Source organism: Mustela erminea, chromosome 5, assembly GCF_009829155.1.
Source record: "Mustela erminea isolate mMusErm1 chromosome 5, mMusErm1.Pri, whole genome shotgun sequence".
In the NCBI taxonomy this organism is placed as follows: Eukaryota; Metazoa; Chordata; class Mammalia; order Carnivora; family Mustelidae; genus Mustela; species Mustela erminea.
In genome coordinates this window covers 176149-311075 of record NC_045618.1, presented here as the reverse complement: position 1 = coordinate 311075, position 134927 = coordinate 176149, and the positions used below count along the sequence as shown (strand labels likewise).

Sequence of the window (134927 nt, the reverse complement as noted above, 5' to 3'; positions counted from 1 at the left end):
GCGGCTTTGCCAGCCCACGTGGCACAGGAGGGGGAGGACTGTGCTGCTGAATCACAGCCGGAGTCGCGGGCGCCGGGGGTGTGGATCGCTGAGAGCTCCGCCCAGAAGCGCGCACATGGGCTCTGTCTTCTGGAAGTTGTCTGCAAGTCTGTGTTCAGACAATCACGTGGACTGGAGTCTGAGAACATGATTTCCCTTCTTCTTTCAAATTTTTTGGACTCTTTCCTGTGGTACTTTCATGCTGTGTCTTTGATGTGTTGTTACTCCCGTGTATCTGTCCTGCGTATGTTTAATTCACATGAAAACATGAATTAGGAGAGTCGCGAGTTGAATGGTAACATCCCTGTTGCATGCTTGGCAGAGGTGGTGGCTCCACAACGTGTGCCTGGGGACACGTCTGTGTCATCTGTGGCCTTGGGCGTCGGCTCCAAATAGCCAGGCCAGGAGGCTGGGCCCGTGCGGTCCCTGTCCCTGGTCCAGCACCAGGACATGCCGGCCTCTGGCTCCTGCACAACGGAGACAGTGGAGCAGAGCGCTCAGCCACGGCCGGCGTCAGAGAAGGAGTCAGGCTGTGCACCCTAGTGGGTGCCGTCCGCTCCCACCTCGGGCCAAGCGCTCTGTGTACAGAGACGGAACGTCTCTGGCTTTCATTTCGTTGACTCTGTCCGGGTCATTGGGTGTTGAAAAAGATGCACAGTATTGTGGAAAGGAAGTATAGCAGGCACATGAGCGAAGCAAGTGAGTTTTGTAATTTAGGGTACAACTTCAGAGGTGACCCCAACAGTAGCATTCTTCTCATCTTAAGAAAATGATGCCGCCCGTTGTGGCCATGTTTGCTGCCTTCAGCATCACTGTCCCTGCACAAGGAGATGATCGGGGCTTCCGTCCCCCTGTGGAGTTGCAGCATTACAGCTGGGAGTGTCCTTGGTGACAGTGGTCGTCAGTTTCTGACCGTGAGGGCATCCCCGTCGCCGCGGTTGTTCCACAGGAGGAGTGTGTCCGCCTTCTTGGTGGTGGGCGGTAGGACGTGGAGACGCCATGGGACTGACAGTTGTATGTGGCGGCAGTAAAAGACACCGGTCTTTGCCTTTAGGTGTAGGAGAGGTGCTGAGATACTGGATGTTGACTTGAGGAATAAAGGCGGGAGCAGGCGGACTTGGGCTTTTTCCCCTGAAGTGTGATAGTGCCGATGTTTCTATCAATTTTACAAATAATATATGACTACGAAACCATGTATCTCAAGTAACTATAAATCATTGTCTATTATTTAAAGCCAACAAAACAGTGTAACAGTTTTAAGTTCAATAATGTTAAGTATTGTATAAAAATCTATTGGAGGCAAAGTTCAGTTGATGACAATTGTGTATATGTTATTGATGCTGTAAATTATTTTTAATAAAGAAAATTGTATAATCACATATCTCTTGCTATAAAATACTTTGTGGTGGATTGAAAATAAAACACCGTAACTTAAAAAGAGACAGGACGGCATCCGGAAATTTCTCTTCAAGGACACTTACACAAGTGTTGAGAGGTTAGTCATTCCCGACATGACTGCCAGAAAGAGCTGTGGTCATCCCCATCCCCCTTGCTAGTCTGAGGCCAGTGGGAATGGAAACCAGGGTGATTGTGGGCCCTTCGTCCCAGGTGGGGCAGTCCTGGTGGAAGGGTGGGCAAAGTCGAACTCCACGTAAGCAGTGTCCCAGCAGGTTCTCAGGTCCGTGGAATCCCATTTTACAGTTGAAAAGACTATTGTCTCACCCAAAGGAGGATCCCTGGTCCAGACACTAGCCAGCTGGGCTGCCTTTACCTGAACATTCTTTAGATGGGGACAGTCTTCTGAGCCAGGCATTCCTGTCCTTAGCTGCGTTTGGATGGTTAAATAGACTTCACGTCGTGAAATGTCACTTCTACAGTTACCTCCTTATCGTGGTTCCCCCTCATTTGTGAGTCTCGAAGCACCCTCGTGCACCCACACATTGCATTCCGGTTTAGTGAGGGAGCCAGTCCTTCCACAGCCGTGCTGCACGTAACGTCCGTTCCACGGTCTCCGTGTGCGGGCGATGTACGTTCCAGTCAGCGTCTGGGACGGAACTGGCCTCGTGTGTCAGCTGTGTGTTACAGGAGGAAGTGGCTTTTTCTTGAGGCAGGATGGAGACGCTGTGTTTTCCTGAGTCTCCTAACGTTGGGATCAGCTGCCGCCTCCTTCTGCTGGCCGCTCTTTAGTCGGCCAGAGCTGGCAGTCGGGCCGGGGCCTCCATTCTGGAGCAGTGTTGTGTGATGGAGAAGGAGCTGCCCTTTGTACCACTCTTAACAGCAACCTGAGAGAGCAGTGAAAGTTGCGAAAATTTGGTGATCAAGGGGGCGCCTGGCTGGCTCAGTTGGAATAGGAGGTGCCCGGACTGCAGGGTCGTGAGTTCACATCCCGCATTCAGGGTAGAGATTAGGTAATCAACTTGAAGAAAATCTGCTATTCATAAACCAAGGCTGGTACAGTATTAAGAATTGTCTGAAGATTGCAGTTTCGTGTTCTGTGAAGTGTGTGTTCCGGAGGCTCGTGCTGGCGGGGCTGGGAGAATGCCGGCGTCCAGGAAGCACCCTCTGTCCTGACGTGTGGTTCCAGCTCTCACTTGAGGCCAGTTCGGGGTTTTAGTTATGAATGAGGTGGGCCACAGCCTATTTGTTTTGATCTGGTGTGAGTTGTCTGATCCATTTTCCAAAACACCAGACTAAAAAAGCTTGTGTTTAGTGTGATTTCGAAATTGAAACAGCTCTTACACCTGTCTGGTCCCTACAGAATTTGCGTGTATGGTGACAATGACGTCATCACTGAGTTTTGAGCCTTCTAAGCAGCCTGCAGGAGTTGCAGGAGTGCGCAGATGGGGCATCCCATGTCGCAGGCGAGCTCACCGGCTCAGCTGCAAGGGGTCCAGCTCCTTTTCCTACGGGGGTGCATCACTGAGCTCTGAGAGCCAGCGCTGTGTCCCAGGTGGCCAGGTGGGGACGGGAAACAACTCTTAATCCCACAGTGGTATGACCTTTCTTACAGATTGGTGCTTTTTTCATTAGGATATCCAGTATTGGTGTTTTGAGGAGAAACATAATTCAGCATGTGCTACAAGCCTTAGAAAAGTTCATTCTCTTGGACTCAGTCCTGTGACTGAGCAGTGTCTCTTAAGGACATAATTAGAAAAGCTCAAAAGGTGTATGTGTGAGGATATTATTGAAGACCGAGTTGAGCATATAAAATGAAAGGCTGGCTCAGTCCTAGAAGCACAGTATTCCCCTGGGCAGCCATGGCTGGGGCCTGTGGCTGGGGCTGCTGCCCCCTGCCTCTGACTCTCCCATGGGGACCCCAGCAGAGGGGCGGCTGTGGATGGGGACGGGGTGCACGGCTGTAGCCCCCTCACCTGTGCCTCCTTGTTTTCCTGCCTCTCCCATCTCCAGCCCCTCTAAGTTTCAGCTTCACGCCAGGGGTAGAGATTACTTAAAAATGAAAGGGCAGGTTACCTAACAGTCTGTGTGAAGAAGGCACTGTGGGCGGAAAGGGGCGCTATGGACCTCCTAACCCTGCCTCTTCATCTCACCATTTCCAGGCTCAGTCTACACCCCCCGCCCCTCAGCGGGAGAAGAGCAGGGAGTAGAGAAACCCACCCACCGAGGAGTGAAGTCAGAAGCCCTCTGGGCTACAGTAAACTGAAGGCCTTAAGAGGCCAGTAGGAGTCAGATTTGGATTGTGGGAAATGGGAATGAAATTTGCTTTTGACACCCTGGAGGGATTTCCAGACAAGAAAACCCCCAGGACCTGAAAATACAGCCCTGCTCCTTGGCGATGAGAGTCCAGCAGAGAACTCCGCTGACCTGACCAGGAGGCCAGGTTGACAGGGGCCTGGGGAACCTCCAGGTGTTGGGGGTAGGGGTGATGTGTGGGGGGAGCTGTGGGGGGGGTTCCTGTACCTGCAGGGGGAGGGGCTGCTGTACCCCGGGGGCGGCGTGTCGTGTACCTGCAGGGGGAGGGGCTGCTGTACCCGCGGGGGGGGGGGCGTGTCGTGTACCTGCAGGGGAGGGGCTGCTGTACCCGCGGGGGGGGGCGTGTCGTGTACCTGCAGGGGGAGGGGCTGCTCTACCTGGGGGGGGTCGTGTACCTGCAGGGGAGGGGCTGCTGTACCCGCGGGGGGGGTGTCGTGTACCTGCAGGGGGACGAAGGGGCCCCGACAGAACCACGGACACCGCGTCGTGGGTCAGCTCCGGCCCACCGGGAAGTCCTGCCTGGCCCCCCGACCCCGGGGACCCCCGCCCGGCGCGCACCCGGAGGTTTCCTGCAGTGGGGGTCTCCCCGGCCGCCCTGGCGCCCCCTGCCCCCGGGTGCTGCTCGGCCCGCGGGCCTGGGAGCGAGGGGCCGCTCGGGGGTGCGGCGGCCAGGCGCGGCGGGGGCGTGTGGGCCCAGCCTCTTCGGGCCTCGCGGGCGAAGGCGGCCCCGGGGACCAGGCTCCAGCGGCAGCGGGACGTGCTGAACCCTGGGGCAGCAGCGGGAGGAGCAGCGGCGGGCACTGCACGCAACTGCAGGGGCCCTTCTGGAGTGGGCGGGGCGGGGTCGCGAAGAGCCAATCAGAAACAAGAAGCCCAATTACGTGGGGATGGCAGATTCTGAGTGGAGGGACCACCGAGGTGGGGGCGGGGCATGGTTGCGGAAAGCCAATCAGGAGCCGATCCCGCCGGCCGGGGCGGGTCGGCCGCGGCCCAGCCTCGCCCCCCAGTACTGTACGCTGATTGGCGGCGCGGGTTAGCGAGGGGCCAATCAGAAGTCGGGGTTCGCGAGCTCTGGCTGGCTGGGGCCGCTGCAGGATCGAGAGCCGCTGGAGAGCCGTGTCGCCTCGGGATCACGGGTCGCTGCGGGTGAGCCGGCCGGGGAGAGCGGGGACCGCCCCGACAGCACTGGGGGTGCACCGGGGGGACTGTGGTGCGACTCTCCCGCAGTGGCCTGGGGACCGGGCGGAGGGGCGGCCGTGGGTGGGGACGCGGTCCCGGGGCTGCAGCCCCCTGACCCATGAGCCCCCACCTCCTTGTTTTCCTGCCTCTGGGGTCGCCAGCCCCTGCCCGGTCCTGGAGCACCCCACTCCCCGCCCCCCACCCCGTGCTCCAGCAGGAGGACCTCCAAAGCCCGCAGCCGCCCACTGTGGGGCCCTGGGCTGGGCACAGGGGTCACCGATGTTCCCTGGGCATGACCCCACTCTGCACCCCGCGAGGTCGGAGCAGGGGAATCGCGGGAGAAGGGCACTGTGCAGGGCGTCCTGAGTCGAGTCTAACCAGACTTTGTCCATCTGGCCGGGAGCGGGGAGAACCCAGAATAACTGACTGCGTTTCCACCAGGGTGTCTCAGCACAGTGCCCGGTTGAAAGTCCAGACCCCCGGGTGTGGGACAAAGTGTGTGGGATTCACGGGCTGCCAGCGGGGTTGGAGAACGTCTGCTCCCTGGATGCTTTCTCAGTCCCTTGGTAAAGCCCTACGGCCTCAAGTGTAGCCCGACCTCCTCTGGGATTTGAATTCTCTTCCTTGTCCCTCTACACACCACAGACATCAGGGCACACACCACTGATGAACGTGTCTCTTTCCCTGTGCTCACTGACTTTGAGGAGCTGATGGTCGGTGCCGTTACTGTCATCGTCTGAGTCCTTGTGTACAAAGAAAGGCAATCTTCAGCTCAGAAAGAAAGAACCGTAGAAGCATAGGAAGTCAGAGCTGCCAGGGACTCTCAGGGTGGACCTGTCCAATCCCTACTTAGCAGAGATGTGACCAATGCGCCCTTTCCGAGGCTCAGCCCTGCTGCTGGGATTAATGACGCTTTGTTTCTTGCAACAGAGCAACTTTCTGCCCTCGGGGTTTTTTTTTTACTGTGGTAAAATACACTGGATCAGCTCAGCTCCTTTTTGTACCAGATCGTCTTTTGACTGCGAGAGCTGCCAACACTGCTCCCCTCTCCTTCAGCCGCGCCAGCCCTGTTGGACAAAGGTCTGGGAACATTTTCTAGGCTGGAAGGGAGACAGGCCTTCCCCACTTGCCTCCTAGGTTCCTTTTCTCTTTAAGGGTTTGTACTTCATATCAAATTCAGAATTACTCTGACATCCTTAACGCTTTAGGAGTTAAAAAACTGTGAATCCAATTCATGTTGGGTTTAAACCTTGCAAGTATTTTGAACTTCAAGTATTCTTACTACTGGCCTTATATCAATTTATACACCTCCAGAAAGAATGTTAAAATTTTCTGTGAAGTCTTAAAGCCCACATACAATGTGATAGGATATGTTGGTTCCCACAAGTTTCAGGTGCAAGGATTATGTTTTGAAACCCCATTCAGGCTTTGTCACAACATCTTAGTGAACAAGCCTGGAAAGCAAATACTCTGGTCAGAAAGCAAACATGGAAAGTGATTGGCAAGAAGGCAGTGACTGTGACAGGTGGTAGAAACTGGCCCGTGGCGGGAGCAGCTGGCTGCAGGCTTCTGAGGGGAGAGAAGTCACTTTGGAAAGAGGATCTATAGGAAGGCAGGGAGGAAGAGAATGCCATTTTAGGCGAGTATTCTTTTTTTTTTTTTTAAAGATTTTATTCATTTGACACAGAGAGAGAGTACAAGCCGGAGGGAGCAGTGGGCAGAAGGAGAAGCAGACTCTCTGCTGAGCAAGGAGCCCGATGTGGGACTTGATCCCAGGACCCCAGGACCATGGCTTGAGCTGTGCACCCAGAAGTCCCTAGGCTAAAATTCTTGTCATCACTTGAGTCATCAGGCATAGACTTGGGACTGTGGTGGGGAGGGTGTCCTATGGGAGAGCCCCAGTGTGCCTCTCTGAATTTTATCCCCGTCTCCTCACTGGAGTGAGGTGAGCTCTGGCTTTCATAGATCCGAAGTTATTAGACGTTCGTGGGCATAGTGTGATCTGGGGAGCTCCGAGAAGGTCCTAAGGCCCCACCCTCAACCCTTGTCCTTGCCAGTCTCTCACAGGGACTTTTTTTTTTAAGGTTAAATTTACAAGGAGTGAGACCCACAGATCTTATCCTTAAGTTTCAAGTTTGGACGGATGTATGTATCCGTGTAAACCAAGCATTGTCGAGATCTAGACATGGCCCTCCAGAGAGCCCTCCAGAAGCGACAGCTGTTCTAGTTTCTGTAGATGAAAGCTCGCTGTTCTTGAGATGATGCTTGTATGACGCCATCCCTTGAACCGCCATCAGGATCATGCCCTGAAACGCAGCCCACCCGCAGATGTTACTCGTTACCTACAGCTTAGTATGAAGGGGGCGTTGGAAGCAAGCTATTTTGGAAAAAGAGGGAAGTGAGGGTGCATGGAACTCAAACATTTGGTTCCTGAAGGCTGTTCAGAAGCCCTTCTCTGTGGTATCTGTGTCACGTAGATGCTTTTGAGGGATGCCAAGTGTGTGCAGTTTTTTTTAAAAAAAGATCTTACTTATTTATTAGACAGAGATCACAAGTAGGCAGAGAGGCAGGCAGAGAGAGAGGGAAGCAGGCTCCCTACTGAGCAGAGGGCCCGATGCGGGACTCCATCCCAGGACCCTGAGATCAGGACCTGAGCCGAAGGCAGAGGCTTAACCCATGAGCCACCCAGGCGCCCCATAGTGTTGTTTTTTTTTTTTTAAGTAAGCTCCATACCCAATGTGGAGCCCAACATGGGGCTGCAACTCACGACTGTGAGACCAAGACATAAACTGAGATCAAGAGTCAGACACGTAACTGATGGAGCCACCCAGGCCCCCCTAGATTTTATTTTTAAGTAATCGCTGTACCCAGCATGGGGATCAAACTTACAACCCTGAGATCAGGAGTCACACGCTCTACGCCCTGAGCCAGCTGGGCAGCCTTGTGGAACTGCCCATCATGTTTACTTCCAGCCCTTATTCTGCTTGGCTGTAGAAAAGTGATTCTTTGCAATGTAAAGGTCAACTGAGTTCAGTGTTAATTCATACACTTCAGGGGTGTGCTTAGTTCAAGGCTCTTTTGTGTTCTCAGTTTGGTACTTACTGCCTTGTGACTTGATGTCCTGAGCAGCTTCTGAGTGTCGGACTGGGAGGGTGTTTGTGACCGTGAGCTGATATGCCTCGTGTCCCGGAGCGCCCTGGGGCATCTGTGCATGTCCTCCAGGGCTCACACCGTGCCTCGCACACCAGCCCATGCTTCTGGACTGGAAGTGTGCATGGTGAGCTGGACGGTGAGGTTATGATTCAGCGGAACTGGTGGGCAACAGAGTAAGATCCCTGGATCTGAACTTATGTTTTAGCCCCAAGCTGTCCCCTCTGTCAAAGGGACAATAGCATGGGTCCGGGGTCTCGGTGTGTCTCGGCAAAGTGCTCCTCCTGTTGTGACCTCAGTCTCTCCGGGAAGACAGCTGCTGGGGGGAGTGGGCCAGGAATGGGACTAGGGCGTGCCAGGGGCTTTCCTCCCTCCTGTCTGCGAGGTGAGTGTGAAAGTCATCTATGATGCAAGGATATTTATTCACCTGCCCAAACATCTCTTTCTTTATCCCGTTTACGAATTTAATTTTTCAGCTTTACGAGTGAAAATTTATAAAATATATAGAATCAGGAGTGAGCAGCATGATGGGTCTGTCTTAAGAAAAATCACTTAAGTAAACGTGTTCATTGTGTGTCCTCTTCCTAGTTGGTCTGTTTTCCCGAGACGTAATGTCACACGGAGACGATCAGCAACCCCAGGCTCTTGCGAAACCGACTTTCAGTGACGCACAAGCCTCTGCATTAGTGGAATCATTATTTGGGTTAAAAGTTTCCAAGATCCGGCCACTTCCCAGCTATGATGACCAGAACTTTCACGTGTGCATTTCAAGTGCCAAAGATGCCGCAGATGAGCCGACAGAGTACGTCCTTAAGATAAGCAACGCCGAGTCCAGCAGGAGCCCGGAGCTGATTGAAGTGCAGAGTCACGTCAGCATGTTCCTGAGAGCCGCTGGCTTCCCGACGGCCTCCGTGCATCCCACTGCGGGAGGCCACCTCAGCTCTCTCGTGTCCGTAGGTAAGAGCCCGCCCGCTTGCCGTCACCGCATCCACGTACGTTACTGCATTTGAGCTCCAAGTAGAAACACTGGGAATGGGTTAATGGCTCCGGGTATAGGCGTGGGGGACATGCAGCCTCCCCAGAGTGGAGATCAGGGGCTCTGATTCACAGGATCTGCTGTAACTCTTCCCCTCAGAAAGGACTTGACGGGGGCACCTGGGGGCTCAGGTCGTGATCCCAGGGTCTTGATCTCGGGGTCACAGGTGACCTGGGGCACCCCGCTTCCCAGTCCTGCACGTCCTCTGAATCCTGGGGCCACCGAACCGTCATGTGTGTGTGGCTGGCTCTGGGACCCTCAGGTCCGTCCACCCGTCCTGTGGACCCCGTGAAGCCTGTGTGTTGCTCCTTTCCTGTGACATCTGTGGTTCTCCTGGTCGTAATGACTGAGCAGGACAGCCCCGGCCATCTCCCTGAGACGTGACGGCATGTGCTTGCGTCCATGCAGATGGCAGCTCTGGAGTCGCAGGCTACCTGCTGAGGCTGCTGTCCTACCTCCCGGGGACGCCTGTGGCCGAGGTCCCCAGCAGCCCCCAGCTGCTGTACGAGGTCGGGAGGCTCGCCGGCAAACTGGATGAGACCCTGCAGGTAGGACGTGGGGCTTTGCTTGCTTCTAGGACCTGCGTATTTGTTGAGTTGTGGTCTGTTTCCGTTAACAAACCCAGGGCCAGACTCCCTTTCTCCTCCCAGTGCCGCCTGTGGGCTGTTAGGAGGGACTAGGGCCGCTGCTGTGGGCACTTCTTGACCGCGAGGCCTCTTTCCGCCAGCCCTGCGCCTCACGGGAGTGTGGGCAGAATTGCCTGCGTTTCCAGGCGGCCCCTACACACTTGGTGCCGCTCCCGGAAGACTGTCCGTATTTGCAGAGTGGGCCCCACACTGTCCGGCCAGCGAGCGAGCTGCCGCGGGAGCCGGAGGCCTGGGCGGACGTGTGTCTGTGGGGTGGTGGAAATGGTACTGTGGACGACGAGTGTGCCCTGCAGCCGCCCACAGCACGTGTGTACGTGCCCCTCAGCCGTGCCCGGCTCCGGGAGAAGACGACGGGCTCGCCCGTCCCAGAGGAATGTGCTGGGGGCGGGAGGGGGGGCGGCACGCACGCTCAGAGGTGGTCTGCGCCGCGTGGTCTGCATGAGGAAAACACCTCCAGGACCCCCTGCTGAGTCCTGCTTATGCCACAGGCCACGCGCCTGTGTGGCCTGGCCGCCCCGCCCCCACCGTGACTATCCTCACTCACCACAGTTGCCTCCCTGTGGTCAGGCTCCTTCTCCGATTTACTCTTTGTGCCGATTCAGAGTTACTTTCTACAACTACAAATCCAACCACGGAGCCTGTCAGCGGCTTCTTGCTGCTTCGATGTGGAGGCCAAGGTCCCCGTGTGAGGCCCTGCATGCCCCGTCCTGCCTGCGTCCCCACAGGGCCTCCGTCCGTCCGTTCGTCCTTCTCCCCATCACTCCTCGTGGATCCCCGACGGGCCACTCTGTCTCATGCAGCTTCGCGTGCGTCTTCGCACGTGCCACTTTCTGAGCCACCGGGACCCTTCCCCGTGCAGCCAGACTCCCTCGGGCGCTGCCCTCTGGGAAATGCCCCCTGGACCCCTCTCTTCCCGAGCTGCGCATAAACGATCCCTCGTTCCTCTTGCGACTTCTGAACTCCGACCTCCTGTCGCTGGCCTTGCCGAGCAGCATCCTGGCCACCTATGCCCCGTAACAGACCATCTCCAAACTGACGCCTTCAGACGTGGATTTATTTCTCATGTGTCTGTGGGTCGGGGTGTGGATGGGGCCACACGTGCAGCCGCACTCAGCAGGGTGCTGGGCCGGGGGCTCTGTGGTTCTCCTCCACGTGGGCTCTCGTCCCCAGGATGGCCCCGCGTCCTCACCACAAGGCAGCTGGTTGCCGAGAGAACAAGATGGGGACAAAATTGGAGACGGATGCTGGTCAGATTATGAGATACACTGTCGTGTAAGACACGAAAGGGTTTAGGAAGCTTGGAGGGCTTTTATTTTTACTTCCTGGGTTTTTTTTTTTTTTTAGTTTAAATTAAGATGTGATGTATTATTGGCTTCAGAGGTAGAGGTCAGGGATTCATCAGTCGCATGTGACAGCCGCACTCGTCACCTCATGTGCCCTCACCTGGAGGGTCTTCAAACGGGCACAGATCGCAACATTGCGGCACTCCATGGACCAGTGCGGTGGACAGGCTGGCAGAGAGCCGGAGTGGGCGGAGCGTGTCTAGGAAGCGAAGGAAGCATCAGAGAGAGGCTGACTGAGGGCCGGAACCCACGGAAGGTTCAAGTTACATGTTGGAGACGAGCCGGCCTGATTTGGTGATTGATTTAATGTTCTGCGATGGGACACGGAGGGGCTGAGGAAGACACGGGCTCTAACATGTGTGCTGGGACCCGGCGCCGCGCACAGGACAGCAGTCTCCCCCGACGTCGGTCACGAGGGAGCCCTGTGCCGCTGGGGAAAGCTCGCCAGCCTCCGCGGACCTCGCACTGTGCCCCCTCATGGCTCCCGGGGTCAGCCCACCCACGGTGTCCTTCCCTGTGGCTGCTGCTTTAGAAGAGTCACGGAGCCTTAGCGGGAGCTCAGTGAGAGAAGGGCCGGGGCACCCCAGCCGGGGGACGGAGGAGGTTCCCATGTCCTCTGTCCCAGAGCCCCTGGGGCTGAGTGGGAGACTTCCTGTGTGCCTTCTGTGCCCATGTGCCGTGCAGGCGTGTCTGGTAGGCCGGGGAGGTGAGGTCTGGCTGGTTTTCCCATCTGACAGCCTGTGCCCCTCCCCTGGGATGTTTGCGTTTAACATAGTCATGCCATGGCCCCTGAACTCTGGCTCGGACGCCCAGGAGCCGGAGCTGCGACGCTTACGCTCGGCGAACCTGTACCAGGCATCCGTTAGGTGTGAGGTCTTAATTCATTCTATTCTTTCCGGTCTTCATTCGTCAAATGACTGCGCGGCTGGTGTTGGCACTCAGATTTTACTGCGAAGGAAACAGATCTGCAATTTTAAGCGGAAGAGCCTGTTGAGACCCTGCTGTGTCTGACCTCGGGGCCAGGTCCTGTCCCGCTCCTCCTGCTGGAGCCGGGGCCCTCTCCCTTGGGGTGCGTGGCCAGCAGCACCCTGTTTTAGGAGCCGGCCCAGAGCCCTCCCCAGGTGGACCATGGCTTCGTCTGTTGTGCTCTTTACAACGAAAAGGAAGAAGAATGCCCAGTAAACTTTCCCGTGGTTCCGAACAGGGTCAGCGTTCTTTCTCTCCTGTACCTTGTCCACTCGTACCTGCAGTCCTGTCCCCCAGGGGCATGGCTTCTAGCAGCGTTGCCATGCCGAACGTTCCTGTGACCGGGAGTGGCTCTTGGCACGTCACGCCATCAGGAGGGTCCGACCGTGTCCCGTGAGGGTAACTGGGCACTGGCGAGCTTGACTCTGCCAGGAGGACACTCTGGGGGGCAGGACCGCCGTCTGGGACTGTGTGGCAGCCGGTCAGGTGGGAGACGGCCCGACGTCATCACTGGAACCAGGGTCGGGGACACGGGGCAGAGACAGCTCAGCTCAGCACCAGGAAGCCCGCAGAGCCGCTTCAAACGCCCGCAGAGCGCCCCCGTGAGAGGTGCTCTGACCGAGGCTACTTAGCAAGTCTGTGGTGGTGACAGTGTAGCCTGGGGGGTCCAAACTCCAGGCCTCGAGAGTGGATGGCAAAATCCACTAAGAGGAATGTTTTTAAAGAAGTAGAATAAAATCCCAAACCCAGCATACGTTCCACGGGCTGGTCCACGTGCTGCTGACGGAGGCCTGTCTCCTGGGCTGCCCTCGACATGTCTGTCTCGCTTGAGACGTCACGCCCAACAGACGGAAGGCCCCTCAGCACCCCCTCAGCCCGCGAGTAGTGACTTCCCTCATTATCCTGGACTCAGTTTCCCCTTCTGTGCAGTGATGGGCAGAGCTGTTTCGAACTCCATATAGAGTGGCCCAAGGCTAAAGGCCCTGGAATTCTAGAATTTTCTATCCTGGGAACATTCATTTATTCGGCAACGGTCGCTGGAGCCGCGTGTTCTGTGAGCCGGGCACCGTGGTAGGTGCGGGAACGTGGAGTGAGCAGACGGACCAACCCGGAGTGCGGCCCTTGCAGGAGCTTCCGTTCCCATGAGGCTGGAGAGTAAGGCCAGAGGGTGAGCTCCGGAGAGCGGTAGCTGCACGTGCTGTGGGCTCGCGGGGAAGACATCAGCGCGGGAGGGGCAGGCAGGACCGGAGGGGGCTGACGTTTCAGTGTAGTGGCCGGGGGGCCTCCCACAGAAGGAGCTGGTGGACGTTCACGGCCTGGCTGTGTGTCCGGGGGAGCAGCGAAAGCAGAGGCCGTGAGGTGGGGGTGTGCGGGTGCGGTCCTGCCCCCCGGGAGGCCACTGTGGCTGCAGGATTGTCGGTGAACATAATAGAAGGTGAGGACAGACAGGTCACGGCGGGGGGCAGGCCGTCGGGGTCAGCAGAGTTCTTTCTCCTGGCCTCCAGCTCCCGCCGGGGGCTCCAGGAAGTCCCCCTCAGCTGCGGGTGAGATAAGGACGTGCCCTCAGAACGATGACTCCTGGTCAGGTGTGCCCGTGTGGGGGGTTAACGGAGCGTGTCGGTGAGCCCGGGGGCGCCGCGGGCCCCTTGGACCGAGCCTGGGAGGGCGGTCTGTCGCCCACCAGCCCTCCCTCGTGGCCGCTCTACCTGTCCAGACTCTCAGTGTTCCTTGTCTTCCGTTTAGAAATTCCGTCACCCGAAGGTAAGTCATCTTCGGCGGGAGAACTTCATTTGGAATCTGAAAAACGTCCCCCTTCTGGAGAAGTACCTGGACGCCTTGGGCCAGAGCCGAAAGCGGGAGATTGTCGTACAGGTCATCCAGCTGTTCAAGGACGAGATCCTGCCCAAACTATGTCACTTCCGAGAGTGTGAGTACCCCCGATCGGGGAAGTGTTTTCCTTGCTGTTTACACTGGCATGTTGAGAGCCTCAGAAGAGCGTGGGCATACGACTCACTTTCACCAAGTCTCAGAATGTGGCCGAGTGTGCTCCTGGTGCTTTAAAGAACAGTACTTCTACCTCCCTTAAAATTGCCACATTTGAGATCCTCTCCAGACCTTACGGGATCACACCTTCCCCTCCCTACTGAATTCGCACTCACGACATACAGGTTCATAAATGAGGGGCTGTGACATTCTGCATGTTTTCCACTGTTAGATGCTATCAGATGGTCTTCAAGTTCTGCCACCTGCTTTTCTCCGTCTGACTGATAATTTCCTATGGGTAGTTCTAGCGCATTTCACCCATTGTTGTGCTGAGTAGTGTCCCTTACTACTCAGGTATGCACCACCCTTTATTTCAATGTACCGTGCTATTTTGAGTCTCTTCTCTTGTCGATGGAATTTTAGGTTGGTTTTTGTTGTTGCTCTGTCGTGGGGTTCCGGTGAGCATGCTAGTGTGTACCTCCTTATGGATGTGGGCGACAGTTTCTCCAGGTGGAAGCAGCCTTTGACGGGGCATGAAGCACGGGTCGGAGGACCAGGCAGGAAGGGGCACTTGCAGCAAGCCTGATGAAGGCAGCAGCCTCCCTCCTGCCTCTGCTTTCAGTAGGGCCCAGCTCTGGCTGCCGTCACAAGATATGGAGACGAGGTGGGGGGCTTCCTACAGTTCTGGAGGCTGGAAATGTGAGGTCCAGGTACCAGCACGCTCCGTTTCTTTCCCAGGCCCAGCCACCTTCTCTCCGCGTCCTCACGTGGTGGACAGAGAGCGCTGCGCTCTCCCTCGGTGTCTCTTCTTAGAAGGGCACTAATCCCTCCATGAGGGCCCCACCCTCATGGTGCATCTAAACCCCATTACCTCCCAAAGACCCCCAGCTCCAAACACCACCACGCTGGTCGGTGGGCTTCAACGTGTCGGCTGTTGGGGGGCCGTCACAACTCCATCCGCAGCGTTTACTTTGTGTAAACATAGCGCAAGGCCGTAGCATAAAAACAGAGTTGACTTCCCCCATCAGACCGGCACCCTCCGCTCAGCTTCACGTCGTGAAAATGGTATCCGCCATCCATTCACTCGCTGATCTCGCCGAAAACCTGGGAGTTGGCAGCCTTGACTTTGTTCTTTGTCACACGCTTCACACGCGCTCGGATTCTCCTGGTTCCAGTTTCACTTTCCCAGCTTTACTGCTCTGCCGGTCCTCACTACCCTCAGTTCTTGTCTGTGTTACCGGGTGCGCGGCCCCACACGCACTGAGGTAGGACTGCTGGGCCATAGGACAGGTCTACGTGCCGCGTGACGAGACGCACACAGCTTTCCGGGGTGCCTGTGCGCTGCTCTTAGCAGAGGCTGCGCGTGTCCACTGCTCCCCACCCATGGTGTCCTCACAGTCTGACCCTCGCCAGTCCCGTAGGAAACAGCGATTCCTTCGGTTTTGCTCTGCAGTTCCCCATGTATTGGCCATTTGGATAAACTCTTTCGTGAAGTGCCTCGTCAAGTCTTTAGTCAGTTTTTCAACTGGGATTTCCTTCTCATTGATTTTAGAGGTTCCAGATAGTTCCTGGATACAGTTCCTTTGTTGGTTATATGTGTTGCAAATATTTTGTTCCATTCTGCCTTTTCGCTTTCTCTATGATGTGTTCTGATCAACGGTCCTGAATTTCTTGGTTTCAGGTATATCCGTCTTCTGCTCCTTGGTTAGTGTTTTGTGCCTTGGGCAGACATTTTTCCTACCTTGTGGTCCCGAAGATATTCTCCTGCATTATCTTAATAAAGCGTTACAGTTTTTCCCCTTCATTATATAAACTGTCTGAAATTTCTATATAAACTGTCTATAAACTGTCTGAAATTTACATATGGTGTAAATTTTTCTTGTGGTTGGTAACTTTTTCACCAGCATTTATTAAAAAGCCATCTTTACTCGCTTGGCTTCACAGTACCACCTCTGCTATAAACCAAATGCCTGGGGGCACTCTGTGCCTGTTCCCTTTGCCCGTCTCTGCTCCAGCACCGCACTGTGTGTCAGCTCGGCAGGGTTATGCTGCAGTGACAAGTGGCCTGTAGGGTACTGGGTACTGTGCACTGTGGTAGCAGAGCTACTTCTGACTCCAGCAGCCTGTCCAGCGTGGACTGTCTTGGGTTTGCTCTGCGGACTCTCACGCTGGGACCGAGATGCGTGGGACGGAGTGCTGCTGTAGCTGGGGAAGGGGAAGCTGGACACGGTACGTGTCTCTTGCATCTCTGCCCTGAAGTGATGTCACTTCTGTTCAGTTCAAAGGGCCAGAAAGTCACCTGGCCATACACAACTTCTTGAGGAGCAGAGAAGTGCAACCCAGCATGTGCCTGGAGGGAACGTAGCTGGAATATTTGTGGGTGTTTCTAAAGATTACCACACTATCTTAATTTTTTTAACTTTTAAGGTCTTGTAGCAGGTAGAACATGGCCATCTTCTGTGGCCAAGAACACCTTCTTCTTCTCTCATAAGAGGGTCTTGGCTATTTGGGGTTCTTTTTACTTTAAGTACGTATCAATTTTGGAATCAGCGTGTCATATTTTTACAAATTTTTGTTAAGATTTTAGTTAGGTTTGGATGGAATCTCCATATAAATTTGGAGGAAATAGGTAGGATAGCTTTTTTGCACTTGTTTATGTTACACTTTGAAGAGCAAGGAATCTAATCATGGACATGGGCCCGTCTCTGCACTTACAGAGATCTGTAGAAGATGGTTCTTAGTACCCTTCTGGTGTGGATTTCTCCTGTAGCTGCACTGTGGGTGGGGAGCACGGGTCCCGTCGGCGCTGCCTGGGAGAGCTTCTTCACTGGTGGAAGTGCTCTGTGTCCGCGTGGTCCGTCGCAGTAGCTTCTAGCCGCCACGGAGCAGCTGCAGTGGGGCTGGTACCACTAAGGAGCCAGAGCCTCGTTTTATTTAATCTGAACGACTGTGAATGACGTCACATGGCCGACGACTACCGTGTGGGACAGAGCAGCTTTACGTGACTTCAGGACTCCCAAATCTGTTAAGATTTACTCAATGAAGCCGCATTTGGTAAATTTAAAAAATAGTCCGTGTGTGCTGAAAAAGAAAGTGTGTTCTGTGGTTGTTGGGTGCAGTTATGTATATGTTAGTTGGTCAAGTTCGTCGCCCTGTTGTCTAAATTCTCTATTTACGGATATTTTTGTCTGTGTGTTCTAACAATTATTGACAAGTGTATTTTAAGTCTCTCGCTGTGATTGTGGATTTCCTGTACTTTTTGTGTATCTCTGTCAAAGTGTGCTTTGTGTATTTTCAGGCAACGTGCACATAAAATTAGGATTGTTACCTTACTAGCGAACTGAAGCTTTCGTCGATACAGTTTCTCTCTTTACTCTGCCTCAGTGTCCGCTCCCTGGGAAACCGTACAGTTGTGCGATCCTGTCCTGTACTCTCGCCTCTGTCTGTTCCAGTTCTTTCTTTTCTTCTACTCCTCTTCTTTTGACGTCATCGTTTTGGAGGTCATTCTTTTCGTGACTGTATTTCTTTCTGTCCAGAAGTTTGGGAGCTGTATGCTGTCATATATGACCCTGACTCATCAAAGTGTCGTGTGATCCCAGACAACATAGGGACCTAAAGATACCTTGAGTGTATTTATGTCTGTCCTGGCTTATAAGCCACTGATTTGGTAAGCGTGGTGAACATACTTGGGGCCTCCAGAAGACAACGCTACTGTTGTTTCATAGTCAGGTTTGTTTACATTTACTTGTGTGTTGGTTTCCTCTCCTCCAGCCTCAAGCTTCCTGCCTGGCCTCATTTTGTTCCCACCTAGAACACATCCCCTAGCATGTTCTCCAGTCTGGTTCTCTAACGGTGAACTCTCTGATGTCACCTGTCTGAAAATGCGTTTGTTTTCTCTTCATCCTTGAAGGGTATTTTCACAGCCTATAGGACTCTAGGTTTTGGGGTTTTGGGATTTTTTTTTTTTTTTTTTAAATTCTATTTATTTATTTTACAGAGAGAGATCACAAATAGACAGGCAGGCAGAGAGAGAGAGGGAATCAGACTCCCTGCTGAGCAGAGAGCCCGATGTGGGACTCGATCCCAGGACCCTGAGACCATGACCCGAGCCGAAGGCAGCGGCTTAACCCACTGAGCCACCCAGGCACCCGGGGTTTTGGGATTTTAGGTTCCACTCTCTCCTAGCTTCTCCATTCCTGCTGAGAGGTCAACTGTTGGTCTGCAGCCTTTGAAGACCACCTGCCTTTTTCCCTTTGGGGTTCTTGTAGGATGGTCTCTTTTTCTTAAATGATTTTTTTCTTAATATGCTTGGGTTTCTCAAACCTGTATATGGATATTGTCTTTCATCAGTTGTGGGAGCTTCTTGCCCAGCCCCATTCTCTTTCCTCCTTTTGGGCTCCTGTTAAGTTCATGTTCACTCTACTCACTGAGTATCTTCTGTGTCCCTTCTCGTGTGTGTGTGTGTGTGTGTGTGTGTGTGTGTGTGTGTGTTTCGTATTTTTCTATGCCTATACTGCATTTTAGATATTTCTCTACCATGTCCTCTAGTTTATCGATTCTTTCTTAAGTTATGTCTAGTCTGTTATAACCACCCACTGCATTCTTCTCTCATTATGTTTTCCAGTTTTAGAAGTTCTTTTTTTTTTTTTTAAGATTTTTATTTCTTTATTTGACAGACAGAGATCACAAATAGGCAGAGAGAGAGGGGTGGGGGGAAGCAGGCTCCCTGCTGAGCAGAGAGCCCGATGTGGGGCAGGATCCCAGGACCCTGAGATCATGACCTGAGCTGAAGGCAGAGGCTTTAACCCACTGAGCCACTCAGGCACCCCTAGAAGTTCTTTTTTAATTAAAAAGTGTTTTACATTATTTTTTGTTCCCATATAGTTACCATACAGTGTCACATTAGTTCAGCTGTACGATACAGTGATGCACCATTTCCACGTATGACTCAGCGCTCATCACCGTAAGCGCACTTGTCAGCCCCTATCACCTGCCTCCTAGAAGTTCTTCCGGTTATTTTTCTAGAGTCACTACCTCGTGTCCAGAGAACATACTGTATATCAGCACGCAAGGAAATCAGGCACGATGAGCAAGAGCCAAAAGAAGCTCATTTGAGGGGCCTCCGGCCAGCTGAGTCCATAGAACACATGACTCTTGATCTCAGGGTGGTGAGTTCAAGCCCCATGTTGGGTGTAGAGAGGACTTAAAAAACAAAAAATCTTAAAAAGAGAAACTAACTCAAAACTGAACCGAAGACTCTGGTAACCAGAATGACTGCTCTGTCCTCCTGCCTCTCTGGACCCGGCCATGTGAGCAGTGGGTTGAGAGCAGACTTGCCATCCTTTTGTGAGTTCGGATGGTTTTCCCTTTCACGTCATGTCACGTCACGGCCTTTCATGTCCTGTGGTGAGCCTTCTCCCGCACCCAGCAGGCAGCACGTCCAGTTCCTGTTCCCCTAAGGGGTAAAGCACATTGCCGACCTGGAACACCGTCCACAGACCCGAGGCTGCGTTCCTGCTCACTGCATTTCTGTTCTGTGTTTTAGTATATATGTCGATCTTGTTCTTGAGGTTGGCTCTATCTTTATTTTCTCATCTTATTTTCGTCATTACTATGTATATTATACACAGGAGGCTTATCAGAGAACGAACTCACTCTGCCATCTTGATCAGAATGCCTTCTCTTTCTTTAATTCTCAAATTCAACAACTTTTGTCATTTTCCCCCCAGGCATTGAATAGCTCTGTCATTTTTTGATAGGCCAGTGGACAAGGGATAGAAGCAATAAAATGCTTGCGTTAAGTACAGATTGCATGCTTGAAGAAATGTAACTCAGTGGTTCTAAAATCCCATTTGATTGCATAAGATGTACCATCCCTTCACCTCTGAGGAGGAGGAAATCTTGCCAATGAGACTGTGACATGGCGTCCATTGTATCATGTGTCCCAGTTTCACAAATGTGTAGTTTGGAATCTGTGGTTTACAAAAATGTTCATTGTTTCTGCATGTCACCCACTGGGCTAAATTACTTAAGCACGAGTTACGCGATCCCAAGTCACCTAGAAGAAATCGGCATCGTACTCAGGAGTGGATGTTACTTTCTATCACTCACTTACCGGAAAGTACGTGACTCACCGCTTCATGCTCCTGGACGTCCCTGTGTCTCCCTAATCCTTAGCCAGGGTTTTAAATCAGAATTTCTCAGACTGTTCCTGAGGGAAGACAAGTGTGGTTTTTCCCCAGCGCCTGCTGCGTGGTCCTGCCATTCGTGACTGGGTCACACCCTGCACCGCACACGACTGACTGTGGGAGTCCGGTAACACCAAGCTGGTCTGTATTCTTAATGACATGCATGATCACACTCTTAGATGACAAATTGCTATAAACACTCTCAGTCTTTTTTAAACATGCTCAATGTCTGTTTTTATCTCATACACACTAGTGAGAGTTTGTGGACCATCAGTGACCACAGACCCCCACTTCGACTGGTACTGACTTGAGATATCTGTGTCTAATCTAGTAATCAAAAGACTGAGACAGCTCACAATTATTTGTCATCAGACTTCTTTTTTTTTTTTTTAGAAATCCTAGGTTAAAATAAAGACACATCTGGCCCATTCTAGGACTCTTGGATTTTTCTTATTATTATTTTTCCTTTTTAAAAAATTTATTTTTTAAGCCCTCTCTACGTCCAACACAGGGCTTGAATTCACAACCCCAAAATCAAGAGTTGTACACTCCACTGACGAGTCAGCCAGTCTCCGTTAGGACCCTTTGTTTCGTACGATAATGTGAACATACGTATATTCCTTTTGAACACTCTCCATTCATTCTGCCAGCAGTCAGAACCAGGTGTTTGCAGTGGCCAGCCTGCATCCTCTAGCCTCGTACTGATCAGAAGTAAAGCAAATACAACCACTAAAATTAACTGCTTTTTTTTTCCCTTTCAGAGAAAATTCTTTTATTTCAGGCAAAATAGGGTTTGACTCTCCCTCTGGACTGCTTGTCACAGCTGAGTGGTGATGCCCCAGAAACAGGAAACGGGCAGAGAAGGAGCTGGGAATTTCATGTTTGCCCGTGGCTTGATTTTTCTCCTTGTAGGTGTCAATCATGGAGATCTTAATGACCATAATATTTTAGTGGAGCCCAGCAAGTCAGCCTTTGGTGATGCCGTGTACCACGTGTCTGGCATTCTGGACTTCGGTGACATGAGCTATGGCTACTACGTGTTCGAAGTGGCCATCACCATCATGTACATGATGATTGAGAGCGAGAGTCCGCTGCACGTGGGAGGTCACGTCCTTGCAGGCTTTGAGAGCGTCATCCCGCTGACACCCGTGGAGAGGAGTGCCTTGTTTCTGCTCGTGTGCGGGCGCTTTTGCCAGTCCCTGGTCATCGCGGCGCACTCTTGCCAGCTACACCCAGAGAACAAGGACTATCTCATGATCACTGCGAAAACCGGCTGGAAGCGCTTGCAAGAGATGCTTGACATGGGCCGGAAGGCTGTGGAGGAAATCTGGTTTGAAACTGCCAGGTCCTATGACTCGGGGGTCTCCATGTGACTCAGGGAACCTTCACGTGAGCTCCGATCGTGGAAAACCCAAGGGGACCAAATCAAATTCCATGAAGGTTTTTCCTGCTCGGTGAGAAATGAACTCACGGAACAGACTAGCCTGTGGAACCACAAAGGCCTTCAAGCGATCTCAGGACCACTATTTACATTGTATGCAAGTGCCCATGAGCAGGTGCGTCCCTCTGGGGTCCAGCTTGCCTCGTGGGTAGAACATGCAGAAGGGTGGTTTTGACTCAGATCATCTCTCAAGGACTATCCAGCCCTGAGCTCAGTGACTGTGCTGAACGTTAAAAGGAACACACGTGTATGGATAGATTCACGTATTTTAAATAATTGGGTGTAACACAGGGACCTGGTTAACATAGCCCCAGTTCTGTGAAGCCTCCTCCCGTCCTCCCGCTTTGCTGAAACCCCGCCGTGCTCTGTCTTCGTTGTGGCACGTCACTTGGTATCGTGGATTATGGCTATCACGTGGGAGCTCTTGGAGGGCAGAGACTACGTCAAACTATTTTTTTCTCTTGTCCCTTTTTTAATACAGCGCTTTCCTCATGGTTTCAAAAGATGTTTGCAAAATGAACATATGCTATGAGAAAGGTGTGAGAAGGCACAGACTAAGAGGCAGCAGTGTTCATAAGAAGAAGGGTTCACGTGCTTGAGAGGGCAGCAGTTGAAACTGGGCCTGCCCAGAAGCCAAGGGAGACCTCCGGGCAAGGCCGCCGACTCCTGAGTGAGGGCCCGAACATCACTTCGTTTTCAGCTTGAGACTAAGAGGGTCTCTCAGCAGATACTGCAAAATTGCTCTCCTTTGTGGTCCTTTTCATATGAACATGTGATGTCTGCAAACCGCAGCTCCTGCACACTGACGTGCATGATACCACGGTCTTCTTCGCTGATTTCTCTTCACGTCTTCCTTCGTGCAATTCAGTAAATGGCTTTTCTTATTCTTGTGGGTTTGTCCGTTCTCCAGGAGATCTCAAGTCTCCAGGCTTGGCCATTCAGGCTTGTCTTTTTCCGTGTATGTGAACAGCCATCGCTTCTCCGTCTGTGGAGTGGACTCATGAGACGAAATTCAGGTGTGGTTGGTAGGGATTTATGATGAATAACAAAGACACTCCTCTTACTCTACCATTCAGGGGATTACGAGGGTTTTAGAGCAGAAGGAAACCCAAACCTGTACTTATTATATCACAGTATTTTACATGCATTGTCTCATTTAATCTCCACAACAAACCCACGAGGGAAGTAGTGCTGTGATTAATCCCCATTTTCTGACAGAAGAATTTGCTTACAGAGCCAGGGTCCCAGTCCTCCCTTCTCTCACCCTCCGTGCATGCACATGTGAACACATCTGTGTTAGAATCAAACGAGATCACTCACATGAAAACACTTATGCTTCTGAAATTTAAGGCATTGTATATATTTTTAATAAAGATTTCATCATTATTTTTTATTTTTTTTTTTTTTTTTTTTTTTTTTTTTTAAATATTTTATTTATTTATTTGAGAGAGAGACAGTGAGAGAGAACATGAGCAAGGAGAAGGTCAGAGAGAGAAGCAGACTCCCCGTGGAGCTGGGAGCCCGATGCGGGACTCGATCCCAGGACTCTGGGATCATGACCTGAGCCGAAGGCAGTCGTCCAACCAACTGAGCCACCCAGGCGTCCCTCATCATTATTTTTTAAAAGTAACCTCTACCCCCAACTTGTGGCTTGAGCTCTCAACCCCAACATCAAACCGACTGAGCCAGCCACGCGCCCCCATTGTTTTAATTTTTAATCTAGCTTGACCATTCCAGAAATTGGGGACCAGAAAAAGGAACGGAATTGTGGATTTCACTCCCAGACCACTGTTCATTCTCTTGAACCACGAAACTCTACCGATCTCCTTCTTAATTGCTCCTGCAAACATGGGTTCTCCTTCACCAAGTTCCTAATGCAGATGTTGCTGGCCATGATCTTGATGTTTAAGTACGTACGGGCTTGCGTTGATAGTGTACTACTTGGTGTCCGTCCTTGCTTATCTCCAGTCAGTTCCCTGTAGTTTTAAACTCTGGTGGCATAGGGCTGCCTGGCCGGCTCAGTCGGTGGAGCCTGTGACTCTTGATCTCGGGGTCATGAGTTTGAGCCCCACAGTGGATGTAGAAATTTTTAAAAAAATAGATAAACTTTTAAAAAAAAAAAAAGCCATGTCTTTGATGGCATAAATCAAATATTCATTTTCTGTTGTTAGCTCCATGCCAGGCCCCTGGCACTCCCTTAATAAACTGCTGGAATAAATGCATTTCCACAAGAGCCAATGCCTGGCCCTTTCATCCACGGAGGGGAAAACCCAGTTCTAGATTTGGGGATCGATACCAAATGCACAGCCAAGACTCTGCTCTTGCTTTTTCTGTCCAGGCTCTTGTCCCCTCCAGGCTACAGAAGCACCTTACTTTCTGGTATTCTTATCCTTAAGCTCTCCAACCTAGCTCCATCCTTTTAGAGACAGATTAAAAACTCCATCTGCATATTGCTGTGTGACAATTTAACCAAAAACTTAGTGGCTTGAGTCTCAGTCATTAGCATCTCATGGATTCTGCAGATAGAAACTCAGGCATCAGGGCAGCTGGTCTCTGCTCCCCAAACGCTTGGGCCTCTGTGATCTTGGGATTGGGGGAAATTCAGTGACTGAGGATATCAGCAGTAAACTTCACTCACGTATCTGGCAGGGGATGCTGGGACCTCGTCTAGGCTGGCGGCAGAACATCTCTCCACGTTCTAAGAACAAGCATCCCAAGAGGACAAGACAGCACTCTATCATGTTTTATGACCGACCGCTGGAAGTCACAGCATGACTTCTGCCTTAGTCACAGGCCCAGGGGATTCAAGGCGAGGGGACACGGGACCTCGGAATGGGAAGCATCCATACCACACTGTAAAAGGAACATGTGAGGCCTCATCATCCTAAAGCATCGTTTTAATGCTCCCTGTGACCTACAGGGGAAAAAACTCTGGTTGGAGGCATCTACGAATCGGCCTGGTGTCTCTCCTCCTTCCCTTCCCCTGCTGTCTCCTTCATTCCGCTCAGACTCAACTGCTCTCTCCTGCAAACTGATCAAACTCGTTCTCCTTCTGCTCTTTTGTCTCACCAGCTCTTTCTTCCGTCGACCTGACCTTCTGCCTCTCTCTTGGGCCTGAGAACGCATAGTGACCCACCGGCGAGGGGCCCTGTGCCGTTTTGCCTGGCTCACCTCCTCCTGTGCCCGGGAAGCAGGAGCGACAGCAGAGGCCTCACACGGCTCATTCCCAGGCTGCCTCCTTCAGAGTCCAGTCCCCCAGGAGTAATTTTCCATCCACCTGAAGAGCCCGGAGCCCCTGCCCTCTGGGGCTCTCCTTGGAGGGGACTGTAAGCCCATGACTCCGTCTTAACCCCGATCTGGCCAACCGTGCGGCCCAGGGCAAGTTAACGCACCAACGCTGGGTGGTGGACCGGAGGACGGGAGCCGCCGGGAGCAGGGCAGAGGGCGGCACCGGACAGACAGCAGTCGGGGTCGGCCCGGCCGAGCGGGGAAGAGGCTGAGACCAGGGTGGGCCCCGCCGGGGGTGCGTGAGCCCGTCGCGGCCCGCTCCGTGTGCCCGCAGTGAGAGCGGAGGGCAGAGCCCCGCAGGCGGGACGCAGCGCATCTGACGAGCTCGGGGCCGGCCCCACGGAGCAGCGCACGGCCGCCGGCGGGACGCCCCACGCGACCAGCCCGCGGAGTGTCGGGGAAGCGGCCGGGGAAGGGCCCGGGGCCGGCACCGGTCACAGGGTCCGCACAGAGGACGGCCCCTTCCGGAGCACAGCGTCCTCGCCCGGGGCCCTTCCGACCCGAAGGTGCGTGGCCACCGGAGGGCGCGGGGCGCGGGGGGCTCCCGGCGCCGCCCGGGCACAGACCCCGGGCCTTCGCGGAACCGAGCGCGAGAAGAAGCCGGAGGCCCCGGCGCGCCGGCTGTAGCCGTCAGCTCCGGCCCCGCCCCCGGACTTCCGGGCCAGCTCCGGCCCCCGCCCCCGGACTTCCGGGCCAGCGGCGGCCCCGCCCCCGTACTCTGCGCACGCGCCGGCGCCATATTGACAGCGGCTGCTCGGCCGTGGCGGTGGCGGCCGGTGTTCTTCCTCGTGAAGAGTCTCGGTGGCCGTCTCCACTCTTCCGTGTCCCGCTGGTGAGCTTCTGCCCCTGGGCACCCGCGGAAGGGTGGCTGCCCTCCCCGCGGCCGGGGCTCGTGAACCTCGCGGCAGAGCCGTCTCGGCCTGCGGCTGCCACCAAGGCGCCCAGGGTGCCATGACTCTGCACCCGCTTCCTCGGCGACAGGCCGGCGGTCGTGGGGCTCGGCTGCGGGGCGCGCGTCTGGGTCGGGGCCGGGGCCGGCGTCCGAGCTGGATCTAGCGCTCTCGTCGGGGCCGGGACTGGGGTCTCAGCTCGGATCTAGCGCGTTCCTTGGGGCCGCGTCCAGGTCCAAGCTTGACTGTCGCTCACGTCGGGGTCGGGGCCGCAGTGGGAGCTGGGATCTGGCGCTCTCATCGGGACCAGGGTCCAAGCTTGGAGCTAGTGCGCACGTCGGGGCCGGGGCTGGAGTCCCAGCTTGGATCTAGAGCGCACGTCGGGGCCGGGCCGGGGGCGGGGCCGGAGTTCGAGCTGGGATCTAGCGCGCGGGTCGGGTCGGGGTCCAAGCTTGGACCTAGTGCTCACGTCGGGGCGGTGCTGGGGTCCCAGCTTGGATCTAGAGCGCATGTCGGGGCCGGGGCGGGGGCCGGGGCGGATTCGAGCTGGGATTTAGCGCGCGGGTCCGGCCTGGGTCCAGGCTTGGACCTAGTGCGCACGTCGGGGCGGGGCTGGGGTCGGAGCTGGGATCAGGCGCTGCCATGGTCGGGGCGGAGGCTGGGGTCTGAGCTGTGATCTAGTGCTCGCGTCCCAGTTGGGGATTGGGCTCCGCATCCAGCGAGCTTTGCCCAGTCGGGACTGGGGTGGGGGTTTGGTGCGCACTCTGGGGCTGGGGCCAGGGTGGGGGTTGTACAGGTGGGATGGGGCGTCACTTGGGAGGGTGGGTACCCGAAAGTTGCCCTGCTGGAAGTGCACCGGAGGTGCGCAGCGGGGCTTGTGCTCGGGGCTGTCCTTCCCTTTCCCATGCTGACTGGTGTACAGCCTCCTAACTGGTTACCTTTCCTCGTGCTCTCCTCAGCTACAGTGATCTTCCTAAATGTCATCCAGTTCCTGTGACTCTGTGGCCCACAGTCTTGCCGTGAGCCGCATTGCCTGAGAGAGAACATTGGCAGTTTTTACTTGGGTTGGGGGGCTTTCAGGGCTAGGGTCTGGCTTGGATCTCTAGCTTATCTCTCTAAGCTTGCTTCTCAATTTCTGGGATTTAGGAAAATGGGCTTTGCAGTCTGAAGTTTAGCATTTATACTAAATTGCACTGAGCCCCATTGTTGGCTTCTGCAGGAATAGCAGGATCACCACCCCTACCTCCTCTAGGTTGGGACTCCACATCGTCCTGGAGAAAGAAAGCCTCAGCCTCTTCACTCGGCGTTCCAGGCTCCCGCGCATCGGTGTGCATGCCTAGCTCTCTAGCTCCTTCCGGTTTAAGTTCAGCAGTTTGTCTCTCACCATTGAGCAGGCATTCTCCTCTGCCTGGGCTGCTCTCCCCATCTCCCCGTGTCCTTCCTCTTAGGCCCAGTGGTTCCCAGCCTTATTTGTCTCCCATGTCTAACTTGAACTCATTTATTTTTATTTTTATTTTTGGTAATTGTTTCTCAAAAAACAATGGTGTCTGCCTCCCTCACCTGAGTACCGGATTGTAAGCTCTGCAGGGAAGGGAGTGGTGTTCCCTGTTTTGGGATTCCAGCATCTGGCCTTGTGCCCGCTGCATTGCGGACGTTAGATGAGTGAAGGGATGAACAAAACAGATTTTTCTTTTTAAGTCAGGAAATGCTCCTTAAATTGCAAGTTTCATTTTAATAATGATCTTACTTTCTTCTTACAGGAATTACGTGAAGTTCAGAAAACATGGTGAGTTGCTACGCGTGCCTGTGAGCTGTTGCCTGATAAATGCTATTGCTTGTGCCTCTAGACTAGCATGAGGAAAGGGGACGGAAGGTAGAAGAGCTGCGAAGGGGTCTTCTTCCCTGTCAGTCCGTCCTGCACACCGAGCTTTGCACGCCAGGGTGTTTCATAAGACGGTTCGTGGACTGACTTCTGCTGGGCAGGACTCACTTGCCTGTTTTTCCTTTGCAGTCTCGAAGATATGACTCCAGGACTACCATATTTTCTCCAGAAGGTAAAATCGAAACTGTTTAAGCTATCTCAAATTAAAAAATGTCTGTGGGGCACCTGGGTGGCTCAGTTGGTTAAACAACCGCCTTTGGCTCAGGTCACGGTCCCGGAGTCCTGGTATTGAGTCCCGCATCGGGCTCCCAGCTCCATGGGTAGTCTGCTTCTCCCTCTGACCTTCTCGCCTCTCATGCTCTCTCTCACTGTCTCTCTCTCAAATAATAAATAAAAATGTCTGTAGAGTTTGAACTAAAATGGGGAGGAGGGTCCTATAGGCTTTTTTTTTCTTTTTTTAAAGATTTTATTTATTTATCTGGCAGGCAGAGACCACAAGTAGGCAGAGAGGCAGGCGGAGAGAGAGGGGGAAGCAGACTCCCCGCTGAGCAGAGAGCCCGATTCGGGGCTCGATCCCAGGATCCTGGGATCATGACCTGAGCCAAAGGCAGAGGCTTTAACCCACTGAGCCACCCAGGCGCACCAGAATTTTTTTTTTTTTTTTTTTTTAAGTTTTATTATATAAGTAATGTCTGCACCCCACATGGGGCTCAAACCCACAACCCTGAGATCAGGAGTCCCATGCTCTACTGACTGAGCCAGCCAGGCACCCCTATGTAGGAACTTTTTTTTTAATCCTTTGCTAAGTTCATCGTTTTTGTACTTTGGGCTGATTCTGGCCACCAGATTGGTTGGGTGCCTCATCAAGGGTGAAAGTGAGGCTCTTGTGTGTGTCCTGCCAGTGGTGTGACTGACTCGCTGGGGGCCGTGCTGCTGGGTACTCACTGCTGGTGTCTTGTAGGTCGCCTGTACCAGGTGGAGTATGCCATGGAAGCTATTGGGCACGCAGGCACCTGCTTGGGGATTCTAGCGAACGATGGTGTTTTGCTTGCAGCAGAGAGACGCAACATCCACAAGCTTCTTGATGAAGTCTTTTTTTCTGAAAAAATTTATAAACTGAATGAGTAAGTGGGATCTTAGGGAACGGTGTGTTAAGTGTCTCACTTTCTCACGCAGTGATACTGCACACATGTTGGGAGAGCTATTCTGTGTATCATGGTAGAATTGAAGAGAACGGTTTTTACCTCTGAGAATTTCTGCTTTTAATTTATCTTGTCTGAAACCTCCTCGAGCCCCAGACCTCGTGTTACCCTCTTGAAGCGCAGAGTCAAGCCTTCTGTGGGGAACTGGAGTTGTGTATTGATAGGACTCAGGCTTGGTAGTCCCACAGATTTGGGTGCATTTAGAAGCTGTGTGACCCTACACCGATTATTTAACGTCTCTGGGTCTCAGCCTACTGGAGTAGTTACGGCAGTTTAGTGAAATGAAATAAACACAGACAAACCAGCACAGTGTGCAGCTTGTAGCAGGCCCTCCAAGCATTGCTCAGAGTGGCTGCTCTGGAATTCTGTGGAATGGCACTGACTCTTACCAAACCACAGGCCTCCCTGAGGTTTGGGGACAGTTCAGCTGAGCCCTGTACCCTCGGTGACGGTGCGGTGTGTGGGACTTGGCAGCTGGCAGCGAGCAGGGCTTGCTGATTGGTCCGTCTCCTCAGTGGTGGGCCAGTTGATCGCTGCTACTGGGCTTCTCTGATGGGCTTGTCCGAAGGAGTGCTGTCCCCTCTACAATGTCACTGTCTCCGGCTTGCCAGGCAGGACAGAGGCTCTCGAGTCTGTGGGAGAGCCAGGGCAGACCAGGGGACGAGGGCAAAGGTACAGCTGTCCCCTTCATGTGAGCCTAGCCCTGGGCTTCTAGGCAGCCTTAGAAAAGGCCCTTCCCGTGGGTGCCCTCCCCTTCACCTCCATCAGGCCAGGCCTCAGGAGGGAGGAGGGCACAGAGCAGCCTGTCTCCCTATCTGGTAAGACCTCTCTTGCCTTTGTTGATGAGTCTTGGGATTTACTTTAGCTTCTTCATGGTATTCCCTTGCCTGTTCACAGGGTGGTGATGGTAAATACATCTGTTGGGGAATTCATGAGTGCATTTGTTTAGTTTTCATGTGGAATGACATCTGGTTCAAAGTCTGTAAAGATGAAACTTCTGTCAGTGGCTTTGGAGCAAGGGTGGTGCCTTTCTGACCGAACTTGCAGACCTCTCCCTGCTTACCGATCCCTGTTTTCCTTTTCTCAAGGGACATGGCCTGCAGCGTGGCAGGGATCACTTCCGATGCGAACGTTCTCACTAATGAGCTGCGGCTCATTGCTCAAAGGTATGCTTGTAAATAGCATTGGTGCAGGTACCTGCATTAGTGGCCGTATTTCTAAGGAGGAGTCATTAGTGCAAAGGTCCGAGTCATTAAAAAATGTATTCCTGGAAAATTCAAGTTTTCTTAGACTAAGGTTTTACCATGTTACTTCCTCTAAGCATATCCCAGTCGGCCATGCTCTCCTCACCTCTTGGAATCACAATTAACTGTCCCTGTGGCACAGATGTATTTCCAGAGGGTGTATTTGTTTGCTTAAGTGTATCTGTGTTTTAGAGAAAACTGTTAATATGCCAGTTTCTTTGTCGCAGGTATTTATTACAGTACCAGGAGCCGATTCCTTGTGAGCAGCTGGTCACAGCGCTGTGTGACATCAAACAAGCGTATACACAGTTTGGAGGTACTGAGTTTTTTGAACATTGTATTCCAAAGTTAAACCATTTTATGAACAATAACCTTTTTGAGATGCTAAAAAGAAATTGAAAATGAAATAAAACATTTTGCATAAATTCCTGCTTCGTGAATTAACTGGCTTCCGCTGTGTAGATTGTCGTATGTCTTATTAATAGACTGCTGGAAGGCCATAATGCCATTTTCAAATCTGGAAACAAATTGCTTTCTACATAATAATGAAATTCAGCACCAGTCTTCTGTGTCTTTATTCCTTTTTCTGGCTGTGCCCAAATCCTAGAGACAAAAGTGGCATTTTGGCTGGCGCTTATCTGTGATGCTCAGAAAACAAAGCAGTTTTTGAATGCTTCACTCCACAGAGAGGCTGTGGTCCCCCTCCTGGGCTCAGGGAACCATAGCGATCCCGGACTCAGATTGCTGACATGTTTGGCTGTTTGCTGTTGCTGTTAAAGGAAAACGTCCCTTTGGTGTTTCGTTGCTCTACATCGGCTGGGATAAGCACTACGGCTTTCAGCTCTACCAGAGCGACCCCAGTGGGAACTACGGAGGATGGAAAGCCACGTGCATTGGGAACAACAGTGCTGTGAGTACTTTTGTGCTGCAGTGAAATTGAGCAAAAGATCTAAGAACCACCACAATTTTCCAGTGGCCGTGAGTACAAACTATTCTAAAATAGCTGCCGCAACCCTGACGTGACAGCAGAGCATCTTTGATCTTGCTGATGAGGAGCTCGCAAGCACCGCAGATACTCCCGAGACTTCCCGTCTACCTTTGTAACGAAAGGAAATGCCACTTTTCAGTGAGAAGTGGAAACAGACGTAGTTATTTTTCATATCCTAGTTCTCAGACCCCTTGACTGCTATCACGGACCCCTTGCAGGCCTGGAGAGGTCCAGGTTCCAGACCCCCTCGTCACCCCACCCTGTGTCTCCCCTCCCTGCCATTAGGGTTGTGCGTGTTGGTTATAGTGCCCACAGTGATTCAGTTGTTTCTCTTCTGACCAATCCATATTCCAAAAAAGTGCAGGAATTTAAAGGAAATTCTTTGTTGGTTCTCCTTAATGTCTTACAGGCAGCTGTTTCAATGTTAAAACAAGACTACAAAGAAGGAGAAATGACTTTGAAGTCCGCACTTGCTTTAGCTATCAAAGTCCTCAATAAGACCATGGATGTGAGTAAACTGTCAGCTGAAAAAGGTAATTGGTATTCACTCCTAACGGGCTCACTTGAGTGCGAGAAGCCATTGAGCAGCTTCTGTGTTCACCCTGACATGTCCGAGTTCGTTGACGCCGCAGCCTTAATGAATTGAGCGGCGTTAGACCTGTTTCCTAAGCGAGGATGCTAAGCCTTTGTGAGGTTCGGTGCCTTGACCGTAATCCCACACTGTGTTCCGAGCGTGAGGGCTTGGGGCTGAATGTTCTCAGTGTTCCCGGTTAGAGATCTGAGTTGTGCTTTTAGTTCTTAACTGATCAGTTTCTCGACAGCCTGCTCTGTGTGTGTGTGCGGACGATCACGGGCATGTGCTTACTTGCTCATCGGCGTGGTGTGTGTCTGAGGGATGACATTTGCGTGAATGGGGGTATCCTCTCTTCTTTAAACCCACTGGTCTCTTCTGTTTCCCATGTTTGCAGTTTTAAGTACTTGATTTAGTTTAGCTCTGTGATCCTATAAAACTATTTCTACATAAGGTTTTCAAAAATTAGGGTCAGTTAATGGAACGATTTAGTTTAGGATACTTGGGCCCCTGGTGTTCCTTAGAAAATGTAGTCGACTTGCAGACTGTCCTGTTGTGTACTTCTCCCTAATTTCAGGGAGGCAGTACCCCGTTTCCCCTGCTCAAAAAACTCCTTCTCCTTTGGTGTCAGTTTACTTTTCTTGTCTGTGGTCATGGAAGCTGCTTTTCATGCCTTCGTTTTGAAGAGCTTTCCAGAGTCCATGAAAAAGGCATGGGATTACTGGTTAGAGACTCTGTGCCTTCAGGGGCTCCGTGGAGGACATGGAGGCTCCCGCTGGTGTCGCAGCTAATGGCAGGCCAGCTAGAGCAAGAGGTGGATGTGCTCTTTGGAGGAAAGTGAAAGACTGGCAAGTCGGAGGTTGGGATTGGTGAGGGACCTGTCGCTAGGGGCGTGTGTGTGTGTGTGTCGTTGGGATCCGGACAGGAGGGAAGGTATTGTTTGCTGTGGGAGCGGCTGGGAGCCGGCATAGGCTGGGCCTGGGCTCCGGGGGAGCTGGGACTGGGAGCCATTCGCCGAGGGCATCTGCCTGTAACCGCGTGTGCTCCCTTGCAGTGGAGATCGCCACCCTGACCAGAGAGAGCGGGAAGACGGTCATCAGAGTCCTCAAACAGAAGGAGGTGGAGCAGTTGATCAAAAATCACGAGGAGGAGGAAGCGAAAGCCGAGCGGGAGAAGAAGGAGAAAGAGCAGAAGGAGAAGGACAAATAGGAGGACCCAGGGGTTCCGTAGCTCTCGTGGGGTCACTTCAGGGCCCTCGCTGTCCTCCTTCCCACCCTGAGAAAGCCCTCGCTTGTTTTCGCCTGTGCGGGGAGACGAGGGCAGCACCAGCTGCATCGGGTCCTCGCCGTCTCTGTCCAGTTGAACCCTGCACCGCGGTGGACTGCTGGTCTGGACGCCCTCGCCCCTCCTTGTTTTGGGTAATAAAACGTGGGAAGAATGGCGGAGGTGAAGGAAGACAGTGTCTGTGGCAGGAGTCGCGAGGCCCCGGGATCGGCAGAGGCCGTGGTCTGCCCGTGAGCTAGGTGCGCTGTGGCGGCCCGTGCGTGTGGCGTCCATGCGTGGTGCTGACTTCATAAATGGGAAGGGGGGCGTGGCGCAGTCGGGTTTGCTTTGCTGTTGTCCCCCTTCCACTGGGAGCAGAACAGAGTCTTTGTCTAGGTGTCTGCGGGGTGGAATCCAGGGACGCAGGGCCCCGTGCTGTCCCCGGTGTGGATGGGTTCAACCTGGACTGGAAGTGTGTGCACACGCCTGCATGAACGTGCACGTCTGTGAGGAGTTAGCGACGTGTGGAAGATGTGACAGTGAAACCCCGCGTACCCACCCCCCCACTCTGCCAACGGCAGTTTCCAAGCGCCCTGTGGGAAGGGTCCCCCGCAGTGTCCCTTTCCCATGTCCTGTCTGCGGGGCTTACACCCTGGAATCCCACCCCCTGCTCTTCTCACAGAGGCTCTGTCTACAGGGATGGGTGTGAGGACGAAGGCAAGGGCTGGGCTGGAGCCGGGGGTGGGGGTGGGCAAGGCAAGGTGAGGGTCCTGACACTGGGACAGGCTGCCCACAGCCCGCACTGAGATGCAAAGGCAGCAGTGGAAGAGAGGAACCAAAGAGGGGACAGTTTACATCGACCAGAGGGAGCTCCACTGCTGAGTCCAGCTGTCCTTGTGATGGAGCCCCCTTTGCCAGAAGCTCCAGAGCTGCGTTCCCCTGACTGTGGCCCCGGCCGGCCCCCCTGCACCCCACAGCCCGGGTGTGGGAGACACCAGAGCTCCCCGGGGACTTCTCAGGCTTGAGGGCCCATGAGAAGCACACGCCGAGCTTGTTAGAACACGCAGGGCCCCAGCCAGTAGGTGTGGGCAGCAGGGGCGGTGTGTGCCAGCCCCACTGCTGGCCTTACTGCCAAGGGCTGTTCCCAAGACCCTCTGACATAGTGTTCTGTTGTTGTTTATTTTAAGATTTTATTTGTTTGACAGAGGCAGAAGCAGGGGAGCAGTAGGCAGTGGGAGATGGAGAAGCAGGCTCCCCACTGAGCAGAGAGCCCGATTTGGGGCTTGATCCCAAGACCCCAGGATCGTGACCTAAGCCAAAGGTGGATGCTTAACCCACTGAGCCACCCAGGCGCCCCTTTGTGGTTCTTTAATCCAGATGGCTTTTGCTCTAGACAGCTGGTTCCTGTTACTCCCAGTAGCTGTGTTCTGTCACATTGTCCTGAGCACCGGATGAGCAAATGCTGATCCGTGGCCTGGGGGGAACGAGTATCAGGCCAGGATCCTGAGCTGCTGGCCACGCTTGCACCAACTGGTCAACATGTGGCCTTGTTTTGTGTGTGTTTCTGTTTAAAGACATCTTATCAATGTGTATCGGTAATTCATTGTCTTGGGCTCATGGCCAGCAGCTGTAACCTGCCATCTGACCCTTCCATCTCCTCCATGGGGGGGACATCAGCAGGCACTTTGGCCCCAAGTTTAGGTGGGATCACCAATAGCACAAAGATGGGGAAAACAGGCATAAAATACACCAAAAGAATGCTGTTGGTGCACAGGCTGAAATGAGGCAGGGTTCCACTCCGAAGCTGGCTGGGCCCGTCCACACATGGGCCCGTCCATAGGGACCGCGAAGGTCCCGCCCGTGCTGGCTTGGGGTGACAGGCAAATCTGCAGACGCAGAATGTAAGTGGTGATGGTCGGCTCCGTGGGGTCACGTGATCCTTTGGGTCTCGCTCTGCCCAGAAGTGGAGGTAGATGGAGAAGGGAGCTGCCTGTCTCCAGACCAGACCCAGGGTGCAGGCGTTGGCCACGAGAGCCTCTCACGCGGGCTGTTCGGACAGCCTTGTGCCAGGTCTTCCCTTCAGTCTGTCCTTGACACGGCAGCCAGAGCAGTTCTCAGTACAGGCTGTGACCGGGCCGCCCTTCCTGCATGGGGACAGCCGCTTCACTCTGGTTCACAAGAGGCCCCACGGCTCCTTCCTCCACCAGGTGCTCGTCTGAATGAGCTGCTTGTTTCTTGAAATAACCGAGCCTCTTCCACCCCAGGGCCTTTGTGCCTGCCCATCCTTCTGCCTTGAGACTACTCTGCCCTGGGAGTGTCTGCATTGCCCACCCTCCCCCGGCCCCCTGCCCATGTTCAGTGTCCCCTTGTTTGGGCCATGTCCCCAAAAGGAGCAGCCACTCCCCTGCACACGCCTCCTCCCTTTCCTTGTGGCCATGTTTCTCCAAGCCCTCACCCCCTGGTACATGTGCTTACTGTGCAGAGCTGGGACTCAAACAGCTGTGTCCCAGCACTGAGAACAGAAAGGGGCACATATTAGGCCTCAGATACTAAGGACTGAGGGAACAGTGGTCCTTGATATGCTGGAGTGAAATCCTGAAATCCACGGCCTTCCAGTCCAGGTGGTAGAACTGGTGGGTTTTCTGTGTCCTGGCCACCCCTTGAGTACTTCCCTAAAGTTAAGAGAACTGCAGAGGCCAGGGTCCTAGCACATTTTCCTGCAACATCCAGAACAAAGATTCAGGACTCCAACCTAATGATGGAAAAATCTCAACATACCTTTTAAAAAATAAATAAATAAATAAAAAATATATCTATTTAAGGATTTTATCTATTTGACAGAGTGAGCATGAGCTGGGGAAGGCAGAGGGAGAAGCAGCCTCTCTGCTGAACAGGGAGCCTGAGGTGGGGCTCGATCCCAGGACTGGGATCATGACCCAAGCAGAAGGCAGATGCTTAACCGACTGAGTTGCCCAGGTGCCCGTATGGTTTGTTTTTTTTTGTTTTGTTTTTTGTTTTTTGTTTTGAGTCCTCTCTGCACCCAATATGGGGTTTTGAACTCACAGTTCAGAGAGGAGAGTCACACACCCACTGACTGAGCCAGCCAGATGCCGCTGGCCCTTTTGTTGAAATAATTTCATGCTGGGGAGAAACGGAAACCTGGGGGTGGGGTAGGGGCTGCCCTAACTGGTTTTTCCCTTGCTCCAAGACTACATCCAGCCTAGATTCTCCCCAGCCCCATTCTGCTCTGTGGTGTCTTCATGGCTCCGGGTTGCAGGGTGTTGCTGATGTGTCCTGAATGTAGCTCAGCAGTCCTTACCTGAACACAGGCTCCTCCTGTCAGGGCATGGCTGGGGCAGGAGCACTGACAGATAGAAGCAGGGAACCAAGGAGCTAACAGGCTGAAATCTGGTGTTGATTTCCTTCGGGCGAGTTACAAATCATGTTTTAAAAATGACTAATGTTTAGGTGTTCTTATGTATAATTTTACTTCTGGAGGTTTTTTAAATCAGAAAATAAGCAAGACTCAAATTTCTGCTGTCTAGCACTTCGAAAGGTCCATGAAAGCATTAGCAGTGCAAAAATATTCCACGTTCTGGAGAAGAAAAACAACCCAGAAAGTAGATTCATTTCTGTTCCTATTTGCCATGTTGCTGGTAATTTTAGGTGATGGCAGTTTGTGGCTGAGTAAGACATGTTCCCGGTTATTACTGTGCCGGAAGGGCAGGGCTGTAATCTACTCGCTAATGCGGACACGTGCTGGACCCCGGTGGCCGCGAGCTGCTCGGGAGAGGGCCTGGCAGCGGGACAGCCTCCCATATTTCTGGAACGGCTGTAGCTGAGCAGAGCTGGAGCCGAGCTCTCAGGGGAAGACGATTAAGGACAGGAGATGAGGCTGGAAATGTGCAGAGACAAGACAGCTTTGCTGATCGCGTAGCCTGTGCTCTGCGCCATGCAGGAACCACAGAGAGTCTTTATTTTTTAAATTTCTTTTCATGATTTATTTATTTGAGAGAGAGAGACAGCATGGCGGGGGGTGGCAGGGAAAGAGAGGGAAGCAGACTCCCCGCTGAGAAGGGATTTCCCATGCGGGGCTTGATCCCAAGACCCTGAGATCACAACCTGAGCCAAAATTGAGAGTCGGACGCTCCACCGAGCGCCCCAGGCAGCCCAGATTTTTGAGTGAATGCGGGAAATGAGTACACCCTAACTCGAGCCAGCCGCCGGCTCAGATGGGAGGAGACAGGGTGGGGAGGCCAGCCTCGAGGCTGCAGAAATGGAAGGAAGGATGAGGGTCCCGGTGGTGAAGAGAAGAGAGGGGGGAAGCTCCCCAGGGCGAGGAGCGAGAGGAGCCGCACCAGGGCCGCTGACTCGGCCCGCAGCTCAAAGGCATGAAGAACAGGAGTGGGGCCCCAGAGGCTTAGTCGGGGCAGCCTCTGACCCTTGGTTTCGGCTCAGGACATGCCCTCACGGTTGTGGGATGGAGCCCCACGTCGGGCTCCTTGCTCAGGGCGGAGTCTGCTTCAGATTGTCCCTGCCTCTCCGCTCGTGCCGGCATTCTTTCTAATTAATAAAACTCTTAAAACAAAAAGCTTCATGAACCACCCCTAAAATTTTATAACCTTTTTTTGTTGTTTTGGCCTCGTAGGGAGGAACTTGGTGACATCACCTATGAACCCATGAACCCACATCACACGCTTTCCGCCCTTTTCCTTCCAGATCCTCTACATTCGCGTTCTCTTGGGCTCTGCCTGCCCATCTCCTTGCCCGGCTTCCTGCCACGGCCCTTAGGAAAGTCATTCCTAAGCTCGTTGCCACCCGCATCCCGGGTCTTCTCATCCTAGCACTTACATTTTTGTTTTTAATGCCGATAATGGGAGGCTTTTTGTGTTTTTGTAGGCAAAGCTGTGAGTCATTGACATTTCTTGTTGTTGGTATGATACATGTAAAGATACTCCACCCCCACCGCCAAAGTATATAAATGTTCAGTACACTTGGAAAAGGTACAGGCACCCTGATGTTTACTGCAGTGTTTTCAACAATAGGCAAACTACGGAAGCAGCCCAGAACAGATGACGTGCTGTGTACACGCAATGGAATATTACGCACACACCAAAAAGAACGGATACTTACCATTTGCCACGACACGGACAGAACTAGAGAGTGTGAAGCCAGGTGAAACAAATCAGAGAGACAACCAGCGTATGGTCTCCCTCACATGTGGAATTTAAGAAGCAAAATAAAAAAGAAAAACCAAGAAACAGACTCTTAACTGCAGAGTAGTTTGTAGTATGCGGCTGGTAGCCAGAGGGGAGGTGGTGGGGGTCGGGGACACGGGCTGGGGAGGGAGGGGGCACTTGAGATGAGCATGGCTGGTGCATGGAGGCGTCGAGTCACCGTACTGTACACCTGACAGTAATGTTACCCTGCATGTGAGCTCTGACGGAATCACAGGTTTTTAAAAAGTATACGGACATTCTTCTAGTAAATTTGTGGTTTTACCGTACACAATTTAAAAAATGGAATTGGTAAAAATATAAAAATAAAAAATTTAATTGGTATCTATTGTTAAAAGTCAGGATTTCAGTTGGCGATGCCACCTTAATTCTGCCATTCACACTAATGTTCTTGAATGAATTCAGAATCAGATACAACGAAATGGTGACGTTTTCTCTGTAAGGGCTTTGTGGCGACATTACACACCACCCAGTCCCCCAGGACATGCACACATGGTGGCTTTAGTTGGTCTCCAGGGCTGTGCCGCCAACACCACGGTTTAGAACGCTTTCATTCTCCCAAACAGAAACCCCGTCGCACTTGGCCGTCACCCCAGCTCCCCTGGCCCCAGGCACCCGCCAGTTGGCTCTGCGTCCACGCAGATTTGCTCGCCATGGACGTGTCCCAGAGTGCGGTCAGCAAGCCGCCGTGTGGCCATGTGTGACCGGCGTCTCACCGAGGGTCATGTCACGGTTTGTCGCAGCCCCGCACGGGTTGGCAGGTCACAGCTTACAGGATAAGAGTAATAATGGCAGGAGTCCCTTATTCTTACTGTGGAGAGACACCGGCCATGGGGTCGCACTATGCGCTGGACGCGAGGGTGGTCTCCGTTCGGGATGTTGTGGCTAGCACAGCTGTGGACACGCACGCCCACACTCTGGGTGGACTTGGGCTTCCGTTTCTCGGGCGTATCCCCAGGTGGAAGTGCTGGGTCATGTCTTGTTTAATTTTTAATCCACCTTCGTGCCAGACAATCACACGAGTGACTCGGGTTGTAAAAGGGTCTACTTTCTCCTATTTTCTCCTAAAGAGACCAGGACAAGTGGAGAGTGCATGGACGCCTGAGTGAATGTCTGTGAGTTAGTCAGTTTCCGTTGAAATAGGGCTCGCGGTTGGAGAGGACTTTGGATTCCTTTCATGTTGGCAGCCTTTGTACCTAGCACTAGGAAAGGCCGAGTCTTTGATTCTATACCCAGGCGCCTTATATAATATTCTCTGAAAAATTCCAAATCATACAGAATGCGAGAATCCAGGATAAATGTCTCTTGGGTCTTGAACAATCCAGTAACTTACTTTTTCTGATTATAAAGCAGCATGCGCTCGTTTGCAAAATACACAACAGATTAAATGAAAAATCGCCTGTACAGTCTTGCTCAGAGCTGGTCACCATGCATGTCCCTCCCTGGCCCAGATGCTGAGTATGTCTACTGGTAGACTGCAGCAAATTACAGGCCATTCGTTGAAAAATAGTTTCAAAGAAAACATTAAAATAGGTATTTCCCCTTCTCGTTGCTTCCCGAAGGATTTTGAAGCCTTAGAAAACCCTTTCTCTGTAGGACAGAGCCGAGATGATCATTTCTGGAGCAGACGGTCTGCAACAGCGACTTCATGTCTGCTGTGTCTGACAGTCACCTCGTGAAACCTTCCTTACAAGTACAGCCCCCGTTGCCGAGGGCCTTGGATATGCTCGGCGACTCAGAGGCATCTTTCTGTTCTCTGGCTGAGGAAAGCAAGGCTCAGAGAAGTGTGTGAGGTGTGCTCGTCCCCCGGGTCTGCCACCTCTGTCCCCGTGTGGGCTCTCCTGCCCTCCTTGGGGCCTCCAACACCTGTCCCCCTGCATGCATGGCTCCCTACCAGGGAGTTTCAGGCTTTTATTGGGACGCTCATGAGGCTTGACCCCTCGCACCCCTCGTGGGCACAGCGCTTCCAAGGCCCTGGGAACGACATGTTGTTACGTGGTCCTACGATCCTGTGTGCTCAGAGTGAGGTCTTGGAGCTGCGGCTGGTAAGTCCCACTGTCGGGTCCCACACCCGCTTCCCCTCCTCTCGAAGGTCCTCGGAGGGGTCTGGCTGCACCGTGAGGTGATCGTTGATCCTCCCAGAGTAGAAATGGCTTCCCGGGCATTTCCTGCCAAGCTCTCTCCAGCTCAGCCGGCGCCCGATGGGAAGGTGTGGGAACAGAAGCTGCGTGAGCCCATGACGGTGTCTGGCACGGTGCCAATCGCTGGAAGAGCAGCACGGCTCAGCGGGGATGGTGTCAGAAGCCAGTCTCCAGACGTGCAGAATTACAGGCTGAGGATTCGGTCTCACCGCCAAAAAAGGTGGGAGAGAAAGTCTTCCACAGATAGGTCCGTTCAGCCAACCCTGCTTTTCTAGGTACGGCAATATTTGTCCACTTTTAAAAAATGAGTAGTTTGTTGAGTCTTTTGAAATTCTAATTAAAGTATGAGGACCCCCACCCAAATAATAGAAGAATCTTTACTATAAACCTGTTGCTGCTTTCCGCTGTCCCAAGGAGAAAGTCTGTGCTCTCCCTCCCGGCCTCACCCTGTTCCCCCGTCTTGACGCCTCTTTCTGGCCTTCCTCACGAAGCTCTCTGGTCCCGTAGAGCCACACATGAGCTGCCCCCCTTTATCTGGACCGCCGCCCTCCCCATGCTGTGACTGGTGCTTTCCTTGTCTCCCATCTCAGACCACTCCCCCACCCAGGAAGGCGTTTTCTGGCGCCCCCATCACTTTCTATATATTTCCTCAAGAGTTCTTAGCAAATGCTGAAACTGTCTTGTTTGTTCTCTGCCTTCCTCTCTAGGCTGTAAGTCCTGCCCCGTTTGCTGTGTTGTCCCGGGAACTGGGCCTATGGTGGGTTCTCAAGTTTCTGTTGAACGAATGGCTGAGATGCGACAGAAGGAATTCAAACTTGTGTTTATTTGACACCAAAGACCAAAGGCCGAGTACCTCCCAGTAGGCTGCCATCTTGCTCTTTTCCAGTTCGTTACCCCACAGAACACTGGGGAGAGCAGACGTGTATCCCAAGTCCCACAGGCAAGCTCAGCCCTGGTTCCCTGATGACAAGGAGAGGACACGCAGCCTAGGATCAGGATGTCCTTTGGAGCGCAGAGTGTCTCAAGCATTCTTCAGTGTGCAAGTGACTGAAAACACCTGAAATTAATCAGGCGTGTTCTAGAAGAGCAAGGAAAGATCGCGTCTCGGGGGCACAGCTGTGGAGCTGGACGTTATCAATGATTTCCCGTCGTCAGAGACCTGGCTCAGGTGGCTTGGAATTAGGTTAAAGATAATCAATTCTCTGGGACAATCAATGTCATCTATTACTCTAACCCTCAGAGGGAACTCTGTGTTGCCGAAAGATACCCATCCGGTCGCGCTTCTCGGCCATAAAACACTCGGCATCAGTCACTATTGCACAGGAACTGAAGCTGGGGGAGGCCCTTGCTAAGTCAGTTCAGGTGGGTAATGAGCAGGTTCCCAAACGAACGCCCCAGTGTGGTGTCTTCTTACCCTCCCTTCCCTAAAACCATTATGCGGTCGTGTACAAATCACAAATGAAGTCTATTTAATTTTGAATTTTTTATGTGCTTTTTGTGAGTTTCAGAATTTCATTACACCCCTTGATTGGAGTGGGAACAATGAAATTGGCAATCGTTAAATTAAATTCTGGGATGGCAGTTCTGCTGCTGGGTGTGTAGCCACAAATTTTTGGAGCATCTGTGGTCTATACCTGTGGTATAATTTGTCCTTTGAACTTACTCTGGATGCGTGGGGCAGTGTCTATGAATATCTGTCAGTTCCAGAATAGAAAGTGAGTGACGTCCGGGTTGTGTGTTTGATAAAAATACTTAAATTCTACCTTTTGCACTGAATTAAGCACTTACAATCGTGTCTTGCAGACATCAAAATAGGGGCTTAATGTCTTTTATAAATCTACACCACTGGGCCATCGGTGAACAGGTCACTTAATGCAGTACAATTTATACTAGGTTGTGTTTACTTAGTACAAATGTTGAGCTTTGCATAGCGAGTAATTGCAAATCTGGTGAAGAAATGTATGGAAATCCATATTCGTCCTTTTTTTTAACCATAGAAATCTCTATGCTTTAGCAGCTTTATTTTTTTTTTTTTAAAGATTTTATTTATTTATTTGACAGACAGAGAGCACAAGCAGAGAGGCAGGCAGAGAGAGAGGAGGAAGCAGGCTCCCCGCCGAGCAGAGAGCTCCATGTGGGGCTCAATCCTGGGACCCTGAGATCATGACCCAAGCCAAAGACAGAGGCTTTAACCCACTGAGCCACGCAGGCACCCGAAGCAGCTTTATCGAGATAGCAAAAACACATGTGTCTAGGAAGTGTGCGCGTGGCAACAGGATCACCACAATCGAGCTAATTAACTCACCTACAACCTCCACGGAACTACCACTGCTGTGTTGGGATTTGGTTCAGATGTCTCCGTGTGTATTGTTTCTGTTTGTTTTAAAAGAAAAATTCTTTCATGATGTGCTTCATCACTCCTGGATGTAAAAGCTCTGGACGTTTCTGGGGCAGGGGTTTTTCAGGGGAAAACGTATCTTTATTTGTAAGAAGAGCTTATATTTGTCCAGATAACATTATAATTCACTCTGTTTTATGAATTGCCATTTCCTTGTCCACTTGTGTTTTTCTTCTGGTCATTGGCTCTATTGCGGCATAGAAATGCTATTATTAGGGGCGCCTGGGTGGCTCAGTGGGTTAAGCCTCTGCCTTCGGCTCAGGTCGTGGTCCCTGGGTCCTGGGATCAAGCCCTCTGTCGAGCTCTCTGCTCAGCAGGGAGTCTGCTTCTCCCTCTCTCTTTGCCTGCCTCTCTGCCTACTTGTGATATCTCTCTGTCAAATAAATAGATAAAATCTTAAAAAAAAAAAGAACTGCTATTATTAAACTCTCTGGACACAGCTCAGATATGTATATGGTTTATATTTTTGTGATCTGTGATTTTATGCACTTCTACTTAGCTATTACAGTGTAATAAAAATATGGCCAACTAATTTTCTTTCTTGAAGCTTTGTACATGAAAATATGTCTGCCCTTTTACATTTTGATTAGTCATTGAAATAGCCCCTGAAAAAAGGAACTTTTAGTCTTATATCATTTCTCTTGAAGGATGAATTTTAATACCCTATCAATACTGGCTTTTTTTTCCCCTTTAATCTGTGAAAACGTATTTAATTTCAGCAGTAAAATTGACAGCATCCATTTTTATCTTTAATTAACTTTTCAGTTTGGCTTTCATTTTAAAGGCTCACAGCAGAATTTATCACCAAACTACAATGGAAATGCTGAATGGGAGATTTGAGAATCTGCCCAGCTCTGCGTTTGGCTCATCTGACCCCATTACAAGGCAGGAAGTGCACAACAAGGTCGGTACGCAGGACGCCACCTTGGGTCACCCCACTGCCAGACGGCCGTGGTTATCGGACTTCTGACTGCCCCCCCCACCCCCGTGCTCTTTGGCTGCAAAGCACCAGTTTCCCTTTGCTTAAGGGCTTTGTAGGTGAGCACATCAGAGAATAACCACCCCATAGAGGATGACCCCCTCTGCCTCCCGACGGCAGGCCGGTGGCAGAGCCTGCCTCCAGGTTGTAAGGCGCCACTTATAAAATAAAATAGGACAAAATCAGAGAGAGAGAGAGACAAACCACAAGGGAGGGTTGCTGGAGGTGGGGGCTGGGGTAGCAGGGGTTTGGGCATTTGAGGAGGGCTCGTGAGGTGATGAGTGCTGGGAGTTATATGCAACTGGTGAATCCCTGACCTCTGCCTCTGAAACCAATAATACACTGTATGTTAATTAACTGAATTTAAATAAATAAAAAAAAAGATTGGGGTGGGGCCCACAGAGCGCCTTCATTCAGAATGGTGGTCTCTGAGGCCTGGGTTTGAGTCTCCGCTCACCATCTTCGGCTCGCTAGCTCTGAGATCTGGGGCAGACTCCCCAGCATTCATGCATTCACCCAGCAAACGGTCTGAGCCTCGACCGGAGCTCCAAACGCCGGGCGCAGCCAGGTGAGCGAGGTGGACATAGCTGCTGCCTTTGGGAGCAAATGTCCTATGGGAGGGACCGCATACTGAAGGGCGTGCATCACACAGACTGTGACATGTGCTGAGGGGAGGGTGCAGAGGGAGAGGAGGACCCGACCACAGGGCTAGTTTGTCTCTCAGGAGGTGACAGGAATCGGACACCCCAGGGGAGGTGGGGGTAAGAGAGAAAGGGCAGGCACCTGGAATACCAGAACACCGGGGAGGCAGGTGCAAGGGGGAGGGGTGAGGCTGGCGTTAGTGAGGGCAGCCGGGCTACTCCGAGGGCCCTGGCACAGACTTGGGCTTTGGCTTTCCACGTTCAGACGATCACTCAGGCTGCCCTCTGCAGAATGTGCTGGGGCGCACCGGGCAGCAGGCTAAGCTGGAGATGCCTACAGTGGGAGGGAGGAACAGGGGCGGGTTCAAGGATCAGTCAGGTGATGAGCCAGGAAGGGGCGTTGAATGTGCCCAGAGAGGTGGGGGTCGGGGGGACCTGAGCATGCCGTGTTTAGTTGGAGTAAGTCGCTGCACGGTGGTGCTATGGACTGAGCTGGGAAGAAGGAGAGGCCAGGCTGGACTGGGACTTCCCAAGTGCCTGCAAGTGACCCAGGGGGACACACTGGGGCTCTGAGGTGAGATCAGCACCTGAGTGTGCATCTGCTCATGTCAGTATGTGGGAGACCCCTCCATGCCCACCATCACAGAGTGTGGGCAGAAGAGCAGGGACCTGCGGAGAGAACGGAGGACAGGACAGCTCGAGGTTGACAAGACACTGCCCTTGTTGGAGAGCTTGAGATCACGTGGGCTTGTGTATTTAAAGAGTGCATAGATCATGACAACCCCCCACTCCTTAGCAAGGTTAACATGGTGATGATTAAGTTCCACTTTCTGTGGCAGGGCACTGACTGGCTGGTGGGTAGATTCTAGGCCTGGGAGCTCATTATCTAGGAGAGGACACAAGATTTAGAGAGAAAAAGATGGAAAGTAGGAATGCAAGAGATTCTGGGTCCCGAGAGAAGAGAGGCGGCTAAGGCTGGGAGGCACCAGGCTGTGCTTCATGGTGTGAGCAGCATTTGAGGGGGGTCCTGAAGAAATGGTGGATGTGGATATTCCAAGAAGGGGTGGAGGAGGATGACCGCAGGCAGGGATGAGGGGCGAGAACCCCACTCTGGTCAGAGGGCAGTGTGTCTGGGATGCAGATCTGACGATGCCTATTACCAGAGTCAGGTGTGGCACCGCAGCCAGCAACTGAGAGTGACGGGTGTACCCTTACAGAAAAGCCATCCAAGATGCACACTTTATGTTCCATAATTATTTGCTTGGATTTTAAAGTGCCCAACAAATTTCTCACTATGCCTTTCACGTACAAGCAATCACAACGAGTGGTCCTTTCCCCCAGACTATGTCCATCACCGCTATTCTCATGGTTATTGATAGAACTCCCGGGAGAGGTCCGGGAGTTGCAATTATGCTTGCTGATGGGGCTGACGCCACCCAGGTTTCCCCCTGAAAGGTCCTGTGCCCTCCCGCCATGATTCAGCTGCTGCTTCCAGTCCCCTAGCTGTGAAGGTGCAGTAACACTTGCCTTGCTCAGATGCTGTTCCAGTGAGCTGTGTGAGTCTATGCGCCCCATCTGCTGAGCGGAGTGAACAGAAGTGTGCAGCCAAGGGACCACACACACTTTCCTTCCAGTGCAGGAGGGTCAGTGGGGACTCACCCGACCCCTCTCTGTGGCCCCAGCAGAGCAGCAGCATTGGGCTTTGTTTCCATGCTCCTGGCTGTACTTAGACGGAGGGGAGATGTCTTACCTGAACTTAACCATTTTAACATTCTTTACAACCAGGTTTTTTATCAGACTTTCTGGGTCTGGAGCTTGGTGTGAAATTCCTGCTCATGAGGAGTCTTAGAGGTGTGAAAAATCAGCGAAACGCTCTGCCACACAAGTTTAAAGTCAGTTCGCCTGAACCTCTTCAGCCAAACGAAGCTTTCTAATCAATTATGAACAGAGAATGAAATGTAGGGTCGGGAGGGATTGCAGATGGCACACCAGCAGCAGTCTGCGGGGGCCAGTGGCTGCATTTCTGTTGCATGGAGTCATCAGTCTTTACAGATGCTGGTGGCCGGGGACACGGGGTGGGGGCACTGCTTATGGACAGGCGCTCATGGTCCCCTACACTGTGGTGGGGGCACCGCTTATAGATGCTCATGGTCCCGCACACCGTGTGGGGGGCACGGAGAGGGGGTTACTGCTTATAGACAGGCGCTCATGGTCCTGCTACACTGTGGGGGGGGCACCGCTTACAGACGCTCATGGTCCTGCTACACTGTGGGGGGGGGGCACCGCTTACAGACGCTCATGGTCCGGCACCCGGTGGGGGGGCACACGGCGGGGGGGCACCGCTTACAGACGCTCATGGTCCGGCACACTGGGAGCATGGCCCACGCCGAGACGGCTGCGTGTCATATCTGCGGGCGCCTGAAGGAGGGTCCGGACGGCGCCCTCCGGGTTCCCACGCTTGGCTTCAGGGACTGGGGAGCGGACAGGCGTCCCTCCCACCACGTCCTCGCGCTTCAGCCCGCGCCCCTGTTCCTCGGCCGTAGTCCTGAGGACCGGGAAGGACGTCCTCCTGCCGGCGGGGCGCAGACTGCGGGCCCGCCGCCCCCGGAGCCGCACACAGCGCGGACGTTAATCAGATGGTGACCACAGGTAGCTGGGGGCCTGCCCACGTCGCCCCAGGCCAGATGAGGGACCGGCCAGCGGCGCCAGGCCCGGCCTCCCCCTTCCCGGGATTGCGGGCTTGGCTGCAGCCGCCGGCACTGGGGCGCGGAGTCCGGCCCGTTAAGGGGCGGGGCCAGGGGCGGGGCCAGGCGCGGAAAAGGCGGAGCTCTGGCTCTAGGCTAACTTCTAAGCCGAGAGGCCAAAGGCGGACTGGGGAACACGGAGGCGGAGCTACGGGCGAGCGGGCGGGGCCAATGAGAAGGGGCGGGAAAGGGGGCGGGGCCGGCGCGCGAGCCCCCTCATGCGCCCGGAACCTCCTCACGCGCGCGGAGTCTCCTCAGGCGCCGCGAGCCGGCGGTAGCCCTGCAGGCTGAGGTGGCCGCGCCGGCACCGGACTGAGGCGCGCTCGCGGAGCAGCCCCTCCGCAGCGGCGTCCGCTCTCCGTCGGCTCCTGCCCCTCCCCGGTTTCCGCCCGCTGGAGCCCGAGTTCCTTTCCCGCGCGGCCGTCGTCAGGCGGCCGCCGGCGTTCCCGCGCGGGGCCGGGCGATGTCTGCGTGGGGGTCCCGGCCCGCGGTCCTCGGCCTCGGGTCCCGCCCGCTCCGCCTCCTCCTCCTCCTTCAGCTGGTCGCGGGGCGCTGGGGCCCGGCCGGCGCGGCGGGCGGCGCGCCTGGAGGTGAGGCTGGGCGGCCGGGGGTCCCGGGATTGCGGGGCGGCTCAGAAGGGTCAGGGGCGCGCGGCGGCGGGGGTCGGGGGGAGCGCAGAAGGGGCGGGGGTCGCGGGGTTCGGGGCCTGGGAGGCATGCGGGGTCGGGGCGCGGGGCGGCGTCGCGCAGGGCCCCAGCTGGGGCGGGCTCGGGCGGGGGTTCAGGCCGCGCGCCCAGCTGGTTGGCTCAGACTCCGGGAGGCCGCTTGGGGCTGTGTCCCGTGACCCGCGTCACCGGAGACCGCTGGGTGACACCGGGGACGCGGTCTCCACCTCTCGGGGTCCCAGAGGCCACTGGGACCCGCGGGGCCGTCCGTCCGCGCCCGCGTCGCTCCGGAGCTCACAGGCGTGCGGCCGCTCGCCCGCCCCGTCCGCCGTCGCCCCGCGGGGCAGGCGTTCCGTGGGCCGTGCCGGCCGCTGCCCGCCGGTGGCCCCGAGAGCCGCGCTGGGGCGGGGATAGCAGCAGCGGCACAAAGAGCGCGTCTCCAGGTTCCGGGCGCGGGGACACTCCGGGCCGCTCTCTCGGATCCCGAAGCTCCGCGGCGCGCTCCCGGCGCAGGAGCGGGAGGACGAGCGCCGCGTTCGCGCCGGTGCGCGGCTCCCGGGAGCCCGTGCTGAGGGGCGGCGGTGGTCAGGAGCCGGCGGGACCTGGCCGCGCCCGCCGTGAGCCGTGGCTTCGGGTCCCGAGGCTCGAGCGGCTCCGCGCAGGCGGGACGCGTGTGGGGACGCGGGAAGGACGGCGGCTCGCGCTCCCGCGGGGACCCCGTGCCGGGACTGTCGTGACGAAGGCGCTGCGGCGCTGGCAGGCGGCGACCCGGGGCCGCGCGACGACCCCGCCGTGTCCGCGGTGCTCGGCCTCCTCGGGGACCGCGGGGATCCGTCGCTGTCCTCCGCGCGGTCTCCGGACTCCGTCGTGCGCCCGAGGCCGGTGCGGTGCCGGCCAGACCCGAGGGCCACAGGCCCCGCACCCTGACGCGCTGGAGGCGAGCGCTCGGGGGCGGCGGCAGCCGTGTGCCCCGCGTGGCGCGCAGGGTGCTGGTGGCGCAGCCAGGCGGGCCCGGGGTGGCCCGAAGCCCGCGCTTGAAGCACCGTCACGTTCTGTCGCGTTTGTTTCCTCTTTGCCCACGGGAGCTCCTCAGGACCTGGGCCTCGTTTTCGGGGTTCATGTCAGTTCGCGTGTCCGCGGAGGGTCAGGGGTGCCGCACGGTGACTCGGGGCTCGGGTGACCCCGTCAGCGGTCCCACCGCCAGCCCCTGCTCTGCCGACCGCCGCGGTCCTCCGTCGTGCAGAGAAGAGCTGGGACGCGGCTCGGAGCCGGCGTGGCGCGGGCGTCGGGGAGCTCTCTGGGCAGGACGCCGGAGCCGTAGCCTCTCCGGACCATGGAACGAGGGGTCGCGTGGCTTCCCGCTGCGGCGCCACCACCCCGAGACCGTGTGCGCTCGCGGTGCGCGGTCACGCGAGAACAGAGTGAAACTGTGCACTAGAGGGGGTGCGCGACCGGGGGTGCGCGACGGGGGTGCGCGACGGGGGGGTGCGCGACGGGGGAGCACGCTGGCTCCCGAGTGTCGCGGGGGCTTGGGCCCCGCCTCCAGCACTCTCGGACGCCGCCGCCCGCCGGCTGGACGCTTGACCCTAACCCTGAGAGGGCGGCCGCGGACGCTTCGGTCCCTTCAGCCGTCATTGCTTTGGTATTACATTTCGTGGTTTTCATATTTATGTTGAACTCGGTTTTATTTTCCTTACAGACGATCCTATTCGTTGATTAGAGAGAGCGCCAGCGGGGAGGGGGCAGAGGGAGAGAGAGAAGCGGCCGGCTGATCCCGCTGGTGGGCGGATGGGGACCTGACCCCGGGACTCTGCGTGGCGGACCGACGCGCCCGGGCGTCCCCGATACGACCTTAGGATTTTCACTTGTTTCTTATGGTTTTCTGCGACCAGTCCTCAGGGGAAGAAAGGACGTCTAGTCCGCCAGCGGCTGTACCTAGTGGCCGGCGGGAAACTGCAGAGTTTGTGACTCAAGAGGCAGCTTTGTGCACACTAAAGGATAACGGGGCGCCTGGCCGGCTCAGCTGCGACAGCGGGTGACTCTTGACCTCGGGGTCACGAGTTCGAGACCCACAGCCGGGGTATAGGGATTATGAAAAATAAATTAAGAAATTAAAAAGGAGAATAATTAGTACATGAAGATAATACCTGCCTTTTTAACTGACCTGACCACGATTGGGGCGGCGAAGTACGCGAGTCAGTCATTGGTCAGTTATACTTCTCGGCTGTGGGACAGTTTAAGTGGTTGAAACTTTATTTTTAGTATATGTGGTAAGAAGTTCTGTCATGAAGAGGGGAGTAAAATAGTTGTTTCAGGGAAAACAAGAGCTGTGAAGGATTTCTTTTTCTTGTCACCTTTCGTTTTTCTCACTCACGTTTTCAGAAGCTAACAGGACTACGCACCTAGTGGCCGTCCTCTCTCCTTCTGTGACGGCGTCCCCAAGAGTCTCTGGGGGCCTCAGGTCCTCAGGCAGACCTTCCGCATTACTTGAAATTACACATTAAACAGCCGCGCTCTGTGAGCTCGCCTGTGAGCACCTGGCAGGCCGGTCCGACTGTGCATTTCCCCGTGAACCCGACTTACTAATGTAGCAACTTTGAAAGGTTTTCAGTCATTCGTCAGAATAGAGTTTTTTTTCATCCTGTAATCTACAAATTAGATCTAGCAGGTAATTTTTTATAATTAGGATATGACTTTTTAGCACAGTCATTTCAGTACAGAACATTTTTCTTCTAATAGTAGTCTTTTCCCTTAAGAAGTGAAATTATTTTTCTCAGATGTAATTTTAAGTTAATATTCAATAAGCATGTCTTAACAATTTGAGTTGGCAAATTTGGAATAGTTGTGAAAAAAGTTTATAACTTGTTTGCTTAGAAGTCTACGCTCCAGAACAGCATGGGTATAGTTTTAAAATGACAGTAGGATAGAAGAGATTACTTTAGCGATCCTTTTCTGCTCTTCAGCTAAAATGTTCATTTAACAATTTTTTTTAAAGATTTTATTTATTGGGGCGCCTGGGTGGCTCAGTGGGTTAAGCCGCTGCCTTCGGCTCAGGTCATGATCTCAGGGTCCTGGGATCGAGTCCCGCGTCGGGCTCTCTGCTCAGCAGGGGGCCTGCTTCCCTTCCTCTCTCTCTGCCTGCCTCTCTGCCTACTTGTGATCTCTCTCTGTCAAATAAATAAATAAAATATTAAAAAAAAAAGATTTTATTTATTTATTTGACAGAGAGAAATCACAAGTAGATGGAGAGGCAGGCAGAGAGAGAGGAGGAAGCAGGCTCCCTGCTGAGCAGAGAGTCCGAGGCTGGACTCGATCCCAGGACCCTGAGATCATGACCCCGAGATCATGACCCCAGCTGAAGGCAGAGGCTTAACCCACTGAGCCACGCAGGTGCAAGGATCTGTTTCCATTTTGGGGAATACATGATATTGTTTCTCCTGTGTTGAATTCAGAAAACTTATCTTTTTCCCCCTTAAGTAGAATTATAAAACCCTCTTTAAAAAAAAAAATTATTTATTTATTTATTTATTTATTTGAGTGAGAGAGAGAGAGAGAGAAAACATGAGAGAGATCAGTGGGAGAAGCAGACTCCCTGCCAAGCAGGGAGCCCGATGTCGGACTCAATCCCAGGACTCCAGGATCATGACCTGAGCCGAAGGCAGTCACTTAACCAACTATGCCACCCAGGTGCCCTATAAAACCCTTTTACCAGTAAAAAGAGCAATTAAATATAAATATTTGAATTCTGACAAAAAAGATAGCATGCACTTTTTTTTTGAAGTATGTCATCTACTATGTTTTAACAGTAACACAAATATTTACACCAAAGTGTGATAGGGGCTTTAATAGAACCATGACAGAATAACAGAACGGCCAGGAAATCATGGTCAGTTCTCTTCAAAACATTCCCTCCACCTCTGGGCCTTACAGGCCTGGTTCTTGCTCAAGGAAATGGGTTCCTCTGTCGTCCTGTCCAGTTCCGCTTACTTGTACACTGTCCCGTATGGCAGAGCCTGGAATGTGGGCACACTAGCTCTCCACTGCCATGTCCACACTATTACCTCTTTCTTCCCTTCTGAACAGAATATATATTTTTTTCTAACAGAAATATATATATATATATATATATATATATAAAAAATATATATATATGTATACATATATATATAAAATATATATATGTAGGTTTGATGCAAAACACCTAGCAGCAGCTGGTCACTGCTAACAATGTAGTGTAGTGTCCATCCAGATTGTTCTCTGTGCATGTGTGATTTTCTCTGGTGTGTGCAAGCTTTCTAGGATAATGTGGTCCAACTTATTTATTTTTGCTTTTGTTGCTTTTGCTTTTGGTGTCGGATTCGGAAAATTATCGCCAAGACCTTTGTCAAGGAGGTTACACCAATGTTTTCTTCTACGAGTTCTGTGGTTTCAGATCTGACGTTCAAGTCTATAAACCTCTTGAGTTAATTTTTGTGCCTGGTGTGAGAAAGTGGTCGGGTTTCATTCTTTTGCATGTGGCTGTCTGGTTGTCCCAACACCATTTATCAAAGAGACTGTCCTTTCCTACCTGTATATTCTTGGTTCCTTTGTCCTAAGTTAATTGACCACAGAAGCATGGGTTTATTTCTGAGCTCTTTATTCTGTTCCACTGATCCGTGTGTCTGGTTTTATGGCGATATATACTGTTTTAATTACTACAGATTTGTAATATAGTTTGAAACCCGGGAGCATGATGCCTCCAGCTTTGTTCTTTCTCAAGTTTGCATTGCCTATTCGGGCTGTTTATGGATCTGTACAAATTTTAGGATTACTTGCTCTATTTCTTTGAGAAATGCCATTGGAATTTTGATAGGGATTGCATTCAATCTGCACATCATTTGGGGGAGTATGGACATTTTAACTGTTCTTTCAATCCATGAGCATGGAATATCTTTCCATTTGTTTCTTTCATTTGTTTCTTCCGTTTCTTTCATTGTTGTCTTTCATTTCTTTAATGTCTTGTAGCTCTCATTATATAGGTGTTTCATCTCCATGGTTAAATTCATTCCTAAGCATATTTTTTTCTTTTTATGCAATTGTAAATGGAAGGTTTAAAAAACCTTGCTCTTTCTGATAGTCTGCTATAGAAAGGCAATGATTTTTTTGAATGTTGATTTTGTACTCTGCAGTTTTACTAAATTTGTTCATTCTAACAGCTTTTTGGTGGAGTCTTTAGGGTTTTCGATATATAACATCATGTCATCTGGAAATAATGACAGTTTTCCTTCTTCTTACCAGTGTGAATACCTTTTATTTCTTATTCTTGCTTCATTGCTCTGGCTAAGACTTCCAGTACTATGTTGAATTAAAGTGGTGACAGTGGGCATCCTTATCTTGCTCCTGATCTTGGGAAAACTTTTCAGCTTTTCACTGTTGTATATGGCCTTAGCTGTGGGCTTATCATACATGGCCTTCATGATTTGGAGGTGGATTTCCTCTGTGTCCACTTTGTTGGAAGTCTTTGTCATCAATGGATATTGAAGTCAGTCAAGTGTTTTTCTGCATTCATTGAGATGATCATGTGATTTTTACCCTTCACGTTGTTAATGTGGTGTATCCCACTGACTGCTGGGTGGGTGTTAGATTGTCCTCGCATCCCTGGAGTAAATCTCACTTGGTCATGTTGAATGATCCTTTAGTGTGTTGGTGATTTGGTTTGCTGCTGTGTAGCTTAGAATTATCTCATCTGTGTTTGTCAGGGATGTTGGCCTGTGATTCTCTTTCCTGCGGCATCCTTGTCTGGTTTTGGTTTCAGGGTAATGTTGGTCTCATAGAATGAGTTCGGAAGTGTTTCTTCCTCTTCTATTTTTGGAAGAACTTGAAAGTTGGAGAAGGATTGGTAATAATTCTTCGGATGATTGGTAGAATTCACTAGTATTTGTTGTGAGGAATGAAGTCTTAATTAAAAAAAATAGACTGTTACTAGGAAACATATAAAACATTACAAAGAAACAAGGAACATAAATGTGGCAGCATTGCCTACTTCGTTTTATCTTTGTTATTTGCAAGGGAACACTTGTGGGGTGACTATTCAGATAACATTTTTCTACAGTTATATCCACACTGTTTGTCACGTTTTCTCAGCGGTGATCAGAGCTGTGTTGCCCACGTAGCTCCTTGTGTGAGCTCCATCATAAAGACATTCTCCTTTTAGTGACAGCGTTATCAAGACGCCATTCACACACCATATGACTCACCTATTTAAAGTGCATGATCCCGAGAATTTTAGTATATTCAGGCTAGTGCTGCTGTCACTGAACATGGTATTTGAACATGATCTCCCTCCTCCCCCATACCGCTCTCTCCCTAGGCAATCACCAATCTGCCTCACTATCTCTAGATTTGCCTGTTCTGGAGAGTTCACGGAAGTGGAATCATATAATTCACAGTCTTTGGGACTGGCTTCTTTACATAGCGTGTTATTGAAAAGGTTTACCCACATTCCAGCCTGCACCATTCATTCATTCATTCATTCATTTTTGTGGCAAATTAATATTCCTTTGGATATTCCACATTTCATCTCTCCATTTATCCTTTGATGGGCATCTGGGCGGTTTCTACCTTTTGGCTGCTGTGAACATTTGTGTGCAAGTTTTGTGTGGACGGCTGTTTGCATTTCTCTTGGGTGTGTACCGAGAATGGAATTGCCAGGACTATCACAGCCCTGTAGTTAACTCTCTGAGGAACGGACAGATGTTTTCCAAGGCAGCCACATCACTTTCCATTCCCGCCAGGAGTGTATGAGGGTCCCAGTTTCTCCACATCTTTACCGACACTAGTTAATCTTTGATTTTGATTATAGGCATGTCCCTGGGTGTGGAATGGTAACTCATTGTAGGTTTTTAAAAAAATATATTTTATTTATTTTTAAGTAGTCTCTACAGTCGACTTGGGGCTTGAATTCATGACCCCAAGATCAAGGGTCCCACGTCCCACCGACAGCCAGCCAGGTGCCTTCATTGTAGTTTTGGTTGGCGTTTTTCTGATGGATAAAGTTGTTGAATATGTTTTCAGACACTCGTTGGCTCTTCTTCTTCAGAGAAATGTTCAGATCCCTTACCCATTATAAAACTGGCTTATTGGGTCTTTTTATGATTGACTTGTAAAGGTCATTTGTGTATTCTAGATATACACCCCTTGTCAGATAAATGGTCTGCAAATGTTTTCTCCCAGTTCCCTCTTTTTTTAAGTCAGGAAGGGCAGAAAAACTAAAACATATTAAGTAACTATCATGATCAGCATTATACCTAGTTAGGACTGTAGAAGTTGCCGGAGCATAGAAATGATTTCTATCTTTTGGAGGTTTAGGTTTCTTTGGAGACCCCAGACTTACGTGACAAAACTGGAAAGCAACACAGAACAGTGCATGTTAAAGAGCACACAATCTCAGTGAATCTGTGTTTGTCAGGGATGTTGGCCTGTGATTCTCTCTCCTGTGGCATCCTTGTCTGGTTTTGGTTTCAGGCTAAAGTTGGTCTCATAGAATGAGTTCGGAAGTGTTCCTTCCTCTTCTATATTTGGAAGAACTTGAAAGTTGGAGAAGGATTGGTAATAATTCTTTGAATGATTGGTAGAATTCACAGTGAATTTATGGAAGAGACTGTCCTAGATTTTTCTTTTCTTGGAAGTTTTAAATTACCGATTCAATCTTCTTACTAATTATCAGTCTGTTCACATTTTCTGTGTCACCATGATTCAGTCTCAGTAGGTTGTGTACCTAGGAATTTACCTGTTCTAGGTTGTCTAGTTTGTTGGCATGTAACTGCTTGCAATAGTCTTTTATGAGCCTTTGTATTTCCGTGGTATCATTCGTAAAATTTCCTGTTTCATTTCTGATTTTATTTATTTGGGTCGTCTTTTTTTCTTGATGAGTCTAGCTAAAGGTTTATCAGTTTTGATTATCTTTCAGGGAATCAGCTCTTTGTTTCATTGATCTTTATTTTTTAGTCTCTTTTTATTTATTTCTTCTCTGATCTTCATTATTTCCTTCCTTTTAACTTTAGGCTTTGTTCATCTTTTTCTGACTCCTTGAAGTGTAAAGTTATGTTTTTATTTGAGACTTTTCTTGTTTCTTGATATAGACATTTATAGCTAGGAACTTCCCTCTTAAAACTTTTTGCTGCATCCCACAAGTTTTGGTATTTATATTTCCATTTTCATTTTTCTCAGCATTTTAAAAATTTCTCTTGAATTCTTCTTCAACCTACTAGCTGTTTGATAGCGTGCTGTTTAATCTCTACATACTTGTGAATTTTCCAGTTTTACTCTTGTAATTAATTTCTAGTTTCATGCTGTTGTGGTCAGAAAAGATTCTTGACATGATTTTTTTTTTTTTAAGATTTTATTTATTTATTTGTCAGAGAGAGAGCGAGCGAGAGCGAGCACAGGCAGACAGAGTGGAAGGCAGAGTCAGAGGGAGAAGCAGGCTCCCTGCGGAGCAAGGAGCCCGATGCGGGACTCGATCCCAGGACGCTGGGATCATGACCTGAGCCGAAGGCAGCTGCTTAACCAACTGAGCCACCCAGGCGTCCCTCTTGACATGATTTTAATCCTCTTAAATTTATTAAGACTTGGTTTGTGGCCTACCATATGATCTATCCTGGAAGAATATATATTCTTTTGCCTTGGACAGAATGTTCTGTACATACCTAGGTCCGTCTGGTCTAATGTGTCCTTTAATGCTGATATTTTCTTGTTGCTTTTCTGTCTAGATGATCTAGCCATTTATGTAAGTGAGGTATTCAAATCCCTTACTATCATTATATTGTTATCTATGTCTCCTTTTAGATATGTTAATATTTGCTTTGTATATTTAGGTCCTCCCAAGTTGAGTGAATGAATCTTAATAAATATCACATACTTTTTTTTTGGATTTTCCTCTTTATCGTTATGGATCAACCATGTTTGTCTTTTAAAAAATTTTTGTTCATTTATTTATTTAAAGTACACTCTGTGCCCATCGTGGGGCTCGAACTCACAACCCTGAGATCAAGAGTTGCAGGCCCTCCACCTGAGCCGGTCAAGCAGCCCCATATTTGTCTTTAATTACAGTCTTTGTTTAAAGGCTGAGAGAAGTATAGCAGCTCCATGTGTTTTTAGTTTCTGTCTTCATGGCATCTCCTCTGTCCTCACTTTCCATCTGTGTGTGTCCTTACATCTAAAGTGAGTCTCTCTCAGGCAGCACATGGATGGGTCCATTGTTTCTCTTTTTTTTTTTTTTAATTTATTTATTTTCAGAAAAACAGTATTCATTATTTTTTCACCACACCCAGTGCTCCATGCAATCCGTGCCCTCTATAATACCCACCACCTGGTACCCTAACCTCCCACCCCCACCCCCCCGCCACTTCAAACCCCTCAGATTGTTTTTCAGAGTCCATAGTCTCTCGTGATTCACCTCCCCTTCCAATTTACCCCAACTCCCTTCTCCTCTCTAACACCCCTTGTCCTCCATGCTATTTGTTACACTCCACACAGAAGTGAAACCATATGATAATTGACTCTCTCTGCTTGACTTATTTCACTCAGCATAATCTCTTCCAGTCCCGTCCATGTTGCTACAAAAGTTGGGTATTCATCCTTTCTGATGGAGGCATAATACTCCATAGTGTATATGGACCCCATCTTCCTTATCCATTCGTCCGTTGAAGGGCATCTTGGTTCTTTCCATAGTTTGGCGACCGTGGCCATTGCTGCTATAAACATTGGGTTACAGATGGCCCTTCTTTTCACGACATCTGTATCCTTGGGGTAAATACCCAGGAGTGCAATTGCAGAGTCCATTGTTTCTAAACCATTCAGCCACTCTGCCTTTTGATTAGAGAATTTAATCAGTTTACATTTAAAATAGTTATTGATAGGTATGTACTAATTGTTGTTTGGTTAATTGCTTACTATTTTTGTAGTTCCTCTCTTGTTCTCATCCTTTATAGTTTAATGATTTTCTTTAGTGGTGTATTTATATTCCTTTCTCCATCTTTCTTGTATGTATAATAGGTTTTAGCTTTGTGGGTACCATGAGGCTTACATGTAACAACCTATGTCTTTAACAATCTGTTTTAAGTTGGTAACAACTTAAGTTTGATCCCATTCAAAAGGTTAACATTTTTACTCTTTCTCTGACCCATGTTTTATGCTTTTGATGTCACATTTTGATTTTTTTAGTCTTCAGTGTCCCTTAACTAATTATTGTAAACATAGTTATTTTTACAACTTTTGTCTTTTAGCTTTCATACTGGTTTGTAAGTGATTGACTACTTTTACTATATATTTACCTTTGCAATAGATTTATTGAGATTTATTCTTTCATATATTTTCTTGTTATTAATTAGTTCTCCTTCTTTTCAGCTTAAAGAAGTCCCTTTAACATTTCTTATAAGGCTGGTATTGTGGTCATGAACTCTTTCAGCATTTGCTTGTCAGGAAAACCATTTATCTCTCCTTCAGTTTTGAATGCTAACTCTCCTGGGTGGAGTCTTCTTTGTTGGAAAATGTTCCCTTTCAGTGCTTTGAATATATCACAATACTCTCTTTGGTCTGCCAAAGTTTCTGCTGGAAAATCTGCTGATAGCTTTATGGGGGTTCACTTGTATGTAAGTTGTTTTCTCTTGCCATTTTCCATATTTTCTTCTTATTTTTAACTTCTGATGTTTTAATTATAATGTATTTTGGTCTGGATCTCTCTGGGTCCTGTTTGGGACTTTCTGGGCTTCCTGGATCAGGATGTCTGTTTCCTTCCTCATGTTAGGAAAGTTTCCCACCACTTTTAATTAATTAATTAATTGATTAAAGATTTTATTATTTATGTATTCAAGAGAGAAATCCCAGGACCCCAAGATCATGACCTGAGCTGAAGTCAGATGCTTAATTTACTGAGCCACCCAGATGCCTTTATTTATTTACTTTTAAAGATTTATTTACTTATTTTAGAGGGGGGGAGGGACAGAACGAGTCTTTTTTTTTTTTAATTTCTTTTCAGCGTAACAGTATTCATTGCTTTGCACCATACCCAGTTCTCCATGCAATATGTGCCCTCCGTAATACCCACCACCTGGCTCCCCCAACCTCCCACCCCCACCCCTTCAAAACCCTCAGATTGTTTTTCAGAGTCCATAGTCTCTCATGGTTCACTTCCCCTTCCAATTTCCCGCAACTCCCTTCTCCTCTCCATCTCCTCATGTCCTCCATGTTATTTGTTATGCTCCACAAATAAGTGAAACCATATGATAATTGACTCTCTCTCCTTGACTTATTTCACTCAGCATAATCTCTTCCAGTCCCATCCATGTTGCTACAAAAGTTGGGTATTCATCCTTTGGGACAGAGAGAGTCTTAAGCTGACTCTACGCTGAGCACAGAACCTGAGGCAGGGCTCAATCCCACATCTCAGAGATCATGACCCAAGCCAAAACCAAGAACTGGAGGTTTAACTGACTGTGCCATCCAGGTGTTCCTCTGCCATTATTTTTTAAAATAAGATTTCTACATCTCTCACTTTTTCTGCTCTGTCTGGGAGCCCTGTGATGTGAGTGTTAGTCCATTTGATGTCGTCCCATAGGTCTCTTAACTTATCTTCACTTTTAAAAATTCTTTTTTCTTTTTGCTGCTCTGTATGGGTGAGTTCCATTGCCTTGTCTTCAAGCTGACAGACCCTCTCTTCTCCTTCATCTAATCAGCTGTTGAACTCCTAACTGTCTCTTTCAGTTTGGTTATTGTGGTCTTCACTCTGACTTCTGTTTGGTACCTTCATGTGTTTTCTACATCTTTGCTGAAGTTCTTGCTGTGTTCATTCATTCTTCTCCCCAGTCTGGGGAGCATCTTTATGACTGTTACTTTGAATTTGTTTTCAGGTAAGTTACTTATTTTCATTTCATGAAGGTTTTTTCCTGAGGTTTTATCTTATTCTTTCCTTTGGAACATATCCCTCTCTTTCTTCATTTAGCTCGACTCTCTGTGTTGGTTTCCGTAGTTGAAACAAATGCCTCTTCTGGCCTTGAAGGAGTGGCCTGTATAGAAGGCAAAACTGGTCATTCAGCCCTGTCCCAGTTCTTTGTTGTCTCTCAAACCCCTGTGCATGTCCAAGTAGCCTGTTATATTTTTAATAGCATCTGGTAAGTGAGGATGTGCCAAGACCTGCCAGTATACATAAGGGAGGATTTAGTGCCTGGATTCAGGGTGTTTGGTAGCCAGGTAGCTACCCTCAGGTAGCAGCTTTTATCTTTCATTCATTCATTCATTCATTCAAAGTAGGCTCAGCATGGGTCTGAACTCACAATCCCAAGATCAAGAATCCTACTGACGGAGTTAGCCACATGCCCCCAGGTAGCACCCTTTGAAAGCGTGCTAACATAGGAGTGCCTGGGTGGCTCAGCCGGCTGAGCATCTGACTCTTGGTTTCAACTCAGGTCATGATCTTGGGGTCATGAGATTGGGCCCCAGAGATTCTGTCTCTCTCTCCCCTATGCTCCTCTCCTCCTCCTGTTCGCTCTCTAAAATAAATTAATAAATCTTAAAAATATAAAAGCGTGCTAAATATACATAGTCCCATGGGGCCACAAGAAAATGCCCTGCTGCCCAGGTGATCTGGCAGTATCCCCTGGGCAGCGGTTGCAAAAAAACGGAACTCCAGACCAGTGTATAAACCCTTTCCTGGGAGATACTGGTCAATAGGAGCAGGGCAGAGGGAGAGCACCACGATGGCGTCCACAGCCTGTGTTTGTTGAGAGCATCCGTGGTCCTCTAGGTGCATGCCAGACCTGAAGCCCGCCCTTTAGGGCAAAGCTCTGGGAGAGGCAAAGAGGCCACCTTCACAAAAGACTTCACAGAGAGGTGGGGCTGTGTGTCTGTCTGTCTCAGTATTCTCTCTGGGCAGTTCCATGGGGGTGGCAGCCTGCCTAGAGCTGTCTCTTCAATTGCCGCAGTCCCATGGGACCCAGGAATGCAACACCCTGCAGCCTTCCCCAGCCACCTCCAGAACTGTATGACCAAGGGGCATCCTCTGGGCACCAGATATTAAAAAACAGTGCACCAGTCACATGTAAAGCCTCCTTCCAGGAGACCCTGATCCTCTGGAGTGTGAAAGAGGCAGAAAGCAAAGGGAGCGCCTACTCTCTAGGTCTCTGGAAAAGTTCATAGTCCCTTGATGAGAGTTTAACTAGACATTTGCCCTGCAGGCCAGAGCCAGTAGGCCTCCTTCGCAGAGAGACGGAGCTCCTGGGTCTGTTGCCTCTTGCTGTGCTCTGGGGGTGGTAGCTGTTTGCAAACTCTTTCTCCAAGGGATACAGTCCTGTGGGACCCACCGGCACAAGCCCCACTGGCCACCAGGACTAGGTGGTGAAGAGCTGTCCCTTGTCAGCAGCTGCAAAAGTCAGGGCGACAGACGGGTGTGTGAGCTCCTTTTCATGTGGCACCAACTGGTATAGTCCCATGGAACCAGCGCAAGTCCCACTGGCCTTTAGAGCCGGGCAGGCAAGAAGCATCCCCCGGGGAGGTGGCCACAAAAATCAGGAGACCAGATACATGTTCATGTGGACATACCGGGGCTCTGGGTCATGGCAACGGGAGAGCGACGCTTGCGCCCAGCAGGCTCCCTCCCTGGAGAGAGTTCCCGTAGATGCCAGGTGTGAGGGTTATGTCGTTGGATGCCTGCCCCTTGGCCAGTGTTTTCAGCTGGTGAGGCTTCCTCACTTTCAGCCCCGGGGATGGGCTACTTCTGAGCTGGGGTATGTAAGCTCCGTTAAGAGCTGTCTTCCAGATTGTTACAGTCTCGCAGGTCTCAGGACGGGAGCCCTCTTGGTTTTCAAAGTGAGATGTTTTGGGGGCTCATTTCTTACTTGCAGGTCCTAAATGTTAAGGTGGTTGAGGAGTTTGAACGCTTTGCTCCTTGAGGGGCAGCCCTGGGTTTTGAGTTTTCTCCTGGTTTTGGGTCGCTCTGCAGGGGTGGGATTTCTGGTCTGTCCTGCCTGCCAGATGTGGTGTTTTCTCATTTGCCTGATGTGCAGTCCTAACTCTACCAGCCTTTAGATTTTTGAAGGAGGAAATGGTTCCGTATGTAGCTGTAGACTCAGGGTGTTTGTGGGAGGAGGTGAGTTCCGGGTCTTCCTCCATCAGTGCCTTGAGCCACCAGGCACCCATGCATCACTGTCTCGAGCTGGAACCCCACGGTGTAAACTTTTGATACGATTTTTATTTCTTTTTATTTTATGATCCACAATGTCTATATGGAATTGGGCAAAACTTTTTTCTCCAAGTCAGGGTCTCTCAACCCCTGACACTGGGGCTGGATAAATCTTTGTTATGGAACACTGTCCTGTGGATTGTAAATCTTTTGGTGACATTTCTGGCCTCTATCCACGATGCCTGTAGTACCCACCCAAAACTCTCCAGACGGAGTCAGATGTGACTTAAGGGACTGTGCTGTTCCCCTCACCCCTGCCCCTGGAGCGTCACTACTGTCAGTCTTACAGACTGCAGCTTCCCAAACCGTGTGCCCTGGAACCCGCAGGGGTGTTGTGAGGACGCAGATGCTGGTGCAGCAGTGGGAGGCCGGCTCGAGATTCCGAGTTTCTAACAGGTGCTCAGGCATGCGAATGCCGCTGTCGGAGCTCCACACTGAACCGCACACTTGTAGACGTCCGCTCGTTCATATCAGTTGGGTGAATTTTCAAGAGGAGCCAATGGCAATAATTACAGAAATAGTAGTGAACTTTGAGTGCACTGTAGCCCAACAATGTAAGACCGATGGAAACTCAGAACAAGTTCCGTCCCTCCATCCCCACAAATCACAGCTTCCTTTCCTTTTCTGCCTGTCCTTCCAGCCCTAGTGTTCATTTATAATCCAACAACTCTAGGGGTGATGTTTGCCAGAATCTTACCAAGTTCACCCAACGGTCACGAACGGAGGCAACCTTGTGTCCCACTGGGTGTTTTGAGTTAGGGTGCTGTGAATGTTCTAGCTCCAGAGAGCCCTCTTGGCCTGCTGAGAGGTTAATGGTATTAAATTCAGACTGCGAGCTCGGATCTGCTGATGCTCAATCTGTCTTTTGTGTGGGAAGGTGCCCCTTCTCCTTGAGAACTATTGACTGGACCTAAATTCAGCATGGCTGGAGGTCGTTTTCTTACTACAGGTGTTCTGAGAGTCCCGGAAATAGGTTAGGTTAGGGTTATTAAAGCTTACCACTTACAGAGAAATGTTGTCCTATACTTCTGTTCTCAGAATCAATAGAACATGTAATGAAAATCCTGGAGTGAAAAAAATCCCCTGCATTTTATCCGGAACCCTTAAAATAGTGATCGGTAAGCAGACTCATTTGTCACATTGAGAGTGTTGGATACAGAACACATTTCTTCTCCTCTGCAAAATAATTGATTACGTTCAGTGCTTGATCTTGCTGTTGCTTAAAATAACCCTCTGAGAATGGCTACAGAGAAGATTCTTTTGAAAAACGGAATATAAGTCACTTTCTGCTGAATTAAACAATACCAGGAGACTTGGAAGAGTGGATTGACTGCCCCAGTAATGCCTTAGTCACAGACTGGAGATGCATAACACATTGTAGGTCACTTCTGCAAGCATCATTGGGGGCATTCTCTTATTTTTCCTTGTGGCAGCCGGTGCCGAAGAAAGGGGGGCTCTAGGCAGTACCCAGCAAATTTTAAAACATGTATACCCTTGACTCAGCAGTTCTAGGTCAGTGGCATCGAAATCCTTGTATAAGTGTGGAAAATAGATGGAGCAGGATGCTGACACAGCATTTTCCCCATGGTAGCCTGGTTAGAAATAACCCGGGGTTGAAGGCTGTATGACTGCCCGTCAACGGTAAAAGCTTAAACTATAATAGACTCATAACTCAGGCCACTTCGCACCATATGAAGGAAGAGTGGGGAAGGATAGGCTTATACTGACGTATAGGATGGCGTGCAAACAGCGGTCACAGAACTTACGAAGAGGAAGACATTTGCTCTTTGTGTGTCTGTATTTAAAAATGTCTATACGTTGAACTTCACAGCGGTTACCTTTGGAGGAAGGGAGAGGGGAAGGAGAATTCCTACTCGTAATGTGCTTCTGGTTTGAATCCTGGCAATGATCATGTATTACTTTTTTTTTTTGAAACTTTTTTTTAAAAAAGATTTTATTGATTTATTTGACAGAGATCACAAGTAGGCAGAGGCAGGTAGAGTGAGCGGGGGAAGCAGGCTCCCTGCTGAGCAGAGAGCCTGATGCGGGGCTTGATCCCAGGACCCTGGGACCACGACCTGAGCCGAAGGCAGAGGCTTTAACCCACTGAGCCACCCAGGCGCCCCCATGTATTACTTTTGTAATTTAAGTATTATTTTGAGAAAAAACAAAAATGATCCTGGATGCTACTTCTACCACTGCTACTCAGGTTAGACCAGTGGTTCTCAGCCTGGGGTAGTTTTGCAACCTCCATCCTACCCCCAATGCGGGGCATTTGGCAACAACTGGAGACATTTTTTTTTTTTTTAAGATTTTTTATTTGTTTATTTGACAGACAGAGATTACAAGTAGACAGAGAGGCAGGCAGAGAGAGAGAGAGAGAGGGAAGCAGGCTCCCTGCTGAGCAGAGAGCCCGATGCGGGACTCGATCCCAGGACCCTGGGATCATGACCTGAGCTGAAGGCAGCGGCTTAACCCACTGAGCCACCCAGGCGCCCCAACTGGAGACATTTTTGGCTGTCACATTGTGCGGAGAAGCCAGGGAGGCTGCCAAACCTGTAGTGCACAGGACAGCCCCCATGACAATGACCGAGCCCCAAATGCCCATGTCACAGAGCCAGGAACTCACGGGTCAGACTCCAGGACTGCTGCCATGGTCAAATAGGCAGGTTGTGCACCTGACGGTATTGGGGACTGCTGTTCAGTGTGAGGTGTTCTCCGCACACCACAAACCTCACAATTGTGATATAAGGGAAAGTAAATATGGACATGTGTACCCCAGGAAGCAGGCACTGGTGCTTTCTCCTGTACTGTTAGTGCCCAGCATGGACGCTGACGCATTAAACAGCCACTCAATGTTGGCTGAGCTAGTGAAGGAATTTAACTAGATACCCCACGTTAGGCTCTAATATACCCAGGTTGGGGCAGATGCTGAAGATTTAAGAATTTGCGGATGAAAGCTAAAATTATGGCAGATGTTGTCTGTTAATTTGTCTTAAGATGAGAATTGACAAAAGACTGCTAATACTTGTCATTCATTTTAGAACACCTTTGGTTCACTTTTTGATAAGAAAATCCTTATCTTTTTGATAGGAAAATCCTGTTTCTTCTTGGAGGAATGCCAGTAAAGGGCCCTATTGCATCTTATCTTCCTAGATAAGATTTTTAAAATCCTTAGCTATCTTTTTGGCTGTGTGCTGACTTTAGTGGAGAAGACCTTAAAAAAAAGTTACTTATTTTTAAAATTTAAAATTTATTTTTAAATAATCCTCACACCCAACGTGGGGCTTGAACTCACAACCCTGAGATCAAGAGTTGCATGCCCTATGGACCGAGCCAGCTAGGTGCCCCTTAAAAAAACATTTTAAGCTACTGTTGGCACTGTCTGACCTAGTAAAATAACGTACTTTGTGTTTCACTTTATCCGTGTAGCAGTGAGACATCAAAGCTGAAGGTATTCTTTTATTAATGTTTTATAATGGAAAAACTCACATACACACAAAATATTTAAGAATAATGAGTTGATGAGTCTTTTTTGCCATACACTTCACAATTTTAGACATCTGCCAACAGATACCCTTATTCATATAGATTAGAAGTTGTGGCGTATGAAAGCTAACAGCTAATTAGTGCCAGTGCTCAGATTAAGGCTCTCGGCTTTATAGTTCTATGTTCTAGTCATCATTCTAAAAATTAAGGAGCAAGGTTACATTTTTGGAAAATGTATGTGGTTTCACTATTTAGTGAAGTCGTTGTGAAAGTGAAGGTTTTTCGTAACACATTCTCCTAATTCCTCCCAACGTGAGACAATTCTAGAGCGATGATATTCAGAGTTAAAACGGAATTTGTAAAACCCAAATTTAAATCCTTCAAAATGTTCATGGCATTATCCGTATTTGTACCTTTCAGGTATTCGGTTTTGTCTCCCCCTTGCTAGGTGTATCTTTACTTTGGAAGGATTGTCCCATTTGCGTTTAGTCTGGATCTTACTCTATTTTTAGAACAAGCTCCACTGCTTTGCTCCCTTTGTTTTTCTGAGATACTTTTCACAGGTTGACTTTCTAATTATTACTATTAGCTTTAGAGGATACAGACTTGAGGAAAGCTTCTCATTGAGCTGTCACTGCGCTGTGGCTGTGTCGAGAGCATCCCATGCGACCCCTCGCGCCACCTGCTGTTGCTGGGTTCCACCGCCCAGAGTCCTCTGCAGGGCTATGACCTTTGTTGGGCTACTGGGGGAGTTTTAGTCAAAACCAGTTGATGTGCAGGCAGTGGTTGTGGGATCTCTAACTTCAAGAGGCTGTTTCTGGTGACTTGAGTCCTTAGGAGTAAACTCTTGCAGCCCCGTGACAGTGTCTTCACAACTGGTGACAAAATTCTGAATCATTAGAGATAAATGGGACTTGTCGCAGGGTGCCGACCCATTTATTCCTTCATCTGCTCCACACACTGAGCACCGCTTGTGTGCCAGCGTGTTGTTAGGTGCTGGGGTCATGTGAACAAGACACCCCCTGCCTTTGGTCTACACCACAGTGGGGAAGACAGACCTAGATCAAATATAGCCAAGATTGTACCATTGCACTGCAGGTAAGGAACACGGTTTATACAGAGGAACCCAGTGGAGACTTTGGGGAGTGGGGAAGAGCCTTGAGGAAGTGATGCCTGAGCTGGAATCTGAGGCTGAGCAGGAGGAGGGGAGGTGAGGAGGGGAGATCATCTCTGGCAGGATAGAGGAGCGCTCCTTGTTGGAGGGAACTGTGCGGTGGGCTTGAGAAGCTGAGCTATCAGTATGGCTGGAGCAGAGAGCAAAGGGGACAGTCACACCAGAAGAAGTTGGGCAGTATTTGACCTTAAGGATTCGGTCTGTCTTCCACAAGGAAAGCTATAGAGGAGTTTTAAGCAAGGGGGTACCACCGCATCTGTGTTTGGAGAGATGGCTTGGGTATCCACACAGAGAACTGACGGGAGGGGACTGAGAAGCGACGCGGAGCCTGCTTAGGGCAGGAGGCTTGCTCTCACCCTGAGGAGAGGAGCAGACAGCTCGTGCGAAGTTGGCGGCAGTCTTCGGGGTAGGGAATGGATCGATTTGGAAATATTTAGAGGTAAGCCCAACACTTTCCTGATGGATTGGCTGTGCGGGAGAGGGAGAAAGGATGTGCAAGATGACTCAGGTTTCAAAATTGTAACGAGGCACATGGTGGACCCACTGGCTGCAGCGGGCAGTACTGTCAGGGACCATTATGGTGAAGGTCACGAGTTTGGTTTTGTCCATGTGGAGTTTGTGGTCCCTTTTACTATGTCCGTGTTTCACAGAGACCAGATAATTGTGGCCAACAGAGGTTATCCGGTGATTGAGTGGTGCCGAGCTCTCAGGTGAAGGTTCTCAGCTTTGCAGTGTCCTCCCTCGTCACCGTGCTGAAATTATGGAGCAGGGTTACATGTCTTTGAAACTACGTGTGGTTGCACTAAATGACTTGAATGGGAAAATATCCCTTGTCGCTGAGAGATGGGACCTTTGGGTGTAGAACAAGAGGCGGGGACTGTGTGGGAGATTCGGATGCCCCATGAGCAGTCTTTCTTTAGTTCCAGTGCCCTTGGAAATGACCTTTTGAGGATTCTCTGGGATAAATATGTGGAGAACCAGAATAGAATTTCTAGGATCTCCATTGCTGAGTGCAGTTTCACAAGCCTCCTAAAAAATTTCTAAAAGTGATTGTTGGGTACCTTCAAACAGAAAATCTCTGTGAAAGCAGGGGTTGAATGTGTCCGTGCCAGCAGTTTTGAAAGACCATCCGTGGGACTGGTGTTTCTGAAAATGTGTCCTGAAAACTTCAAGTGTCTCTCAGATCTGTAGGTGGCTAGCACTGGAATTACATTGTTTTGCATACTATTTGCAAACTAGAAATGTAAGATTAGTTATGTTTTTCATCCCCTTTGGAAGTCCCATTGTGTTCTTAATATTTACCTTCAAAAGAATGTGCTCGGAATAAATCGAGTGTCTTAGCTGACATGTTAATAGTACAAAGTTCAGCTAGCTGTCACATGATTTAATTGATTAATTGATTTAACGATTTAATTACATGATTTAATATACTTTAATATACTTATTTACTTTAATATATATTTAATATACAATAATAATTTAATGATTAATAAATTAATCATTACATGATTTAATATGATTTAATATAAATTTAATTTAATATTTAATATATGACATAATATAATTATAACATGATTTAATGATTAATTGACATTGGCTTATTTTACTTTTTTATTACTGTCGTGTTGCTTTTATCCCATTCTATAAAAAAGACCTGTGGCTAAAAGAGTGACAGTGACTAGTAATGTACAATTCAGAATTTTGCCATAAATATGTGCGCATATGCAGTCTAAGTCTGCATGTGTTCTGATCCATCAGTCTGCTAATACGGCGGCGTCACGTGTGCTCCCAAAGATGGAAAGCAAAACCACGATCACCTGGAAATCAGGTCTCACCCTCTCAGGAATCCGTTCCCCAGCGCCTGCGGTTATTTTATTGTGAGACTTCGTCAAACAAAGGCAGCCCAGAACACACTTGTGACATTTTCAAAAGACAGTGAACCAGTTATTTCCTTGAATAAACATAATACTTCATAGTATGAAATTTATAGATTTTGTTACCAAAGTCAGAGAGAGACCAAGATGCCAGAGACATCAGTCCAAGTTGGATTAATTCTATGTGACAAGATTGGGTTTAAGGTCTGCTGCAGGTAAGAATTCGCAAATCCAGGAACAAAATTATTCTGTGTGAAGAGAAAACAGAAGTGACTAATAACAAAATCCCTTCATCAAGTGACACATTGGATGTCATGTTAATAGCACGCCACGTGGGGACTGTTACTGTCCCGTGTGTGTTCCGATAATTTGCTTTTTGGTCCGACAAAACCATGAATGTACAGCACGAATCGTCTTCTAGCTTCTTCGTGGTACATTTTGTTATTGGGAAGAAGAGCTGTTCGTTTTAGTTTGGATTGTTTTGTGAGCTCTGGCATGGATCAGAAGAGTCTGTTGAGAGCCGCTCTGCAGGCTGTGGCGGGAGGCATTGCTGGGCGAGTAATTGGGGTGGCCCTGGGGGTGCCCGTCCACACACTGTCCCACTCGCAGGTAGCAGCTGGTAGAGACCATGTGCTTCCCGACTGGGTCAGTGCGGGACCGAGTACGGAGCTGAGAATAAGAGCGTGTCACAGGCACGGGCTGTGTCCCTCAGCCGCCTCAGGACCAAACAGGCACGGGGGTGGGGGTTAGCCTGTGCTTTTCCACCCTGAGACACCCTGATGTTCCAGAGGGCAGGTGCTCACCCCAGCCCTTCAACTTGGGGGGATTTGAGAGGTTCGTTTCCTTGTGATACTGACAATGCCATTTTCTGACTTCAAGCGTTTGCAGGTAGCCGAGCGCACTGACCCAGACGTATCTTGAATAGGCAGAGCTGGGCATTTGAAGGGCAGAGTATGCTCTTCCCCCTTGACAAAAAGGAGTCAAGGTCAGAAAAGGAGGTAGACAGAAGTGATGGGGAGGGCAAATACACCAAATTTAAACAGTAATTCTCAAGCAGCCACACTCTCCAGACAAGCTACAGGTTTCTTAAACTTGCCCACAATTAATATGTGCTCTCCACGCAGGCCAAGTGCAAATTTTCGGTAAATGTTAGAAATTATTTATTAGGATAAAAGTGAAATAGTGTTTTTACTGAAGAATTGGACCTTAGTCATGAGCTATGGCGTGGTCATCTCGTACATGCAGCTTTTTTCTTTGCCGCATATAATCATACAGCTAAATAAATTCAATCTTTGATTGTTTTACAAAAATAGGGTTTTTTGTAGTTTCTTTTTTCCCTTTACCAGTACCACATGGAAATCCCTATAAGCTTTTGGTTGTGTCTCGTCAGGTTTTTATTTGATGTGACTTATTACAAACTTCTTTTTTTGTTGTTTGAAAGTTTAGATGTCTTTTGTGTAGGTGATAATTTCAATTAGAGTTTTAAAAAATAATTGTTTAAAAGATTTTTAAAATTTATTTGACAGACAGAGATCACAGGTAGGCAGAGAGGCAAGAAGAGAGAGAGAGGGGGAAGCAGGCTTCCTGCTGAGCAGAGAGCCCGATGCAGGGCTCGATCCTAAGACCCTGAGATCATGACCTGAGCTGAAGGCAGAGGCTTAACCCGCTGAGCCACCTAGGTGCCCCCATAACCAATTTTTTTTTTCAAACTGCATCCAGCTTTATTAAAGATACTTTTCATAAACAATCATGGCATTTCAGGCAGGGCATGGGCAGACGATCGTTAACAGTATACAACAGCTTTCAAACTCCCTTCTTCAATGGACTACCACAATCAGAAAGCCACTGTGAAACCCAGTGCAGTCTTCATGTGATACTCGGAGCAGGGAGGTTTAGAGTGAGGGCGGACAGTTCACATTTAGCATGTTGTTTAACAACTTTTCACAAGCCGACCCTGACTTTCAGGAAATGAAATGAAAATGGCAGGATTATCCATCTGAAGATCCATGAGCTAAAAAAGGAACTCTTTTGAGGGATGCCATCTCAGTGGTGACACTTAGTCAAGTCCAGATTGCCTGACATACTGGGAACCATGTCTTGGGGGTCAGGTTCCAATAGATCTCTGGGTTTAAGGGAGTCAAGTCTATGTTGAAGGCAGAGAGGGAGAGGAAGACATAAAAACTGAATTTTAGTTTTTTCCACACCACCAAGGGATTTGTGCCCAGGCGGCTCATGTGTGTCAACATCAAGGAACCCCTCCTCCTGGGAGCCAAGAGGAAGTTTCTCAAAACTAGGAGGGAAAGGTGTTTTTCCCCTTGTGTCCATCTAGCTTTAGAAACATTCTATTAGTGACATATGCCCTTCCCCAAAACAACAATGAAGTGTTCTGTGTGCTAACAACATAGCTTAAAGAAAAAAGTAAAACAAAACTCTGCATTTTTATAAAATTTGATAAAAATGGTATTTCAAACTGTACAATCACTGGAAGTACACAGTTATCAAAGATGCACACCCTTCACTTGGCATCTCCAGCACCTCCGGCTTTCCGTGCCCGGTCTGTTTTGGCGTCTTCATTTTCTGCAGGGTTATTCCCATCCTTGCTGGCGTCAGCTTTCCCCTTTGTCCCTTTGGGTACCTTCTCTCCCTTTGCTGGGGCCTTTTTAGACTTGGGCTCTGGCTTTGGAGGAGCAGGTTTAGCAGATAACTTTGCAGATCTTCTGTGTGGCTCGTCCTTCACCTTGGCTTTATCTCCTTTAGCATCTCCCTCGGCCTTTCTCCCGGGATGGTGGCGACGGCGGCGGGACGTAAGCACTGGACGCGGGGATGCAGCGCCGCGCGGGCTTTGGCCGGTCCACGGGTCATTCTTGTCTCTTCTTCACACTGCTCCCTATAACCACTTTTTTAAAAGATTTTATTTATTTATTTCAGGGACAGAGAGTGCACACGCAGGGGGTTGGGAGAGGGACAGAGGGAGAAGCAGGCTCCCTGCTGAGTGGGAAGCCCAATGTGGGACTTGATCCCAGGATCCTGAGATCATGACCTGAGCCTAAGGCAGCTGTTTGACTGACTGAGCCACCCAGGCGTCCCCATGATGACCATTTTTAAGTGTGTGGTTCAGTAGTGAGTGTTAAGTGTACTCACATAGTTGTGGCACACATCTCCCGGAACTTTTGTTTTTATCTTCCACTGAAGCTCTCTACCTACGGAACAGAAACTCTCCCGCTGCCCCCTCCTTGCCCCCATCACCACATTCTACTTCCTTCTCGGTGAGTTGACCACTCAAGAGACCTCGTCTGAGTAGAATCATGCAGTGTTTGTCTTTGTGACTGGCCTATTTCCCTGAGCACCATGTCCTCGGGCCTCGTCCACGTCGTCGCAGGTGTCGGAGTGTCCTTCCTGGTGGAGGCTGAGTGATGTTCCAGGCCGTGCGTCCCCCGTTCTGTGCGTCTTCATCTGCAGGCGGACATCTGAGCCCCTCCATGTCTTGGCTGTTGAGAATGATGCTGCTGCACACATGGGTGTGCAAACACCTCTCCAGACCCTGCTCTCCCTTCTTTGGGGTGTATGCCCAGAAGTGGGATTTGCGGACGATATCGTAATTCTGTTTTTAATTTTTTGAGAAAACTCTGCACTGTTTTCCACATCGCTGCATCATTTCACCTTCCCCTGACAGGGCACAAGGGCTCCAACTTCTCCACATTCCCTGCAACACATTTTCGGGTTGTTTACTTTTCACCAGTAGCCATCCTACCGGGTGTGGGTGACACCTGGTGATTCGGACTCGCATTTGTCTGATGAGCAGTGACGGTGAGCGTCTTCTCACATGCTTGATGCCATTTTAATGTCATTTTTTATTTTTTTAAAAGATAATTTATTTATTTGAAAGACAGAGATCACAAGTAGGCAGAGAGGCAGGCAGAGAGAGAGAGAGAGGAGGAAGCAGGCTCCCTGCTGAGCAGAGAGCCCGATGCGGGGCTCGATCCCAGGACCCTGATATCATGACCTGAGCCAAAGCCAGAGGCTTAACCCACTGAGCCACCCAGGTACCCCTTTAATGTCATCTTCGGAGAAATGTCTATTTGCCCATTTTTTAAAAATTGGATTATTTGGTTTTTGTTGCTGTTAACTTGTTTTCTATTTTAGATATTAACCCCTTATGGGACATATGATATGTACATATTTTCTCCCATTCCCTAGGTTGCCTTTTCTCCCTGTTGATTGTGTCCTCTGATGTTTAATTTCTAAAATTTAAAAAGGTATTTATTTTTATTGAATGAATTTGACATGTACCATTGCATAAGTTGAAGGTATGCAGTATGATGCTTTGAGGCATTTCTATATGGTAATGGGGCTGCCATTGTAGCAGTGATGCTCACGTTACGTAATTACAAGTGTGTCCCCTTGGGCACTAGCAGCCTTACCCCCTACCCAGGCAGACAAGTTTTTGAGTCAGAGGTATTCCCATCTGTCCATTTCTGATTTTGTTGCTCATGTTTTTGTTGTCATAAAACCAAGAAATCACAGAGCACAGTGTCAGGAAGCTTTTGCCCTGTCTTCTTCCCAGGGCTGTCTGGTTTGAGTTCTCACATTTGAAATCCATTTTTGAGTTGATTTTTGTATACGGCATGGGGGGCAGTTAGGGGTCAACTTCTCTTGTGTGTGGGTATCCTGTTTTCCCAACACTGTTTGTTGAAGAAACTGGCCTTTCCCCGTCAAGCAGTCTTGGCACCTCTGTACATCATGGAGTGACTGTGTCATGGGTGTCATGGATGTGACCTGCTCTCTTTGGCTCTGTGGTTCCCAGATATGTGCTAGCATGTGTACGGAGGCCCCCGTCCTTACCAGGGTGCCCTAACGTGTCAGTGCCTGTATTGTTATGGGAGTGGGGCGTGGGGTTGCCGGACCAAGGGAATATATACTTTTTGATAAATTTTGCAAGGGTAAAATATGACAAGGGTATATTTCAAAAAGGCAGTAATACTTTACGTCTCTACTCCCCGCATTTGAGAGAAGTAGGGTTCTTCTTCATCAGATCCCGGGACTGCAGGCTTCAGGAAGGCTTCTCCCTGGTGGGATCATATCTGTGACAAGGAAAAGAGATGTTTCTCTCTATCAGTACGTATGTTAGTGCTTAACATTTAAACACATAAAGACTCCCCTCCTCTCCCTTTCCATGACCTCCAGAAGCCTACTTGAGTGGCAGAGTTCTGCTAACCCATGCTTACCCTATGGAGGTGGAATCACTTGAGGAGGAAAAACCCGGGGTTTGGAGATTAATCTGGCTTCAAAGAGTTCCAGGTCGGCCTCCCAGCCCTTTGCTGTGTGATCCTGGGCCGATGAGAGCTTCTCACACTTCTTCACACATCTTCACTTGTGAAAGATGCCCGCGCGTTCGCCACTGACGCCGCAGAACGGTGCGGCGACTGTTTAGTCCTCACACGTGGTCTCCAGTCGCTTGGGCTGCGGAACGACTTACGGCTGCCAGGGTGGCTTGGCAACAACAGACTCTTGGGAGGCTGGAAGTCTGAGACGAGGGTCCCCGTGGCTGGGAAGGGCCCTCTTCCTGGCCTGGTCTGCCCACAGGGCAGAAGCAGCTGGGGGCTCTGTCCGCAAGCTTCTTCATAAGGCGCTAGCTCTGTGCATGAGCGCCCTGCTCTCATGCACTCAGGACTGAGGCCTCCTACTGATCCCATCACCCAGGGAGCTTAGGAGCTCATCTTGAATTTGAGGGGGCACCGACATTTACACTGTAGCCAATGTAATTTTATATTTATCAAGATAGTTCTCAAAAACAGACTGTTTAAGACGCAACTGTGGCGACAGTAGAAAGATGAGTGGTTGCCGGGGTTGTGGTGGGCGGGGAGCCATGAAGGGCCACAGGGCCAGCATGCTGAGGGCAGCAAGACCCCCGAGGACGGTCCTGTGCTGGTGGGTACACGTCCTTACACATTTGCCCATACAGAGAATACATTACGCTGGGGGTGAAACATCGTGTAAATTATGGACTTTGGGTTCATCCGCAGACATAAGTGTACCACTGTCATCGGGGCTATTGATGGGGAACAGGGAGTCTATAGAAAATCTCTATACCTTCCCCTCAAGTTTGCTGTGAACCTTGAATTGCTCTACAAAATAGTCTCTTAAAAGTGGTTTTTACATTATTTTTGTGATCATCACAGTAGGTCTAGTTAATATCTTGACCACATATACTTATAGTTTTCTTCTTCTTTAAATTCTTTTTCTTCTGATGAGAAATTTCAAGATCTACTTTCTTAGCAACTTTCAAATATTCAGCACACTATTACCCTGTACTCACTGTGTATTACATCACCATGATGTCTATTTTACAACCGAAGTTTTGGGCCTTTTGATCCCCTTTACCCACTTTGCCCACCTGTTCCCCTCTTGCCTCTGCCAACCAGCTACCTGTTCTCTGTGTTTGCGAGCTTTTGAAAATAAATATTCCATATGTAAGTGAGATCACTCATGGTCTGTCATTGACTTAGTATAATTCCCTCCAGGTCCATTTGTGTTGTCACAAACAGCAAGATTTCCTTCTTTTGAGTTGAGTTGGGTTAATGTCGAGTTAGTGTTTTTCTTCAGATAAATGCCCGAAGTTGAGTTCTAGGGTATTTCTACTTTTCATTTCTTGAGGGTCCCCCATGCTGTTTTCCACAGTGCTGCAACGGTGCACAAGGGTTCCCCTACCTCCACATCCTTGCCAACACTCATTTATTCTTGACTTCTTTTTATAAGAGCCATTCTGATGGGTGTGAGGTAATGCCTCAGTGTGGTTTCAACTTGCAGTTCCCTGATAATCAGTGATGGTGAGCATCTTTTCATGTACCTGTTGGCCATCTGTATGTCTTCTTTGGGAAAAAGTCTGTTCCTATTCTCTGTCCATTTAAAACTGGATTGTTTTGCTAGTGAGTTGTAGGACTTCCTTATATATTTTGGATATTAACCCCTTATCAGATATATGATTTGCAGATATTTTCTCCCATTCAGTAGTTATTCTTTTAAAAAGATATATTTATTTATTTTAGCGGGGAGGGGCAGAGGGAGAGAGAGAATCCCATGCAGGCTCTGCACTGAGTGTGGTCCCCACTGTGGGGCTCGATCTCACGACTTCAAGATCATGACCTGGGCCAAAACCAAGAGTCAGATGCTTAACCGGCTAAGCCACCAGGCGCCCCTGTCTTTTCATTTTGTTGATGGTTTCCTTTGCTGTGCAGGAGCTTTTTACTTTGATATAGTCCCATTTGTTTATTTTTGCTTTTGTTGCTTTTGGTTTTGGTGTTGACTGCATAAGATCATTACTGAGATCAATGGCAAGGAGTTTACTGTGTCTTCTTTTAGGATTTTATGGTTTCAGGTCTTCTGTTCATATCTTCAATCAGTTCTGAGTTACGTTTGCGTGTGGTGTAAGATAGTGGTCCAGCATCCTCCTTCTGGATGTGGCTGTCCAGTTCTCCACATGTGATTTATGACCAACTGTCCTTTCCCCATTGTGTATTCTTGGCTCCTTTGTCATAAATTAATTGATCATATATGCATGTATTTATTTCTGTGCTGTATTTTCTGTTCCACTGATCTCTGTTTTTACACCAACACCACTCTGTTTTGATTATATTTTACTATAGTTTTGTAATGCAATTTGAAATGAAGTAGTGTAATATTTCCAACTTTTTTGCTCTTTCTCAAGATTACTTTGGCTATTCAGAATGTTTTGTGGTTTCACACACGTTTTAGGATTGTTTATTCTAATTCTGTGAAAAATGCCTTTGGAATTTTGATAGGGATTGTACTGAATCTGTAGGTCGCTTTGGGTAATTTGGATATTTCAACAATACTGATTCTTATAAGCCATGGGCATGGAATATCTTCCCATTTATTTGTATCATCTTCAACTTTTTTTTTGAAAGATTTTATTTATTTATTTGAGAGAGAGACAATGAGAGAGAGAATGCGCGAGGAGAAGGTCAGAGAGAGAAGCAGACTCCCCGTGGAGCTAGGAGCCTGATGCGGGACTCGATCCTGGCACTCCGGGATCATGACCCGAGCTGAAGGCAGTCGTCCAACCAACTGAGCCACCAGGCATCCCTCATCTTCAACTTCTTCCAATAATATCTTACAGTTTTCAGTGTTCAGGTCTTTAACTTCCTTGGTTAAATTTATAACCTTATAAGTTAATGAAATTGTAAATGAGATTATTTACTTAATTTCTCTTTTTGATGGTTCATTATTGTGTACCGAAATGTAACAGATTTTTGTATATTGACTTTGTATTCTGCAACTTTTTGAATTTGTTTATTCTAACCATTTTTGGATGGAGTCTTTAGGGTTTTCTATATATAACATCAGGTCATCTGTAAGTAGTGACAATTTTATGTCTTCCTTTCTGATTTAGATACCTTTTCTTTCTTCTTCTTCTTCTTCTTTTTTTAAAGATGTGTTTATTAGATAGAGAGTGAGCATGAGACAGGGAGGGGGTGGAGAGAGAATCTCAAGCAGACTTCCCACTGAGCACAGAGCTCTACATGGGGGCTCGATCCCAGGACCCTGAGATTATGACTTGAGCCAAAATCAAGAGTCACATACTTACCTGACTGAGCCACTCAGGTGTCCCAAGACACGTTTTATTTCTTATTCTTGCTTCATTATTCTGGCGTGGACTTCCAGTACTACGTTGAATAAAAGTGGTGACGGTGGGCATCTGTATCATATTCCTGGTCCTGGAAAGCTTTTCACTGTTGTGTATGGCCTTAGCTGTGGGCTTGTCATACATGGCCTTCATGATGTGGAGGTGGATTTCCTCGGTGTCCACTTTGTTGGAAGTCTTTGTCATCAATGGATATTGAAGTCAGTCAAGTGTTTTTCTGCATTCATTGAGATGATCATGTGATTTTTACCCTTCACGTTGTTAATGTGGTGTATCCCACTGACTGCTGGGTGGGTGTTAGATTGTCCTCGCATCCCTGGAGTAAATCTCACTTGGTCATGTTGAATGATCCTTTAGTGTGTTGGTGATTTGGTTTGCTGCTGTGTAGCTTAGAATTATCTCATCTGTGTTTGTCAGGGATGTTGGCCTGTGATTCTCTTTCCTGCGGCATCCTTGTCTGGTTTTGGTTTCAGGGTAATGTTGGTCTCATAGAATGAGTTCAGAAGTGTTTCTTCCTCTTCTATTTTTGGAAGAACTTGAAAGTTGGAGAAGGATTGGTAATAATTCTTCGGATGATTGGTAGAATTCACTAGTATTTGTTGTGAGGAATGAAGTCTTAATTAAAAAAAATAGACTGTTACTAGGAAACATATAAAACATTACAAAGAAACAAGGAACATAAATGTGGCAGCATTGCCTACTTCGTTTTATCTTTGTTATTTGCAAGGGAACACTTGTGGGGTGACTATTCAGATAACATTTTTCTACAGTTATATCCACACTGTTTGTCACGTTTTCTCAGCGGTGATCAGAGCTGTGTTGCCCACGTAGCTCCTTGTGTGAGCTCCATCATAAAGACATTCTCCTTTTAGTGACAGCGTTATCAAGACGCCATTCACACACCATATGACTCACCTATTTAAAGTGCATGATCCCGAGAATTTTAGTATATTCAGGCTAGTGCTGCTGTCACTGAACATGGTATTTGAACATGATCTCCCTCCTCCCCCATACCGCTCTCTCCCTAGGCAATCACCAATTTGCCTCACTCTATCTCTAGATTTGCCTGTTCTGGAGAGTTCACGGAAGTGGAATCATATAATTCACAGTCTTTGGGACTGGCTTCTTTACATAGCGTGTTATTGAAAAGGTTCACCCACGTTCCAGCCTGCACCATTCATTCATTCATTCATTCATTCATTTTTGTGGCGAATTAATATTCTTTTGGGTATTCCACATTTCATCTCTCCATTTATCCTTTGATGGGCATCTGGGCAGTTTCTACCTTTTGGCTGCTGTGAACATTTGTGTGCAAGTTTTGTGTGGACGGCTGTTTGCATTTCTCTTGGGTGTGTACCGAGAATGGAATTGCCAGGACTATCACAGCCCTGTAGTTAACTCTCTGAGGAGCGGACAGATGTTTTCCAAGGCAGCCACATCACCTTCCATTCCCGCCAGGAGTGTACGAGGGTCCCAGTTTCTCCACATCTTTACCGACACTAGTTAATCTTTGATTTTGATTATAGGCATGTCCCTGGGTGTGGAATGGTAACTCATTGTAGGTTTTAAAAAATATATATTTTATTTATTTTTAAGTAGTCTCTACAGTCAACTTGGGGCTTGAATTCATGACCCCAAGATCAAGGGTCCCACGTCCCACCGACAGCCAGCCAGGTGCCTTCATTGTAGTTTTGGTTGGCGTTTTTCTGATGGATAAAGTTGTTGAATATGTTTTCAGACACTCGTTGGCTCTTCTTCTTCAGAGAAATGTTCAGATCCCTTACCCATTATAAAACTGGCTTATTGGGTCTTTTTATGATTGACTTGTAAAGGTCATTTGTGTATTCTAGATATACACCCCTTGTCAGATAAATGGTCTGCAAATGTTTTCTCCCAGTTCCCTCTTTTTTTAAGTCAGGAAGGGCAGAAAAACTAAAACATATTAAGTAACTATCATGATCAGCATTATACCTAGTTAGGGCTGTAGAAGTTGCCAGAGCGTAGAAATGATTTCTGTTTTCTAGAGGTTTAGGTTTCTTTGGAGACCCCAGACTTACATGACAAAACTGGAAAGCAGCACAGAATAGCACATGTTAAATGGCACACAATCTCAGTCAAAAATGGCATGAAAAAAAGTATGAGAAATAAATGCTCTGGGATTCCAAGGAACTGACGTTGAAAGCAACTGATTTAAATTATTTATTTTGAGTAGAAATACATGAGCAAATGTTAACTATTCAGGGCAACTTCTAAAAAGGAATATTCTGGTTTGATCAGCTTCCAGAGAGTTTCGTAGTACCGTGTACACCGTGGTCAGTCTTCCTGGCGGACCGTCCCTGTTTATCCCTGCGCTCCCAGTTCTGGGCATGCGGCCAGAACTGTTTGTTGAAGGAACAAGCACACGCCAGCAGGGCTGGAGGGCGCAGGGCATGTGGCACCGAATGAGCACTTCCCTGAAGCTGGCACAGATGCCAATGTTAGGGTGGAAAGAGCAAGAGGTGGAGGGGCCCTGGTGCCCCTCAGGGCTCTTCCCTGAACCAGCTCGGCAGCAGCTGCCTTTCCAGTCCCACAGCCTCACTGTGAAGTGAGGGGAATGCACTGGGTCTTCTCCTCTAAACATTCTGAGGTTTATGAGCAGCAAAAACTTGACACATTTACAACCAACTAAAAATTCTCTAAGTAGAATTTGAATGCATGATTAAGGTTATGCTAAAATAGCGCTGACAAGGGCCCCTGGATGGCTCAGTGGGTTAAACCTCTGCCTTCCGCTCAGGTCATGATCTTAGGGTCCTGGGATGGAGCCCCACATTGGGCTCTCTGCTCAGCAGGGAGCCCGCTCCCCACCCACCCCTGCCTGCCTCTCTGCCTACTTGTGATCTCTGTCAAATAAATAAAGTAAGTCTCTCTGTCAAATAAATAAATAAAATCTTTAAAAAAATAGCACTGACTTTAGCACCTCCCGTTTCTATAAAATTGTGTCAAGGAAATGGTATTTCTGATATTGGATGTACTGTGAAGATATTTACAAGGCAGTATCTTTTTTTAAAAAATATTTTTAAAAAGATTTTATGTATTTATTTGACAGAGAGAGAGAGAGAGACAGTGAGAGAGGGAACACAAGCAGGGGGAGCGGCAGGCAGAGGGTGAGGGGGAAGCAGACTTCCTGCCAAGCAGGGAGCCCAAAGCTGGGGCTCAATCCCAGGACCCTGGGATCATGACCTGAGCCGAAGGTAGACCTTCAACTGACTGAGCCACCCAGGCGTTCCTACAAGGCAGTACCTTAAGGATTATCATTAAGTAGAATGTTAGAATTAATTTATCAACTTATTTATACTCTACTTTCTTTCAAACAAGATTTGAGATGGCAATTCAAGCTAGTATCTTTTTCCCTAAGGCAAAAGGTTCTTAGATGCTATTAAAATACATTCTGTTTGTTATTTTTATTTTTTAAACAAACTTGGTATTTCAGAGGCTAAGATTTTAAACAGGATTAGGAGAGGAGAAATAGTTCGGTAATGCTATTTTAACATGAAGCTCTAAAATTAACGGCTTTTAAACATGAAAGCTCTAATTTTCTGTCAGACCGTTTAGGTTGGGAAAGGACCATCACCAGCTACTATAAATCCCTGCGTGCGTGCTTAATGATAAATAAGCCAGTGATGGTTTGGTTCAAGTAAATGCTTTTTCTTTGTAAAATCATGAGTCCTAGTAAATGTCATGCTTGAATTTCACACCTCTGACATATCCATTAGAGAGACTCTGACCTATATAACACCAAAATCTCTCATTTCTTCAGAGAGGCTTAGGTAAATTCAGTAGAAATAGAAACATGACCGTGACCTGTACATCTAACCAGTCTGTGGCTACAGTGTTGAAAATCTTTAAAATTTTGTTCTCTCTCTTTCCTTTCTCTCTCTCTCTCTCTTTTTAAAGTGTTAGGCCATAAGCTAATTTTATATAAACATATAGCAAACAAAGTATAACAAATCTGAATAATTCATTCAATGTTTATATGTTTTATATTAAAATCATGTAAGTTAAAACTTGTTTGTTTTACATTTACAGTTGATATAAATAAACTTCAAAGTATCTATTTCCTAGGTTTTTTTTTTAAGATTTTTTATTTTTATTTATTTGACAGAGATCACAGGCAGGCAGAGAGGCAGGTAGAGAGAGAGGAGGGGGGGAAGCAGGCTCCCTGCTGAGCAGAGAGCCTGATGCGGGGCTCAATCCCAGGACCTGAGATCATGACCTGAGCCGAAGGCAGAGGCCTTAACCCACTGAGCCACCCTGGCGCCCCTATTTCCTATGTTTTGAATTTTATGACAAACAACCCCTTTAGCTCCAGTAACTTATTTAAAAGCTTAAAAGCTTTTGTTAAAATACTCTGTATTAAGTAGTGAGTGTTTCCTAGGGAACTCAGCACATTTCCATGTGAGTAATCTGATTTAACTAGAAATGTATCTGAACCACAGTGTCCCATATTGATCATAAACATCTGTATTAATATTTTCCTGTAAAAGCTCTGTTAACAGTCTAAATGATAGGTTGGTTCCTTGAAAAAGCCAAATGTTCTTTGAAGTAAGGGTGTTTGGTGGGAGACAAGTGAATACACTAACTTTTAAACATTTTTATACAGGATTACCTGAACCATCCTTTGTTGCGAAACATGAAGACAATTTGTTTAAGGATTTGTTTCAAGACTACGAAAGATGGGTCCGTCCCGTGGAGCACCTGAATGACAAAATAAAAATAAAGTTTGGCCTTGCGATATCTCAGTTAGTGGATGTGGTAGGTGTGCATATCATGACATACTTCATTTCATATGGACTTCCTGAGGGCATTGTGGGGGCCCAGGCACCGTGTGAGGCCGCGGGGATGGCAAAGGTGGACGGGACAGTCATACTCCTGAAGGAATGCAGCAGGGAGGAAGAACTACTATGCGAGAGGCCTAGGAATGCACTGTTTCTCTAATACCATATAGTTTAGAAGTCATTTATTGGTCATTTTAATGGGCCTGTTTTTAATAAGTTCAAGGAGAGTAAACCTTTTATATGGGAGATTCTCATTACATTTGTTTAAAAATACGATTTTAAAAAGTCAACATTTTAAAAAGGAGAAAGTCCAAGAGTAGATTTGTAGATTTTGGGGACCAGAGGGGTTCTCAGCAGATCATTGTTTCAGTACCACACTTAAAACCTACCCGAGACTTTCCCATATGACACCCAGGGAGTATCTGTTCCATTGTAACTTGTTTTTATTGTCGGGAGATCCTTTCTACTTAAAGGACAAAATTCACACTAATTTTTAAATTAGTTTCTTCTTGTTCTGATCATGTCAGTCAATAATTATTTCCCTGCTGTGTTCCCAGAATAGTCCGTGTGTGTGTGTGTGCATGAGAGAAAGAATGTACACCAACATTTATAGGTGTGCCTTTATTTCCTAATTAGAGAAGCAATGCATAATTTTTGTTGAGAGTTTGGAAAGTGTGAACAAATACAGATGAGGAAATAAAAACTGACTGTGATTCTGTGACCCAGAGATGACTAGTGGTAACATTTTGCTGTATTTCTTGCAAGTTTTTCCTGTGTGTATGTTTTAAAATTGGGTTATTTTGACATAAGGAAGGCCTTTTTTCCTCCTGTTTTTTTCCCCCCTCAAAATTTTATTATTTATTTATTTTAAGGATTTGTTTGTTTATTTGACAGAGAGACAGTGAGAGAGGGAACACAAACAGGGGGAGAAAAAGGGAGAAGCAGGCTCCCCGCTGAGCAGGGAGCCCCATGCAGGGCTCGATCCCAGAACCCCCGGATCATGACCTGAGCTGAAGGCAGACATCTAACTGACTGAGCCACCCAGGTGCCCCACAGAGTACACATTTTTTAAAAAGTCTGTTGATATATGTCACTTTAATTGCCTCCAGAAAGATCAGTGAATATGGACTGTGTTGTGTGCTTGGCCCTCTGCTTGGGGATTTTAAATATAAATACAACAGAGAAGTAGGAGGGTGAGCAGGGCTTGCTCTCAAAGACCTCTCTTTCTAGTTGGGACTGTGAGCAAGTAAGTGGAGTCACTATAGGACACAGCATTACTGGCCACAAAAATCTGGGAACTCGGGTTTTGATTAGATCGTCACAGAAAGCAGGATGGAGGAGGGGGCACTGGGGCCGGCCTTGTGGTGAGTGCGGGATTGCACATGCAGAGAGGAAAGTAACACGGAGCAGTGTGGTCACGGGCTCAGAAGCGACCAGGAGCCTATTTGTCCAGCTGTTGAGATCAAAGTGTTAATGTTGGGAGCCACCCTGGGATGGCCTGATGGGTCTCGGGGTTGCCTACATGCCACAGTGCTGTGCCCCCTGCCAGTTTTCTATTGCCTCTTGGAACAAGTCGCTCATCCTTCAAGGCCAAATTTATTTGACCCGTGGTGGAATCTTTCCAGAGTTCCTAAGACAGTCCCCTCTGTTGGCGTCGCCCTCTGCTCTTGACAAGTGGCCATCACGGTGGCTGGCACTCGTGCACTCTGGGTGGTGCCCTCAAAGCCCGCTGAGCTTCATTCCTCGGGTCCATCCCAGAGCCCAGCGCAGTGCCTGGCGCACGGTAGGGGCTGCGCGGATGACAGATGTGACGGCCACAGGTGTGGTCGAAGCTGTGCTTTAGGAAGAGCCATAGGATGGTTAAATATGTGGTCTTGAGGACTGAAGGCGACGAGAAGCTTGGGAGGCCCGTGGAGGCCGGGTGGCAGGAGTCGCCGGACTGGAGCACTGAGCAGAGCTGGAGGTGGCAGGTTGTGAGGTCCATGTGGTGACGAGGAAGAACAGGGCTGAAAGGTTGAACCCGTCACTCTGCGGCAGGCAGAGGAGATGGCGTGTCGCACTCCAATAGCAGGAGCTTGTGGTTGTTCAAAAGAAAATGTTCCCGAGGCCCTTGGGAAGTCAAGCCCGGCTCTGTGAGGAGACAGGAGGCTCAGGGGCAGCAGGGACGGCCTGGCCCAGGGCCGAGTGTCAAAAATGTGGGACTGATGCGTGTTCATGCGAGCAGGGGAAGCTGGAGGGGCCGTCCTTGAGGAGCATCTGAAGGAGGTGGTGGAAGAAAGGATGAGCCAAGCAGGGAAGCTGGGGAAGGGCTGTCTCCTGAGAGAAGAGCCCAGAACACGTAAGGTCAGTGATGACGATGACAAAACGGAAGGAGGACAGGAGCTGGGGGAGGTGTGGTGAGGACATGGGGCACAGACGTCCCTGTCATCGCTGAGCTCTGTCCTCCTCAGTCTGTGGTCACGTTTGGGGGTTCCTCCCAGAAGTTCGCTCAGATTCCCGCCTTCTTCCCCATGTGTTCTCGCTCACTCATCTTTTTGAAATCTCCAGGTTGGCTGGCTCGTCACTTGCTAATTTTACAGTCAGGTTAGAACATGATTGCCCCTGCGGGGCGCCTGGGGGGCTCAGTCATTAAGGTCTGCCTTCGGCTCAAGTCATGATCCCAGGGTCCTGGCATCGAGCCCCGCATTGGGCTCCCTACTCGCCAGGAAGCATGCTTCTCCCTCTCCCACTGCTTGTGTTCTCTTGCTGGGTCTCTCTCTGTCAAATAAAGAAAATCTTACAAAAAACAACCAAAAAACTATTGCCCCTGAAACTTTTCTGTTCAACTTATGTGTAGCTAACGGGCACTTGTGTCCTGGTGACAAGGACACCTGCACTTGTCCTTGCTTGGGTTTGTGTCTTTTACATCCTGCATAGTGCTGAACGCAAGAGAGATGCTTGGGAGACAACTAGGTCCCCTTAAGTTGGGCTGTACAGCCGCATTTGGGGCTGGTTGTGAACTTAGGTATTCCTTTATCTGTATTGAAGATATGAAGTATTGACTGGGTCCTAGCCCATGGTACAAAATTTATGTGTGTTCACATATTCTGGGGAAAAGGTCTATAATTTTCATTAGATTCTCAAAGATGACCTATTGCTTTATAGGGTCATAGGTAATAGGTTTACCAGAACTTTCCCAACTGTTAATGCTTCTGTTTAGAACTTTGGGCACAGAGACCAGCCCTTACTCTGGATGCTGTATGACTCTGGGGCACACGGGGGAGCTGGTAGGGTAGGGTTTAAACTCAGGAGCTTTGAATTCTAACATCAGTTCTCCCACCGGTCGGTGGTGTTTAGGCAAGTGGCCTCGCTGCGCTGGTTTCTGTACTTGCAGAGTGAATGGTTACGGTAGATGAAATCTCTAGGTCCTTGCCAGCACGAGTGCTTTAATCAAGGACAACTGCCCTTTGGAACAGGAGTGCAGGAGGGATGGCCTTGCTGTGTTTCCTGGTAGCTGTTCCCATGGGAGGGACTTCACCCCTGTCTTTGTCCCAAGGGAGGTGCCTCATCCACACTCCTCCTCTCTCCCGGGTGCTCAGCTGCTGTTGGAATGCGTGCCCTCCAGGCACATGAGCCATTTAAAACCCTGTCCCCTCTCCCAAGCCCAGGGATGGCCTCTTGCCGTGTGGGTCTCTGCACTTGGCATTATATCCTGCATACTGTGGCCGATGGTCACGATGGTCTCGTAGGGGCCCATTCGGCTCCATGATGTTTCCATAAATGTAATGGAAGAAATGTCACTTTAGCTGGGCCTTGAGAATTCAGTGAAACGCTGGTCTCAGCAAAGAAACAACTTCAGGGAGGTGTGAGTGACAAGTATTGAAGAACTCAGTTCTCTAGCAAAGCCGGTGGTGAGAGCTCATGAGGTTGCACGCAGGGCAGCGAGCGTAGTGTCTTGTCTTCATGGCAGCGCCTCGGAGGTTCAGAGCTGTGCTCAGCGGAGACACAGAACTACCCTCCCTGCATCGTGGCACTTCCGAGGTCACCGTGTGCTTTATCAATAATTCACAGTCAGCTTCTTCCTTTCTTAGCGCTAAGGATGTAAAGTCATGCTGTGCCTGTTCCTTGGACTGTGTCTCAGCTTTGAGGTCACAGCGTAGTTGAGCTCGTGTGTTCAGTCGGAGATGCCGGTGGTGTGTGCCACGGCGGTGTACCTGACGTACAGAGCACCCTGAGGGGAATGACGTGCAGTTAGGCTGGAAAAGGACCCTGCCCTTCCAGAGAACAGCATCCATGAGCAGGATGTTGGGACTGTACGGACAGGAGTGTTTGTATAAAACTATAAAAGTTCTTATTTCTAGAATTATTGTTTCTGTACTTGAAATAATCAGCCTTGTTTACATTTTTGTTTTCTAGGATGAGAAAAACCAGTTAATGACAACAAATGTCTGGTTGAAACAGGTGTGTATGAAATGCAAAAGGTCACCTGAGTGGTCCCGGGTACTGTGACCAGAGGATTGACAGCACCGAGGAACACGAGCAGGGGGTTTCTGGGGGCGGGGCAGGATGCAGGAGGGTGGGGGTCGATGGGGTTCTCATGGAGCGGTTGCTGTCTGCCAGGCACCGTTGTGGGCACCAGGGAAACAGCAGTGAACAACACAGACAGAAGTCCTGGCCATCAGGAAGCTTCCTTTTGGTTGGAGGAAAGAAACAAGGAAGCTGTATTGTGCCTCGAATGCTGACAAGGTTCACAGGGGGCAAGGGGATCTTTGGGGATGTACTTTTAAATAGGATGGGTGGGGAAACCATTGAGAAGAATGTAGTGTTTGAGCAAGACCTGGAGGAAGAAAAAGAAGCCGTATGAGTATCTGGGGGAGAACTGACCCAGGCAGAGAGGAACAAGCACGTGCAAAGGCCCTGTGGCTGGAGTGTGCCTGGGGTGTTTCAGGAGGAGCAAGCCAGCCAGTATGGGTAGGGATGAGTGAGCCATGGGGAAGGAGGCGTGTATAGAAGAGGTCAGAGAAGCAGTGGGAGGCGTTTAGTAGGCACCTGGGCTGGTGTCGGGATGGTGGTATTTACCTGGAGTGAGATGGGAATGGGGGATGAGTTACTCTTACAGACAGAGCCCTTTGTAGAAAGGACTTCTCTGTCTTCTGGGCCATCAGACTTACGTCCTCAGCTGCTGCTGTGTCCTTCCCTTCGGTCTTTCTTTATTATCCCTAATTATAACACCGACTACCAGTTCCCTGGCCCTAATTCCTAAAAGGCATGCCTCCTTTTTCGGGGGTGCAAGTCTTAACATGATCCCAGAATGTCACTTTGTGGAGGTTGGACAGGTTTTTATATCTGTGGAGTGTGTAATAAATCCAGTCCCCCTGCAGGGACCAGTCCAACCAATGACAATAGAGCTGGAAAAGAGAAAGTCTGCCTAAACCTGGTCCTTCCATGCCCATGGCTGCAGCCCTGAGCGTGGTCACTGGTGGGGGAGGAGGTGCCAAGCAGAGCACGGGCCTCACCTGTGTTGCATGAGGACCAGGGGCTGTGCTCCCATGCTCTCAAGTAAGATGTGGAGCTGAGTGTTCTCTGTGGCGAGCAGAGATGCTTTCTGTGTCTAGAACTTCTGGATTTGGTAAAAAGTGTAGCTTTTACTACTCTTGACCATCGATGTCATTGGAATTGGCAATTGAGGCCATTGTCTTTGTTCTGAAGGAGTGGACGGACATGAAATTAAGATGGCATCCTGAGGAGTACGGAGGAATAAAAGTTATACGCGTCCCTTCAGACTCTCTCTGGACTCCAGACATTGTTTTGTTTGATAAGTAAGTTATACTCTAAATACCACTTTGTGTTTTTAAAAGGAAACACTTGTATTTTTATGAGGCACTAGTAACTTTTCTTCTCTTGGAACATTGTTTAGCTCTAAGATCAAATGACTTGATCCTATGTTTTTGTGAACCTGCACGTAGGCTCTGTGGGTCCTCTCCTTTTCTTGGTATATTGTTTCCTGATTGTGAACACGTTCTTTGGTTTTTAAGACTTGTAGAGCTTCTGGGAAGTCCAGGGAGGTGTAAGGAAGTGGGGGGGTCACCTATAATAACCCCATCATCCCTGCACTTGGAGGCAACGTGCACAGTAGCCGACACGTACAGTGGACTCACTCCGTGTCTGGCTGCGTGCTCTGAGCCGCTGTGCTTTATCAATCCCGACTGTCATTCGGGTGGCATTGTTGACGGACAAACGGGGACCGGCGTTACAACCTCGGCCACGACCCCACAGTTTACCTGTGTCCGAGTGGGCTTCTCACGAGGCAGCCTGACGTCAGCCTTACCCTCTGATTCAATAGACTACGATTCTGCCAGATTACCTTCCAGATTTTGGGGTTATTTTTTCAAAAAAATAGTTGAAGTTCTACTTTATGTTCAAATAAATTTTGCTTCTAATTTTCTTAAATACTGCATTGGAATTATCCCTTGATGAGGGGCGTTGAGTCCACTCATCTCCACGGGCATCCTACTTCACTGTGTCTTCAGGATGGTTCTCACTGGGGGAAAGGATAATTCTGGGATCGAGTTTCAGGTTTTCTAGGACCACCCATGGCAAATCTGGAAATTTGAGCTTCTCCTAAAACACTTTGTGGTATTTGCAAGAAGGCGTTTGGCACGAAGTCAGAGCAAACACTATGCAAAAATACCAGTCTTTAGACACCCTTTCCTTGCTCGCTTCTCCGCAAGTGAAGAGGGAACAAGGTGTACCTTCTCAGGACACAGCTCCCTGGAGTGTCCTGTACTCCGGGCAGCTGAAAACACGTTTGCATAGGCATGAGTCTAACAAAAGTCACATGAGTTTTAAGATACAAGAAACTAGTATTTCAAAGAAAGCTTATGTCGGTTGACTTCTCCAGGATGTGAGTTCCCGGGGTGGCAGAGCTCGAGAGGCCCACAGGCTGGCGTCCAGTGTTTGTGACAGAGGGAAGAGCACTGTGGGGGAGTCTAGGCACGTGGAGTTGGGCTCTGGCTGCTCTCTGATTGTTTAAATAGCCCAGTTGTAGTTCACAGGTCAGGTGAGATCTTTCAGCCTCTCAAGAATCAGGATGCTGGGAAGTCGAGCTGGCTCGCCAGTCTTGGAGAGGATGTGGAAGGAGTTTGGCTCCCGGAGGGTCCCGTGTTTGAGGAAGATGGACTTAGAACAGAGTCCCCGTGTCTCTGGCCCACTCATCTACAAAGTGTCTCGTGTTTTGGCACAGGCTTTCTTTCACAGAAGGCTCGTGAAGTGCGGGTTTGGGCTGTCTCATCTCTCACTGTCCTGTACGTGTGTGTGTTTCAGCGCAGACGGGCGTTTCGAGGGGGCCAGCACAAAAGCTGTCGTCAGGCATGACGGCACGGTGACCTGGACACCACCCGCAAACTACAAGAGTTCCTGTACCATCGATGTCACGTTTTTCCCATTTGATCTCCAAAACTGTTCCATGAAGTTTGGTTCTTGGACTTATGACGGATCACAGGTTGATATCATTTTGGAGGACCAAGACGTAGACAAGAGAGACTTCTTCGACAACGGAGAATGGGAGATTGTCAGCGCCACGGGGAGCAAAGGGAACAGGACGGACAGCTCCTGCTGGTACCCACACATCACGTACTCCTTCGTAATCAAGCGCCTGCCTCTCTTCTACACCTTGTTCCTTATCATCCCCTGTATCGGCCTCTCCTTCCTAACCGTGCTCGTCTTCTATCTCCCTTCCCACGAAGGGGAGAAGATCTGTCTCTGCACATCTGTACTGGTCTCTTTGACGGTCTTCCTGCTGGTCATCGAGGAGATCATCCCCTCGTCTTCCAAAGTGATCCCTCTGATTGGAGAGTACCTGGTGTTCACCATGATTTTTGTGACGCTGTCCATCATGGTCACCGTCTTCGCCATCAACATCCACCACCGTTCCTCCTCAACACACGACGCCATGGCGCCCTGGGTCCGCAGGGTCTTTCTGCATAAGCTTCCCAAACTGCTCTGCATGAGAAGCCATGTGGACCGGTACTTTGCTCCGAAAGAGGGGACCGAGGGCGCTGGGAGACCAGAGTCTTCTCAAAACCCACTGGAGGCCGCGCTGGATTCCATCCGCTACATCACCAGACACGTCACGAAGGAGAACGACGTCCGGGAGGTCCGTGCCGTGTGGTGTTTGCGATACATGGCTTTTTCTGTTCTGAGTGCGGGGGAGTAAATGGCAGGACCTCGAGGGGACCCTGATGTCGAGGGCCACAAATGTTGAGGCACTGTCCTTAGAAGGTCTTTACTGGAACTGGCTTCATCAAAATATCAGCATCAGGCCACCTCTGCCCCCCTTGCTTCTCCGTCCCCCTGGCCACTCCATCATTATCAAGAGTGACAATTCTGCCATGATTATTTTAATTCTATCTTCCATAACTTTGTGTCTGAATTCTGTGCTGATCTGTCGGCACAGCTCGGCACGATCATTGATCAGAATTTGTTTCATTTTTTAACCAATGAGCCTAATGGAGGCTTTATAAATATAGCCAAGATGTTTCTTCTAGAATATATCCTTTTGTTGTTCATTTACAAGAGAATATCAGTGAAATTAAAAGCAGTAAGGTATTCTTGGGTGTCACATATGCCAAAGTGTTTATGTGAAGTTTAGTAATAGTGCTTAATAACATGCTTAATTTTTTTAAAAATAAAAATTCATGTCAAACTTTATTAGGGAAAATAACTCCCACTGGCTTCTTACTTAAGGTTAATATTTAAAGTAAGGATTGAACATGAATACATTCTACTAATGTGATATGAGATTGAACTTTCAAAACATCAAATTTCAATGTCACCATTCTTACTCTTTTTTTAAAGATTTTATTTGTTTGTCAGAGCGCACAAGCAGGGAGAGAGGCAGGCAGAGGCAGAGGGAGAAGCAGGTTCCCTGCTGAGCAAGGAGCCCGATGTGGGACTCAATCCCACGACCCTGGGGTCATGACCTGAGCCAAAGGCAGAGAATTAACCCAATGAGCCACCCAGGTGCCCCACCATTCTTACTCGTGTATAATATTTTTAAATCTAGGAATATAGCATTTTCATAATTGAATTTACTTGGGACAGTCCCATTAAAATTATATGAATTCTCATTTCTAAAGCTTCTTTAAATGGAAAAATGTCTAGCAGGTGTGGGAAGAAGCATCAAAGTGAATCTGGTAAAATCACAGCCCTCCCCCCGGAAGGAGTATAGGACATAGATATCGGAAAAACGTGTAATGCTTGTGGATTTGTAAGGTTTCTATTTCATGATTAGTATGATGAGTTATGAGGTCTGAAGCAATCGATGGAGTCTTAAAACATATAAATGTTAAGTCATGATTGGAATAGAGACGGAATTTAATCTGCAAAGGGCTGTGTGAAAGGACCAGCACTCATCCCCTGGAGTCAGTAAATGGATTTTATTTTCGGGGAGACTTAGACAATCAGTAGAGTGTTTATAGCCCCCTGAAGTCCACATTGTCCCACACCTGGGGGCAGAGCTCCTGTAGGGGACCTTGTGCCTCACAAAGGTAGGGGCAACTTCTGGTGGTCAGGGGCTGGTCTCCCCTTGCCCTTCCTCTGAGGTCACTGAGAGCTGCTGAGCTCCCTCCCCGCTTAGGCTGTGAAATGGGATGAACTGAGGTCCAGGCGAGCAGAGCTGAATTCACGAGTTTGGATTAAAATGGCCCGCAGGGAATCCAAAACCAAATAATGCAGCTTGTGGGGCAGGGAAGAAGATTCGGGACTGCCCAATAGCTATTATTCTGAAACTTTTAACTTGGCTTGAAATTAATTAACCTCAGGCTGGGCTCTCTTCACAAATTAAAATAAGTAAGCACTGCTGGGCAAGAGTAAGTAACAGAAATAACTATAGAAAAAGAATCAGAGAGGTTTTTTTTAGTTTATCTTATAATAAATATTCAAGTAGTATATCCTGACTTTACTAAACATCTGTCAAAATATGCCACTTGAATATATTACAGATCAACTTGTAATTTAATAGCGTGTGCAGTGGTCCTGCAAGCTCGTGGAGACTGTACGCGTCCCGAGCTCTGAGCACAGGGTCCTTCACTGTCACACAGTGGGGGTGGGCTGCAGAAGCTGGTCTGGCCTCTAACTCAGTGTGTAATATCTTGATTATGCAACTTTCAGTCACGTGTTAAACGTATGTGTGTTTTTTCTTCTTCTGCAACAGGTTGTTGAAGACTGGAAATTCATAGCCCAGGTGCTGGACCGGATGTTTCTGTGGACTTTTCTTCTGGTTTCAGTTGTTGGATCTCTTGGGCTTTTTGTTCCTGTTATTCACAAGTGGGCAAACATAACAGTCCCGGTTCACATCGGACAGGCAAGCAAGTGATGCCTCCCCCTGGTAGGAACTTAGTTATGAAAGGCACGCATAGCTCTGTACCTATCACCGTAGAAAATGTAAATTGTGCTTGAAATTTGATGCCAGTTTGATCAGACCAACAGCAGCTAGCTCTGGTTTACCCTACCAGATTGCCCACTGGAACACTTCACCTGCATGAGTGAGGCACCGGCTCAACATCTGATCTAGAAATAGCGACCCCGTATCTGAGCCGCACTAGCACAAACCCGGCCTTTGGGTCCTGGCAAGTAAGACCAGCTGCAGTCACAGGGGTGCACGCTGCTTGACTGTGTCTGAAGATGGATTTCAGAACTACTTCTGCATTTGGTAAAAAGCGCACATTTTAAATCTCCCTGTCCTCTACCCGCATCTCATCTTTGGCATGGTGGCCCGCGGCGGTGGTAAATGAGCCAGGTACTTGGTGCCGTGACGATTAAGTGTGATGCTGATTTTCTAGAACCAACGTTTCAAAAAAATGAAAAAGCGGGAATTCCTTGAAGGCTTACTTTATTTCTTAGATGCTTTAACTGGAACAATTACAGTATTAACTATTTTCGTAGCTTACCGTCCGTTGTAAAATCATACAATAGACAACTCCCACGGACATGCACGAGTGTCTCCTTAATAATTTCGACCCCCTTGTTCACATTTCCCACAATAACCACCTTCTGCATAAATTGTAGCATTTCTGTACCCTTCACCTTAGAACAGTCCTCTACAATGAAGTGAATCTCAGTTTTAAAACTTAAAAACACCAAACTGCTGTGGATAATACCAAATCATAGTAGAAGCCATCTCCCGCAGGGAAAGGTGGATTCTAACCAGGCAGAAGCTCATCGTTACGTGTCCAGAATGTTTCGGTTTCTCTCTCGTCCCAGCAGTAACAGCGCTAGAGCCCTGCAGGTGAGAGGGCTGGGAGATGCCATGCGGGCTTAGCCCTTCACTGCTCTCTCGTGTCGGATGGGCTGTCGCCAGTAAACGAGTGAGATTCCCTCTCTCGTGTCGCAGTTCACCGACCGGGGAGAGTAGGACAGAAACCTGGGTTTGATGCATGACTCCAGGGTCTCAGAGATCAAATGCCTTGTTTACGGTGAGTAACCGTCTGAGGGCGTCAGTGAGCAGATGGGCTCTTCCCTGTCTCACTGTGGACACACATTCCATGTCCCTCAGCAAGTGAACATTGGGTTTGCCAAGTTTAAACTGCCCGTTAGCTAGCTTAACACGTTCACTCCCTAATTCCTCTCTGGTCTGCATTCCTGCTGTTTGTAACTTGTATGAGTAAAGTTTAGAGAGATCTTCATTTGACTTACTGAAACACAAGTCAGCACGGGCTGCAGTTCTGTCGGTTTTGTTTTGCATAGCCTAAACATCCAAACGACTAGTGCAAGATCAAAACGGTCTCCGTGAACCCTCGTCTCCTACCAGCAGCCACCCAGACTCCAGCCTATGGTCCAGGAGACTCGCTTCTAAATAATCTGTCTCAAGCAGTGGTTCTCAATTGGGTAGTTTTGTGCTCGAGGGGAGACTTCATTTTTTGAGACAGTTTTGGTTGTCCTAACCGGCAAGGGACTGGGGGTGTGTCACTGGCATCTACTGGGCAGACCCCGGGGGGGCCATTAAAGATCCCACAGTGTCCAGGACAGTCCTCCCAGTGCAGTGACGCAGAATGTCACTGGTGCCAAGGCTGGGAAGTGCTATTGCTGAGGTCCATCCACTGTGACCGTGGGAACAGCTGCCACCTCTCCCAGTGGCCACTCAGGCTGCTCTGGGACATGCGCGGGCTCCATGGTAGAATTACAACCCTCAGAATCTTGGGAACCGGGTGGCGGGGGAGCGGGGTGCAGGGTCAAAGCCAGCGGGGGTAGGGCTGCTGCTGAGAGAGCACGACACTTGGAGCGGGCCGTGGGCTGGGGAAGGAAGCCTCAGGAAATCTGCTGTGAACCGACCTAAGCAGACATGCCGGGGTCTCGCTTACACCTCCTCCACCACCAGCAGGAGACAGTCTTCCTAGTTTGGCCATTTTCACACGGTCTGTGATACAGCATACCGCCCGACACTGCAGAAAAGCTGCAGTGATGTTTGATGTTTCTTTTTTTTTTAAATTTTTTTGAAGATTTTATTTATTTATTTCACAGAGATCACAATCAGGTAGAGAGAGAGAGAGAGAGAGGAGGAAGCAGGCTCCCTGCTGAGCAGAGAGCCCGATGCAGGGACCCTGGGATCATAACCTGAGCTGAAGGCAGAGGCCCCAACCCACTGAGCCACCCAGGCACTGCTATTTTGACGTTTCTTTACCAGAAAGCCAGTTTAAATGTTCACTTATCTATAATAAATACTCTTGACGTTTTTCTTGCATGAATCCCTTCTGACAAAATGAAGACAACGGGATAAGTAATCCTTGAAATGCGAGATCCAACGCTGGTAGCTCGAGGACAGAAACCATGAGAAAGAGCCTAAATGTAAGACTTCTTGGAGGCAACAGGACGAATTCTTTACAATGCGGGATTTGATGTGACTTTTGGGATATCACACAAAAGAGCATAGGTGACAAAAAACTGACAAAGTGGAATTCATGAAAATTTAAATCTGTGCATTACAAGATGTTATCGACAGAGTGAAAAGTCAACCCGCGGACGGGGAGAAAATATCGCACATCACATGCCATATAGGAGCTTAATAACCACGATACACAGAGAACTCGAACTTAAGGACTGAAATACCCAAACAACCCTGCCCCAAGTGGAAGAGGACCTGAGCAGACACGTTCCCGAAGGTGCCGCACAGAGGGCTGAGAGGCTCGGGAGGAGATGCTCAGCCTCATCATTACGTAAATGTGAATCAAAATGGCAGCGAGACCCCGGCTCCCATGCAGGAGGACGGGGGCTGTCGAAAGCACAGGGAGCGAGCCCTGATGGCAATGAGGCCAGCCAGAGCCCCAGGGGCGCGGGAGACAGTGCGGCCACTGTGGAGAGCCGTCCAGTGCTTCCTCAAAAAATTAAAAATAGAATAGTTCTACCTCAGGGCCTCTACCCCAAAGAACTGGAAGCAGGGTCTCCCAACAGATCCCTGGGTACCCACATTCACAGCAGCGTTGTCTGTAATGGCCAAAATGCGGGAGCCCCTGGCGTCCACTGACGGATGAACGGATACGCAGAACATCCGCTCATGCACCAGAGTATTGCTCAGCCGCGACCAGGAAGGACATTCAGACACCCACCACCATGCGGACGGGCCTGGAGGGCATTACGCTCGGGGAAAGGAGGCAGTCACAAAAAGAGAGTATTGCATAATTCACTTATATGGGGTCCTCAGTCAAAATCCTACAAACAGTGGCATGGGGGTGCTGGGGAAGGGGGCGGGGGGCTCGTGGTTTCTGGGATGAGGAGGGTCTGGAGGTGGGGGTGACGGCTGGAGGTCCTGCACTGAAGTGGGCGCCTCCCAATGATGGGCACAGGCCACATCCTAGGGGAGCGACGTTTCCCACCAGAAGGAACAAACGCGCCCCATGCCCAGGCTGGTCAGCTGGCCTCATGCCTCGTCCCTCGCCAGCAGAGGCTGCAGGAACAGCCCTGCCGTCCCCAGGATGCACACCAAGATGAAAACCCACAGGAAGATGCGATCAATGACCATGGCCACGTACTTCCAGTCATCCTGAATCTGAAAAAGAGAAACACACATCAGGAAAGCAGAAAAAATAAAGCCCGAAGGGCCGTGGAGGGAACCCACATCCAGCGGGAACATCGAGTCAACACGTTGCAGCGGCTGAAGCCATCTGACCTCCCAACACAAGAAAGCTCCTGCTCCTAACACCGTCTGCAGACATCCACCAGTCCCAAGTCTCTCTCCACGCCCTGCGAGAAACGGGCATGAAACACTCATGTGGAGTCTGTTTTAAATCAGGAACTTCTTGGGGCACCCGGCCGGCTCAGTCGGTAGAGCGTGGGACTCTTGATCTCAGGGTTGTGAGTTCAAGCCCCATGTTTGGTGTAGAGCTCACTTAAACAAACAAAACAAAAAAACCCACAGAAATTTCTTAATGTACACATAATCTATTTCTTCTTTTTTAGATTTTATTTATTTATTTAAGAGAGAGACTGAGCATAAGCAAGGGGAGGGGCAGAGGAAGAGGGAGAAGAAGGCTCCCCGCTGCGCAGGGAGCCCAATGTGGGGCTCCATCCCAGGACCCCGGGATCATGACCTGAGCCAAAGGCAGACGCTTCACTGACAGAGCCACTAGATACCCCATAATCTATTTTTTCCTAAACTGACTTCTAATTTATAAGGTTGGTAAAACCAGTTCTTTGACCTGTGCCTGTGGGAGGGCTCCTGGACCTTGTTAGAAAAGCTAACACAATCCAACCATCACTTACCATTGCTTCCAAGTACTGTTCTTAACCCGTTTTAGATACTAATTTCCTTTCAGCATCTGTTCCGCCCATGAAACCAGCACATCAGGGCCAGGCTGGCGTCTTCCCCGCGGCCCCTCCCCGGGCCCACCTAACCAAAGATCCTCTTCCACCATAAGGCCTGAGCACCACGGACAGGGACAGGCTGGAAATCAGACGTAATTGCTGACAATAAAGTAAGAGGCGGAAGAAAGAGCAAGACTAATTGCATATAACACAGCTTCGGTTCGGGCTTGAAACAGGAAGGAGAACCGCATGTTAATTACAGTCCTAGACGGCTCCACAAGCAAGGAAGCCGTAATTGAATTGAGGAAGAGAGAACCCATGAATCAGTGGATTTTGAAGAAATAATCGCGTAATCAAGAAGCAGCATGTGATTCAGTAACCGAATTAAGTGCACGGAAATGGGCTGGGGCACGAGAACTGTCGCTCCCATCGTGAGCAGCACGGGGGGTGCTCTTGAAGACATTAGGCTCAGCTACAATTAGACGTAATGCTCTGGTTGCATTCCCGGGACCCAGGCTGTGGTTTGTAAGCGCCTCAAATACAGAACAGACCCCCGGATTCCTCTGGTCCCTCGGCCAGCCGAACGCCCCCAAAGGCTGTCACAAGGCAGAGGCCGGAAACACAGACTTGGAGACACTTTGGTTTCAATCCCAGAGTCTGAGAATTTGGGTCAATTACGTGACCTCGGTTTACCTTGGTTTCTCCGTCTGTGACATGCAGGTAAGAGCAGTACTCACCCTGTTGACTCCCGCCACCCCCCCGCCCCTCCCTCGCCCCTCCCTCGCCCCTCCCTCGCCCCTCCCTCGCCCCTCCCCCGCCCCTCAGTTTGTTTCCTGTTCAAGAACCTCTTACAGTTTGTCTCCTCCTCTGGTTTGATCTTGTTTCATTTTTTCCTCTATTCCACTATGATCTGTTCTGTTCCTTAAATTCCACATATCAGTGAGATCCTGTAACTCTTCTGACTGACTTGTTTCGCTTGGCATAATCCCTTCCCGTTCCATCCCTGTCCATGCACATGTGAGTGTTCATCCTTTCCGATGGCTGAGGAAAGTTCCGTTGTGCTCATGCATTCATCTGTCATGGACATCTGGGCTCTTACATACTTTGACTACTGTGGACGTCGCTGCTGTAAACACTGGGGTGCAGGTGCCCCTTCGGATCACTACATCTGTGGTTTTGGGGTAAATGCCCAGTAGTGTGATTGCTGGTTGTAGGGCCCCTCTCTTTTCTACGAGTGCTGGGTGTTAAAGAGACTGAACTCTGAAACTAATAACACACTCTGTTAATCCACTGCATTTAAATAATCAAAAAGGACAGGGCTCCCCTCGGGGGCGAGTGGGATGACTTGCGGGGTGAGATGAGGTGGGGCACGTGGTCCTTCCAGGGCACACAGTCCTTTGTGGACAACACCTGCTGGGATTCAGGCTGAACAGACACCCGACCCTTCTCCAACTACACGTGTTCCTCTAACGTCTTGGTGGGCTTAGCCTGGTGCAGGAGAAGGGGATGTGGGTCTCACCCAGGAACACACATGGGCCGCACAAAGAGGGGGTGAAAACTGGCGTTAGGTCTGTTAAAGTCTGGAAGACACGATGACGCGGGGTGGTTCGTGGAAACTTTGGAACTACTGACAACAAAGAGGCGTCAGACAGAACGGGGAACTGGCACAAGCTCTTGGCTCGTTCTGCCAGCCGGCCCTGGAATGTCCCTGAAGCCAGAGGAGCCTGTAGGTTAGGGGCTGGCCCGGGTGCGCTGGGGTGGGCGGGCGGAGGACAGTGGGCCGGGGACAGCTTTGCGCCGTGCTCTTTTCTCCCTGAACGCTCTGCCTCTTTTCAGACTGTCCACTCCCTGCCCAGAGATGCAGCCTCCTTGGGAGCGGACGAGAGCCTGGTGGAGGCGAAAAGCCAGAGGTCGAGATGTCCCTTAAGTGACGAGGTCATGCAGAGGGAAAGAGGCACCTTTGAAGGGTGGTCTAGTCCATCCGGCCTGTGGCCACGTGGGCACTTGCCCAAACAAGCTGCAAGGATGGCTGACCCATAAAAAGTGAGTTTTCAGACCTCAATATGCAGACTTAGCCATTCGAAAGGAAATTCACATGACAGGTTAAGGATTCAAACAAAACAGGAGATCCGCAGAGATGACAGAGTATTGGAAATGTGAAGTAGAGGGAGCAGGGCCCCAGAAGAAACAAGTGAGACAGACAAGTCAAGGAAAAGACCCAAGAGATGGGACAGTGAGCAGGAGGGGACCTGCGAGGAGGGGTGGGGGGGGCAGGCAGGAAGGGACCCATGAGGAGGGGTGAGGGCCGCAGGAAGGAGGGCACCTGTGAGGAGGGGTGGGGGGCAGCAGGAAGGGACCCATGAGGAGGGGTGAGGGCCGCAGGAAGGAGGGCACCTGGGAGGAGGGGTGGGGGGGGCAGGCAGGAAGGAACCGGTGAGGCGGGGTGGGGGGCGGAGGGCAGGAGGGGAGAGGTGGGGGCTGGAAGCACAGGCGTGCAGTTCAGGGAAAGAGGCACAGGGAGAAATCGACACAGAGAACTGGGAGCCCCTGAGAACGGAAGGTGGACGTTCGGGGCAAGCGGTTGGTGAGAATGTCGGTCTAGGAGAGACCCGCACACACACCCCGGTCCTGGTGTACAGATTCCAGAGGCTTCTGCACGCAATCTGCCAGTCAGACTAATGGGGTCAGGCTCACTGAGAACTGCTCACCAGTGACACTGAACCAGTAGTACCTTCTAAGTGTTTAAGGAAAAGAACTTCAACTCGAGAATTTTCGAGCCAGCTAAACTCCCTTGAAAATGAGAGTTTTAACATTTTGAAGCCCCCAGGCCTCTGAAGTTTCCACTGTCAGCCCTGGAGAAGGCACGTGGTGCAGGGAGAGAGGGGCAGGAGGACGCCCCAGGATGCACCTCGGGTGAGAGCCTGGTGTGGGAAGCCGACTGCATCCACCCCTCCGCCTCCCCCACCCAGCAGCAGCCCCGGTAACATCCAGGGCGGCTGGGCAGCAGAAGGGCCGAGGGGGGCAGGGAGCAGTTGGGGGTGAGACACGGACGCCAGGCGATGCTGCGGATCTGACTCTCAGACGCACAGCTTCCCCGAAACGAAGGAAAACAGAAGACACGGCTTTCCAAGCAGCCACGATTCAGACTTCACAGCACACAGCACAAACTCCCGGAAAAAAGAAAATAAATGGAAAACATACAAAAAGATGGCAGAAACTGAGCCTTGACACGACAGTACCCACAACACGGGAATGAATAAGGCACGGATCAGAAGGGAGACGCTGGAAGGCGGGGGTGTCCGTCCACACTGCGCCATGACATCACGCACACGGTGCGTCTGTCTCCAGCTGTCAGAAGACAAGCTGTCTGCAGACTGGCAGCTCAAGAGGATCCTGGCCTGGGTGCGCCTCCCAGATCGAGAGCAGGCAACCACCAGCTGCGAACTGTGCCGTCAGCAAAGAGCACCTCCGAGGGACCCCAGGCTCGAGGATGACTACAACACCCCCTCTTACAAGCGGGAGCACACGGTGACCCCCGTGAGCGGCTCGGGGAAGGGAGCCTCCTTGCCAGGGTCACCAGGCCTTCCTGTGCCGTGGGGGCCAGCACAGCTGAGACTGGAAGCCCAGCCCTGTGGTGAGCTTCTGAGGGGGCCAAGTGCACCCAGAACTGGTGAGGCCAATCCACGGACCCGGGGAGTGGGAGCCTCTCTGGAAAACTGTGGATCACAACCCAGGGGAGGGAGGGCCCCTCCAGGCAGCTCTTGTGTCCTCAGCACAGGGCGGGCATCCTGGCTCCCACTGCCCGCTCATAGGCTGCTGTGCAGTGGCCTGTGGGCCAGATTACTGCCATATCTGGAGAAACAGGAGAGCCAACAGCCGGTCTATAGCCCCTGTGGCAATGGATGAGCAGAGCTGAGCCATGGTTGCCCCTTGCGTGTGCCTCCCACTGGCCGCTAATTTATCTTCTGGGCATTTCAGTGGCAATTTCCCTTTTAGTAACAATTTTTAACAGAGTCCTTTTTTTAGAAAAGATGCTTGTGACACTCTAACACTTTGTATGGTGCCTAGTAACTTTGGAATTGAGTTAATTCCTTTCTCTTTTTTTTTGAAGATTTTATCTGTTTTAGAGCTAGAGCACAAGTAGGGGAACAGCAGAGAGAGAGGGGGAAGCCGACTTCCCGCAGAGCAGAGAGGCCAATGCGGAACTCGATCCCAAGACCCTGAGATCCTGCCCTGAGCTGAAGGCAGACGCTTCACAGACGGAGCCCCCTGGGCGCCCCGAGAGTTAGTTTGATAGCTCGACAGAGGCTTGAGTACGAGTACTCAGATTTCAGTCCTTATGAGGTCTCTGTTAACGGAAGCTGTGTCAGGCGGATGCAGGAAGGGTAGAGTGCACCTGCCTGGGTTGTCAGTGTTGGGGCCACAGGCTGTCACGGATCAGGTACTTCCGCTCCAGCAGCTGCTTCAGCTGAAGCTAAAGGGGAGCTTGACTTTGTGGCTCAACGACGGGTGAGCAGGAGGCCCCGCGGTGGCCGTGGCCATGGCAAGCTCACCACTGTGCAGGCGGGTGGGGCGCAGGACAGTCGGCGGCTGCGGGCTCCCTCCTGTCTCCTCCACTGTCCCAGGCGTTCGGAGTGGAACACGAGAGGCTCTAGCCGCTCCGCACCCGTGTTAACTGCTCGCCATGCGTCCGGGGCTGGAACGACCCGTTCATCAACTCCCTGCGATTCAGCAAGTCAAGGCAGAGCCCGTTCCCGTGAAAGCAGAGTTTCTTACAAAAGCATTGTGTGTGGTTCTGACAACCCTGGGGATAAGCGCAGGGTCGGGGACCAGCACACACGTGCTATCGCTAAGTGTAAAACGTCCCCTAATGCTCACGTCACTTCTAGTGTGAGATCTGCGGAAGAGACAGGAGCTCAACCAATGAGAAACAACAAGCAGGAGAGGTCACCTGGATCCCTCACAGAAGACAAAGGGGAAAGATTCCCACTCGCTTCTCAGCAGGGAAAAGCTCATGAAAACGGCAACAAGGCTCTGGTTCACACGCATTGGGGGAGGGGTATGCAGCCACGGAAACGCACAGACGCCGCCTGGCGGGGGGATGACCCTGGCCGAATGCCTGGGGGACCTCGCAGTGCCCACCAAGGAAGTTAAAAATGCCTCCCTGCAGAGCTCAGTTGAGAGCCGCGGGCGCGCATGTCCACGAGAAGACGTGCATGAGAGTACGCGTGGTGCCTTCCTTCCCAACAGCCCCGAACTAGACAAGCTGCGTTGGCAGCACAGGTGACATGGGAAGCAAACCTCCAAGACATTTTGTTGAATGAAAGAGGTCAGCTGTGGAAGGGTGCGTGCCATGGAAATCCATCTAGATGAAGGCCAAGGGAAGGTAAAGCTGATGGACATCAGGAGGTCGGGGGTCCCTGGGAGGGGGCCTCAGGAACACCCCACATCCTTACTCAGCTCGGGGTTACACGGGTGTCCACGCAATGCAGACTCGTGTGCACCTGACATCTAAATGGGGCAAGCACGCGGTCGGAAAGGGAAGTGAGTATAAGCTCAGCTGCTGGGGCCACGTGGGGGCCACGTGCTCGCAAGCCAGCTTCCGGCTCTTCTCTGCACCAACCGCCCGCCTCTGGGGCCGCTCGCCTGCTGGGAGCAGTGACGCCACCCATCCAGGACAGCCGCCTGGTCCATGGAGAAGCTGGTCTGAGCTCGGCCGCCGACCCCGGGCCAAACTCGGGCCCACCCTGCCCATCCGCCCCAGGGAGTAACGGCTTCTTACCTCTTTGGCGTCATTTTGTGCTTTCATGTTTTCCGCAATGTACCTGACACTCTGGACGGCTTCTCTGACTTCCGGTGACAGCGTCGAAAGGGCCAGCACGGCGTGCACAGACTCCGAACTGGAGCTTCTCGGAAGGTTGGCGCTGAAATTCGAGATTTTTATCCTGCGGTGGTGGCACTGGCCGCACGTCCCGTCCTGGCAGGGACAGCCTTCCTTGCCGCCTCTGGGCTCCACGCGGCTGAAGCAGTTGAGATTGGAGAGCTCGGCGTTGCAGACCGGCCTCGGATTCTGGCCGGGGCCCTCGCCGCTCGCCGGCCTGGTCATGAACATGACCTTGGGGAGCAGGTGCAAGAAGATGGTCTTCACCCAGGCGGGCATGGTGTGCGTGGTGGGTGTTCGGTAGTGCACGTTGAGCACGAAGACGGTGATGACGATGGACAGCGTGACGAAGATCATCGTGAACAGCAGGTACTCGCCGATGAGCGGGATGACCAGCGAGGTGGACGGTATGGTCTCGGTGATGACCAGGAGGAACACGGTCAGCGAGAGCAGCACGGAGATGCAGAGCGTGACCTTCTCGCCGCAGTCGGACGGCAGGTAGAAGACCAGCACGGTGAGGCAGGAGATGAGCAGGCAGGGCACGATGAGGTTGATGGTGTAGAAGAGCGGCAGGCGGCGGATGTAGAGCGAGTACGTGACGTCGGGGTAGATCTCCTCACAGCAGTTGTACTTGATGTCGTGCTTGTAGCCGGGGGCTTGCACGATGGCCCACTCGCCGCTCTCCCAGTAGTCCTTGAGGTTCATGGAGGAGCCGATGAGGACCAGGTCGATCTTGGCCTTGTCGTAGGACCAGGAGCCGAACTTCATGGTGCAGTTCTGGTAGTCAAACGGGAAGTAGGTCACGTCGATCCTGCACGAGCTCTTGAAGATGGCGGGCGGGATCCAAGTCACCTCCCCTGTGTACTTGACGAGAGCTTTGGTCTTGTCGTCCACCTGGAAGTCCCCGACAGCACTGTGGAGACAGGAGGGCGGTCCAGGGTCACGACCATGCGCTCACCTAGGCCTGCTTCTCACACCGCCGGCAGCGGGTGCTGGGAACTGCTTACGAGACCACGCGGCAGGAGCGCATGCCGGAGAAGGTCGCCCAGGCCACCACCCGCTGACCGACGGGGACACCGCGGCCCAAGCCTGCATCCCCCCAACTCCAGGACATGTCCCTAGTTCGCTCCACAACTGTGAGTCTGCCTTGATATTTACTAAGATGCTTCCAAAGGCCCGAAAGAGATTGTTTCCCCTCTAAAGAAATGGGGTGAAGGTTGTCCCTGAGGCGGGACACCTGTGGGCGTGTCTGCTCCTCATTCTGGTTTAGACCCATCAGCCCTGCACTCATTCTCTGGTGCGCACCTGCTGAGTGCACGTGGGTGTGTAGGGCCAGGCAGTGGGGCCGTGAGATGGCAGGGGGCCCCTCCTCCCACCCGGAGCCCTGACAGCTGGGCTCACACCAGACGCAGCCTGCGACCCTGCTCTCCCGACACGTCCAGCCCCGCTCCGCTTGAACAGTCACGGGTTCTGATGCCTTGTCTTTCAGACCCTGTGCACAGATTCCTTTACCTTCCTGCTATCCGGCCTCCCCGGCTCTCTCCTTTCCCCTCTGCACGCCCCACCTGTCCGCACAGAGCCCCAGGGGCGTGAGTCCTGCATCTGAGAGTCACAGCCGTGGCCTCGCCTGGGGGCCCTACTGGTCTCGAGTTCTGAGTTCTGCACTGGAGGAATCCATACCCTCTAGAAGGAGAGGCTGCACACCCGTCTGCCCTGAGGGCCACAAACAGGACACACTTGAACGTCTGGGGACAGCTGTGTTCCGTTACTTAGTGAGAACATGTGGACACAGAAGGGACGTGTCTTGCTGGTCTCTGTCCCACCTTCCTTGCCTCCATGAAGGCATGTGATGGCATCGCTTCTGGAGGACACAGGCCACTGCCTCCCTGTCCTCGGGTTGGCCGGTCTGCCCCACAGGTGCCCTGCTGGCTCTATTCATGCTCAGCCCCAGGTCACCCGCTGCGCACCCTGTTCTCACAGGCTCCCCCTTGCTCCAGCTCCACACAGACGGGAGGCAGGGAGAGTGGGCAGTGTCCACGTGGCCCTGACTCATTCTCCCAAAGAACCCATGGGGCCTGCTCAGGGGGGCTGAAAAGACCCCAGAAGAACCTCCTTGCCACATCCCAGGGCCACAAAACATGGGGACAGAGGGGCGCCTGGGTGGCTCAGTGTGTTAAAGGCTCTGCCTTCAGCTCGGGTCATGATCCCAGGGTCCTGGGATCGAGCCCCGCATCGGGCTCTCTGCACGGCAGGGAGCCTGCTTCCTCCTCTCTCTCTGCCTGCCTCTCTGCCCACTTGTGATCTCTGTCTTTCAAATAAATAAATAAATAATAATACTGTTTTAAAAAAAAAAAAAAACATGGGGACAGAAAGGGGCCTCCGGATCACGGCGTGTAGGCCCACTCCCTTCTCTGTGAACGTGTCCACTGGGAGACAGCCACGCGGTCTACTGTCTGTGGCTGGGGCTGCTTTTGGGTGATGAGGGCAGAGGGACCGCAGCTGGGACCACCGCCACCGCTGGGACCACAGAACAGTCACTGGCCAGCCCTTCCTAGCCACTGCTGTAGTCCAGCGCCTTTGTGAAGAGGATGCTGACGGTCAGACTGCGGGCTCCCGTGGAGTGTTAGCGGCAGGGCCTTGACCCACTGGAGCCTGGCGCACGAGTGAGGGGTCGCTAAACCACCCACGTGCCCTAAGGTGAGCTGGGGGGCAGTGATAGCCGGGGGAGAGGAGTTCTCATGTCCCAGGGGCCCCAGACATAGAAACCAACAAGAAGCACCTGCCCCTCCAGAAAGAGGCCCCTGCTCTCTGTTGAATCCTTTGCAAGGGGAGCAGTGAAACAGGGGGCCTGTGGCTTCGATTGTGGGAAGAAGCAAGGAAGGGCAGGGTCCATGGATGGTCTGCAGGGACGGCCATTGGAGCTGGTGTGGGCTCGAGTCTCAGATATTCCCTAAACTCCCTCCTGAGCGGACAAAGACCCACACAGAAAAATGCTGCTTAGGGTAGGACCTAAGCTAAATGGGGTCAGAAACAGGTGGAGAAGAGAAGACAGTTTATAGGTTGGAGAAGCAGGTGTCCAGCGGGGGCCACGCTCCGACCCAGGGGCCTGCCGACACAGACGCTCTCGAGCTGGCGAAAGGAGACGCCCACCCACCCTGTCCTCAAAGTTCAGCAAAGCCACTATCTCCACAACGGCCACAGGGAGGGGAGTGCGAGACTGAGTAATGTGAATGACCAGATCACAAGCAGGGAAGGCACATCCGGAAGGACGGCCCCGGGGCCGGGGAAATGGACGGTCTGGTGTGCCCAGCAAGAGGCAGGAAGGGAGCTCCGGAAGCGGAAGGAGCGGTGTAACAGGAAGAAGTTAAATAACCCGGCTGGACAGCAGCAGGTGTGTCCAGAGTTGGCAGCTGAAGAAAGAATCACAAGAAGAAAAACCGCCTTTGGAGCAAAGCCTAAAAGCAACAAGACGGCGTCGAAAGTGCGGTCGCGGGAGTGAACCCGGACAGGACTGAGGTCGACGTCTGACAGAAATGGGAACCCCAGAGAAGCATCCAGAGCATGGGTGGACTTCCGATGCACGTGCAAACGGAGTTCCTGGAGTGAAAAATCAAGCAGCGGAACACATCTCACGTCCAGGACTTGGAAAGTCGAGACTTATCCCATGCGCCTCCCCAACAACAGGACTTCACAGACAAAGGGAGGAAGTGTCCGGGCGCCTGAGCTGGGGGAACAGCCTCCTGCAAGGCCTGTGCTCCCTGGTCGCCCTGGACGGTCCCGGGTCAGGTCGTGGTCCTGTTGTGTGTGGCAGTGGCCCCTGCTGTCTACCCGAAATCACCCGATTTCGCTCACGTAGACAGGCGTGTGATTTCCACAGAGACACTTCTCAGCATGTTTAAGACTGTGATGTGAGGAAGGTCGCAGGCAAGGGTTTTACCTCCAGTTAAGCTTTACGCAAAAAGACTACAGTGTGTTAGGAACGTGTGAGAATGTGGGGTGTCTCGTGCCCACGAGTGCTGAGGGTCCTGTTAGAGAAGGAACTTCAGAAAACAAGGAAACCCCAGGGGAACTCTGGCCTGAACTTGTCGAAGACATTGCTCGTGTGTCAAAATGAAGAGAAACTCTCCACAGAGGGACCAGTTCTGAGAAACTCCAGCCGTAACCCAGAGAGAAGAGCTGTGTGGGTTCCTCTAGAACCTATTTTCAGTTCCAGATCCCAGGAGAATTCCTGACGCTACCTGCTCCTCACCACGTCTGATGGGAAGCAGCTCACGGTGACCAGGCTTGTTAGACTCACAGCCTCCGTCCTCCAGCTGTTCACCCGAGATGGCCAGCAAGAAAGCAGCCCTGATATTCGCACCATGAGATTAAAATTTCTGCACACTTTCTTAATTCCAGCTCAGCAAAAATTCTCTGCACCCTGGCCAGCACCCCAGGACCCTCTCTCGGTGCTCAGACTTTGCAAACCGGCTGAGTTTATCTTGTGTTCCAGTTCCGTGCAGACTAAATTTACAAATAGAAGTTGCATGAAAGAAAAATTTATGGATATATTCCCTTGGGAAAACAGAACAAACAAACAAACAGTGACAACTTGCTTCACCAGAGATCACAAAATGGGACTCAGCCAAAATACAGCTTCTTCAGTCCTAGTAGTTAAAGCTTATTAGTTTGTCCTAATCTGGCACAAAAACCTAAATGCAGAATGCTTTGAATTGTTAAGATTAGATGAACTCTGTACCAAGTGCTTTTCTGAGAAATGCTTCGTGGCTGAAACGTGGTGACTTCAGAGAAAAAGCACAGAAGCAGAAATGCTGCTTTCTACACGCGGAGAATGAACTAGGACACACCGCAGGAGCCCATACATTTGCCCAGTAACAGAGCTTCGCTGCGGGAGCATCAGGTTTGGGGAAAGAGGCGGGTGTTGGAGGTGCCATGAGGGGCAGGTGGAGAACCCGTGGGCCCGGAGTCAGCGGGGAGGGTGAGGCTCCCCTGGGTCCTGACCTTTGGAAGGACCCTGTCCTAGCAAGGGCCTCGGTGGCTGCGCCCCCTCCCTGGCTGCCTCTCCGGTGGGCAGCTGCACACCTGGAGGTGATGGGTGATTCCTGCACCCACCCCCGGGGTGCGGTAAGGGGCTGGGGTCAGGGTGGGTAGCTCCAGCACCGGGCATACAGCAGGTGCTCGGTAAATCCCCGTGGAGTTCTCCCATCCGCGAAGCCCTCTGGACAAGGTCCCGGGCAGGGCCCAGGCTCGGGCACATGGCTGCCCCGCGCTTACTTGTTGTAGAGCACGATGTCCGGCTTCCAGATCTTCTGCGCGGGGACGCGCATGAACTCCGCGCCGTCGTAGTCGGAGGGGTTCCACTTCAGCTTGTAGTCATTCCAGATCTGGGGGGGGCAAGCGGGGTGGGCAGCGGAAGGACGCGCACGGTCTCCTCCCTCCCCCGCACCTCCAAGGCACGTCCCTGAGCCTGTTCTGGCGCCCATGCCGGCTGCGTGTGCAGGCCGCCTCCGCCGGCCCCAAACCGACCACCAGGGGTGGCTGCTAGTGCAGGCCAGCTGCATGCCGCAAGTGCCTGCTGTTCACATCCTGAAATGGCTCTCCAGGAGCTTCTCCACACCCGTCTGCACCGCCCCAGCCCAAGAACAGGGAGCTGATGATCCACAACCCTCCGCCAACTCCAGGTTAAGTGGGGTTGGTGTCTGAAGGTTCTGGGGAAGGAGCCAGGACACCCCCGGGGCCCAAGGAGCATTCAGGAACACAGGCTGGGGGACGGGAGGACAGGTGAGGCTGTGAACAGGTGTCCAGTGGGCACCAGACCCTCCTGCCTCCCCAGGCTCTGGGGCACGGGAAGCCTGCGTGGGCGTGCAAACGGCCACATTAACCCACATTAACCCAGAGTTATCTGTCCAGAGCTGGACAAGGCCTCCTGGGGCCTATGGAAGCCTGTGTCCTTGGCCTCAGTCTAAAGAGGAAAATCCAGAGCCCTTGTTTCTGTTTTACCAGAGAAAAGAGCAACATCTGATTTTACCGAAGGACCGATTTTTGGCAAGAAGGGAAGGAGGTGGGCTCGGACACTAGCCTGGAGTCAGGGGCCGGCTCTGGGCCCAGGTCTGTCTCTGTGTGACTGTGGAGCTGTCTCCCTCTAGGTGACAACCTGTCATGTGTGACTTGAGGGGCCAACTTCTGGGGGGCCCATGCAGCAGCACAGGTGACCCCAAGCCCTGGAAGAGACCCCTATTTTTGGGCTTTTCTGGGTGGCACAGCAGAGACTGCAGACACCACCAGGGGGCAGCAGTGCCTGAGGTCCGCTCACTCACTTGTTTGAGCCACAGGTTGGTCTCCATGATCTGGTTGACTTCGTCCTAGAAGGAGAGACAGGAGTGGACGCCTGAACACAAACACCCGGCTGGTTCTGGGAGAGGCTCTGCCAAGCCCCGCACCCCACGCCCCAGTCGCGGCTCCCGCACTCACCACCTTCACCAGCTGGGACATGGACACCTCAAACTGGATGATGACTGGGTCGGACACATTGGCCACTGGCCGGATGATCTCGTTGTAATCCTCGAACAGCCGCTCAAACAGACGGTGCTCGGCCTCGGAGGCCACGGCCACTGAGGGAAGGACGCCACGTTTCCCTGCGCCAGGGACCCCCTCACCCCACCCCGGCACCCTCATCACCTGCTGCGGGGACCCTGTAGCGCCTCGAGTTACAGACTGGGAAACTGAGGCCCTCCAGACACAGGAGGTCACACACATCCAGGGAGACAGCATGATCACAAGCCTGGGCTGGAGTTTGGATAGATCTGGTGCAAATCCTGCCAGACTGCTTGGAAGCTGTGTTAGCTTGGGCAAGGGGTTCAACCTTTCTGAACCTGACTTCCTTTACTCAGAAAACATCTTTTTATCTGCATCCACCCCAGGGTTGCAGCAAGTGAAGGGCTCACGGTAGCACAGAGAAGGGCTCACCAATGACCCTACCTCCAGTGTTCACACGGGGCGGGGGCCTCACCTCCAGTGTTCACACAGGGCGGGGGCCTCACTCTAGTGTTCACATGGGGTGGGGGCAGTGCAAGTCGAGCCCACCTCTACAGCCACTCCCAGGATGGACAGATGGCCAGTGCCTTTTCAGGGCGCGCCCCACCCCCTCCCCCTTCTGCCTCCCAGCCTGTAGGAGGCTGCAGCCGCCCAGGACTCCCTAGGGGTTTCCCCACCAAACCTCCAAGAAGCTGGGTGTCTGTGTGGCTCCCATGATCTCGGAGTGAGCCCCATGGCCAATCTCAATCTTTTCCCAGCGTGGTCAAAGTTACCTCCCTGAAAGGGGTAGGGGGATCCCCTTTGTTCCCAGGCCACACCCTAGGCGACTTGAGTCAGCCTCTGCCCTTCTCACTTAGAGGTCTGAGGACAGCGCGGCCAGGGCAGGAGGGGAATCCTTGGGGAAGTCTCACCCAACTTGCCCGCATCCTGAAATGGGGTCTTGCCCGCTGTCCCCTCCCAAACACATCAGAGACCGCAGGCAGGGGCTGCTGAGGAGCGCAGGGACTCGGAGTGCTGGGGTCCCCAGCATCAAGGGGACAGAAACGGCGCCCCCCTGACCGACTCCCGGTGTAGCCCTGACGAACACCCGGCCCCGGGCATCCGTCTGCCCCCCCCCCACCCGCCTCCAGCGCGGCGCGCTCCTCCGTGCGGCTCTGGCCAGCGGCCTCCTCCCGGAGACCCGGCACCAGGCGCTAGGCGCGGCCCGGGTCGCGGAGAGGCGAGCGCGCGGGAGCGGAGGACGCGCCGGCCCCCAGCCTCCCGCGATGGCCCCCTCCCGTAGGTGGCACCGGCCTCAGTTTCCTTATCTATTCCTAGAAGGAAGGGGTAGGCGGGAGGCAGACAATGGAACCGACGACCAGGGCGTCGACGCCCGAACCCCGGCCCTCCCGGCTCTCGCCCAGACGACTCGGGGTGGAGGGGTGGCCGGAGGGGCACCCGGGCTCCCCGACGCGGCCGGCGCCCCTTCTCTGCGCCCCCCGCCCGTCCCTCCGGTCCCGCGCCGGTACCTGGCGGCAGCACCAGCAGGGGCAGCAGCAGCAGCAGCGGGGGCCCCGCGACCCCAGCTCGACGCGGGTGGGCGCCCATGCTCGCGGGGAGTGCGCGGCCGAGGCGCAGGCGGACTCCGCGGCGGCTCCCGACGCAGCCCGCCGGCGCAGAGCCGGACGCCCGGGCGCAGGGCGCGGAGCCGGACGCTGGCCCCACCCGCCCGCGGGGCGCCGGAGGCTGGGCGGGGGCGGCGCTCGGAGGGGCGGGGCGTGCGGGGCGTGCCGGGCGTGCGCGGCCTCCCGGCCGCGGGGGTCGAGCGCCCCCGGAGCGCGCGGGGATGGGGAAGAGGGGCTGGTCCAGCGGGCCCCGCGCTGGGGACCTCGGGGCGGCTGGGCCGCGGGAGAGGCTCCCACACACTCTCCGAAGCGCGGGATCCTGACGCCGCTGAGTAAGTGCGAAGGGTCTCAGGTGTGATGCCGTGATCGCGGGGTTCGTGTTTTCCTTATAGTTTGGGTAGGCGGAAACGGGGCCCGCCGCCCCTGGGTGCTTGTCGAGGCAGGAGGGGGACCTGCGTGTTTGCCAGACCGCGCTCCTCTCCATGGGTTTGAAGTGCTCCCTGATTAACAGGGAAAAAGAAACTAAGGAATGAGGCTTGGAAATGGAGCTGCCGCATCTGCACCTGGGGCGTCCCACGGCGGCCCTGCTCCCTCAGCACCCCTCGCCCCAGCATCCAGCACCTCTGACGACCTGCTCGCGGTGGGGGGCTGCACCTGCAAGGGAGTCGACTTTATTACTTTCAGAATTCATCGCCTTAACCCCAAACGAAAGGAGGCATTTTGCAGGACCCAGGAAATGTAAGAACTGGGGCCAGTGTCTCAGGTGCCCATTTAGGGCGTTCTCATTCTCTAGGCAAAAGCTCCTGGATTTGGAAAATACGCAAGTGGGACACACAACCAAGGACTTGTATCCGGAAGATATACAGAAGCCTCAAAACTCAGAAGTCAGAGTAGAGAGGTGTGAGGGTCTTGTGTGGGTGACGCAAGTGTTTATGGTGATAAACTTACTAAAACTCACTGAACTGTACACGTAAAGTGGGCGAGTGTTATAATAGGTGTGTTATACCTTAATGAAGTTTTAAAAATCTCAACAGTAAGAAAACTAAAACCCAATTTAAAGAGTGAGCAGAGGAGTTAAACAGACACTTCCTCAAATAAGATGTACGTAGGCAAAAACCCCAAAATCACATGAAAAGATGTTCCACAATGTTGGCTGTCAGGGAAAGCAACTTCAGGGCTAATTCAGTGCTCGGCATCTATGGGGATGGCGGAGAAAAACCCATAGCCCGAGCGGACAGGGCCCTGAGTGGCTCTCGCTGCTTGCTGGTGGGGACGCAGGGCGGCCGGGCCACTCCACAGCCCCGTCTGGCTGGGTCCTGGAGGTCCAGCAGACATTCCCCGCGCAGCCCGGTGACTCCACTCCCGGGCGCCTCTCTAGGAGAGTGAAAACTCTCGATCACACAGAATCACACAGAACCCCAAGCACCTGAGTGCTTTACCGCAGCTCCGATCACAGCTGCCCCAGACCGGTCACTGCCTGAATGTGTCCTTCACCGGCCGGACTTCTCACTGCTCAGCAGGGGGTAGCGCATGCAGCGACCCCAGGGATCTCAAGGGCCTTATGCTGAGGGACGAAAGCTGCCCTCTCTCCCGCGGTGGGCTGTGTAGTTGTGGGCGTGGCATTCTTGAGACCAGACCCTGGGGTGGGGACCCAGTCAGTGGTCCCCAGGGACTGGCTGGGAGGGAGGCGTTGGGGTGATGGAGCTTTCCCGGGTCCTCACGACACGAATCTACACATGTGTTAATGTTCAGAGAACGATACACAAAAAGCCAATTTTATTGTATAATTGAAAACAATGGAATTTAAAAAAATCCTGTATTGCACGAGTATTTTACGAGCTTGTCATGTGCCCGGCACTGGGCGAACCAGTGGGAAGACCAGTCAGAGCGTCAGCGAGGGAGACAGCTCAGTCTGGCCTTGATCTGGAGCATGTGTCCTGGCTGGGGAGTGTGGCCAAGAGTCCTTCGTCAGAAGGGGAGCCGGGGATAGCTGCTGGGGTGGGGGTGTGTGTGAGCTTGAAGAAAGAACAGGAGTCAGTCATTCATTCAACATTTATTAAGCACCTGCTGTGTGCCAAGCGCTGTCCCAGGCCCTGGGGGCAGTGCAGTGAACTTGAAGGACTGGGTTCCTGCTGTCCCAGAGCTCACACTGGAGTGGGTGAGAGGTGGACAACAGACACACCAGCCAGGGAGAATTCCGGTCCCCAGGAGGGCTGGAGGAAGGCAGGGTGACTGGGGAAGGCCTGGCAGGGAGATGACACTGGGACGGAGCGTGGATGGGGTGCTGCAGCCACTAGAGGAGTGTGGGGGCCCTGGGGGAGGAAGGTATGGCGAGTGCAGAGGCTTTGAGCTGGAAAGGATCCTGAAGTGTGTGAGGGTCTCAGAGAAGACCAGGGGGCCTGTGGGCAGGGTAGCAGAGGGCGATGGGGTGACAGTGGGGCTGGGGGGGGGCAAGATTCCTGGCACGTCCTTGTCCCGGTGCAGGGAAGGAGACTGGCCAGAGTCACACTGAAGCCCCTGCTGCTGGGGCTCCCTGTAGGTCCTCCGAGGCCTTAAGTGAAGGCAGCCCCGGCTCCCGTCCTGTTCTCCCCTGGCTGTGGCTGTATGACAGGGTGGACGGCCGAGGGACTCAGGTCCTCTCACTGCACGACCCTGTGGCCCTGGGGCACACAGAGCAGCCTAGGGCCCCTCAGAAGGCGTGTGGGTCTGGAAGAGGGGAGGCAGGAAGAGCCCCACGGTCCCGAGCACACACACGACCACGAACACCCATAGGAACAGCCTGTCCACCACCATGGCCACGTACTTCCAATCCTCGATGACCTGTGGGCAGACAGCAGCCGTTACGGGCGCCCGAGCTCCCTGCTCTCTTTCCTTCCCCAGTGCGGGGCTGTCGCTGTGGGGCCAGGGCGCCCCCAGGCTGGTGTGGACCCCCAGCCCCCACCCGCAGCATTACAGGACCCCTGCCCCCCCAGCATTGTTGCCCCACCCCACCCCACCCACAGAGTCATAGGACACACCCCCGTCCGTGGGCTCCAGGCAGGACAGGACGCTGGGCAGTGTGGCTGGAGAACCATGCCACAGCGAGGCCCCTTCTCTCATTTTCAGCCCCAGCCTCCTGCCTGAGCTCTGCCCGAAGGAAGATCCGGGGTCCACCTCGCTGTGGGGGCGGGCAGGACATCCCCAGCGGCAGAATCTGCTTGGTTTCCTAACACTGTGGGCAGAGACCAGCCTCCCTGGCCCCCCGCTGCCCAGAGCCACTGTGGGCACCCTGGCATGTCATCCCCCACCCAGCCCCACCCCAGGCCCCTGTGACCTCTCTCTCTGTGCTCCCCGCTGGACAGTGGCCGACCCAAACTCAGCAGAGGCTCTGGGCTTGCAAATTTGGGCAGCGGCTGACGAGCTGATGTCAGTGACCCAGTTTGTCGGGACCCTCCAGAGCGATCCTGTGTCAGGCCTCCTGCTCCTGGCACCGGGATCGGCAGGCCCCTAGCAGCATGCCCCATCCGGCCTCTGCTCGGCTCTCTGGGGTTTCGCTTCAGAGGACTGTATCTTTGGTGTGTGTGTCTTTCCCCCTCTTTTTATATTTGTATGCTATTTACTGTTTAATCCCGCAGTGGGGGAGGGGAGTGCAGGTGTTGGAGCTGAGCCGCAGCCTGGGCTGGCGGAGGGGTAGCTGTGCTCCGAGGGGGACACGCTGGGCTCGAGGAGGGCGGCTGGCAAGTGCTGGGGACAGGCGAGGCAGTGTGGACACACGTGGCTTGGCCTGGGACCAGGCAGCACAATCTCTGAGCCTCGGCTCCCCGACGTGCAGTGGGGTTTGCATAGGGCGGTGCCTCTTGCTGCAGTTCCCGGGGTCTTGGCCTGGATGTAGGCCTGGACCTGGCAGAGCACCCGGTGTGTGCTTGGAGTTCTGGGAAATGGTGATCACAATAACGGGGAACCCCGCCTGGCTTATATTTAATTGCATCAGAAACGGGGAGAGGCCTGTGAGTGCCCAAGCGGGACCTTTAGAGGAGGGCGCTCGGGGCAGGGGGCCGCTCGGCCAGGAGCACAGACAGCAGGCTTCTCAGTGGCACGTGCTCGTGCAGCCTGGGGGTCCGGGTTTCAGTGTGGGCTTGGGGGGGGCCTCCCAGAGTGCCCTGGGTGTGCTCTGACGTGGCCCTGGTGGCCCCAGAGCCGGACCAGGAACGGTCACTGAGAGATTCCCTGGAGCCCTGGGGCCCCGCACCGCATATCAGCATCTGGGACCCGGTGGTGGAGCTGAGCCGAGCGGCTGGCTGGTTTTCAAAGCAAGCACAACCCTGAGCGTCTTTGAGAAGGCGAAATCAGAGGGTCCCCGAGAGCCGTGCTCCTCGCTCCTGGAGCTGGAGTGTGTCCTGGAGTGTGCTGCAGACGCAGACCCTGAGTCCCCCGGGGGCCAGACCAGGGCTGCAGTGCTACCGGCAGGCGGGCGTGTGGCCCCCCAGGAGCTCCGGTCCCGCCCCCCGTCGGTCACGTGCTCTCCCTCGGAGGGTGAAGCGGGAGCTTCCACGCCCTCCCGTTCCTCCAGGCCAAGCACCGGAAATGAGGGCGAGTGCGAGACTGTGCTCTCCCTTCGTCCTGGCAGGCCGCCATGGGGACAGACCTGGTCTGCGAGGGGTTGGAAGGAGAGCACGCGTGACCCCGTGACACAGCCATCCTGGCCAGTGTGGACGCGTGCGGGGACGTCTCCAGGCTGGGCCTTCCTGCTCTGCATGCAGTGACCCCCAGCCGGCCTGCGAGACCCAGGAGACTCTCCACGTCCGCGCCCCTGGCTTTGTCCCGTGACAGTAAATGTCACCCCTGTTTACAGACCTGTCGGCGTCATCCCACTCCACGTCATGACCCTGCGAGCAAAGACCATCTAACTGCCGGTTCCGTACTCCCCAAAGCTGTCCTGTTCTGAGCCGGGGGAGCTGAGGGGAAGATGCCCTCCGTACCTTCCCCAGCCTTGTTCCCAAGACTGGGGTCATCTTCCTGCCCAGTGACAGCCGCTGGCTAGGGGTGCCTGGGGCTCCTCCCTCCTCTGTCCCATCAAGAGGCTGGATGTGCTCGGGAGTGACCGCCTGGATTCCCTCTGCCCTGGGGGTGGGAGCCGAGGGCTGTGGGCTCCCCTAGACCCTCAGAGCCCCCAGAGCCCGAGGCCGTCACAGGCAGCCTGCTCTGCCTTCCTGGTGGCCCCTGCATCCTCCCGGAGCTCGCTCCACAGGTGACCAGCTTGTGCCTGGGCCTTGCCTCAGGGCTGCTTTTGGGGCCCCCAAGACAAACCCAAAGGGCTCCTTGTACCTCTATCCTCCTCCCTAATGTCTGGAGCTGCACTGAGACTCGGCTCAGTTTTGGGCTTCACACTCCACCCCAGGGTGTGGGTGCTGTGTCCCTGGGAGTGAGCTGTGGGTAGGGGGACGGGCATTGGGGGGACGGGGACAAGGGGACTTACGCTCTGGTCTTGGTCGTCACTCCGCATGTGCTGGGCAATGAAGCTTACGCCCTCCAGAGCCTCCTGCACGTCCTGCCGGCCCCTCCCCAACGACCTCAGCCGGGAATCCCGGGCCGGGCCCGCTGCATCCGAGCTGGAGCCAGAGGCCGAGCCCGAGCCCGCCGGGGACTTGGGGTCCGCAGAGGCGGGGTTCACGAAGTACATGGAGGCCCCGTAGAGGTGGGAGCCGCCGGCGGCGTCGGGCTGGGTCAGGCGAGGCCGGCCGGGCGGGGGCATCCTCGAGGGGCCGCCGTCCGGGCGCTTCATGAAGAGGAAGGCGGGCAGCCGGTGCAGGAAGCAGCGGCGGACCCAGGGCGCCATGGTGTGCGTGCCGGGCGAGCGGTGGTGCACGTTGAGCACGCACACGCTGGTGACGATGGAGAAGGTGACGAGCACCATGGTGAACATGAGGTACTTGCCGATGAGCGGCACGTCCAGGGAGGTGGGCGGCACGATCTTGGAGATGAGCAGCAGGAAGACGGTGAGCGCCAGCAGCACGGAGATGCACAGCGTCATCTTCTCGCCGCAGTCGGACGGCAGGTAGAAGACCAGGACGGCCAGCGAGGTGATGAGCACGCACGGGATGATGAGGTTGATGGTGTAGAAGAGCGGCTTGCGGCGGATGACGAAGTCGTAGGTCACGTCCACGTAGCTGGGGTCCTGCGGGTTCACGGTCCGCCGGCCCGGTAGCGCCACGATGTCCCACTCGCCGCTGGGGGTGAAGTCGTCCATGCTGGCCGTGGGCGACCGGAGCACCATGTCGATCTCCGTGTGGTCGTAGGTCCAGGAGCGGAACTTGAGGGTGCAGTTCTGCTGGTCGAACGGGAAGTGCTTCACCTCGATCTTGCAGGCGCTCTTGTAGATGGCGGGCGGCAGCCAGAAGATGCTGCCGTTGGCGCGCACCACCACATTGGTGTAGAGGGACACCTCGTAGGTCCCGTCGGCGCTGGGGGCACAGACAGGAGGACGTGGCGAGCTGGCCCGCCGGCCCTCCTCCCGCCCCGGGCGCCCTCCCTGGAAAGGCCCACTTCCCGTGGCAGCCGTGAGGCACAGGGCGCCCCTCACATGGACGAGCTTCCGTGGGCCGCACCGTCGTTGGACGTGGGCTTTGTCACGATCCCCATTTTACAGACGGGGAAACTGAGGCTCAGAGAAGTTAAGTGATTTCTTCAAGGTCAGAAAACCAGGGAGCAGTCCCGGTGAGGACCTGAACTTGGTTCGTGCTTCTGCCGGGAGCACTGCGACCCCACGGGACCCTCGAGCTCCCTCCACCCCCCAAATAGCACTGAGAGCATCAAGGCCAGCAAGACAGGGGTGAGGCCAGGGGAGCACCAGATTCGGGGTTAGGGTGGTGGCCCTGGGCCCTGCTGTGCCCAAATGAGCAGGTGACGCTCTTCCGCATTCTCCGGACCCCCACCATGGAGGTGCTGGCTCTGCCCACCTCCTCTGCCAGCCTGACTGCCTGGAGTGACACACGGATGAGGCCCAGGGCTGGGCTCCGGGCCGAGCACCTGCAGTGGCCAGGCCTGCTGCCCACCCAGCCCGCCCCTCCTGCTCCCCACTCACTTGTTGTAAAGCACGATGTCTGGGAGCCAGATGCGCTTGGCCGGGATCCTCAGGATGTTCACACCCTCGTAGCGGGAGCTGTTCCAGGCCAGGCGGTAGTCGGTCCACTCCTGGGCGGACAGGCATGGCCTGGTCATTCGGGGGCCCACAGCCACCCAGGGGAGGGGGCGGCCCCAGAGATGCTTCTCTGACGGGACCCCGGGGGCACTTACCTGTTTCAGCCAGACGTTGGTGGTCATGATCTGTTCCCGTTCATTCTGGGGAGGGAGACAGGGATATCCGCTCACCGGGTGGTCGGCGCTTTGGGCACAGACCCCCCTGAGTCACACAGAAGGCTGGGGGCTCAGGCCGCGTGCCCAGCCACTGACCCACCATTTCCGGGATGGCTCAGAGCTCTTTCCCTCACCTCGTGCCTGGGACAAAGCTTGTGCTTGTCGCCCAGATGCGGTCCTCTGCTGGCATTCCCTCCCCAGCCATGCAGCTCCACTGGCCGGAAGCCTGGGGGCCGTTCTCTGAGCCCCCCCGGGAGTCCTGCAGGTGGACCCCCCACCCCCACCGCCTGCGTGCATCTCCCACTCGCTGCTCCTGTCTCGGCCGGCCGCCGGCAGCATCCGCCAGCCGGACGACCGCAGTCGCCTCCCCTCTGGGCCTCCTCCTCCCTGGGCGGCCTCCTCCCTGCCGGTCCTGGTCGTCCTCTCTGCCCCAGGCCTCCTCATCCCGCCCCCACTGTCTCTCATCCTTTCAAAGGCTTTTCTCAGCTTCCCGGACTGTGCTGCTCTCTGCAACGCCCCCCTCCCCCCCCGCGCCTTCCCTGCGTCCCCAGCATCCCTCCTCCGCCCTCCCCGTCCGCTCTCAAACCCCTCATCCGTCATGGACCATGTTACAGTCTCCTCTGCGTTCTCCATCCTCTTCCCTGTCGTCTGTGCGGACATTTTCTGTTGACCTCTCTTCCAGACCATTAACCTTCTCTTCTGCTGTTACTAATCTGCTGTTAGCCCCATCCAACGAACTTTAAATTTTCCATCATCGTAATTGTCTCGAACGTACAGATGGCTCTTACTTTCCTTTTAAGAAAATTTATTTATTCAGAAAAACCTATTGTTAAAATTCTTTATGATTTATTTTTAATCACGTAAAGGGCCCATAACATAAAATGGGCCACGTTAATGGCCCTTGGTGTGGAATCTTCCATCACCCCGCGTGGAGACCCTCTGTGCGTCCATTGTTTGCTGTTCTTGCCTCATCCTGTCTTACTGCGCACCCAGGGCCTCCTGTCTGCCTCCACAGGCCCCCCGGGAGTGACAGGCAGTTAGAGGGGGGCAGAAGACCCCCTTCATCTAGTCCATGAGCTGGACTAGATGTTCTTGACTCATTTCTACTTTTATGGGTGGTCTTTTCAGGCTCCCCCATCCCGTGGGGCTCGAACGTTCGTGCATGTCCCCCAGCCCTGCGCCAGTGCCCGACGCTCGGCGGGACCCCCGCTCGCACCAGCACACCAGCCCCAGGTCCTTGGCCCCTCCATCTCTTCCCGTGTACCCACCATCGCATTTGGGGAAAGGTGCCGTAGACGGAGGGTCCACTCCCAGAGCCTGGTCCCTTGAGTCCCGGCTGAGCTCTCCGAGACGGTCGGAGATTCCCGGGGCAGGGGCATTTTGTTCCTGCTTTTCTGGTTGTTCTCACAGAAAAGCGAATCTGTAGTGCTGAGGGTCTGCATGTGTCCGTAGAAACTTTTTTTTTAAGTTGTGGTAAAATTTACACACAGACACACAGGTCTTAAGTCAACGGTTTGATCTACTGGAGCAAACCTGTTACCCCATGGCCCCCCTGTTCAGGATCTATCACTTAGGAACCTTCCTGTGTCTCAGTCCTGTCTGTCCGTCCCCAGCGGTGCCCCGACTGGTGGGACCGGTGGGCACGCAGCAGGCAGGGCTCGCCCAGCGAGGAGGGGGCGCGAGGCGCAGACTGTGTTCCAGGACCAAAGGGTCACGACACAGAGGCGGTCGGGCCCCCAGTTTCAGCGACTCGTGGACGTACGCACATGGGAAAGAAGTAGACGAGCGGCCTGACCGTGTCCAGAAGCCTGGCCAAGCCAGAGGTACGCCCAGCCCCGTGGCCCAGATGGGCCGCCAGCACCTACCACGCTGATGAGCTGGGCCAGGGACAGCTGCAGCTGGATGGAGACGAGCTGGGCCGAGCTGGCGGCCGGCCGGATGAGGTTATTGTAGCGCGTCCTGTTCAGAAGGTCGTCCATGAGCCTCTCCTCCGCATTGGCCACGCGGCCGTCCCCTGGGGAGACACAGGCAGACCCACTGGGCCCTCACTGCCAGCCGCGAAGGGGCAAGTGGGCACACAGGGCCGGGGGCGGCAGGAGTAGCGTAGGGGGACTGGGCCCACTCTGTGTGACCAAGGCAGAGCTGAGCTCTGTCCTGCCCCGTGCTGCCCCTTCTTACCCCTCCCCTGTGCCCGCTAGGCTGAAGGGCAGCCCCCACGCAGACACTGCGTCCAGAAGTGGGGTGCCTGCCGGTCTCTCTGTGCTCCGAGTCCTCCCACCCACCCCCGCAGCCCTCGTCGTGGTGCCCCACCCGGCTCTGCCCAGCCACCATGTGCCACACAGTGCGACAGTGGCCGTGGCCTCACCGGGGCCCTCCCTGCCTGCAGCTTTCAGAGCCGGCGGGAGAAAGAGCCCTTGGGCCCCGGCATCAGCCTGCTCTCCTCAAGCTGAAGCTTCCGGTCCCACAGACGGTCAGCGCTCTGCTCCTGAATTTTCTCCCCGCCCCGTCTTTACTGTCTTTCTTCTGCGTCTCTGAGAGCACTCTCTCTCCTGCCAGCATTGCCCCACGGCCACCAGCCGTCAGAGGGCCATCTGCCTTGTGCCAGGTGCTGTGTTAGGTCTCAGGGATGACAGCCAGCAGAACCCCAGAAGGGACCCCTGTCTCCGTTTCCATCCAGTGTGGTGGCGGAGAACCGTCACTGTGGGTTTCGTGGGCAGAGTGGGGTGGAGGGTGATGTGTTCACGGGGAGAGAACAGACTGGCCACGGGGAGTTTCCTGAGTTGCGAAGGGCCTTTGGGACCCCCAATGCTGGGGTCCAGCTGACAGGTGGCTCCGGGTGCGGAGCTTAGAGGAGAGGGGTGGGCTCAGGGCCGTGATGAGCACCGGCCTCCTGAGCTCCCACAGGCCTGGCCATCTTGCCCAGCGGGGTGTGGGTCTTGGCCCCATCCCCTTCACACGTCTGGGAGTGACGGTGAGGTGCAGGGACCCGGTCTTGTTTAGCTGGTGTCTTGGGAGAATGAGTCTGCTGAGGGCCGAGGTGGGGTGGCGTCTTGGAAAGAGACTCTGGGGAAGATCAAGGTCGTCGCTTGGCAGGAAAGCCCAGCAGCAGGGGAGGGGAGTTTAGGGCAGCGGGTATGGAGCAGGAGAGCAGGGCAAAGAGCAGATAGGACCAGAGCAGAGGCCAAGGCTGCCAAGGGGTTGGGGTTGGGGTTGGGGCTGCGGGGGAGGGGCTGGGCCTCGTAGGGCATGGGGTTCCTGTGATATCCTTCCCTGAGGGTCCTTCCCCAATGGGCCTGTGCATGGCTTTTTGCCAAATCCCCCCCTCTGGGTGGGGCCAGAGAGTCCCGAATGGCCCTGAAGGGGGTCTGAGGTGGCCCCCTGTGTGGGTGCTGGGCTGGGCACGCGGCCACAGGGGCGCCGCCACGCCAGCCAGCTCCCTGCACTTTCCAACTCGCTGCCTATCTGGAGCAGATGCGATCCTGAGTGCCTTGCACACGAGGCCGGCGCACCTGCTGCCCGCTGCCCCTCCCCCAACCGCCTGGGGCTGCCCACAGGGGTCCTCTGGATGCCTGTCCTAGATTCTGAGTTCTTCCTCTGTCCCCCGACCCCTCCCAGAGGCCAGCTGTTAGAATTCTCTGGAAGCCAGCCCATGGCTCTGGACTAGAGCCGGGTCCCTCCCACAGCCCCTCTCCAGCGCAGGTATTTCGGCAGAAAGTGGGTCATGTCCCTCAACCCAGCCCCTCTGGCATTTCCGAGGCCGGGGCGCCCCCTGGTGCTCTCGGACAGGGGAAGCCCGGAGTCCCCATCCCTGCAGCCCCGTCCGTGACACTCAGGCTGCTCACCTTTTTGGCTGTCCTGCCTCCTGGGCATTTAGCCGGCCCGAGGGACCCTCCTCATGCTGAGGACAGGCTCTGGGCTCCAGAGTTAGGGGTCCTGAATACCTCAGACTGTTTTGCGCGTTCCCTGTTTCTCACCGGGGAAACTAAGACCCAAGAGGGAAGGAACTTACTCGAGGAGCCCCAGTAGGTCAGAGACAGGCCCTCCCGGACCCCAGTGCTTTCTGTCCTGCCCTTGCTAATGTCCCCAAAAGGAGACTGTCCTGCAGAGTCCGTACCGTTACCAAAGCCAAGTATGTCCCCACTGTTGCCTGCTCGCGCTTGTATGTGTATGTGTGGGGGAGGGGGGCTGGAGGGTGGGGCTGGCCGGCCCTGCTGCTGTGGGCTGGAATGGTCTCCCGTCCGTGCCGAAAAGGCAGCGGAGCCCAGAATAATGCACAGTGGTTGCTTTCTGCCTGTGAGGCCGGCTGGGTTCCAAAGATAAGGGCCTGTCACCTCTCCATGTCCAGGGTGGCCCAGAATGGGAGGAGCCTCCTGCGGGCCTTTTGGTTCTGTCCCAGCCCTGGGGTCAACACAGTCCAACAGAGAGGCCACCACTAGGGGTCACTCGTGACCCAGTGACTCTGAGGAGTTGTGGGTCTGTGCCTCCTCTGTCCTGGCCTGGGCAGACCTTCCTAGGTCTTCTCTGGAAAACCAGCTCCGGGACAGAAAGGGGTGCACACCTGAGAGGAAGCCACAGCTCGAGGCCTCCACTGTGCTGTGTGTCCAGGTCGGGAAAGTGTGATCTGAAAATGTGGTATTGGAAAAGTGAAGAGGTGTTCGCTCTGGTTTGGAACACAAACCGCAGAAGGTAAAGACGACAGAATGCCCTGGCAGGGCGGCTTCCGGAAGGCAGAGTGATTGTCGGTTTGGGGCGAGTGTCCTTAACTGAGGAAAGGGACAGAGCATTTGTGTTTATTAAAGGCAGCTCTGGATTTTTTTGAGGTCGAGATTTTTACTTTTTACAAAAAGCTCCCCACAGGTCACCAGTCATGTGTAAGAATCACCCCTGTACTTGGGTAAACGCAGGTGCCCAGGCTCTGTTTCCGGAGAGTCTGGTCCCATGAGGCTGAGAGTTTGTGTGGGGTAACCATGACCCCGGATGCCCACGGCCGGGGACCACACTTAAGAAACACTGCAGCGGACTCATATCTGAGTCCCCAGGGACGTAGGCAGGACATACTGTTCCTATAGAACAGACGGGGAAACTGAGGCCCAAGAGAGGAGAGAAGTGGTGGAGGCCACCCGGCAAGTGGTGACAGAGCCAGGACGCACACAGTGTGGGAACACTGTCTTTGGTGAGGGAGTCCTTTCCCTCCAGGAACTTAGGTGTCCTTGAAATCCTGCCTCTGGCACCTCCCAGTGGTGTGTCCCGTCCGAGGAAGATGTAGTCCTGCCTGGTCTTCTGTGCCAAGCAGGGCTCAGAGGACAAGCTTGGGCCAGACAGTAGGAGCTAAGAGTCCTTGGAACTCGGGGTGGAACTGAGGCCCAGAGAAGGCACTCTTCATCGCGTCAGGACTCTGCCTGGGAAGGGCCAATGGGGTCTCCCTTCCAGGAGTCAGGGACTGGCGCTTCATCTCCACCGCCTGACCCTCAGCCACGCTGTCTGTCCCAGCCAGCCCGGCCCCAGCGGTGGCTGACCGGAGACAGCGGTGTCTGAGAGTGTTTCTTAGGGGACCGCCCCACACCGCAAACCACCCCGGGTCTGGCGATTTGGGCCAGCCCCTTCCCTTCCCGGCTGAGCTTCCCCGACCTCTAGCAGACCCGAGCCCTCTCTCCCAGGCCGAGCGGCGGGGGTGCTCCCGGGCGTCCACACCTGGCAGGTGAGGAGCCTGTAGGCTCCTGACGTCGGTGTCCCGCAGACTCCCTTCGCGCTGGTGCGGAGCCCAGAGGTCGAGGCTGCCCCGGCAGGTGCGCAGGGAGGAGAGGCTGTCCCCACCCCAAACCCCGGAGTCCCGCCGCCCTGGGCCGCCCCCGGGGCCTCGGCCAGTGGACTCACCCTGCCCACGCCCGTCCGGCCGGGACACGCTCCGGACATCCCCGGGGCGCCCCCCCCCCCCACCTGTGGCCGCTGCTGCCCGGCGGCGGACAGGAGCCCCTCCCTCGTGTCCCGAAAAGAACTCACCGCGCCGGCAAAGGGCAACTAGGGAGAAAAGGACCAGGGGCTGCGCAGTCCTCATGGCGGGCGGGGGCCGCAGAGGCAGCCGCGGCGAGCCCAGCGGTCGGAGCAGCCGGTGCCGGCGAGCAGCGAGCGGGCGGGGAGCGCGGGCGCCGCCCTCGGAGTCTGACCGCGTCGCGGACGGGCGCTAGGGCCCCGCGGGAGGGCCCGGCGGGGGCGGCCGTCCTGAGCCCCGCCCACTCGGGGAGGGGCGGGGCCGGCTGGCTCGGGGACCCGGGGCCGCCGGCTGTCGCCCCCACCCGGCTCCCACCTGCGCCCGCTGCGCCCGCCCCGCCCTCGGATGGGGGCACGCGGAGACGCTGGCGCAGGGTCCCCGCACTGTTCGGGCACGTAGCTGTGCCCCGGGGAGGGTCCTTACCCTAGGGTTTGCCAAATGAGAGGGGCGTCGCCGGGAGTAGGAACCGAGACAGACGGAGTGGGGCTAGGCTCTCGGCAAGGTGGCACTGGGGGCGGTGACCCGCTCAAGGTCTCCTGACCCAGCTTGGGGAACTGGGGGAGCCAGCAGAGTGGAAGGGATTGGGTGGGGCCTGGAGGAGGCTACCTGTACCCTCCTCTCCCCTTCCCCTCCAGGGCCTTGCTACCTGGGTGGATGGTGGGGGCAGCTCAGGTGACTCAAGGGGGCACGCGGGCCCTCCTCCAGCCCTCCAGCCCGGTAGACCTACCCAGGTGCTGGAGTCCGTACTATTTCCCTGGGGGCTGGGGACCTCGATGGACAGGTATCAGCACTGGGCAGGGCATCCCTGTTTAGGGATCTGGCCAGAGCCTGTCCCTCCAGCTCCACTCCTCCTGGAGAAACCAAGCAGGATCTGGGGGAGTGACCACCTTCTTCCCAGGATTCTCAGTCTTGCTCTCATATCGCCTCCCTTAGCATCTTTTTGCTACAATCTGGTATGTCTACGTAGATCTTTTTTTTTAAAAAGAACTCTGTTGACTTTCGTTTGAGGATGGTTTGGAGAAGTTAGGTTCCAGGGGGTCCCCTCTTCTCCAAACTGCAACAATAAAAAGGGAGAATACATATAGTAAATTAAAGTTACAGCCATGCTGAAAAACAAAATCTCCATGAATCAGAGTCAGAGAAGAAATCCCAAGAGGGGGGGTGGGGGTGGGCAGGAGGTGCTGAAGTTTGGAGCCTGCTGGGCTCTGGAAGCCAAAGGCAGGGGCAGGTCCTTTGGGATAAAGGGGGACTAAACTCCAGGAGGAGCTGGGCATTTGCATGGACCTTGGTCCCTGAAAGGAAGCTGGCAGGGGAGGCCTGCTGCCAGTCTGCTGTCTGGAGTCCTAGCTTTATGGGGTGCACGTTTTCCCTGATAGACCAGAGGATGGAGCTTAAAAATGCCCTCCCAGAAGCAGCCACCAAACTGTAAGTTAGGTGAGCACAGGTGTGAGGGCAGGAGGACCGTGAGGAAGAGAATACAACACCCGTTCAAAACAGCTACAGCTGGGCCAGAAAGGAAGGGACGGGCTCGGAGGATGATGGGGACAAGACAGAGGGACACGCGGGCCATCTTGAAGGAGCACCACCAAGCACATCTGGGGCAATTTGAGCATTAAAGTACAGCTCATCAGTGATGAGCCCTCACTGAATACAATAAACTAAGCATATATCAGAGTAAATATATGATTGGAAGTTTGGTAAGAAAAGGGTTACCTACAGAGTTTCAAAGTACCTTCCCACAGAATAGTTATTAATTACAAGGGGAAAAAGAGTTAACTCTCCAGGGGTGAAGCCTGGCAGGTGCCACCCACAGTAGGATGAAGCATGACCCCCAAGGGTGTCCACATCCTCCTGTCGGAGCCTCTCAGTGTTATCCTATATAGTGAAAGGGACTTTGCAGTCGCGATTAAATGAGGGCAGTTAGCATGGGTAGGTTCTTCTGGTGGGCATGCTGCGGTCACGGGGTCCTGGGTCCTTACCTAAGGGAGGCAGGGGTCCTGGTGGGGTGGGGTGATATGAAAAGGGAGGCAGAGGTTGGAGTGAGGCAGCCTCCCGAAGCCAGAAGAGGCAGGGAATGGATTCTCTTTCTGAACCTTCAGCAGAAACTAGTCCTGCCGATAACCTTGGTTTCATCCTTATCACACCAATGTCAGACTTCTGATCTCTAGACCTGTAAGAGAAGAAAACTCCCGTTGTGTTGTTTCAAGCCACTCCGTTTGTAGTCATTTGTTACAGCCTAAGTAGGAAGCTAGTAGACCGCCTTAACCACGAGGTCGACAGTAACTCCATCAGGAATGGGGGAGATCCAAAGGGCGTAGCGCCTGGTGGGACGTGGCAGGAAGAACTCGGATTCTTCTGGGATAGTCCTGCCAAAGATGTAGGACTCGAACTGAGCCATGAGGGCACGTTGGATACACCAGAATTACAGATATTCTACAGAATAACTGTTGTCTTCAAAAACATCAAGGTTATGAAAGCCAAGCAGACTGAAGAGACAGCCCACGTGGTCCTGCAGTGGGTCCTTTTGCTGTTGGGACATTGTTGGGACAACCGGCCAAACTTGAACGGGGCCCAAGGGGTGGATGGTAGTAATGCATGGGTGTTCGTTTCTGCTTTGAGGGCTGTATTTTCATGTTACCGGAGAATATCTTGCTGGTAACGTACACGAAAGTACCAGAGATGATGGGACGCGATGTGTTGTAAGCACAGCCGGATGATGCAGTGAGAAAGAGGACTTTTTAGGGTACTCACAGCTTTTCTCCAAATTTGAGCTTTAAAAAAAGGCAGAATGAGCATTCAAACCAAGATTTGCCATAGGACCGGGAAAAGATAGCCAGCAAAATGAAGAAAAGAGCACACTTGCTGCAGGCGAAAACAGTTTTTATAGAAGTCTGATAAATATTTCTTAAAAAGAAAAGAAAAAGAGAAAACACCGTGAAACCTATTTGCTGAGGGAACTAATCGAAAAGTAGAGCACCCAAGAAAAGAGCAGACTCTGAATGCCCGTCTTTGCCCTGGGAGACATTGGAGGGGGCAGAGTAGTGGTTAGCGCATAGGGCTTCTGAGTCAGGCGGTCTGGATTTGTATCGGTGTCGCTATGGACATTCTCTGCGACCCTGGGGAAGTGACTTGACCCTATTCTCTCATATTTCAAAAGAGGAAATAGCCTTCCCGCTAAGCTTTCTAGATTGAAATGAAACAATTAATGGAAACGACTTAATGGTGCCTCGAACATACAAATCACCTGATATATGTGAGCTGCTATTAGCTATTAAGAATCAAAAATTCTAATAAGCTAATACCAAATTGAATCGACAGTGTACACAAAAAAATACCGCATCACGATAAAGTTGGGTTTATTCCAAGGACGCAAGAGTGAGTCAACATCAGATACTCACTAATGGGATATGCTTACCCTAACAGATGACTCATTCAGTGCAAACTATTAGCCGGCTAGCTTCCTTGACCCAGTAAACATGTAGCAGTGATTGTACTTAATGGTAGAACTTCAGAAGCAGTTTTCGGTGAAGTCAGGACTTAGACAAAGGTGCTTCCTAGCATGATTTCTAGTCAGCATTGCACTGAAGGTCCTAGGGAAGGTAGGTTAAATTATACTGGCTTGGGAATGTTTTTAGGGAATGTAGGTTAAATTATATTAATGTTGTTTTAGGTCACAGACTTCCAGACTTCTTCACATCAGCAATTTATAGATCCAATCTGTAAAAGAAAGAAAGAAAAGAAGTAAACCCTAAGAATTGGAAAGGAAAATTACCCCTATTTGCAGATGATATGATTGTGTAGAAAATCCAAGGGAATATAGAAAATCCAAGAGATAAATTATTAGGGTTAGTAGGAGAATAGGGTTGCTGAATTCAAGGTCGACTGTAAAAAAATTACTAGCATTCATATACAGGAGTATTACCAAATTAGAAAATGTAACAGAAAAAAAGATTCTATTCGAAATAGCAAAATACCCCGAGAGTACATCTGAGAACGATCAAGAAGAGCATTCATGAAGAATGGGATAAAAATCACTCAGGGACTCGCAGGAAGATCTAACTGGACGCGTACAAATTTCTGAATGGGGGACTCAAATTACAAACACATCACTTCTCACCACATTTATACGTGTGATGCATCTCCCATACAAATCCCAGTGGAATCCTCCATGGAACTCACTAAGAGGGACACAATGCCGTAGAAGTTACAATTACTCGGACACAACGCCGTAGAAGTTAAGACAGGGGAGTGCTGTCGAGAGGGTTAACAAATAGACCCACAGCCCCCGGAAACTTGAAACGAGACAGAGGTTGCCTTGTAGATCAGTGGAAAAGGGCAGAATATTCTGCGTGGGGCGCTGGGATGGGGGGGTTCTCCTTAGGGAAAGTAAATACACTTAGATCGCCAGCTCACATCTTTGATCAGAGATAAACTCCAGGCTGATTAAATATCTGGTTGTGAAATGGAAAAACGTGAAAACCTTTGAGAAGGACATGGAAGAGAGCATCAGTGTGGCTGAGGAGGGGTCTCGGACTCGGCAGCTGTACGAGGACTGAGTGGCTTCGATAAAACACTGTTTATTGATAAACTGTTTCTTCGCAGTGACAGAGGCTGCAAGTCTGAGATCAGGGAGCCAGCCCGGTGGCTTCTTGGCGACAGCTCTTTCTAGGGAAGCCCCCTTCTCTTTGTGTCCTCACATGGTGGAGAGCAGAGAAAGGGAGGGAGCAAGTGCTCTCTTGTCTCTTCTCATATGGACACTGGTCCCAGTCACAGTGGCCCCGCCCTCCTGACCTGTCACCTCCCAGAAGACCCCTCCTAACACCACCACGTTGGAGGCTGGGGCTTCACATATGAATTTTAGGAGGACACAAACTTTCAGGAGATAATAGGCAGAAAGCAGTATGTAGCACAAAATGCTAAAAACAGAAGCCCCAGAGAAAAATGATAGATTTGACTTCACGCAAGTATTTGAACTTCTCTCCAACCAAACATCCTATAAATTCAGTTTCGAGAAAAGCCCAGACTGGGAGAAGATCTTAGCAACTCATATAGTCAACAGAGGATACACTGCAGGATATTTAAGGAATTCCTATACACATTAATATCTTAAAGATTTCATTTATTTATTTGAGAGAGAGCAAGAGCCTCCCAGTGGGGGGAAGGGCAGAGGGAGAGAAGTAGACTCCCCACAGAGCCCAGAGCCATATACAGGGTTCGATCCCACGACCCCAAGATCATGACCTGAGCTGAAGTCAAGAGTCGAACGCCCAACTGACACAGCCAGCCAGGTGCCCCTGCGCAGTAATATTTTTTAAAGTCAATGAACCAAAAAGAAAAATGGGCAAGTGCCATACACAGGTAATTCGCAGGAGAGGAAGCCTGTATGGCGTGCAGGTGGAGGAGCAGACGTTCGGCCTCAATAGGAGCTGCGGAGGTAATGGGTGCTGCCCGTCTGTGGGGAAGCTGGTGCTGTCTCGTGACGTCGAAGACAACGGTGTTCAGTGCCCAGCCCTTCCACCTCTGGATGTGTGTTCACGCGCTCACACAGTGATGTGCGCAATCCTGTGTGTGATCCCGTCTGGATCCCCTGGGATCTCCACCTTTGGGAACCCAGAGGAATAATCTGTGGGAGATTCATACACTCCCGTAGGACGTGGAGCCCAATGTGGCCCACGCCTGCGTTCATACGGTGTGGAGTGAGGAAGAAGGTTTCTGCATCAGGAAGGGACCATAAAATCACAACAGCAGCCAGCAAAGAATGTGTGACAGAGACCGAGTGTGGCCTGCAAAGCCTCAACTCTTTCCTAGCTGCCTTTTTACAAAGCAGGTTTGCTGATCCCTGATCTAGAGTTACGTTAGTAACACAAGTTCTTTCTACCACATAGTGTGAGAGGAAGGAGTGAGTTTTGAATACTCTGTACCAGTCTTGTGCACGTTACGGGGGCATATGCACGGTGTATTTAAGTATTTAAGACAGAAGAGGTCAGTTGATTAAGCGCCTGACTGGCTCAGGTCACGATCCTATAGTCCTGGGATGGAGGCCAGCACTGGGCTCCCTGATCAGCCGGGAGTCTGCTTCTCCCTCTGCCCTGCTCCCCGCTTGTACTTTCTTTCTGCAAATAAAATAAAATATTAAAAAAATAAAACCAGGGGGCGCCTGGGTGGCTCAGGGGGTTAAAGCCTCTGCCTTCGGCTTGGGTCATGATCCTAGGGTCCTGGGATCGAGTGCCGCATTGGGCTCTCTGCTTCGCGGGGAGCCTGCTTCCTCCTCCCTCTCTGCCTGCTTGTGATCTCTGTCAAAAAATAAAATAAAAAATAAAACCATGTTTCAAGATAGAGACTAAAGTCGCAGAAGAGTCAAGAGTGCGCAGGAGTGATCAACTCTAAATTCACAGCAGTTGCCGCCGGGGCCAGGAGGAAGCATGAGCTTGGAGAGCGGTTCTGGGGCTTTCCTCGTCTCCAGTTCTCCCCGGGGCGTGGGGGTGGGAAGCCGGGGATGGGGAGGAGGAGGGCGCGTGCTGTGATGAGAGATCCCGAACCGCTGGAGGGACACCGGACACTCGCACAACAGTACAGTAACGCCACTACAGTTAAATTCTTTTCTTTTAAGATTTTATTTATCCATTTGACAGACAGAGATCACAAGCAGGCAGAGAGGTAGGCAGAGAGGCAGGCAGAGAGAGAGGAAGAAGCAGGCTCTCCAGCGAGCAGAGAGCCCGATGCGGGACTCGAACCCAGAACTCCGGGATCATGACCTGAGCGGAAGGCAGCGGCTTTAACCCACTGAGCCACCCAGGCACCCCCACTGCAGTTAAATTTTTAAAACATGCAAAAAAGGAAAAAAGTGCTTTATCTCTTCAACCGAGGAAAGAACGAAGGCAAATACGGCTCTGAGGAAGCCGCAGGTTCCTGCGATTTGCTGCAGATCGTCCGTCTGAGGATTTTAGGACAAGCCGCGGTCGGCGCGGGGGCGCGGCGGGCGGGGAACGTGCTGTGGGCCGGGGCCGAGGCCGAGGCCGAGGCCGAGGCCGAGGCGGAGGCCGGCCGGTGCTGGGTGCGGGTCCGCGGGCCAGGCCGACAGGCCGCCTGCTTCTGGTGCGGTCGCCTGGGCCGGCGCTGAGCTGGGAGCCCGCGGCTGACGCCCGGGCCCCGAGTCCGGCCTCACGGCCGGCGGGGCCACCAGAGATAAACTCTGCGGTCTGCGCGGTCTGGCCGGGTCTTCCCGGGGCCGGGGAGGGTCCGCAGGCCCGTGGCCGCTGCCTGGCTCAGCCTCTTCCGCGCTCACAGCGCTGGGCTGGCCGCGCTCCGAACCCGGCTTCCAACCCCCGTGCGGCGGGCCTTTCCCGTCCGCGCATCCGTGCGGGGACGCGGACAGCGCCTGCGCGCCCCCGGCCGCACGCGCACGCGCACGCGCAGGGACGCTCGCGGATGCACTGGACGCAGGCACGCGGACATGGGCTCCCGCACGTGGCCACGGCCGCACGCACACGCCCACGGACGCTCGCTGACGCACTGGACGCACGCACGCGGACACATACGCACGAATGCACGCACGCGGACATGGGCTCCCGCACGTGGCCACGGCCGCACGCACACGTACTCGCGTGCACATGCACACAGACACGTACACATGCACATGGACGCACGCACATAGACGTACGGACGCACACGTACTCACGGGCACCGAAACGTACTCGCGCGCCCACAGACGTACGCACGCAGACGGACGCACGCACACGTACTGACGTGTGCGTGACACGGACACGCACGCGCGCACACGCAGCCGCAGGAGCCCTGGCCCGCCCGACCCGACTCCAGGGAGAGCACGTGGCGCCGCGGGCTCAGGACGGGACGGACGCGCGGAAGGACGGACGGACCCGGGGGCAGGAAGGTAGGTTCGGTGTCAGGTCGTCGCGCAGGCCCGACGCTCGCCGGGGAACGTCCGACGTCCCTGTCCCCTGCGTCCCCCCGGCGGAAGCGCTGTCGCCGCGTGTCCGTGCCCGGTGGAAGCAGCTCCGTCTGCGGGTTCCCGTCACGGCGAGGCCTGAGGCGTGTCCTGGACGTGCGCGCGTGTGGTTTTGGGACTCGCGGTTTTGTCTCGGTGCTGAGTGCGGGAGAGGTCCCCGCTCGGGCGCTTAAACCCGGTCCGGCGGGGCTGGGGGGGGGGCTTGTCCTCCTCCTCGGGGACCCCGCGGACAGCCTGGTTGAGGGCGCGGGTGCCCCGGGAGGGAGGCCTTTGTTGGGGGCGGGCTGAGGCCACGTCTGGAGGGTGTGCGGAGGACAACAGTCCTGTGGGGCCGCTGGGCCGCGCGTCCCCGCGGTGGGGGTCGGGGTGCGCGTCCTCGCGGTGGGGGTCGGGGTGCGCGTCCCCGCGGTGGGGTCGGGGTGCGGTCAAGCAGGACGGCCTTCGGTGCGGGCTCTTGTCCGCGGCCCGGTGGTTGGCCTCGCGCGCTCCGCCTGGGCGTGTGTCAGGCAGAAACCAACACCAGGGCCCCGACCCGTCCCACGCGTCTCCACCTCCCAGGGGCCCCTGTTTGGGGTTTCAGCGGCGTGTGTGGGAGGACGCGGACAGGTGCCGTCTTCCCGTGAAACGTCTCCTCCGTGGGGCGTTGTGCAGGACGACAGCCCGGACAGCCCTGCAGGGAGAGCCTCAAGGGAAGCAGGAGGGGGTCAGAGCCCTGAGGCCTTGCAGGGCTCTCCCGCCGGGCACCTCTCTGCGGTGCCGGGCTGGGGACAGGGGCAGGCTGGCGGCTGCTGCTGGGCCACTCTTGGCACAGGGCGGGGGTGCTGCCCAGGGCACACCCCCCAGGCTCCCTCGCTCCCCACTGCTCCCCCCCCAACTAGTACTGTCCTTTCCGGTGTCTCCCGCGCTCCTCCAAACGACCCGCATGGAGGTCGTCAAATTTGACGGAAGTGTGACCCAGGTATCACACGGGACATACTTAGAGCGATTGTGTCCTCACTGTTCATTTGAGACGCAGATCCGCCCGGTGTCGTGGACTCAAGGTGACCACCTGTCTGAGGGCAGGTCGCCGACCTTCTTTCCGTGTTTTGTAAGAAGGCAGCCTCGTCTCCTCCTTCTGGAATTCGAGGGGGAAAGACTTGGGGCGGAAGAGTTAAATCCGTCCTTTGAAGAATGCCATTTCGAATCCTCTCGTTTGGACTGTAAAGGAGCAGCGCTTGGAGTAACGGCCCATAGAAAAGATTCGGAACCCAAACCCGGGACCCCCTCTTTACTCAGAGCCTCCACTGGGACCCCCGGCTGAGCGGGTGCCTAGGCTTCCTCCAGGGCGCGGAGTCTGGGGATCGGAGCGGGTGCCGGTCACACACTGGTGAACTCACCTTTGTGCGGGCTCCTCCCAGCCCGTGTACTCACGTGGAACTCTGTTTTCCAGAACCCTCTTCTCTGTTTGCTTCTGGGGCAGAGCGGGCCGAAGGGGAGCTTGCAGGCCATCTGGGAGGGAGAGGAGGCCGTCGTTCCTATCTGAAGGCCGCCCCGGGTCTGTGTTCACTGATGGCTGGAGCAGTGCCTTGGGCTTGGCTCTTCCTCCGGCCTGCTGACCCTGCTGACCAGCTTTGGCCCTGCCCGGCACCCGGTGCTGGAGGGCAGACCCGGGGAGTCACAGCCGCCCACAGAGCTCCCTGGTGCTTCCCTTGGCAGTCCCGCGTGGCAGGCTGTCCGTGGCTTCGCAGACTGACCTCTTGGTGGCCTCTTATCTGACTTCTCAACCCTCTGTGTCCCCTGGCCTGGCCCAGCCGTGTGCTGTCTACTTCCTCAAATAAATCTAGGGGGTCTTTTTCTTGCCAGGTTGCACGTTGACGCTTCCCTCCGGGTGGGAGGGCTTTCATGGTTTGGCAGCTCTGAGTCTGCCCCCTGCCTATATACAGGGGCCTCAGGGACAGGATGGGGTCTGAGACCCTCCTTTCTTAGGGCAGATGGGGAGGAAGCCACAGTGGTCTGCCTCTACCAGGTGCTGGATACGTTAGGATTCATTCTTGCGCTTTGTCCTCACAAGTCTTTGTTGGCACATTTTACAGCAAAGTCGGGGGTGGGGGTTTGTGGAGCTGCTCTTTGGCCCCAGGGTGGCCAGGCACTGTGCCCGCGGCCCCTCCACCCGCCAGCCTGCTGCTGCGGGGGCTCCAGGTGGCCGTTGTCGGATCTGTGGCTCTTGCTCTGACCCTGCCCCTCCCACTTCCCTCTCCCTGCACCTGCTCCCTCTCCCCTGTGGGCTCCGTGTGGGCACAGCTGAGGCTCTGTGCTGGGGCTTGGGGATGCAGATCAGGCCTGGGGACACGGACTCAGACCCGAGACCTTGTGTGTGCAGCCACCCACCCGAGGGCCAAGGGCCGGGAGACAAGAAGCGGCGCGTCCCTCTAGCTCTGGCCAGCCCCCACCCAGGTGTGTCCGAGGGCTCCATCTGGCCCGGGGCCTGGTCAGTCCCTGCTGCTGGCTGGACACCGGGTGCCCTCCCCTGTCTCGTAGCGGGATGGGGGGGGCGGGTTTTCTCTATCATCATCCCAGCCCTCTGTGGCTTCCAGACTGCTCCCTGCCCCCGTCCCTGTGTGTGGGGCCGTCCTGAGGGCAGAGAGGGGGCTCAGGTGAAGAATAGTCCCGGTGGCCTCCGCAGGTGCTTGGACGATGCCCCCAGGGCAGCCGTGGTGCAGGGACAGCGTGAGGACTTGGATTCAGGTCCTTGTAACTTCGGCCCTGTGCTGGGCAAGTTACCACGGATTCGCCACGTGAGAGAAGAGGCTGGGAACCACGGGG

At 52.3% G+C, this 134927-nt stretch overlaps 6 protein-coding genes across 12 annotated transcripts; 3 read left to right on the top strand and 3 right to left on the bottom strand.

The window, feature by feature from the left end:
- The first annotated feature begins 4787 nt into the window (after window positions 1-4787).
- HYKK (hydroxylysine kinase) lies at window positions 4788-22630 on the top strand. Of its 4 annotated transcripts, none has more exons than XM_032341848.1 (7): window positions 4788-4896; window positions 7014-7389; window positions 8288-8464; window positions 8668-9036; window positions 9524-9663; window positions 13815-13998; window positions 19428-20992. In XM_032341848.1, exons 2-7 carry the CDS (start codon window positions 7338-7340, stop codon window positions 19511-19513), a joined length of 1008 nt encoding a protein of 335 aa, XP_032197739.1. In that variant the 5' UTR covers window positions 4788-4896; window positions 7014-7337; the 3' UTR covers window positions 19514-20992. The 4 variants fall into 4 exon arrangements, with proteins under 4 accessions (XP_032197739.1, XP_032197738.1, XP_032197740.1 ...); XM_032341849.1 differs by lacking the exon at window positions 19428-20992 and adding an exon at window positions 21004-21146 and having other exon boundaries at window positions 4790-4896; XM_032341846.1 differs by lacking the exons at window positions 7014-7389; window positions 19428-20992 and adding an exon at window positions 21155-22630 and having other exon boundaries at window positions 4791-4896.
- A 3040-nt stretch (window positions 22631-25670) lies between these two features.
- Window positions 25671-33195, top strand: PSMA4 (proteasome 20S subunit alpha 4). The gene is made up of 9 exons (XM_032341850.1): window positions 25671-25803; window positions 27622-27647; window positions 27873-27915; window positions 28705-28867; window positions 30034-30111; window positions 30417-30505; window positions 30969-31099; window positions 31587-31710; window positions 32803-33195. Exons 2-9 carry the CDS (start codon window positions 27645-27647, stop codon window positions 32955-32957), a joined length of 786 nt encoding a protein of 261 aa, XP_032197741.1. The 5' UTR covers window positions 25671-25803; window positions 27622-27644; the 3' UTR covers window positions 32958-33195.
- Window positions 33196-47367: 14172 nt separating this feature from the next.
- On the top strand, window positions 47368-92841 carry CHRNA5 (cholinergic receptor nicotinic alpha 5 subunit). 2 transcript variants are annotated; one of them, XM_032341844.1, is made up of 6 exons: window positions 47368-47741; window positions 81870-82021; window positions 86440-86484; window positions 87733-87842; window positions 89347-90178; window positions 92237-92841. In XM_032341844.1, the coding sequence occupies exons 1-6, from the start codon at window positions 47615-47617 to the stop codon at window positions 92396-92398; spliced, it is 1428 nt and encodes a 475-aa protein (XP_032197735.1). In that variant the 5' UTR covers window positions 47368-47614; the 3' UTR covers window positions 92399-92841. The 2 variants fall into 2 exon arrangements, with proteins under 2 accessions (XP_032197735.1, XP_032197736.1); XM_032341845.1 differs by lacking the exon at window positions 47368-47741 and adding an exon at window positions 63075-63149.
- On the bottom strand, window positions 71071-71726 carry LOC116590267 (non-histone chromosomal protein HMG-17-like). The gene is made up of 2 exons (XM_032341839.1): window positions 71710-71726; window positions 71071-71441 (listed from the first exon to the last, which is right to left on the bottom strand). Exons 1-2 carry the CDS (start codon window positions 71724-71726, stop codon window positions 71084-71086), a joined length of 375 nt encoding a protein of 124 aa, XP_032197730.1. The 3' UTR covers window positions 71071-71083.
- A 2135-nt stretch (window positions 92842-94976) lies between the features above and the next one.
- Window positions 94977-110949, bottom strand: CHRNA3 (cholinergic receptor nicotinic alpha 3 subunit). Of its 2 annotated transcripts, XM_032341843.1 has the most exons (7): window positions 110743-110949; window positions 109172-109311; window positions 109018-109062; window positions 107975-108084; window positions 102602-103613; window positions 101662-101716; window positions 101034-101368 (listed from the first exon to the last, which is right to left on the bottom strand). In XM_032341843.1, exons 1-6 carry the CDS (start codon window positions 110819-110821, stop codon window positions 101705-101707), a joined length of 1398 nt encoding a protein of 465 aa, XP_032197734.1. In that variant the 5' UTR covers window positions 110822-110949; the 3' UTR covers window positions 101034-101368; window positions 101662-101704. The 2 variants fall into 2 exon arrangements, with proteins under 2 accessions (XP_032197733.1, XP_032197734.1); XM_032341842.1 differs by lacking the exons at window positions 101034-101368; window positions 101662-101716 and adding an exon at window positions 94977-96064.
- A 1942-nt stretch (window positions 110950-112891) lies between these two features.
- CHRNB4 (cholinergic receptor nicotinic beta 4 subunit) lies at window positions 112892-124346 on the bottom strand. Of its 2 annotated transcripts, none has more exons than XM_032341841.1 (6): window positions 124171-124346; window positions 120036-120184; window positions 118111-118155; window positions 117899-118008; window positions 116294-117278; window positions 112892-113658 (listed from the first exon to the last, which is right to left on the bottom strand). In XM_032341841.1, exons 1-6 carry the CDS (start codon window positions 124223-124225, stop codon window positions 113518-113520), a joined length of 1485 nt encoding a protein of 494 aa, XP_032197732.1. In that variant the 5' UTR covers window positions 124226-124346; the 3' UTR covers window positions 112892-113517. The 2 variants fall into 2 exon arrangements, with proteins under 2 accessions (XP_032197732.1, XP_032197731.1); XM_032341840.1 differs by lacking the exon at window positions 124171-124346 and adding an exon at window positions 122729-123844.
- Window positions 124347-134927: the final 10581 nt, after the last annotated feature.

Coding starts and splice junctions, on each gene's coding strand:
- CHRNB4 (XM_032341840.1), bottom strand. CDS start 122,954: ATGCTCTGTCCCTTTCCTCAGTTAAGGACACTCGCCCCAAACCGACAA. Junction 120,185..122,728: donor GAGCTGTGGCTTCCTCTCAG/GTGTGCACCCCT, acceptor GTGTCTCCCCAG/GGGACGGCCGCGTGGCCAAT. Junction 117,279..117,898: donor GACATCGTGCTTTACAACAA/GTGAGTGGGGAG, acceptor CTGTGCCCCCAG/CGCCGACGGGACCTACGAGG.
- PSMA4 (XM_032341850.1), top strand. Junction 30,506..30,968: donor AGCGTATACACAGTTTGGAG/GTACTGAGTTTT, acceptor TTGCTGTTAAAG/GAAAACGTCCCTTTGGTGTT. Junction 31,100..31,586: donor GCATTGGGAACAACAGTGCT/GTGAGTACTTTT, acceptor AATGTCTTACAG/GCAGCTGTTTCAATGTTAAA.
- CHRNA3 (XM_032341842.1), bottom strand. CDS start 110,821: ATGGGCGCCCACCCGCGTCGAGCTGGGGTCGCGGGGCCCCCGCTGCTG. Junction 109,312..110,742: donor CCTGCTGGTGCTGCCGCCAG/GTACCGGCGCGG, acceptor TCCTTCCCTCAG/TGGCCGTGGCCTCCGAGGCC. Junction 96,065..102,601: donor CACAAAATGACGCCAAAGAG/GTAAGAAGCCGT, acceptor TCTCTTTTTCAG/ATTCAGGATGACTGGAAGTA.
- CHRNA5 (XM_032341844.1), top strand. CDS start 47,615: ATGTCTGCGTGGGGGTCCCGGCCCGCGGTCCTCGGCCTCGGGTCCCGC. Junction 82,022..86,439: donor TATCTCAGTTAGTGGATGTG/GTAGGTGTGCAT, acceptor TTTGTTTTCTAG/GATGAGAAAAACCAGTTAAT. Junction 86,485..87,732: donor CAAATGTCTGGTTGAAACAG/GTGTGTATGAAA, acceptor TTTGTTCTGAAG/GAGTGGACGGACATGAAATT.
- HYKK (XM_032341846.1), top strand. CDS start 8,323: ATGGGTCCGGGGTCTCGGTGTGTCTCGGCAAAGTGCTCCTCCTGTTGT. Junction 8,465..8,667: donor TCCTCCCTCCTGTCTGCGAG/GTGAGTGTGAAA, acceptor TCCTCTTCCTAG/TTGGTCTGTTTTCCCGAGAC. Junction 9,664..13,814: donor AACTGGATGAGACCCTGCAG/GTAGGACGTGGG, acceptor TCTTCCGTTTAG/AAATTCCGTCACCCGAAGGT.